Below are 144,179 nucleotides of genomic sequence, written 5' to 3'. Positions count from 1 at the left end.
CGGAGTTCAGATGAAGGAGTTATGAATTTCGAACGGAGTTTTCCTATCTCGGCCTACTAAAAATAGTATATTATTAATATATTAAAAATAAAGTCAAAATTAGCCTACAAAGTCTAAATGAAAGTTGTAGATCTTGTTTTTACCTACGCGTAGATATAAAGAACGTCGAAAACGGAGTTCGTATGCGAAAGTTATGAATTTCTGAAGTGCGGGGCGCGAAACCCCAAAACTGTCAGAGACCACGACGTGGCAACAGTGGCCACGACGTGGCATGGCTTCTGACGCCTTCTGGAGCCTGACAGAGCAAGTGGACGATGACGCATGCAATGACGACCATGCCCACGACGTGGAAGAAATGCCCACGACGTGGAAAATGAGAAAACAGCCCTATAAATACATTTGAAGGGGCAGCCGTTTGTGGTTGCCAAATCTCTTCTCTCTCACCCATATTACCTCGATTTGCGTGCAAAGAAGTACCCCCGAAGCCCCGATATCATCCCGAGACCCGAAGCGAGTCCCGAAGCCCGAAGATCCCGAGAAGAAAAGAGTTTCCGAGCCGAAGCTCTGCCCGCGAGAAGTCCGGTGTGTGAAGAGATCACAGTATCATCGAAGGATACTACTTCTACAAGCCGTAGTTCTGCCCGATCATCTTCTGATCAAGTGAGTGTGTAGTCACTTTCTTCTAACACATAAATATTAAGTATTTGCTATGAAATACGTGCTATGTGTATAATATATTGTTGTTTATTTGAAATGATTGTGGAATGGATGAATTATATAAGTTTTAATGAGTTAAACTATATATGTATTTTGTATCTAAAAAATATGTTGGGTAGAACATGGGTAGATGAGGTTGTTGGTAGGTGATAAAAGATGGGTTGGACCATGAGATAAAAGGATAAAGAGATAAACTTGTTTTAGATCTGGATGTATGGATCGGATCAGGAGGTTAGGTTTAGATCCGAGAGTATGGATCAGATCAAGAGGTTAGTTTTAGATCCGAGAGTATGGATCAGATCAAGAGGTTAGTTTTAGATCCGGGAATATGGAATAGGTAATGAGGCAAATTTAAGATCCGGGAGTACGGATTATGTATTTTTGAACTACGTGTTCATTCGATAAGGTATCATGTGTATAGTCCTTTTCATAAACACGATCTTAGTACAAGTATTGGTTGAATGTATTATATCTATGTTATGAGTGAGTGTATAGTTACTTTCTTCTAACATATAAGTATTAAGTATTTGCTACGAAATACGTGTTATGTGTTTATATATTGTTGTTTATTTGAGATAAGCGTGGAATGGATGTTTTATATAGGGTTTAAATGAGTTAAACTATATATGTATGTTATATCTACAAATATGTTGGGTAGAACATGGGTAGACAAATTAGTTGGTGTGTGATGACGGATGAGTTTGAGAATGAGACGAAAGATGAACCTTGGTAGCTATGGATTTAGTACCGTATAGACAAACGTTGGTAGCTATGGACTTAGTACCTACACTGGTAGCTATGGATTTAGTACCGTATAGACAAACGTTGGTAGCTATGGACTTAGTACCTAGACTGGTAGCTATGGATTTAGTACCGTATAGACAAACGTTGGTAGCTATGGACTTAGTACCTACACTGGTAGCTATGGATTTAGTACCGTATAGACAAATGTTGGTAGCTATGGACTTAGTACCTACGCTGGTAGCTATGGATTTAGTACTGATAGATAGACGATGATAGCTATGGATTTAGTACTGTTAGATAGACGATGGTAGCTATGGACTTAGTACCTACACTGGTAGCTATGGATTTAGTACCCGATGAATGAGCCATAGCAGCTATGGAATTAGTGCTTTACGAAAGAACCTTGGCAGCTATTGTCTTAGTGCCAAATAAAGAATCCTGGTAACTATTGTCTTAGTGCCTAATAAAGAATCTTGGCAGCTATTGTCTTAGTGCCTAATACGGAGTGAACGAATAGATGACTCTTAGGGTAGACCCTTAAGAGTAAGGAAGATAATGGGGATGGCTAATTGGAATGATCGTTTGATGATTGAATATATATATATATATATATATATACATATATATATATATATATATATATATATATATATATATATATATATAAGATATAATATTGTGGGTTGAAAACCCTATATGCTCACTAGGCTCCCAAGCCTGACCCACTCAGTTTTCTTTGTATTATAGGTTGTGGCACAAGAGCATAAGTTGGCTGACGTAACGAGAGATAAGGATTATAGGCCCGTAGTTATAATTAACTGTGTAAGGTCTATATTGTTCTGTTTATGCTTTTGGTCTGTATTGAACATGACATCCCGAGATTTTGTTATATAATGAAAATACATTTCTTTAAAGAAATGATTTGATAAATTCTTATCATGTTTTGTTTTGGGAACAAATTCCGCAACTGTTTTCTGTAAAAGATTACTCTGATTTTAAAAACAAAGCATAAACAAATCGGTCTTTTCTGGCCGTGAAATTGGGGATGTCACAGTTGGTATCAGAGCATTAGTTTAAGCGAACTAGGAATTTGTAGGAAATTTATAGACTTAAACTTAGAATGATAAGTATTGATCGTGAGGAGTGTGTCTAAAATATGTTAGGTAGTACACCTAAATGGACACAAGCACTAGTTTTTTTTAGGAATGATGCCTAAAATGCTTTTATGTGCTAATTGTTTTGTGTGATAGCTAAATTGATACTATTATTTTTTCGGATCTATGGTCTGTTGCCGACCGGATCTGGAAACCTTATGTGTGTAGGATTCTAAGCGTATGACTACGATATTAGAACTAGCATGTAAACATTTCGGGGTGATAAGGAGATTTATACGTTTATCGTAATTAAAGCTTTCTTATCTTAAAAATTCTCGCTTGGTACACCGAATGTCTGCTTGGGTTTACAAAGGGTTATGGTGAAGACTCGTAGAGAAATTGAGTAAACGGAGGAAATGAAAAAGGCTTATGATAGTGGATGACACCTATCAGAAGATATCGTAAGAGTGATATCTTGCCTTTAGAGTATGTCTTATGAAATAACAGTACGTTTAGAGGAGTACGGTACGTCTGAAGTACACCTTCGATTGGCAGGATGATGGAGAGATTGGTGTAATTCTTGAGGTTGTCTCATCACCCGGTATTTCCATCACCAATCGAGTTGAAGTAGAATTGATGATTGAAGATACGCAATGAAGAAGTCCTAGTAGAGTCTAGGGAAATTGTTTATGATTATTTGGACACATTCATATGTGTTAAATTGTTTTGTGATTTTAGGACTTGGGGACTGCGAGACAATACTTGGGACGAGTATGAGTAGGTGTGAAAGGTAGTAGATGCATATACTACCGGAAGCACAGGACTCGCACTTGGATCAGGGAAAGTCACAAGGTTACCAAGAAGTTGGTGATTGATTTCGTTTTATTCGAGTATGTCATTACCCTTGTTTCGGTAACGATTAATGAGATGGTTGTTATTCCGACCCTAGTGGTCATATAAATTTGTGTTCGACTGCGATGAGTATGTTACACGGTCTAGAGGACCAAGTTAGATGTAACATCTGACTTAAGTCAGAACGTTGAAATTAATGCGATCGATAGTATCGCGCTCGTTGTTAAAAGAAGTTTGCAGGTAGAAATGCTACAGGCTGAAATGTGATTATATCACATTAGAATATGAAGGAAGGTATATTCCATTCTGGAATTTAACTTTAAAAAGACCGAGTCTAAGCGTCGCATCGTGCGGTGAGAGGTCAATAGAGCACGACCCATCGGTCTGTTGCAATAGATAAAGGAAAGTATTTATCCTAAGAAGAAGGAGGATTCCACAATAAGGACTTATTTGGTAACTCGAAGGTTATGATTGAAAGTACATCATAGTACGAAAAGCAGATGCAAGATTGAGCATCGTCTGCAGTCAAGAAGCGCTAGAGTTAAATACTCTTTCGAGGAAACATAGAAGTTACGATCTGTGCTTAGGATGAAGAGATAACGTATGGAATCATTATTTAAGCCCTGTTTTGTTGATGATTCCGGGACGTAATCATCCTAAGGGGGAGATAATTGTAACGCCCGTAGATCCGGGATAGTCAATTTAGAGACGATAAGCATCAAAAATGATTTTTTTATGGAAGATTATTTAGAAGGATTAATCTTAACTAAGTTGTAGTATATGTTACAAGGATTCCGTACATATAAAGAACGCCGAAATCCGAGTTATAACGAAGAAGTTATGACCTGTCGAAGTTTCGCGACAGAACCGACACGACACAACGCGACGTAAATAGTGAATTTACGTTAGAGCTATATTTGGCCTTAGCAATCTAAATGAAAGTCGTAGAATACGTTAAACCGAGAGCGTGCATAAAAAGAACGTCTAAATCTGACTTCGTATGAGGAAGTTATGATTTTTCGAAGTTTCAGCATTAACAGTATGCAGCCCGAAACTCGAGATTCAGGTCGAGTGATATTTAGCCAAAACTTTCTAAATGAGAATTGAAGATCTCATCAATAGTAGTCCAACGATAAAAAGACAGAAGAAAACGAAGTTCAGATGAAGGAGTTATGAATTTCGAACGGAGTTTTCCTATCCCGGCCTACTAAAAATAGTATATTATTAATATATTAAAAATAAAGTCAAAATTAGCCTACAAAGTCTAAATGAAAGTTTTAGATCTTGTTTTTACCTACGCGTCGATATAAATAACGTCGAAAACGGAGTTCGTATACGAAAGTTATGAATTTCTGAAGTTCGGGGCGCGAAACCCCAAAACTGTCAGAGACCACGACGTGGCAACAGTGGCCACGACGTGGCATGGCTTCTGACGCCTTCTGGAGCCTGACAGAGCAAGTGGACGATGACGCATGCAATGACGACCAAGCCCACGACGTGGAAGAAATGCCCACGACGTGGAAAATGAGAAAACAGCCCTATAAATAGATTTGAAGGGGCAGTCGTTTGTGGTTGCCAAATCTCTTCTCTCTCACCCATATTACCTCGATTTACGTGCAAAGAAGTACCCCCGAAGCCCCGATATCATCCCGAGACCCGAAGCGAGTCCCGAAGCCCGAAGATCCCGAGAAGAAAAGAGTTTCCGAGCCAAAGGCCACGCCCTTCTGGGTCGAAGTTGTAAGGGGCTTCGCGAATCGTGAGAAGTTCTGAAAGAACCTACTTTAGTAGTCTGCGAGACCTAGAAATTTACGAATTTCTGTAGGTGTCTTCGGATCTGACCATTCTCAACGGCCTGGATTTTGGAAGTGTCTACTTGAATTCCCTCTTCACTAACAATGTGACACAGGAATTTGACCCTTCGAATCCAAACTCGCATTTAAGGGAATTTCGCGTAGAGCTTCTGTGATCGAAATGTTTCCAAGACCTGTTGAAGATGTTGACTATGCTCCTCCTTACTACGAGAGTAGATAAGTATGTCATCGATGAAGACGATGACGAACTGATCCAAGTAAGGACGACACACCTTATCCATTAAATCTATGAATACTGCGGGTGCGTTTGTTAATCCGAACGGCATCACTACGAATTCGTAGTGCCCATAACAAGTTAGGGAGGCTGTCTTCGGAACATCCTCCCTTTATATCGTAGTTGGTGATACCCGGATCTTGGATCGACTTTTTGAAAAGAAGTTCGCCCTTTGCAGTAAAACAACTAAATCGTCTATGTTAGGCAAAGGGTAACGATTTTTGATGGTTAGCTTGTTGAGCTCCCTGTAGTCGATGCACATGCGAAACGATCCGTCTTTCTTCTTGACGAACAAAACCGGAGCTCCCCATGGTGAGAAACTTGGTCTTATAAAGCCCTTGCTGAGCAGTTCGTTAAATTGACCGGACAGTTCTTGCATCTCTGCAGGTGCTAGACGATAGGGCGATTTGGCTACTGGGGTAGCCCCTGGAACTAAGTCGATCCTGAATTCGACTTGACGTTGCGGAGGTAATCCTGGGAGTTCTCTGTTCTATCTGAATCTCTTGTCTCGATCGGTGGGAAAGGCATCTGTTTGTCTCCTAAGTTCATTCACATGGCAGTGCGATCACTCATATTCTGGAGCAGTCTTCGTCCTGAAGTTCTTTTCTGGAAGTCATATTTGCTTCCTCAACCACGGCTTCGCGTACACTAGTCGTATATAATTAAGATTGAAAAGGCCGTCGAATAACTGATTCTTCTCTAAGCTCACATCCAAACAAGGAAAAAGAAATTAAAGCGGAATCATCAATTCTAAGCCTGTAGAACCTTGATTTTATATACCACCCTTGCGTATACATTCCTTAGCGATAGATTAACCGTATGGGTCTTCGGATTTAACTTGACTTACTGCACGAGTGGTATTCCGGGGAGGTTTCGTCGGGAAGGATACGAAACATAAGATACCCTTCGCATGAGTATCTCGGAGTTCTGGAATGACGGTTTCGCTAGAAAGGAGACTATGGGGAAAAGGATTTTCGCACGAGACTGGCATTGTGAGGATCGAATTGACTCATGATACATGACAATGTCGGACTACTCGAAATAAAAGGCGTTAGATTAGATTATAAAGGTGTTACCAAAAACATAATGGTGCAACTGGACAGAGTTTCAGTACTTTAGCTTATCTTACAAGACTGTTGCTACGAACAAGGTATACTACAAAAGCAAGTACACGCAGCACGAGAGTCCCTTAACTGTCGGGATCTCGCAAAAGATACTGTTGGATAAGGTGTCTAAGTCCATAACTTATTTGGTATATACTTGACCCGACCCGGCATGGTCCATTTGGGTTGCACTTCACCCGAACTAGTTATGGATAATTTTATGAGAGTTGTATACTTACGATTTATTAATATATTATAAGTTATAATATATTAATATAAAGTCATGTTACTTAATTAGTATTAATCTTGAATTAATTATGAATTGATTTAGTGATTAAAAGGAAGACTAATTAAATCATGGGCTATTATATTTATATGGTGTGGGCTAACACTCCTTTGGAATGGGCTAAGCTTATATGGAAGTCCATGGATGATCCATGGAGCTTTTACCCATGGATCCTTGGAAGAGGAAAAGACATGGGTTATTAGGGTTTCACCCTAACCATGTACACTATATAAACAAGCTTATGTTGCATGAAAAAGACACTAATGTGTGTGTAAGTGTGGTGGCCAAAATCAAGAGTTAGTATACTCTCTCATACATTTTCCAAGTTTGTGGTGATTTGTGATTTCCATTTGAGGCATTCACATTATTGGTGCTTGGCTCTCAAACTCCAAGGAATCAACAATCAACAAAAGGTATGTAATTCATCTAGTTCTTTTATGGTTAAAAGTACCCCATGCCATGCTAGATAGGTTATAAACCTTGGAAAATAATATTTTGCATGTATCTTAGACAAACATAGATCCAAGGTTTAATAGGGTTGCATGTACACTTAGGAAGTGTTAGAATGCTCAAAACCCAACAATGGTATCAGAGCCTAGGCTTGTTTGTTTGATACTTGATGCAAAATAGTGATAAAAAGTCGATTTTTTGCTGTCTGACTGATGAACTTGCCGATTCCATGGGGGGACTCGTCGAGTTCATGTGTCAACTCATCCTACTCGCCGAGTAGGTTCGCGCACTCGGCGAGTAGGAGCCTCAGAATGCAGATTTTCGACTTTTGCTGCTGGAAATGGACTAGAAACATTACCCTAAACTGTTTTGGTGTTTTAAAACTTGTTTTAGTTGGTGTAATGGTTGTTCTAATCCATTTGCAATAGCTTATATCAAAATTTCATGCTTTGTATGTGTTCATATAATTCTTGAAACTTTGATGATCATGTTCATGTTCTTATGAATTTAGAAGATGATAGGAATTATTTGCTGAATTGTTTAGGATTAATTCTTGATCATTTATGTGTTTTAATGGAGTCCATAATTTGTCCTCAAGTTATGGATATCCAAAGGTCACTTCTTTTAAACACACACTTAAAACACATAAGTTACATGGAAATGAAGAGTCTTCATTTTTATGAACCTTTAATTCATAAGTTATGAAATGAAAAGTTTTGAATAGTTTCAAAACTTGTCCTCAAGTTTTGGAATTTATAAAGTTACACACACTTTAATATACTTTAATTCCAAACCCTTAGAGTTTTAAAAGTTAAAATTCAACCCTTATACTATTTATAACATTAATGGTTAATTATTATATATATTTATAAGATCAAAGTCGTCTTACCGCTAGTACGCCTCATTCACGAAGCCAGTCTATAAGGTGGGTATAAGGTTGTTGCCTATAAAATGGCAACTTAATGGGTGTCCACTCTCACCCACCGCTTGCTTGACTGGTGGAGCGTCGTTAGCCGAACGGGTAGGACAAGGACTTATAAATTCTCATTAAAAGTATGATGAATATTATAAAGTAACTAAACCTTTTATAAATTCCCAATCTTAGTTACTTTAGGAAAATGTGAATATGGTGCTAACCCATGAAATTCAAACTTTGTACCTTACCAAGTCGTTGGTGGAGCGTGTGTGGTTAACCGGCACACTAACTTGGACTAGTAAGGGTCACGAAGGGTGACTTAATGTTTATCATAGATCGGTGGAGCGTGTGTGGTTAACCGGCATATTGATTAGGTGATAATATTAAGGGTACCAAGTGAATTTGCATGGTTATTCACACCTTGTTTTGTGATCCTCGGCATCCCAGTCACAAAACTTGAAGGGCACAATCGAGATTGAAACATGCCATTGAAAAGTTCAATGAATCTTAAAGGAATCTAGGAATTTCAAAACCAATTAAACCTAATAATTCATTTCGTTTTCATGGTGGAAATTGGTGAATCGTCATTCACCTACCTTCAAATATATTATAGCTTAGATTACGGCATCCGTCTTCTAAGTTATAATATATTGTGTTGGATCCTAGCCTTAATATTACATTTGGGTGTATTATTAAGGATTCGATATATCTAATCTAAACTTGTTTTCTTCTTTTCAGATGTCTTCCAACAACAAAGCTTCGGGCTCTAACCCTACTGGCTCCTTTTCCCTCATGAACCTTTGTGGGAGGGTCATCTTTGATGGTTCCAACTTCATGGATTGGATCCGGAACATCAGGATGGTTACTCGTTACGAGGACAAGGAATATGTCCTCGATAAGGAGCTAAAGGAGCTTGATGAGTCCACTGCTACTCCTGAGGAGGTCGCTGAGTATCAGGCACATGAAAGAGATGCCACCAAGGTGGCATGCATCATGATGGCCACCATGACAGCTGAACTCCAAAAGTCCTATGAGGACTATTACCCTTTTGAGATGCATCAGGATTTGATGGAAAGGTACCATCAGAGTGCTCGTCAAGAGCGGTATGAAATAATCTCCTCCATGATCACTACCCGTATGAAGGATAGCGAACCAATCACGAGCCACATGCAGAAAATGCAAAGGTATGTGGACCGTCTAATGAAACTGAATGTGAACTTCCCTGAGGAGTTGGCAATTGATATCATTTTGCACTCCTTGCCCTCGTGTTATGATCAATTTCGTATGACATACCACATGAACAAGGAGGAAGTTACACTCAGTAAGCTTCAAGGACTTCTGAAGACTGCCGAAAGTGGTCTTAAGAGTAAGTCGGTTGCTATCGGGCAAGGCAAAGGGAAAAAGAGGAAGCACCCTTCGAAGGGTACCAAGGGAAAGTCCCTTGAAGGCTCCTCATCTGGAACCAAAGGTGGTTCTATCACTCCTTCTGCCATCCCTAAGGATGCTGAATGCTTCTACTGTCAAAATAAGGGGCACTGGAAGCGAAACTGCCCAAAGTACTTGCAGGATGTCAAGGATGGGAAAGTGAAACCATCCCATGCAGGTATTTACACTATATTGTCTAATAACTCACCATATTCTAATTCTTGGGTTCTTGATACAGGTTGTGGTATTCACATCTGTTGTGACTTGCAGGGCCTAAGAAGAAGTGAGGATGTGGAGCACGGAAAGATAAACTTAATCATGGGGAACAAGAAGGTTGCACCTGTTACCAAGATTGGAGTTTATACTTTGTTGCTAGATAGTGGGTTAAAGTTAGATTTGAATAAATGTGTGTACTCGTCTGAAATGGCGAGGAATATTATTTCCTTTCATGCTTTGTACAAACAAGGTTTTACCTTTTCTTTTGATAATGAAGTTGGTAGTATTAATGCTTTCTTTAATAATATTCTTTATTTTAAAGCATTACCTTGTGATGGTGTGTATGAAGCTGTATCGGTTGTAGATAATTTAGGGAATAATGTATTGTGTATTGATTCTTCTACTAGCTTGGATAAAGCATCTTTGTGGCATTGTCGTCTTGGACATGTAAGCAAGAAACGCATAGGCCAGCTCCAAAAGGATGGAGTCTTGGAGTCGTTCGACCTCAAGTCGGATGATAGTTGTGAGTCTTGTCTACTTGGAAAAATGACAAAATCACCCTTCACTGGTACTTGTGCAAGGGGTGAGGGTTTGTTGGACCTTATACATACTGATGTATGTGGACCATTCAAAACCGCCACAAGGGATGCTAATCGCTATTATGTGACTTTTATTGATGATTTTAGTAGATATGGTTATGTTTACTTAATCAAACATAAGTCAGAAACTTTTGAAAGGTTTAAAGAGTTTAAACAGGAAGTAGAAAAACAATTGGGCAGGAACATTAAGATGCTTCGATCCGATCGAGGTGGTGAGTATCTTAGTACTGAGTTCCTCGACTATCTTAAGGAGTGTGGGATTGTCTCACAATTGACACCTCCTAGGACACCACAGCTGAATGGTGTAGCTGAGAGGCGCAATCGAACTTTGTTGGACATGGTTCGCTCTAGGATGAGTCGAGCTTCGCTACCAATCTCTTTTTGGGGGTATGCCTTAGAGACTGCCGCCCACATCCTTAATCTAGTCCCTACAAAGAAGGTTGCCAAAACACCTCATGAAATGTGGACTGGGAAAGTTCCCAATTTGGACCACATCAAGATTTGGGGTTGCGAGGCTTTCGTGAGGCGCGAGACTCATGACAAGCTCGAACCTCGAAGTGAAAGGTGTATTTTCATCGGCTACCCACAAAAATACTTTGGTTACCTCTTCTACAGACCCAGTGAGAATGTGGTCTTTGTGGCTAGGAGAGGGGTCTTTCGAGAAAGAGAATTTATAAGTCAAGGAGACAGTGGGAGGCAAATTGACCTTGAAGAAATTCAAGACTCGATTGGTGAAGGAACCTCAGACACTAGCAATCAACTTGAGGAGGAAATTCCTGTTGATCCAGCTGACGAGTCTATACTTCCGAGGCGTTCCACAAGGGTTAGGAACACACCTGAGTTTTATTATGGATTTCATATTACTACGGAAGGTGATACATTTATCAGTGACAGTACACTGGTAAATCTGGATGAACCTAACAGTGTTAAGGAAGCCATGGCAGGCCCAGAGTCTGCTAAATGGAAGGAGGCTATGGACAGCGAGATACAGTCCATGTATGACAATCAAGTTTGGAACTTGGTTGACAATGTACCAGGCTGTAAGACAGTCGGGTGCAAATGGATCTTCAAGAAGAAGACCGACATGGATGGGAAGGTGCACACTTATAAGGCTCGACTGGTTGCGAAGGGGTTTACTCAGACTCAGGGTATTGATTATGATGAAACCTTTTCACCAGTAGCAAAGATTAAGTCTATTAGGGTTATGCTAGCCATTGCTGCATTTCATGATTATGAAATATGGCAAATGGATGTCAAAACCGCTTTACTTAACGGAAAGTTGGCTGAGGATGTTTACATGAATCAGCCAGAAGGTTTTGTCAGTGCAGAGTACCCCAATAGAGTGTGCAAGCTTGAGAAATCCATTTATGGATTGAAACAAGCATCTCGAAGTTGGAATCTTTGTTTCGATGAGAAGGTCAAAGAGTTTGGTTTCTCAAGAAGTGAAGATGAGTCCTGCGTGTATGTCAGAGCTAGTGGGAGTATAGTTAGTTTTTTGGTACTGTATGTGGATGACATACTACTCATAGGAAATGACATCCTAACCTTGCAGGAGGTTAAGTCCTGGCTTGGGAAGTGCTTTGCTATGAAGGACCTTGGAGAAGCTACCTATATCCTAGGGATAAGGATATTAAGAGAAAGGAGTAAAAGACTAATTGGACTTAGTCAGAGTATCTACTTGGATAAGGTGTTGAAAAGGTTCAACATGCAGAATTCCAAGAAAGGAGAATTACCGATCCAAAGCAATGCCAAACTGAGCAAGGCTCAGAGCCCTAGTACAGAAGATGAGATAGTTGAGATGAGTCGATTACCTTATGCTTCCGCTGTTGGTTCGATCATGTATGCTATGACTTGTACTCGTCCTGATGTGGCCTTCGCTTTGAGCATGGTCAGCAGATATCAGGGGAACCCTGGCAAGGCTCATTGGACTGCGGTAAAGAATATTCTCAAGTACCTGCGGAGGACTAAGGATTGGATCCTTACCCTTGGTGGGAGTGATGACTTGAGAGTAGTAGGGTATAGTGATGCTAGCTTTCAGACTGATAGGGATAACTTCCGCTCTCAGTCGGGCTGGGTCTTTACCTTAAATGGAGGGGCAATCACTTGGAAGAGTTCCAAACAGGAGACTGTAGCTGATTCGACTTGTGAATCAGAGTACATAGCAGCGAGTGAAGCGGCAAAGGAGGCGATATGGCTGAGGAACTTCATCGGAGACCTTGGAGTTGTACCAGCTATTAAGGAGCCTATGGAGATTTTCTGTGACAGCAATAGTGCGGTTGCCTTAGCCAAGGAACCAAGAGATCATGGCAGATCCCGACACATTGACAGAAAATATCACATCATAAGACACAAGATAGAAGAGGGACTCCTCGTGGCAAAGAGGGTATCGTCAGATGAGAACCCTGCGGATCCCCTTACGAAGGGACTGACGAGGGTGAAGCATTTGCAGCATGCGAGGCGCATCGGGCTGAGGGACGATATTAGTTTTATAGATTAGATAGCCTTTTTCTGAAACTTGTAAAATGTAATCGACGTTTGATGATGAATAAAATTTGTGATTTATTTATGAGTAAAGTGTTGCTATCATTGTCAATTATTTACTATTGTTTCAGTTTTGCATGTTTTGACTTCCAGAATAATTAATTTATTCAAACTCTCCACAGTCGGTGATATGTCGGAAGTAGGTATGAATCAAGACTGTCATGAATTGGGATTGTAGATGACTAAAGGTGTTTAGCCATAGCAATGGTTGCTACAACATTCATGAGTACTCATAAGTTATGAGTATTGGAATAAACCCATGCTCACTTGTATCACTTCATGGAATTTATCTCGAGTGATCGTGAGACGGTAATATCATATAAGTCTTCAAACCTAGAGATATGAGTTGTTACCTATGAGTTGGTTGTGCATTGATTGCACGTAAACGCATCAGTAACTTGATGTTATAAAACGTGCCTTTGTGTGAAATTCAATAAGTAGTAGAACAAGCATATGAGTCGAAGTTTATCTGTTCCTTCTAGAAATAGAAGCGATATCTGGGCCCCTCGATGATTTTGTGTTGACCCATGTACCGGGCCCGGTCAGAACTAAATTGATGTGTTCAGTTAAGTTCTTTGTCAAACAAATCGGAAATCGAGAAACAACTGCTAGACAATAAGTAAGACATTGTTCCATGTATTTGTCCGCCTGATATCATGAGAGCAGTGGATTATATGATCACTTATCTAAAATGGCGCTTCATAGTTCACAAGAGTTTTCGAGAGCTACGATTGCCGGTTGGTTCCTGAAGTAATATAGGCAAATACAGTTATTAGACTTATCCAAGTGGGAGTCTGTTGGATAAGGTGTCTAAGTCCATAACTTATTTGGTATATACTTGACCCGACCCGGCATGGTCCATTTGGGTTGCACTTCACCCGAACTAGTTATGGATAATTTTATGAGAGTTGTATACTTACGATTTATTAATATATTATAAGTTATAATATATTAATATAAAGTCATGTTACTTAATTAGTTTTAATCTTGAATTAATTATGAATTGATTTAGTGATTAAAAGGAAGACTAATTAAATCATGGGCTATTATATTTATATGGTGTGGGCTAACACTCATTTGGAATGGGCTAAGCTTATATGGAAGTCCATGGATGATCCATGGAGCTTTTACCCATGGATCCTTGGAAGAGGAAAAGACATGGGTTATTAGGGTTTCACCCTAACCATGTACACTATATAAACAAGCTTATGTTGCATGAAAAAGACACTAATGTGTGTGTAAGTGTGGTGGCCAAAATCAAGAGTTAGTATACTCTCTCATACATTTTCCAAGTTTGTGGTGATTTGTGATTTCCATTTGAGGCATTCACATTATTGGTGCTTGGCTCTCAAAATCCAAGGAATCAACAATCAACAAAAGGTATGTAATTCATCTAGTTCTTTTATGGTTAAAAGTACCCCATGCCATGCTAGATAGGTTATAAACCTTGGAAAATAATATTTTGCATGTATCTTAGACAAACATAGATCCAAGGTTTAATAGGGTTGCATGTACACTTAGGAAGTGTTAGAATGCTCAAAACCCAACAGATACGACTCAGGTTGCACTAGTTTTTAACAGCTTATAAGTCTAATATTACGAAAACGCCCTAGAATTTTAACATGGGTCCGTAGTAGTCTCTCCATCAGCAGTGATCCTTAGAATCTTCCCGTCTGCGCCAGAGTTCTTTGTTATTGGACAATCCTTCTTGAGATGTCCTATCTCACCGCATAAATAACAAATCGGGCTTGCCCCAACATCGGTGGTGGAAGTGAAGTGTCGAGTCGGAGTTATGTAGACACGAGTGCTTGCGTTGCTCTTCCCCTTTGGACAATCCCTTTTATAGTGTCCGGTCTCACCACAAGCATAGCAAGTCGGGCTGACCCCGATGTTAGTGATTTGGAAGACGGTTTGTGCCGGCGCCCTACAGACACCAATAGTATGCCCCATTTGATTGCAATTTATGCATTGCGGTTCACGGCATACTCCTGTATGATGAAAAGTACACTTTATACACTTCGGGAGTTTTCCTTCATATGGTCTGAACGGTGTTGGAGTGGTAGGGGTCGCCACTTGTTGTTGTTGCTTGGCAATCTTTTGAGATTGTTTGCGCTCCTTGTAGGCTTGACGCCTTCATTTCTTACCCTCTGCTTTGTGGCTTTGGGTGTTCGTAACAGTTATCATTTGTTGATTTCCCGGGTGGTTACAACAATTTGAACTGTCACCACCTTTCACAGCCTTGCTTTCGTTATTAGCGTTAAGGTGTGCAAGGACAGCTGTCACGGAAGCTGTTACCGCTGCTTGGAAGGTGACAACGTCTATATGAAGGATCGGGGTTTTGTCGCTCGGCTGATTTCCTCTAGGTGACGACATGATTCTGCTATTTGACAAGAAAAGGAGTTTGTGAGTGATTATGGTCGGCCCTAGATGTATTCTACTCATTCATGTAATTGTAAAGTTTTTGTTTTGTTAAACTGTTCTCGATGGTTTGACCTACATCCCTATGATGCAGTACTGGAAAAGAGTTGAAGTAAGTTTGTAGAATGTTTACTAGACAATTGCTATTTTGAACTAGACTATCATTGGTTGGTGGATAACCGGATCCAACCTTTGACAAGAATTGGAAGAAATCCTTGAGCTAATTCACCATAGCTCAATAATTTGACGAAGTGAGTGTTTAGATAGGATTCTAACGATAGCAAAACGAAAGTATTTGGACAAGGATTGGCTGAAATTAATCGACTGTCAATAACATTGATATTCAAGATGTAATACGTTTGGGAAAAATGACCTTGGAGTAGGTCTTACATCATATCCGAAGTAGAAAAGTTTTGACGGCATACTGGCCTAACTAGAAAGTACTTACAGTACAGGGTTAGTTACATAGAAAAGTGCTACTTAGAGCATAGATAGGAAGACTATTCTTTCAACCAAGGAAAGAAAGGTAGAATATTTCCTACTGGTGACGGTCATCCTTTGGGTGAACCCTCAGTTCAGCCAGCTGACGCTCCATATCCAGTAGGTGCCTTTCGTACACCCTTTGGCGTACTCGAAGCTCTATGACTTCAGCTCGAGTTTCAGCTAGCTCTTGCAGTAGGGCCTCATGGTCTCCCCTAGATCTCTCACGAGCATCTTCCAGACGAATGGTGCGGATGGTATGCATTCTCGCATTGGCGTCAACTTCCGTGATTCGATGGAGTGTTGTCCTGCCCTGAATGTTGTTTCGGGCAACTCTGCGGACCAGTATTAGTAAGACTCTGTCTGCTGAGCCTCCTTCGCCCAGATCATAAAAGCTTTGGTCTCCATTGAATGGCATGGACTGATCCTGCTCTTAGCTCCATGTTTCCAAGCTTTCCACCCACGGATGCGTCTGTAACGCCCGTAGATCCGGGCTAGTCAATTTAGAGATAATAGGGGTCGAAAACGACTTTTTGACAAAAGATTATTTAGAATAAATAATCTTAACCAAGTTTTAGAATACGTCTCAAGGGTTCCGTACATATAAAGAACGTTGAAATCCGAGTTATAACGAAGAAGTTATGGTCCGTCGAAGTTTTATGGCAAAACCGGCACGACACAGGGAGACGTAAATAGTGAATTTATGATGGATGAATTTTTACCCTTAGAAATCTAAACAAAAGTTGTAGTATACGTTAAACCGAGAACATACAAAAAAAGAACGCCCAAATCTGACTTCGTATGAGGAAGTTATGAATTTTCTAAGATTTGGCTTAGCAGTGCACAGCCCGAAACTTGAATTTTAGATCGAGTGGTTTTTGTCCTACGCGACCTAAATGAGAATTGAAGATCTCATTAATAGGAACTCAACGGTAAAAAGACAGACGAAAACAGAGTCTGTATGTAGAAGTTATGAATTTTACGCGGACATTTAACAGTATAATCTCCTAATTACTGTTAAATTTAAGATCGGTCGAGAATTAGCCGACGGAGTCAAAATGAAAGTTGTAGATCTTATGTTTACCTACGCGTGAATATAAAGAACGTCAAAAACGGAGCTCGTATGTGAAAGTTACGGATTTTAGAAGTCGGAAGTGTGTTGTGCAAAAATGGGTGATGTGGCACAATCTTAGCCATTGCTTTCTCCCCAAGACTTGCCACTAGATGGTGACATGTGGCACCAAGTTCAGCCATTTTTCACCCTATAAATAGAACCTCTCCCACCCTCATTTTCTTCACACCTTTCCCATTCTTTCTTCTCTGTACTCTCTCTCTAGAACCTCTCTCTAGCCCCGAAACCCCCCCCCCCCGAAAAGCCTAGGGAACCTCCCTAGCGCGAGGCGGAAGCCCCGGAGTGCTCGAAGGCTCCGAGAAGAAGAGCTTTTCGGCTCGGGAACGTTGTTCCAAGCAAAGCCCGGTTTTCTATAAAACCTGTTGTAAGTGAGCTACGTCTACGCTATTTTTAATATAGCTTTTATTTAATTATAGTAACGTTATTAGGAACTTATAATAAGTACTTGGGCTATTATTATGGGTTATATAAGTATTGTTTAACGTTTATATAATAGTAATAATAGCTATACTATTAATTAGTCTCGGCGAATAATAGACTAAACTCTAGTGGTAATAATACTAGGTTTCGTCGAAGGAAAATTTTTTTTTAAGAAGCGAAGCGCTGTCTGAGTTCAGAATCACCACCTTTTCAAGTGAGTGCATAGTTACTTTCATCTTACACATAGATATGAAGTATTTTATATAAACTACGTGCTATGTGTGCATATTATCTGAGTACTTGCTGTCTATGCTGGATGAACGATTTTATACATGTTTTAAATGATTTAAATTGTATGTATATATATATATATATATATATATATATATATATATATATCTACGATAATATGTTGGGTAAAACATGGGTAGATGTAATAGATGGAATATGAGTTGGATGATGAGTTGAGAGGTGTTATAGACGACGAGGTGAGTGTGTGAGGTGGACGATATGAGAAGCCTTTCCCAAATGAAGCCCCCGTCATCTAGCAGAGTTTGGATGACAACCACGGATTATTTTAGACAGTCTAGTGGAACACTAGTAGGCTCGCAACCTGTAGGTATTATTAACGTTGTGTTCACCCGGTGTACTCTAAACCCTGGCGATCATGCAGACTTGGTGCCTAAACCTTGGCGATCATGCAGACTTGGTGCCAAAACCTTGGCGACTATGCGGACTTAGTGCCTGTTGTATAAACCCTGGCGACTATGCAGACTTGGTTCCAAAACCTTCGCGACTATGCGGACTTAGTGCCTGTTGTATAAACCCTGGCGACTATGCAGACTTAGTGCCAAAACCCTGGCGACTATGCGGACTTAGTGCCTGTTGTATAAACCATGGCGACTATGCAGACTTAGTGCCTAAACCCTGGTGACTATGCGGACTTAGTGCCTATTGTATAAATCCTGGCGACTATGCGGACTTAGTGCCTATTGTATAAATCCTGGCGACTATGCAGACTTAGTGCCTAAACCCCGGTGACGATGGACTTCGTGCCGATTCCTTAGGATGATCCTTAGGAATGAATGAACGAGGAATAGTTGATTCTTAGGGTAGATCCTTAAGAGTAAAGAAGATAATGGGTATGGGTAATTGGGTTGATTGTTTGATGTTTAAACATAATAATTATATTATTGTGGGTTGAAAACCCTATGTACTCACCAGGTTTCCCAACCTCACCCACTCCAGCTTATTTGTATCACAGGTGTCGATATGAAATTACATTACACTGAGAGATTAAAGAGGTGTAGATCACTAGTGATAATGAATGTAAGTTCCGTTTATGCTTATGTTTCTGTATTGACGATGACATCCCAAATGTTTTAAAATGAATAAAAATACATTTCTTCGGAAATGCTTTGATAACGTATTTATCATGTTTTTCTGGGAACAAATTCCGCAAGATTTTTATTAAAAAAAGTACTCTGATTTTTATAAAGCATAAACGAAATCGGTCTTTTCTGGCCGTGAAAATGGGGATGTCACAGTTGGTATCAGAGCAGTAGTTTAAGCGAACTAGGAATAAGGATTTATTTCTAGACTTAAACTTAGAATGCTAAGCAATGATCGTGAGGAGTGTGTCTAATATATTTTAGGAAGTACACCTGAATAGACACTGGTACTAGGTCATTTAGGGAAGATGTCTAAATTGCTTTTATGTGCTAAATGATTTGTGATGCTTTATTATGCTATCGTTTTATCGGATCTATGGTCTGTTGCCGACCGGATCTGGAAACTTTATGTGTTCAGATTTCTAAACGTTTAATTACGATATTAGAACTGGCATGTAATTTTTCGAAGTAATAAGGAGGAATACGCGTCTAAACCTTCCTCTATCTATATTCTCGTCTCGATACACCAAACGAATGCTTTGGTGTGTAGAACATCATGGTGAAGACTCGTAGTGAATTGAGTAAATGGAGGAAATGAGAAGGCTTACGATATTGAATGGTACCTATCGGAAGATATCGTAAGAGTGATATCTTGCCTTTAGAACGCGTCTAAGAAATAATACGTCTAGTACGGGAGAAGTACACTTTCTATTAGCAGAAAGAAAGATTTTTGGTATAATCCATGAAGTTATCCCATCGTCTGACATTTCCATCACCAACCGAGTTGAAGCAGAATTGATGATTGAAGATACGCATGGAAGGATTCCTAGTAGAGTCTAGGGGAAATTTTATGATTGTTTGGACACATTTTTATGTGTTAAAATTGTTTTTGTGATAGTAACTTGGAAAGCTGTGAGACAATACTTGGGACGAATATGAGTAGGTGTGAATGGTAGTAGAGGCCTATACTACCGGAAGCACATGACTCACACTTGGATCAGGGAAAGTCACAAGGTTACCAAGGAGCTAGTAATCGATATCATTTTATTCAAGTATGTCGTTACCATTGTTTCGATAATGACTAAGAAGATGATTGTTATTCCGACCCTAGTGGTCATATCAAATTGAGTCCAACTACGCTGAGTATGTTATGTGGTTCAGAGAATCAAGTTCGATGTAGCATCTGACTTAAAACGGAAGATTGAAATAAAAAGCGATCAGTAGAGGTATCGCGAAAAGTTGCTTGTAGCTAGAAATGCTACCTTTAAGATGAGATTAGAACATGAAGGAAAGTATAGTCTGTTCTGAAAGACTCTAAGAGACCTGAGTCTAAGCATTGCAGCATACGATGATAGGTCATTGGAATATGACACATCGTTCCATTTTAGTAATAAAATAACTTATCTTAGGTTTGTTAAGAAGAAGAAGCAGTCTCCAGTAAGGATCGAGATTGTGACTTGAAGGTCATAATTTGGAGTCTAACGTGAGATAGGGAGCAAGTGTAAGATCGAGCCCGCCTGCAATCAGGAAGTCTTAGAGTTAGATATTCGTTCGAAGAAACATCAAAGTTACGGTTATTACTTAGGATGAAGAGATAACGTATGGAGTCATCATGTCAGCCCTGTTTCGTTGATGATTCCAGGACGTAATCATCCTAAGGGGGAGATAATTGTAACGTCCGTAGATCCGGGCTAGTCAATTTAGAGATAATAGGGGTCGAAAACGACTTTTTGACAAAAGATTATTTAGAATAAATAATCTTAACCAAGTTTTAGAATACGTCTCAAGGGTTCCGTACATATAAAGAACGTTGAAATCCGAGTTATAACGAAGAAGTTATGGTCCGTCGAAGTTTTATGGCAAAACCGGCACGACACCGGGAGACGTAAATAGTGAATTTATGATGGATGACTTTTTAGCCTTAGAAATCTAAACAAAAGTTGTAGTATACGTTAAACCGAGAACATACAAAAAAAGAACGCCCAAATCAGACTTCGTATGAGGAAGTTATGAATTTTCTAAGATTTGGCTTAGCATTGCACAGCCCGAAACTCGAATTTTAGATTGAGCGGTTTTTGGCCTACGCGACCTAAATGAGAATTGAAGATCTCATTAATAGGAACTCAACGGTAAAAAGACAGACGAAAACAGAGTCCGTATGTAGAAGTTATGAATTTTACGCGGACATTTAACAATATAAGCTCCTCGTACTATTAAATTTAAGATCGGTCGAGAATTAGCCGACGGAGTCAAAATGAAAGTTTTAGATCTTATTTTTACCTACGTGTGGATATAAAGAATGTCAAATACGGAGGTCGTATGAAAAAGTTATGGATTTTAGAAGTCGGAAGTGTGCTGTGCGAAAATGGGTGATGTGGCACAATCTTGGCCATTGCTTTCTCCCCAAGTCTTGCCACTAGATGGTGACATGTGGCACCAAGTTCAGCCATTTTTCACCCTATAAATAGAACCTCTCCCACCCTCATTTTCTTCACATCCCATTCTTTCTTCTCTGTACTCTCTCTCTAGAACCTCTCTCTAGCCCCGAAACCCCCCCCCCCCCCGAAAAGCCTAGGGAACCTCCCTAGCGCGAGGCGGAAGCCTCGGAGTGCTCGAAGGCTCCGAGAAGAAGAGCTTTTCGGCTCGGGAACGCTGCTCCAAGCAAAGCCCGGTTTTCTATAAAACCCGTTGTAAGTGAGCTACGTCTACGCTATTTTTAATATAGCTTTTATTTAATTATAGTAACGTTATTAGGAACTTATAATAAGTACTTGGGCTATTATTATAGGTTATATAAGTATTGTTTAACGCTTATATAATAGTAATAATAGCTAGACTATTAATTAGTCTCGGCGAATAATAGACTAAACTCTAGTGGTAATAATACTAGGTTTCGTCGTAGGAAATTTTTTTTTTTTAAGAAGCGAAGCGCTGTCTGAGTTCAGAATCACCACATTTTCAAGTGAGTGCATAGTTACTTTCATCTTACACATAGATATGAAGTATTTTATATAAACTACGTGCTATGTGTGCATATTATCTGAGTACTTGCTGTCTATGCTGGATGAACGATTTTATACATGTTTTAAATGATTTAAACTGTATATATATATATATATATATATATATATATATATATATATATATATATATATATCTACGATAATATGTTGGGTAAAACATGGGTAGATGTAATAGATGGAATAGGAGTTGGATGATGAGTTGAGAGGTGTTAAAGACCACGAGGTGAGTGTGAGAGGTGGACGATGTGAGAAGCCTATCCCAAATGATGGCCCCGTCATCTAGCAGAGTATGGATGACAACCACGGACTATTCAGACAGTCTAGTGGAACACTAGCAGGCTCACAACCTGTAGGTGTTCTGAACGATGTGTTCACCCGGTGTACTCTAAACCCTGGCGAACATGCAGACTTGGTGCCTAAACCTTGGCGATCATGCAGACTTGGTGCCAAAACCTTGGCGACTATGCGGACTTAGTGCCTGTTGTATAAACCCTGGCGACTATGCAGACTTGGTGCCAAAACCTTGGCGACTATGCGGACTTAATGCCTGTTGTATAAACCCTGGCGACTATGCAGACTTAGTGCCAAAACCCTGGCGACTATGCGGACTTAGTGCCTGTTGTATAAACCATGGCGACTATGCAGACTTAGTGCCTAAACCCTGGTGACTATGCGGACTTAGTGCCTATTGTATAAATCCTGGCGACTATGCAGACTTAGTGCCTAAACCCCGGTGACGATGGACTTCGTGCCGATTCCTTAGGATGATCCTTAGGAATGAATGAACGAGGAATAGTTGATTCTTAGGGTAGATCCTTAAGAGTAAAGAAGATAATGGGTATGGGTAATTGGGTTTATTGTTTGATGTTTAAACATAATAATTATATTATTGTGGGTTGAAAACCCTATGTACTTACCAGGTTTCCCAACCTGACCCACTCCAGCTTATTTCTATCACAGGTGTCGATATGAAGTTACATTACACTGAGAGATTAAAGAGGTGTAGATCACTAGTGATAATGAATGTAAGTTCTGTTTATGCTTATGTTTCTGTATTGACGATGACATCCCAAATGTTTTAAAAATGAATAAAAATACATTTCTTCGGAAATGCTTTGATAACGTATTTATCATGTTTTTCTGGGAACAAATTCCGCAAGATTTTTATTAAAAGAAGTACTCTGATTTTTATAAAGCATAAACGAAATCAGTCTTTTCTGGCCGTGAAAATGGGGATGTCACAGCGTCGGGCCTTGAAAATCCGGACGAGGGTTAGGATTTGGGACAGGAGCCACCGGGGGTAGGTTCTCAACTTCAGGCTCGGAGTCAGAACCATCTGCAAAGCCTTCAACCTGTTGATCATCCACAGGGATTTAGTGATCATTTTCTGGCTCTACTTCAAACCCTCCTCCATTACCTTGGTTAGGGAAGTACAAGTCGCCGTGGGGATGGAATCCAGCCATGTTATCTATGCGAGAAAAGGGATATAAGAAATAAGCACATAAGTAATTTATAGTAACACAAAATACTCCTATAGTACTTTAGGTTTATGTTTTGTTCTAAGGTTTTCGTTGTGGCATTGTTGGTAAGTTTTTAGACTTGTTGCAACCTCACAACCACACTTAGGCACATGCTAGTCACTCCTCGGATAATATAGTTGATTAGGCTATATCTTCCCAGATTTGACTATATGTCTCTAAGTCTACTTGTGCTGCCCAACAATCGTAATACTTTTGTTCTGTTCTAGTGACACTGATTTTAGTATGAATGCAGGTATGTATACTTGGTTAAATATTTTATTATTTAAAAGTATAAACTCTTTGTCAGAGTATTTTTAAATCCCGCTGTGTTTATAGTTCGTATATCTTTTATGGGTTGATACACTCGATTCACTATAAACATTGCTCTGATACCAATCTGTCACACCCCAAAACCGGAACGGCAGAATCGTTCGGGGGTGGAGGACGTCATGTATAGTATCACAACAATGAATAGTAGTAAACAAGCAACAACATCATCCATTGCTTTAATAATATAATTTAATATAAGTGTGTTCTGTGAAGTGTAATAGACACTAAAAATGTAAATCAAAATAAAAGGTGAGTCTTGAACGAGCTCCATCTTCTCAAAATCTGGCACCGGTACCTGTCTACTGGTGACCTGAGAATACAAGTTATTTTGAAAGAGTTTATCAGCTTTAAAGTTGGTTAGATCATAAGTATTTTAGCGTCATTATTTGTAAGAAAGTGTTTGTAAGTATGTGTTTTGTAAGTTTGTAAATGTTTGTAAATGCTTGTAAAATGTTTGTAAATGTTTGTAAGTGTGTGATTTGTAAGTTTGTAAATGTTTGTAAATGTTTGTAAAATGTTTGTAAATGTTTGTAAGTGTTTGAATCTCCTAGAAAACCCTATGTTTTCTACTAAATGTAGCCTTCTACCAAGGCATCAAATGTTTGTAAAATGTTTCTTGTAAGAGTATGTATTTTCCCAAATCTGACTATCATTAACCAAAAATATAGTTTTACATTACTGCTCATTGTGTGAAGATCACAAAGTGAATGCAATGGGGAAATAAAATAGTACTGTAGTGTTGTATTAAGTAACTACTGTTGTATTAACTACCTTAAACCAATTGTTATTTAGAGTACCATATGATATGCCTGCACCATACTACCGACTAAAAACACGATGATGAAAGACGTCGGAAGGAATGACGTTTGGCACCCGTAGACTTGCAAGTCCCACTGTAGCTAGCAGCAAGGTGTAGGATAGTCAATCCAGTATAGATCTATACACAAACTCAACGCTCTCCACTTAAGGAGATTCTGGATACAAAACGAGCCATGACAGGTGATGCCATGCCCCGTTACGTGGCTCACATAACTGTAGTAGTGTTCTTGTATATGTATTGTGTGTATGTAACGCCCGTAGATCCGGGCTAGTCGATTTAGAGATAATAGGGGTCGAAAACGACTTTTCGGAAAAAGATTATTTATAATAAATAATCTTAACCAAGTTGTAGAATATGTCTCAAGGTTTCCGTACATATAAAGAACGTCGAAATCCGAGTTATAACGAAGAAGTTATGACCCGTCGAAGTTTTACGGCAAAACCGGCACGGCACCGGGAAGCGTAAATAGTGAATTTACGATATAGTGAGTTTTAGCCTTAGCGATCTAAACAAAAGTCGTAGAATACGTTAAACCGAGAGCGTCCATAAAACGAACACCCAAATCTGACTTCGTATGAGGAAGTTATGATTTTTCGAAGTTTCGGCTTAGCACTGTACAGCCCGAAGTTCGAATATTAGATCAAGCGGTTTTTAGCCGACACAACCTAAACGAGAATCGAAGATCTCATTAATAGTAGCATAACGATAAAAAGACAGACGAAAACGGACGTCGGATGAAGAGGTTATAAATTTTTAACGGACCAATCCTGTCCCGGCCTGTTAAAAATATAACTTTTAAAATAAAGTCAAAATTAGCCGACGGAGTCTAAACGAAAGTTGTAGAGTACGTTCCCGCCTACGCGTGGATATAAAGAACGTCGAAAACGGAGCTCGTATGCGAAAGTTATGATTTTTAGAAGTCGGGAAAGAAAATTGCGAAATCTGCAAGGAGGTGGTGACGTGGCCAAATCTCAGCCGTTACATATACATAATATATAACTAGGATTCAACCGACCTTCGGACAAACAACCGATACCCTAAGTCCACAACCAAACAAGGAACAGGAGGTAAGGTGAGCTATCAGTCCTAAGTCCTTTCAATCCTACTTATATAACTATATCTATATAGATACACATTTAACAAAATATAAGTTTAAAAGAGTTTAATAAAAGTATTTAATCATGTAAAAGAGTTTGAAAAACAGTTTGAAGTAGTTTGTTTGATAACACAGTTTGAAAAGTAAGAAATCCACTTGTTTGGTAGTTATTAATCACATGTGATTGATATAATAACTATAATAGTTCAACTTGTATCCCCCCCCCATAAAAGCATTTAAAATCATTTAAAAGGTTGATTAAGGGGTATGAACTCACCTGTAGTGAGTGGTTTGGATGAATGGATGGTATAGGATGCTAAGTGTCAAGTGAAGACTTGAGCACACACAAGGATCCTAATTAACATATAATAACACATATATGTATCCAGTTAGTTAATTAACAACTAATTAATCAAGTAAAGACACCCTAATACATGGATAACACTTTGATTCAAGTGCTAGGAGTACCAAAGGGTTGCATCTAATGGGAGTAGGGCCTCTCAAAGGAGTTTATGGCCCATATGGTAACAACTCATGAGTTTACGGCCCATGGTCATTTCCCCCATGAGTTTACGGCCGTAAACTCATGGTAATATATACCATTTTGTGTTTAAGGGTCCTACAAGTCATGGTGTAGCATCTTATGGTTAAGTCCAAGCCTTAGGAAGTCCTTGTGGCACAATAGCACCAACTTATAGAGTTTACGACCCAAGGTGTCATCTTGGCCGTAAACTCCTATGTGTTCTTGATCTTTTTGATGTTTAAGGTCCTAAACACTTCAAGGAAGTGATCTAGACTAGTATCCAAGGCTAAGGAAGGGACTAGGGCTCACTTTTGCCCCATCTATTAGGGTTTACGGCTCAAGACCATGTCTTGGCCGTAAACACCTTTTGATCTTGTGTTTCTTTGTGTTTTCTAGTTGAATAAGAAGTTAAACAAGCCTTATAACACACTAGGGTAAGAATACTTACAATAAAGGAGCTTGAAAGGGAGTTCACGGCCCAAGAACACTAGTGTGTGTTCTTGGTGAAATGAAGAATGCTTGAAGATCTAACCAAATGGAATGATTTCATGGATGAAATCATGTAAGATCACTAGATTAAGGAAGAGATCAACTAAAAAGGAAGAAAACACTTACTTTCTTGAAGATCTTGAAGAAACTTTGGATGATACTTGAGAGAGAATTGGTTTCTAGACTTGAAAATGGGAAAAGTGATAAAAATGACTAAGTGTCACTTATATAGTCCTTAGGGTTTACGGCCCTAACACTATTTGGGCCGTAAACTCCAAACTCTTGGAGTTTTGGAACTCAAATGTTGTACACTTTACCCTAAAGTATCCTCTCTCCAGTTATCTCTTGAGGTACTAGGCTTTAGAACACTCAAACTGACTCCAAAAAGCTTAAAAATTAGCAGAAACAATTCTGACTTCTATTGAAGTGAATGGTTGTACAAGATAGAAATTAAGGGTTGTCACATTTATTTAATCCTTACGTTGGAATATGAATAAATGGATGAAAATGGATTGACATTAACACGATCGATGGTGCTCAAGTTAAAAATGCGATCTTCTAGGGTACATATTCTTATATGTTAATTACCTAAATTTCCACTGATTTATCAATAAGGGGGAGGTTGGGAGATAGCACAATGGCGATGTAGTGCCCTATCTGTAGGTGCTTCACTCGATAACTTAAGGCGTCTTGCCCATGTAATATTTGAGATTTGGTATGTTTCCCTTTTTAGCCCTTAATGCAAAATTTATATCATTTTGGTCCTTAGCTAGTACGTGTAGCGTACTTTACGAGTATGCTTAGCATACTAGCACATTTCAGGAACGCGGGTTCACCTATGTATGTTGGGCGTACGTGGGAGTATGCATGGCGTACGCTAAGCAGGGGCAAACCCTAATCTTTAGGTTTTGTGCCCTCTTTAAGCAACTTATGTTGCCTTGGTTGTGTCTTTTGGCCAGCCTCCACTCCCCTATACACTAATATTGAATCCCTAGCCTCCCATAGGGTGTTCTTGAGCTTTGGAAGTAATTTTGGTGTTTTTTTGTGTGCATTGAAGAAGGTGGTGCTTGGTGTCCAAGCTTTGGTTGGACTTAAGGTTGTAGATCCATAATCTTCATTAAGTTTGCTAGCTCCAGAATGTATAAAGTACTTATCTTGGAACCTCTTCGTGTTAGATTGATATTGGGCTTGTTTTGAGCTTATTATGGTCTTATGGGTTCTCTTTGGGAGTTTGAGTCCCTTCATGAGCTAGAATGATAGATCTTAGCGCCTATGATGCTCCTTGTGTAACAATGTGCCATCTTGATGAATCATATTAGTCCATGGATGAGTTAGAGCCCTTATTATGGGTCTTAATGGAAAAAATTGGGTTTTAGGGTCCCATTAAGACATGCAAGATGATAAAGTTGCCACCATTATGCATTAATACCTTGAAATGAAGTAAATCTGATTTGACGTTAAGAGCTTAAGTGGTTAAGAAAAAGTAGGCCAAAAGGGACTCTGGCAGGTACGCGGGGCGTAATCCCTACTACACTGCGTGTACTGGGTCAGCCACTTGCTTTTGAGTCAACGCTCGTACGTCGCGCGTATGAGGAGTACTCCAAGCGTACTCGGTGCTATGGGTTTTCGTCGTTGGCCTTTTGGACTCGGTATTATTTTGGGGTTTTAGGGTATGGGCCTTGTTGGGCCAGTGGACTTCTGACTTTGGGCCATGGATAGACTATGGGATTTCTTGGGATTAGGTACATGATAGTTTTTGGTCCCAATTAGGAAGTTGGGCCATATTAGGCCTTGGATGCTATTTAGGAAATTGGGCTTTTTGAGTGATTAGGTTGGGCCTTGATTTTTACACCAAGTGGGAAAAAGGGTAAAATGGTCTTTTACACTGGATGATGGTCAAGTAATCTAGACTCTTGATTTTGGATTAAGACTCAATTATTAATTAGGTATTATTGATGATGTTAGCGCGAGGATTTTCCAGATCAGCAGATCGACACTTTATCTGAGAGACTCAGCAGCCTGAGGTGAGTTTCCTCACTGTGTTGGCGGGCCGAAGGCACCAATGTCGGCCCATGGTTTATTATGATTAGGATGCTAGTTATCTGAGTGACTCTGCATGTATGATATCTGATATGTATACCGGCGGAGCCCGATGTCAGGCGGGGCCTGATGATTATATTATATGCTATTTATCTTTGTGATTTTTATGCATGTTTTTATATGTTATATGTATACTAGGCGGGGCCTAATGACTGACAGATCTGTTCCGAGCGGGGCCCGATGTCGGGCGGGGCCCATTATATGTTTGATATGTATGATATGTGGTATTTTGGGGAACTCACTAAGCTTTGTGCTTACGGTTTCCAGTTTATGTTTCAGGTACTTCTGGTTCAAATGGGGAAGAGTTCGGGATGATTGCAGTGCACACACCACATTGTTCCCCATTTTATATTACTTTGATGTAGTTTAATGTTTATTGATACTTTGATTCACCATGGTTCTATGATGTTGTTTTGGATGATGGTTAATTTAAAAATCAAAATTTTTAGTCTTAATTTTTGGGACATTACAGCCCATGCGTTATCCTATTTATTTGGCATTTAAATTTAAAATTAAGTGGTAAAGGCACATAATCCGATATCTGATAAACTAGGCCACTTCTCGTAATTGTAAACTGTAGGTCGGTAGGTGCACGTTATAATATCTTATATACTAGGTTAATATGTATAAAAGGGCTAATGCCAAGAAAACTCTTTTATTTTCACATTGTATTTTGAAGAAAAAAAATACAAATTATACCACTGTAGTACCCATTTCTTGAGTATGGTGAGGGTATATTTGACAATATTGTAAGGGGGAGACTTTTCTTTATGATCAGTCCCTAGTGTAACCATGATGCTCTTGAGAAAAAACTCCACAACTTTCTTGAAACTTTGTGAACAAATCTACATGTCTTATCATGAATAACAATCTTTGTTTTTTTTTCACATAAAACACTTTTAAAAATATATAGATTACAAAATTTGTAGTCTTAATTTTTGGGACGTTACAGCCCATTCCTTATCTTGTTTATTTGGCATTTAAATTTAAATTTAAATGGTAAAGGCACAATCCGATATTTGATAAACTAGGCAACTTCTCGTAATTGTAAAATGTAGATCGGTAGGTGCACGTTACAATATATTATATACAAGGCGTGACCTCGCGCGTTGCGCAATAATGCACTTAAGTGGTTAAAATAATTATGGGAAAAAATAGAAATATGTTGAAATTTACATTTTTGGTTATGTTTTGGGCATTAACCGAATTATCAAATAACATAAAAATCCATCAACTTATATTTTGATACTATCTAATATAGTTCATACCTTATAAACTTTACTTTTACTTTTATAATATCTAATATATATTATAAGCTTTTGTATAGCATTAATATAATTTAATTTTCTTATGTTCGATAATATCTTTTGGATAAAATAAGAAATAAGTTATTTTGAATGAGCTATTAATAAACAATATTGAACTAATAAACTTTGTATTACACTATTTATATTACACCAAAACATCCAAGGTTTCATATATGAACTTTCAAATAATAAACATTGAAATTAAGAATGAAGTCATAAAAAATATATCATTATACATAAATGTCATCAAGAGTTTTAAAATAAGTCGATTAGTAAATATGATATTTAATTTTAATTGCATATTTTGCAAGGTGTACATTTGACTTTATGTTGGTGCGCTGAGAATCCCCTTCCTTAATTTGTACCTAAAAAATTAAGGTGAATAGGAATATAAAATAGATATTACTAAACATTAATATAAATAATTAAAAAGGGTATGTGGATCTCTTACCACCGGTTAAAGACAACATACCTCTCTAGTGGTATCGATTCCTATGTGAAATTGAAGTAGTCATTCTATGTACACCTTGTTTTCTAATTACATAAACAAATATGAGTAACCAAACATAAAAATGTTATCTTTATGTAGGAAAAATATTTTAGTTAACTAACAAATTAAATAATATAAGTTTAAGAGTTAGGAGTTTCAAAACATTAATATTTTTATTAATCAATCAATTAAGTAACACATGTTGAAATTTTTACAATCATTATTAAAAAGCATTTGAAATATTAGATTTTAAATGAATTTTGGTTGAAGTGTTTTGACCTCTATTATAATATATATATATATATATATATATATATATATATATATATATATATATATATATATATATATATATATATATAGAGAGAGAGAGATGGAAAGTATAACATATGTATGAGTTTTAATTAATTATCTTTTTGAAACGGTACAATTCTAAAAAAAACATATTTAAAATATTTAATTAAATATTTTCGACATCACCCTATATAACATATGATCAATATATTAACGATTAAATCACAATATACAACGACTGTATTACAATAATCAAAAAACAAAAAAATATAAAAATGAATTAGTATAACAAACTTAGAAATTAAAAACTATAATATAATAACATATCTCCAAAAGTGGTCTTAAGATCTCAACCCAACACAAAATCCTTTAAGTTTGTTTTCTTTCTGAAATTTGTATATGATTTGTATGCATGTCTTCCCAAAAGATTGACATTTTATAGTAAACTTTTCACTAAATGCTAATTAAACATAATATAAGTTATAAAACTTTTGAGTGTTAAATCATAATTAAGAAAACTTTTGAGTTTCATTAGTTAAAAAATTGGGTTTCAAATGAATATGGTTTGAGGAAGTTATAAAAAGGGGTTTCAAATGCATGAGATTCAAGAAAAAATACTAGATTTATAAGTATGTATGATTTGTCATTTCTGTAATTTAGTCATTAGATTTCATTTTTGTCAATAAAATTCATTTTGGGATTGTTTAAAATTATTTTGGACACGTATACATGATATGGATCTGTTAATTGTCAGGTCTATCTACGAATGTTTTAAGTAAGGGTATAGGTTCTTTATGTACATTTTTTTTGTTAAAAAATATCTTATGTAATTTTTATAAAAAAAATATTTCTAAGGTAGGTCCCGGCATTTCTATAATATTCTCCAATATCTTTTATACAACAAAATTGTTATATTTATCCCCACATTCCCAAGGGTAGATGAATGTACGAGGAAGTTACCAATTTAAATGTAATGGAAAAATATTTTAGTTTAAAAAAATAGGGATAATGATGAAAAAACATTATATCTTGTCAATTTTTTTCCTGCTTTAACCACCAAACTTTATTTGTGATAAAAAAATCACTCATTTTTGGATAAAAGTTTTATCACAACCACTAAGACTTACAATTGTCCAAAAAAAAACCTCCAAATTTTATTTTGTGCTAAAAAAACAACCCATAAATTTATGGTTAAAACGAAATTTTGGAAAAATATATCATTTTTTCCATAATTAAAATCGGTTCTAATAGGTAAGAATGTCTATGCTAAAACATTTTATCAAAAATTGGTGGTTTTTTCATAACTTATTAAAAATTGATGGTTAAACCGAACTTTTAGAAAAATATAGTATTTTTTTATCATTATCCCTAAAAATAAAATCAAATATTAATATATATATATATATATATATATATATATATATATATATATATATATATATATATATATATATATATATTAATATTTGATTTTATTTTTAGGGATAATGATAAAAAAATACTATATATATTGTAACCCTAGTGTTCCAAGTATTTTCAATTGATGTTTATTTCCTTAAAAGTTTGTGAATTTGGTCCCTATGTTGGGCGTACGAGACAGGTACGTCGGGCGTAGACGTTTAAATGTTGATCTTGATTCCCTTGTGTACGTTGGGTGTCCGCATAGGTACGTTAGGCGTACTGCTTCATATATAGGGAAAACCCTAATTTTTAGGGTTTGGACCATAGTTAAAGAACATTAAACCTTTCCTTACTTCTAGCCTCCATCACTCTAAACCCTAAAATCAAAACCCTAGCCTTTGGGAGTGAGATTTGAGGCTTTTGAATGATTTTTGAGTACTCTTGATTACGAAGGAAGATCATCCAAGAAGAGGTTTGTTCTCAAGCCTTTGGATCCAGCAATTTCTCTTCCTTGTGCATCTTCTTGAGGTATAAAGCTCCAACCTTGATGCATATTCCTTTAGATCTTGTTTAAGCTTAGATTTGCACTCTTTTTCTCCCAAAACCTTGATTTTTTTTAGTATGGAATACTCCAGAGCTTTTTAGTTGTCCTTTCAGACGTTTTAGGATGTATAGTGTCATAAAAATACAAGCTTGGTCATTCGTTTTCACCCATGCAAGAGTTATTGAAGTCTTGATGATGATTTATGTTTGGGTTTTGATTTTAAGCTTCCTTTTTGCCATGCAAAGGAATAAAGGTTACAATTTTATGATTTTACATGTTTATTGGAGTTAGATCTAAAGGTTGGACGTTAAGTATTAATGCATTAAGACCTCATTGATAGTTTTGATTTCATGGAATTACGTTGGGCGTAATTATCTGTACGCTGGGTGTAGACATTTTCGACCACGTAAATCTTCCAAGGCTCAATGGCACAGGGCATAATACGGAGTACGTCAGGCATACTTCCAAATAACCCATTGGTCCAGTTTTAGGCCTTTGGCCCTTAGGGGTTTTTGGACTTATTTAGTTGGGCTAGGAATGGGTAGGGCAAAATGGTCTTTTGCCTTTAATAATATAAAGGATGATTTGGACCGTTGATATTGGGTTAAAACCCCAATTTTAATTAGGTCTGTCTTTGGGTTTTGATTAGTGTGTGGAGCTATGTTAGCAGCAGCATGTGTGTGAGATTCAGTTACATGCAGCTAAAGGTGAGTCTTTTTACCACACTAGTTAGTGGAAGGCACCAAGGCCTGACCATTGATCTCTATGTGTAGGATGTGTGCGACTTTGTGATTATTGGTTATGTGATTGTATGATATATGTATGGAGCCAATTTGGGCTCCGAGTCATATAGACTCCCGGTTGATACGAACTTGGCGGTTGATACGGACCCAACACAACATTTGTTGTTGCATAGGGTTGATATGGACCCGGGGGTTGTTACGGACCTGACACAGCCACGTGTTGTTATATTTATTTGTTTTGCGTATGTGATATTTTTTGGAAGCTCACTAAGTGTTATGATTACATATATGTTTTTGGTTTCAGGTACTTTCTGTATAAAAGGGAAGATCCTGAATTGATGGCACAACATGATCCTCCCCATGATTTCTGCATTTTATGATCTCTGTTACTCTGATATTTGTGATAAGTTGTATTTAAGATACTTTGGAGACATGTGTTGTTTTGATTCGGGCATACTTTTGGGTGTGTCAGAACTCAAACTGAGGAAATGATAACCTTTTCTAAAGAAAAAAAATTGAATTTATAAAAGAAAATGTTTTTACTAAGTAAAAAGGGGTGCAATACGTGAAACCATCCAAGCTCAAGTAAGTGGTTCCCAAATTACTCATACTTATGTATTATGATTACAATGCTTGATGTGTGAATTTAATGCTAGATTAGGCTAAGGATACCTTCGGGGATCGTATGATAGGATTTTCCTTATTTGTGTGATGCCTCGTAGCCTAGGGGATTGGAATGCTATATATTGCTTGCAATTGATATCGGCTTAGTTAATTTCTAAATGTATTCTTTAAAAGATGTATACGATTAGGATCATATAGTCCTAGAATGATTGATTTAGCCTTATTTCTTGTTCCTTGTTTGGTTGTGGACTTAGGGTAGCATCATTATTTGACAGTCTATGTAATCCTATTTTGTGTATAACTTACATGCATAAGGCAACCGGTAGTGTTGATTTAGATTCTTTGTATGGTAGAGGTGTTCAGATTAAGCATTCCTAGGAGAGCCTAGGTAACACCATAGTAGATTTGGTAAGTTTTTTAGCATAGGTTGGCTATGTGATTTTAGTGTGGTGACTTAGAGGAGTAAAGACGACTCTTGCAGAGGGTACAGGTAGGTGTGGAAGGTAGTATTGGGCCCATACTACTGGAAGCACATGATCTTTACCCGAGACAAGGATGGATCTGTAAACTCTAAGGAGACCTGTATAGTGAGATTTTCCTCAAGTTCTATGTTGATTGTTTATATGTTTATATTTCAGTTTGAGTATGGTGGTGATCACTCAAGGAAGAGGTTTTTTCTCTGGTTCTGGTTCTGGTTTTGGCTCGGTTATAGAACTGATTTATGAGAGGCTACGCGAGTTCATTGCGGCCGAGTTCACTCGCGGTATCGTGGATGATACTCCTGTGATGTTTGGTACCATAAATGAGGGATTATGGAGCTTATGGATGAGCGACTCAAAGACTTTTGAGTCGAGATTGATGCGGGTCAGTTATGAGCACGAACTCCCACATTTAGGGAGTTCAAGGCATGTCAAGCTCCTGAGTTCTTTAGGGCTAACGACCCCAACGCTAGCTGACGCTGGATCGCTAACATAAAGAATGCTGAGCGGACGAGTTTTTTCCCGGAGGGGGAAAAAGTAGATTTTGCATCCTCCCTGGTAAGGATTGAGCACGACATTGGTGGGATGAGGTCGTCTGAGTTGTAGGGACTGTGGCGATGGCAGCCATGACTTGGGAGGAGTTTGTTATGAGATTCCAGAAGGATTTTTCACTGGCGATCGAGGTGCAACAGCTGGGTAGGGAGTTTCAGGACCTTCGCCAGACTACTAAGATTGTAGCGGAGATCACCACTAAGTGAGGGGAGAGGGCTATGTTGGTTTTGTGGTACGTTGCGGATAATGAGATGAAGAAAACGAGATATCATGACATGTTGAGGGATGACATCAGGAAGTTTTTGAGCTATTCGGGGTACAAGACGCTAAATGATATGATTAAGAGGGCCCGCAAGCGGGACATTGAGCTGGAGCTTCAGACAAAGCGCAAGCCGGAGCAGGTGCAGATTCTCGTGGGTCAGGCTAAGAGACCCAAGACTTCTGATTCATAATCTAGGGGTCAGCAGGGTCGGAGCCGCTACGGCAAGTGCGGAAAGAAGGACAATAGGGCATGTCGATCAACAGGTTCGGGTTGTTAGAGATGTGGGCAGACTGGTCACATGAGTAGGGATTTCCCCTGGAGTGAATTGATTTATTTTCACTGCAACCAGACAGGCCATAAAAAGGCCGATTGTGTGAGGTTGTCAGGAGGGGTGGTGACGGCGCCTGCACCAGCTACCTTGAGGATTACCGATGTCTTCCAGGGCAAGGCGGAGGCACCTGTAGTGAAGAGCATGGCATTTCACTAGACTACTGATGAGGCCCAAGCTGCACCGGATGTGATTACCAGTATTTAATTCTATTATGTCTTTATTACTTTCCTTATTTATGCTTATATCGTATCTGATCATGTATAGGGATTTTCTTAGTCAATGGTTTGACTGCTCATGTTCTGTTTGATTCGGGTGCTACCTGGTCCTTTGTATCTCTTGCGCTCAACAAGAAGTTTAGTGATGCTCCTGGGATTCTGGATTATCTGTTGGAGGTCGAGATTGTTAATGATCGATTAGTGTGTGCTTCGAGGGATCAATGTGGGTGTGTCTTGGACTTGTTCAGCGAGAGATAATCTATTGATTTGGTGCCGATTCCTTTGCGGTGATCAAAGGTAATCATCGGGATGGACTGGTTGGGTCCCAATGGGCCCATGATTGACTGTGAGTGCCTGTAATGCTCTGTTCCTAATTGTTTCTCATTTGGAGGCGGGTGATGTAATTTGGATGATCCGGGTGTTCGATTTGTGTTTTTGAGCGAAGGGGTATTTCGGTAAAGTGTTATTTCTGGTTTTATGGAATTAGATCCTTTTCGGGAATTTTTATGGCAGGTATTTGTTGATAAAAGCGTAGAGCTTCTCGCTACCTTTTCGTGGATATAAGGATCGTCATAATCGGATTTATAACGAATAAGTTATGGCCTTCGGAGTATTTTAGGGTTTTAAGAGGGAAACCTAGTACGCGAGGCGTGCATAGGGAGTACGCGGGGCGTACTGATGCGAAGTGTAGTACGCGAGTTGTACTTTGGTGTACGCTTAGAGTACTGCGAAGGATGGATCGGGAGTGCGAGGCCTCGTACGTTGGGTGTACGAGGATTACGCAGGGCGTACGAGGAATATTGGAAACCCTAATTCTAAGTGTGTACCCTATTTAAGCATCTTGAGTCTTTAGGGATGGCCTCTTTACCATCCCCCAAGCCTCCTAAAACACTAAATCGACCCTTTGCCTCTATTAATGTGCGTTAGAGCTCTTGAGGAGAATGTGGTGTTGTTTTGCTCATTTTTAAAGAGATTAAATAAGGAGGAAGGCTCATAGCTTGGTGGGAAACTTAGAGATCCAAAATCATTCATCACTTTGCAAGCTCCTGGAGGTATCAAGTTCAAATCTTGACTTATTAATGCTTAGATCGCTTTTCGTCTTGATTTTCATGCTTTTGAGTCCCCTTTTGGGTTGATTGATGAGTTAAGTTGTTTGAAAGATTTATTCTTTTTTATCTGAGTTGTTATGAGGTTCTTATGCATAAAGGTGCAAGCTTTACGAGGTTTAAGGTCACATGCATGTGTTAAGTCAGCCATTAAGTCATTTTGAGCTTTAAGAGCTTCATTTATTCATGCATGAACATAAAGTTAGCAACTTTACGTGATTATCCAGCTCAAGGAAGTCAGATCTATGTTTTGGAACAATTACTTAAGGGATTAAGGGATGAATGTGAAAGGTGGCTGTTCAGGAGGAGTAAGTCGGGCGAACAAGCTTGTACTCACTTAAATAACAAGATAATTATAGTCTAATTCATTTCACATGAATTTTGTAAAACATATATTAAGCAACTTCATGTTGTAGTATTTAACAGAAAAAAAAAAGGACCATTAGTTTATTTATTGCATTAACAGTAAAAAGAAAATAAAATCATGGATCATGTAGAATTTTAGTTTAAAGCACCGTCATAACTAAAACATTAGCATGAAACCCCATCCAAGGCAACCTGCAGCTTCCATTATTCTGCTCTATATGAGTATATGTCTTTGGTTAAACATACATGATCTTTCATGAGCATCTTAATTACACGTACAACCATAATTAAACATGCATTTGGATTTAATTAATTAAACAGAAATATTCTGGGATGGGATCAGCTGGCCTTGCCTCATCGCCAATGTCTTGTAGATCTCCATTATCATCTTCTCATCGTATTCTTTCATTGCCATCGTCCCAAACCCTTCTCCACCCATTGTTCTCCCCCTCACCACAGATGAACTCGCGAGTTTCATCATAATCATCATATAAGCATCACGGATTCCTATAAACAATTTCCTGGGCTTCAGCTTCAAAGTAAGCCTCGGATTTATCCTAAACCTCCAGAACCGCCTTTTCCTCCTCCTCAACCTCCTCGACTTCGATCCAGACTTCTCCTCCTCCTCTTCCTCTCGTCCTGCACTGTCGTGACTAGTACTGGTGCCGAGGCGTTGGTACCCTCTTGCTCGCCAGCAGCCTTTTACACTTTTGTATACTGTAGTGGTTAAGCCTTCCATATTTTGAAGATCGATCTGTATTTGTGTGGATACATTAAGAAAATTATGGCTAGCTAGGTTGGGGCGTTGGAGTTATAAGATTAGCTTGCTGCTAGGGAAGTAAGGAGATGTAGTAATTAATGTGGCAGATTGGTTCTGAATCCTTACCTACATTTCTCGCGGATTTCATTATTTGTAGAGAAAGGAGTGCACGGATCATTCACACCATTGAAGTCTGTGATGTAAAAAAAAAAAGATAACGGAATTATACAATTCAATATTTTAATAAATGTTCTCAATCCCACTCAAAGATCAAGCATTTTGTAGGTTACATTTGCTTAAAGATATTTTCATAGATACCTAATCATTCCATGAAGTCTGTGATGTAAAAAGAATATGCAATTATCATTTTGCTGCACAATCCTAATGATTTTTTAATAGATACTTAATTCGATGGAGTTTATAGATCTAACTGTACTCATGAATTTACTCTTCACCTTTTATATATATATATATATATATATATATATATATATATATATATATATATATATATATATATATATATATATATATATATATATATATATACTTAGGTTATTCTATTAAAAGTAAAAATAATTATTGTGTTATTGTATGCATAAATATGAGCCAATCAATTTTACTTATTTTAAGTAAGTGATTGTTACATATTATTGAATTAAATATAAATCAAAAATACCATCTATTCTAACTAGAAGGGTATTTTAGTCAATTAATATAAATTTAATAACGGAAAATTGCATATTTTAAGGGAAAATAGATTCTATTAATTTTAAAAATCTGATTGTATGGATGATAATTCTCGTAATTCGTAACATTCTGACGGAATATGTTTATCAATATATTGAAAAATAACAAATATGATTGAACCATACAAGAATACACATTCTGACATAATATATATTTTGATTTGATGAACTTCTTGAAGAATAACAAAATTTTGGATACAAATTTAAAAAAAATTTCATTACATTCTTAGAAAAGAAAAAAATTTATATACTATTCTATGAGAATGTTACATTTATTAATAACAAAGAAATACAATATATAAATCATTCTACCAGATTATACTATTACATATATTTTTTTCATTATTTTGTACATTATTCTGCTGGAATAAACCATTCTTTTTTGAAGATTGATGATCATTGTTCATCTTCATCCCATACAATGTTCATCTTCAAGATTTTATTCTGACAGAATCAGAATTCAAGATTTCATTCCAGTAGAATGTTGTAAGTTTCATATGTATCTTGTTTTGCTTTGATATCTCTCGTTTCGTTCCCAGCCAAGAAAACAAGAACATTCTTGTTCTTGATTTCATGTGTACCTGCAAATAAGAAATACAACAACTCATTGATATTGCTTAATCTTCTTTCCATGGCAGTTTCAAGCAATAATCCTAGGGTTAAATGATCGACCTAACATGTAACGTCCCAAATTTCGAGTCCAAAAATTTCATTTTAATTAACTGATTATAAAAACATTCACAAGAAAACTACGTAACAATATATCATTTTGTGAATCAATGTATCATGTCTGAAAACCCAAAACATATAATAGCAACATGTCAGAGTACAATCCCAGAATATCTCAAGTGCGGAAAATCAATGCGTGTGTGTATGATGTGCTGCTACCGCGCCAGCTCCTTCCCCTTCGCTGAAGAGGTACCTGAAACCAAAACTATAAATTGTAAGCAAGAAGCTTAGTGAGTTCCCCCATCGTACCACATACCATATGATCACATAACATACATACTGCCGGGCAATTCTGGGGTGCCCGTCCTACCCGGTACGGCCATTCTGGGGTGCCGACCTACCCATGTCAAGCCATTCTGGGGTGCTGACCTACCCGTCGGTCCTAACAACCGACCCTCGGGGACTATTCCACCCCCTCTACTGCTACTATCACATATAACGTATCATGCCAACAGATAAACATATCGTCACATACGGTCAGACGTTTCTGGGGTGTCTGACCTACCCTTCGGTCCTAGCAACCAAACTCTACTACTATCACATATAATATATCATGCTAGCATATAACATATCAGGTAGTAGCAAACCTAGATGATATCACAAAGACAATCATCTAACATACAACTCCTACTGGTGGGCCGGCATTGTGGCCGTAGACCCACCGCTACAGGAAGGTAACTCACCTCAAACGAGTAGCTGCTGATAATCTGTGCGGGAAGTCTCTGTCTGCTCCTGCTCCGGAAATCCTCCGGCTATAACCCCACAAAACACTCAGTCAGAATCTGATATCTACTCTTAGTGTAAAATGACTATTTTACCCCTAACCAAGACCAAGTCAAAGTCAAAGTCAAAGTCAACTTTCAGTTGACCTGACTCACCGAGTTGGTCCGCCAACTCGTCGAGTCCCTATCCTTTTAACTGTCCTCATCCACGACTCTACTCGTCGAGTTTAGGAATGACTCGACGAGTTCCCCTTTTATGCGAACATCGAATGAACCTTCATCCGACTCGCCGAGTTGTATGAACAACTCGCCGAGTTCATCCTCATCTTATGAACCAGTCCTGTCTTCGACTCGCTGAGTTGTATGAACAACTCGTCGAGTTCATCTTCAAGAGTTGGGAGATTGCCTTGGACTCGCCGAGTCTGTTCTAGCACTCGTCGAGTCCTATGAACTCCAGGTCTCCCAACACGTCTAAACAGCTATGGGACTCCCTCTTCTAACAACTGACCATCACAGAAGGGTTTAAGATGGCTGAAAGCGCACCGACTCGCCGAGTCCCAAGAACGACTCGCCGAGTCCAACCTTGACCATTTCTATACAGTTGATCTAAAAGGGATTTAACACACCAAAACCATAGATCTGGCCTCCTAATGTCCATTTTATACGTAAAGTTCCAAACTTGATGCACATGCATGGGGTTTTTAGCTCAAAAGTCCATAGAAGGTGCTCTACAATGTGCATGGGGCTCTCATGGCCATAAATTTGGCACCTTTATGCCATGAAACCCCTCCTATGACTCAGCTCTGGAAGTAGAACCCCATGAATCACCTTACAAATCCGAAAATGGCTTAAGAAGCCCTAAATGCACCATGACAATAGGCCCTAAAGATGAACAACCAAAAAGGAAGACCAAAACAGGGGGCATTTACCTTGCTTGAGCTGAAGATGAAGTAAGATCTCTGGATCTACAAGTCCCAACTCGAAATCCCAAGCTTCCTCTTTCCTTCCAAGCTTCACAAACTAACCAAGAACACCAAAATGGCCTTAACACACACACAAACGGCTAGGGTTTCGATATCCAGCTCTAAGAGAGTGTTAGGGACAAGGGAGGCTGAGTTAAGGTATTTATATAGGGTGCAAACCCTCAAATTTAGGGTTTTACTCGCACAGCGCCTGCTCGTCGAGTCCGTCTTCCGACTCGTAGAGTAGGTCACTTAAGATGTCTGCGGATCTCGACTCTACTCGACGAGTGGGTCCTCCGACTCGTCGAGTCCCAGGGAAAACATAAAAATGCTTGAATTAAATGCGTACCAGTAATTGGGTGCTACAAATCTCCCCCACTTATTTTAGACTTCGTCCTCGAAGTCTGCTGCTCGCTCCTGGAAAAGTTCTGGGTAATGCTCCATCATCTCATCCACCGGCTGCCAAGTCCATTCCTTGCCCTTCCGGTGCTGCCATTGCACCTTCACCAGCTCGACCCTCTTGTTCCTCAAATCCTTCGACTTCAGGTCGAGGATTGCTACAGGTCACTCGATGTAATTCAGGCTGTCATCAACCTGAATATCCTCTAAGGGTACCACTGCTGAGTCGTCTACCAGACACTTCCGCAGCTGGGAGACGTGGAAAGTGTTGTGGATCTGGCTGAGTTCGGCTGGTAGATCCAACCTGTACGCCACCTTGCCCACCCGGGCTAAAACCCTGAACGGTCCAATGTACCTGGGGCCTAACTTGCCCCGCTTCCTGAATCGGATGACGCCTTTCCATGGCGACACCTTTAGAAGAACCATATCCCCGACCTGGAACTCCAGGTCTGATCGGCGCCTGTCGGCATAACTTTTCTGCCGACTCTGAGCAGTCTGAAGCCTGCTCCGGACCTGCTGAATTCTCTCCGTCTTCTTGAGCACCACTTCGGTGCTCCCCATGACTCTCTGGCCAACCTCACCCCAGCATATCGGGGTCCTGCACTTCCTCCCGTACAACATCTCGAAGGGAGGACGATCGATACTCGCGTGATAGCTGTTGTTATACGAGAACTCAGCCAATGGGAGGTAAGTATCCCAGCTACCACCGAAGTCTAGCACACATGCCCGCAGCATATCCTCCAAAGTCTGGATGGTCCGCTCGCTCTGACCATCCGTCTGCGGGTGAAATGCAGTGCTAAAGTGCAGACGAGTACCCAACTCATCGTGGAATTTCTTCCAGAACCTGGAAGTAAACCGCACATCTCTGTCTGAAATCACGGAGACTGGCACTCCGTGTCGTGCCACCATATAGAATCCACTCCCTGGATTGGTATAAAATGGGCACTCTTGGTCGAGGTACTCTCCTGGATTGGTATAAAATGGGCACTCTTGGTCAACCGATCCACGACGACCCATATAGAATCCACTCCCCGAGCGGTCCTGGGAAGTTTGGTGATGAAATCCATAGTGATGTCTTCCCACTTCCACAGGGGAATATCCAACGGCTGCATCTTGTCGTGTGGCCTCTGGTGCTCGGCCTTGACCTTTCTGCAGGTCAAGCACCGCTCCACATACCATGCTACATCCCGCTTCATGCAGGGCCACCAATAGTCCAGACGAAGATCCCTATACATCTTCGTCGCCCCGGGATGAATGGAGAATCGAGATTTGTGCGCCTCCTCCATCAGAACCCGGCGCACACCCCCGTGGTACGGTACCCACACCCTGCGGTGGAGAGTCAACAGCCCTCGGCTATCATAATCGAAGGAGGAAACCTGGCCTACGATCCGCTTACTCTTCCGATGTTCCTCCTTCATGGCCTCCTGCTGAGCCTCTCGAATCTGCTCCAACAATGGAGTCACCACGGTCATCCTCATGCAGATGTCCCTGATCGGCGCTGCCTTGCGGCTAAGCGCGTCTGCCACTACATTGGCCTTCCCCGGGTGGTAAAGGATCTCGCAATCATAATCCTTCACCACGTCCAGCCACCGACGCTGCCTCATGTTTAGATTCGGCTGATCCATGAGGTACCTCAAACTCTTGTGGTCCGTGTAAATGGTACAGCGGACCCCAAAGAGGTAATGACGCCAAATCTTGAGGGCGAACACAACAGCCCCCAGCTCCAAATCATGCGTCGGGTAGTTCGCCTCGTGAGACTTCAGTTGTCTCGAAGCGTCGGCGATGACATGCCCTCTCTGCATCAATACCGCGCCCAAAGCTGAAATAGACGAGTCGCAGTACACAACAAAATCCTCTACGCCCTCTGGCAGGGCTAAGATCGGCGCTCGCACAATCTCTGTCTCAGTGTCTCAAACGCGGCCTGCTGCTCAGGCCCCCAGCAAAAGACTACGGCCTTCTTCGTTAGCCGCGTCAAGGGTACGGCTATCTTGGAGAAATCCTGGATAAATCTCCGATAGTAGCCGGCTAATCCCAGGAAACTCTGAATCTCGGATGGAGACTTCGGAACCTCCCATCTCATCACGGCCTCCACCTTGGCCGGGTCGACCAGGATGCCGTTCTGGTTGACAAGGTGCCCAAGAAACTGCACCTCACGCAACCAGAACTCACACTTGGAGGACTTGGCGTACAAGTTCTCCCTCCTCAGAGTATCCAAAACCTCTCGCAGATGCTCCGCATGTTTCTCCTGCGTCTTGGAGTAAACCAAGATATCGTCAATAAATACTATCACTGACCGATCCAGCATCGGTCTACATACGCGGTTCATGAGATCCATGAACGCGGCAGGAGCATTGGTGAGCCCGAAGGGCATCACCACGAACTCATAATGGCCATAGCGAGTCCGAAACGCAGTCTTCTGTACATCCTCCTCTCTGACCCTCATCTGATGGTAACCCGAGCGCAAATCAATATTGGAAAACCAAGATGCTCCCTGGAGCTGATCAAAGAGGTCGTCAATCCTAGGGAGTGGGTAACGGTTCTTCACCGTTACCTTGTACAGCTCCCGGTAGTCTATGCACATGCGATGTGACCCGTCCTTCTTCTTGACAAACAGAATCGGGGCTCCCCAAGGCGAACTACTCGGCCTGATAAATCCTTTTTCTAGCAATTCCTGCAGCTGCGTAGACAACTCCTGCATCTCGGGAGGAGCCAACCGATACGATACCTTGGCTATCGGAGCCGCACCAGGAACTAGATCGATCCTGAACTCCACCTGTCGCTCCGGAGGTATCCTAGGAAGCTCCTCAGGGAACACATCTGCGTAGTCTCGCACCACCGGAACGTCACTAATCGTCGCCTTACCCGCCTCCCGGGTATCCATGACATAGGCGACATATCCTGCGCAACCCTGCTGAAGGTAACGCCTAGCCCTCGCCGCCGAACATAAAGCTGGTCCTTGCTGCGGCCGCTCGCCCTGAATCACCAGCTCTCCCCCACTTGGGGTCCTGATCCGCACCAACTGCTGCGCGCAGTCGATCACCGCCCCATTGGGGCTTAGCCAATCCATGCCGATAATAACCTTGTTCCCCCGCAAAGGTATGGGAACCAAATCTACCATGTAGCGCTCCTCGAATAATCTCAGCACACAATCTCGGAATACCGCTGATGCTCGCACCGATTGATCATCGACAATCTCTACCTCTAAAGGGCAATCCAACATGCCCGAAGACTCGGGAAACCTCTTGCTGAGCGCAAGAGAAACAAAAGAACGAGAGGCACCTGAATCAAACAGCACCTGCACTGGAATACCGTTCACATGGAACGACCCTAAACATGTATATACAGAGCATATATCAATATCATAAACATCATATAAATAGATCAGAGGGGAAGAATCATACCCGTCACCACATCGGGTGCGGCGCGTGCCTCCTCGATAGTCAACTGAAAGGCCCGGCTCCTCACCACTGGAGCCTCTGCCTTGCCCTGCCGGCCATCAGTAATCCGCAGGGTCGCTAGAGTTGGCGCCTTCACTGGCGTTGCTGCTGCTGCTGTCAACTGGGGGCAATTGGCCTTCTTATGGCCCCTCTGGTTGCAGTGAAAACACAGCATCTCGTATGTCTGAAAAGTGGGTGCAGGGGCGGTACAATCCCTGCTGAAGTGCCTCGTCTTGCCGCACTTATAGCAGCCCGACGATCCCAACCTACATGCTCCCTCGTGCGGCCTGCCGCATTTCCTACAGCGGCCCTGTCCTGACTGTCCTTTAGGCCTACCATCTGATCCCTTGGGCTTCTTCCCCGAAGCCCCAGTCACCTGCCCCTCCTCTACCTTCCTCTTCCGGATGTGCTTCAGATCAATCTCCCTTTCCCTTGCCCTGGCAATCATGGAATCCAGGGTAGGGCAAGCTGAAAAACTAACATGCTCCCGAATGTCGGCTCGCAGCATGTCATGGTAGCGGGTCCTCCTCATGTCCTCATCTCCCGCATACTGGGGCACCAGCAACGCCCTCTCCCGGAACTTGGCGGTGATCTCTGCCACTGTCTCCGTCGTCTGCCTCATGTCTAAGAACTCCCTCGCCAACTGCTGGAGCTCCACTGCAGGTGCCAACTCCGCTTTGAACCGAGTCACAAAGTCCGGCCACGTCATAGCCTCAACAGCCGAGGCTCCCAGAGAGTCACCAATCGACTCCCACCAATCTCTGGCCCTGTCTCTCAAGCACCCTGCTACATATCTCACCTTCGACCCCTCAGGGCAGAAGCTGGTCAACTGTGCAGACTCAATGTCTGCAATCCATCGCCTAGCAGCAATGGGGTCCTTCGCCCCATGGAAATCGGGCGCGCCACTGCCCCTGAAGTCCTTAAAGGACAGTGTGTGTGATCCTGACTGGTTGGTCGCTATGTCACTCCTGAACGCCCTAAGGCGATCCTCCATCAGCTCGACAATCCCTTCCTTGATCGACCCAAAGATGACCGGGGTCGCATCAAGGATGCCTCTAGTGATCCCGGACGCGATGAACTCGCGTAGCCTCTCATCCACTGGTTTGGAGCCTGAACCCGAACCCGATCCCTCTCCTGAGCTGCCAACTGCTGGTCTCAGACATAGCACCACCATTCTGCAATCCATAATGACAACCATTAGTGATACTGATACATCTAGAGGGATAACATCCATCACGAGTTCCTTGGTCTTGCCTCAGCCTTCCTCGATTCAAGTACGGATCCTCTGCTTTCAGTAGTACGGGCCCATACTACTTTCCACATCTATCCGTACTTTCCTCAAGAACCGCCTCTACTCCACCAAGTCACTACTACTGCTACTGATCTCTACTACTCTCATCCTAGGCTTACCCTAGGGAAAATTTCTGACTCCACCCAAACCAGTCCTCAGTTGCTGAAGGCCTCCTTGTAATGCCAATTAGCCATTACCTGAATACCATCACATGTAACGAGGCTCAGATAATCCTTCAAGTAAAAGACTCGTCCCTACAACGGTTAGACTCAAACGAGAGCTGCGCAATAGTGCCAAATCCATCACTCTGAGATTATTCAACCCTAATCACATGTGACGCGACGTACTTACCTAATGGCTAACTCCCATCATTCAAAGTCCCACAAAGCACAAAACAAGCAGCATTCGGACATAGGAAACTACTCAAACAAGCCTGTCCTCCTAACGAGAAACTGTACTAGCATACAATACTAAGCTCATACTATCAGGCATAACCTAAACAGGCTATCCTACTGCTGCCTACTCAATACTAGCATGCAATTCTCATAAAGCTGAAACACATATAACAGGCACATAAGGCATCATTCCTAGATCCTTAGTCCTATTCTAGCATGCTGTTCTACTGAAGTTGATAAACATAACATAAACTTGTATGGGTACTTTGGGGAATACTTACTTGAGCTCGGCCGGTCGCGCACATCACACACTTCTCTTTTTCTCAAAAATTCTTTTGAAAACATTTTTCTTTTGAAAACCTTTTTACCTTTTCCTTAGTTTGAGTCCAGTTATACCCGAAAGTATGCTTGGATCCCTCAAACCAAGGCTCTGATACCAACTTGTAACGTCCCAAATTTCGAGTCCAAAAATTTCATTTTAATTAACTGATTATAAAAACATTCACAAAAAAACTACGTAACAATATATCATTTTGTGAATCAATGTATCATGTCTGAAAACCCAAAACATATAATAGCAACATGTCAGAGTACAATCCCAGAATATCTCAAGTGCGGAAAATCAATACGTGTGTGTATGATGTGCTGCTACCGCGCCAGCTCCTTCCCCTTCGCTGAAGAGGTACCTAAAACCAAAACTATAAATGTAACGCCCGTAGATCCGGGCTAGTCAATTTAGAGATAATAGGGGTCGAAAACGACTTTTCGACAAAAGATTATTTAGAATAAATAATCTTAGCCAAGTTGTAGAATATGTCTCAATGTTTCTGTACATATAAAGAACGTCGAAATCCGAGTTATAACGAAGAAGTTATGACCCGTCGAAGTTTTACGGCAGAACCGGCACGGCACCGGGAGACGTAAATAGTGAATTTACGATAGAGCGACTTTTAGCCTTAGCGATCTAAACGAAAGTCGTAGAATACGTTAAACCGAGAGCTTCCATAAAAAGAACGCCCAAATCTGACTTCGTATGAGGAAGTTATGATTTTTCGAAGTTTCGGCTTGGCAGTGTACAGCCCGAAGTTCGAATGTTAGATCGAGCGGTTTTTAGCCGACACAACCTAAACGAGAATCGAAGATCTCGTTAATAGTAGCATAACGATGAAAAGAAAGACGAAAACGGACGTCGAATGAAGAAGTTATGGATATTTAACGGACCAATCCTGTCCCGGTTTGTTAATAACATAACTTTTAAAATAAAGTCAAAATTAGCCGACGGAGTCTAAACGAAAGTTGTAGAGTACGTTCCCACCTTCGCGTGGATATAAAGAACGTCGAAAAGGAGCTCGTATGCGAAAGATACGAATTTTTAAAGTTGGAAGGTGAATTTGCGAGACCTGTTGCAAATCCGATGACGTGGCGCGATCTAGTCCGTCCATCACTGATCTAGCCTCGCATCCGATGATCGCCACGTCGCCCTCGCATACGCCCGACGTCCGAAGTCGGTACGCCCCGCGTACCCTCGCGCTTATCCATCCGACGTACGAAGACAGCTGGATCCGAGCTGGTTGCCTTATCCGAGGCGTACGCCCAGCGTACCCTCGGTACGCCCAGCGTATTCCGAGGTCCTCCGGCCTATAAATAGGGTGCGAGCCTTTCCGAGTTTTCCACACCAAATCTCACTCTCTCTCTAAAATCTTTCTATCTCTAGGGTTTCTAACCCTCCCCTAAGTCTAGGTGAACCCCTCGCACCCGAAGTAAGCCCCGAGGCTCCCGGAGTCCCGAGAAAAAGGGTCTTTCGGTTCGTAAACGCTGCTCCGAGCAAAGCCCGGTTTTCTTTAAAATCCGCTGTAAGTGAGCTACGCCTACGTAATTTTTAATATAACTTTTAAATAATTATAGTAATATTATTAGGTCCTTAAAATAATTATTTGGCCTATTATTATGAGTTATATTGGGTGTTATTTAACGCTTATATAATAATAATAATAGCTAGGCTATTAATTAGTCGCGGTTAACGTTAAAACTAAATCCTAGTGGTATTTATACTAGGTTTTGGTCGAGGAAAAATTGTTTTGAGATAACGAAGTGTTGTTCAAGTACCGAGTCACCACCTAATCAGGTGAGTGCATAGTTACTTTCATCTTACACATAGATATGAAGTATTTTATATAAATTACGTGCTATGTGTGCATATTATCTGTATACTTGTTATCTATGCTGGATGAACGATTTTATACATGTTTTAAATGATTTAAACTGTATATATATATATATATATATATATATATATATATATATATATATATGTATATATGTATATATATATATATATATATATATATATATGTATCTACGAGAATATGTTGGGTAAAACATGGGTAGATGTAATAGATGGAATATGAGTTGGATGATGAGTTGAGAGGTGTTATAGACCACGAGGTGAGTGTGAGAGGTGGACGATGTGAGAAGCCTTTCCCAAATGATGGCCCCGTCATCTAGCAGAGTATGGATGACAACCACAGATTATTCTAGACAGTCCAGTGGAACACTGGCAGGCTCGCAACCTGTAGGTGTTGTGAACGATGTGTTCACCGATGTACTCTAAAAACCCATTGACATGTATTGCGAGTGGACTCTCAAAAACGATACTGTCAATAAACGAGATAACCCTAGCAGCTGTGCTCGAAGGACAATACTGGTAGCTGCGCCTCACCTAGAATGTCACAGTTCTGGCAGCTGCGCCTAAGTGATAGAACTAGCAGCTGTGCTTGACAGCTGTGTCATTGACAACGATGGACTTCGTGCCGATTCCTTAGGATAATCCTTAGGAATAAATGAACGAGGAATAGTTGATTCTTAGGGTAGAATAAAGAAGATAATGGGGATGGGTAATTGGGTTGATTGTTTAACTATTTAAACATAATAATTATATTATTGTGGGTTGAAAACCCTATGTACTCACCAGGTTTCCCAACCTGACCCATTCAGTTTATTTGTATCATAGGTGTCGATATAAAGTTACATTACACTGAGAGATTTAAAAGAGATGTAGATCACTTGTGTAAATGAATGTAAGTTCTGTTTATGCTTATGTTTCTGTATTAACGATGACATCTCAAATGTTTTAAAATGAATAAAAATACATTTCTTCGGAAATGCTTTGATAACGTATTTATCATGTTTTTCTGGGAACAAATTCCGCAAGATTTTTATTAAAAGAAGTATTCTGATTTTTATAAAGCATAAACAAAATCGGTCTTTTCTGGCCGTGAAAATGGGGATGTCACAGTTGGTATCAGAGCATTAGTTTAAGCGAACTAGGAATATGGATTTATTTCTAGACTTAAACTTAGAATGCTAAGCAATGATTGTGAGGAGTGTGTCTAATAAACTTTAGGTAATACACCTGAATAGACACAAGTACTAGCTTATTTAGGGAAAATACCTAACATGATTTTATGTGCTAAATGATTTATGATATGCATTATATGATCGGATCTATGGTATGTTGCCGACCGGATCTAGAAACTTTATGTGTTCAGATTTCTAAACGTTTAAATACGGTATTAGAACTGGCATGTAACTTTTCGGGGTAATAAGGAGGATTGCGCGTCTAAACCTTCTTTATCTATATTCTTGTCTCGATGCACTAAACACATGCTTCCGTGAACAAAGCATCATGGTGAAGGCTCGTAGAGAATTGAGTAAATGGAGGAAATTAAATGGCATATGATAGTGAATGACACCTATCAGGAGGTATCATAAGAGTGGTATCTTGCCTTTAGGATATGTATGGTAAAATAACAGTGTGTTTAGAAGAGTACGGTACGTCCGAAGTACACCTTCGATTGGCGGGATGATGGAACGATTGGCATAATTCCTGAAGTTGTCCCATCGTATGGCATTTCCACCACCAACCAAGTTGAAGCAGAATTGATGATTGAAGATACGCGTGGAAGAAGTCCTAATAGAGTATATGATTGTTTGGACACATTTGTATGTGTTAAAATTGTTTTTTTTTTTTGATGATGACTTGGAAAACTGCGAGACAATACTTGGGACGAGTATGAGTAGGTGTGAAAGGTAGTAGATGCATATACTACCGGAAGCACAAGACTCACGCTTGGATCAGGGAAAGTCACAAGGTTACCAAGAAGCTAGTAACTGGTTCTGTTTTATTCAAGCATGTCGTTACTATCGATTCGGTAATGACTAAGAAGATGATTGTTATTCCGACCCTAGTGGTCATATCAAATCGAGTCCGACTAAGATGAGTATGTTACGAGGTTCAGAGAACCAAGTTTGATGTAGCATCCGACTTAAGCCAGAATATTGAAGATAGTCAAAGTGATTGTGATCGTTGTTAAAGTAAGAAACTTGTAGTTAGAAGTACTACGACGTGACTAAATCACATAAGAACATGAAGGAAGGTATAGTCTGTTCTGGAATTTGACTCTAAGAGACCTGAGTCTAAACGTTGCATCATACGATGAGAGGTCATTAGAACATGACCTATCGGTCTATTATGATAATCGAAGGAAGAAACTTATCTCAAGTTTGTTAAATAAGGAGTCTCTAATAAAGATCGAGATCGTGACATGAAGATCATGATTGGAAGTCTAACATGATATAGAGAGCGGATGCAAGATCGAGCACCTCCTGTAGTCAAGGAGTCTAAGAGTTAGATACTCGTTCGAAGAAACATCAAAGTTATGACTTAGGATGAAGAGATAACGTATGGATTCATCATGTGAACCCTGTTTCATTGATGATTCCGGGACGTAATCATCCTAAGGGGGAGATAATTGTAACGCACGTAGATCCGGGCTAGTCAATTTAGAGATAATAGGGGTCGAAAACGACTTTTCGACAAAAGATTATTTAGAATAAATAATCTTAGCCAAGTTGTAGAATATGTCTCAAGGTTTCTGTACATATAAAGAACGCCAAAATCCGAGTTATAACGAAGAAGTTATAACCCGTCGAAGTTTTACGGCAGAACCGGCACGGCACCGGAAGACGTAAATAGTGAATTTACGATAAAGCGACTTTTAGCCTTAGCGATCTAAACAAAAGTCGTAGAATACGTTAAACCGAGAGCTTCCATAAAAAGAACGCCCAAATCTGACTTCGTATGATTAAGTTATGATTTTTCGAAGTTCCGGCTTAGCAGTGTATAGCCCGAAGTTCGAATGTTAGATCGAGCGGTTTTTAGCCGACACAACCTAAACGAGAATCGAAGATCTCGTTAATAGTAGCATAACGATGAAAAGACAGACGAAAACGGACGTCGGATGAAGAAGTTATGGATATTGAACGGACCAATCCTGTCCCGGCCTGTTAATAACATAACTTTTAGAATAAAGTCAAAATTAGCCGACGGAGTCTAAACGAAGTTGTAGAGTACGTTCCCACCTTCGCGTGGATATAAAGAACGTCGAAAACGGAGCTCGTATGCGAAAGATACGAATTTTTAAAGTTGGAAGGTGAATTTGCGAGACCTGTTGCAAATCCGATGACGTGGCGCGATCTAGTCCGTCTATCGCTGATCTAGCCTCGCATCCGATGATCGCCACGTCGCCCTCGCATACGCCCGGCGTCCGAAGTCGGTACGCCCCGCGTACCCTCGCGCTTATCCATCCGACGTACGAAGACAGCTGGATCCGAGCTGGTTGCCTTATCCGAGGCGTACGCCTAGCGTACCCTCGGTACGCCCAGCGTAATCCGAGGTCCTCCGGCCTATAAATAGGGTGCGAGCCTTTCCGAGTTTTCCACACCAAATCTCACTCTCTCTCTAAAATCTTTCTCTCTCTAGGGTTTCTAACCCTCCCCTAAGTCTAGGTGAACCCCTAGCACCCGAAGTAAGCCCCGAGGCTCCCGGAGTCCCGAGAAAAAGGGTCTTTCGGTTCGGAAACGCTGCTCCGAGCAAAGCCCCGGTTTTCTTTAAAATCCGCTGTAAGTGAGCTACGCCTACGCAATTGTTAATATAACTTTTAAATAATTATAGTAATATTATTAGGTCCTTAAAATAATTATTTGGCCTATTATTATGAGTTATATTGGGTGTTATTTAACGCTTATATAATAATAATAATAATAGCTACGCTATTAATTAGTTGCGGTTAACGTTAAAACTAAACCCTAGTGGTATTTATTTATACTAGGTTTTGGTCGAGGAAAAATTGTTTTGAGATAACGAAGTGATGTTCAAGTACCGAGTCACCACCTAATCAGGTGAGTGCATAGTTACTTTCATCTTACACATAGATATGAAGTATTTTATATAAATTACGTGCTATGTGTGCATATTATCTATATACTTGCTATCTATGCTGGATGAACGATTTTATACATGTTTTAAATGATTTAAACTGTATATATATATATATATATATATACGAGAATATGTTGGGTAAAACATGGGTAGATGTAATAGATGGAATATGAGTTGGATGATGAGTTGAGAGGTGTTATAGACCACGAGGTGAGTGTGAGAGGTGGACGATGTGAGAAGCCTTTCCCAAATGATGGCCCCGTCATCTAGCAAAGTATGGATGACAACCACGGATTATTCTAGACAGTCCAGTTGAACACTGGCAGGCTCGCAACCTGTAGGTGTTGTGAACGATGTGTTCACCGGTGTACTCTAAAAACCCATTGACATGTATTGCGAGTGGACTCTCGAAAACGATATTGTCAATAAACGAGATAACCCTAGCAGCTGTGCTCGAAGGACAATACTGGTAGTTGCGCCTCACCTAGAATGTCACAATTCTGGCAGCTGTGCCTAAGTGATAGAACTAGCAGCTGTGCTTGACAGCTGTGTCATTGACAACGATGGACTTCGTGCCGATTCCTTAGGATAATCCTTAGGAATAAATGAACGAGGAATAGTTGATTCTTAGGGTAGAATAAAGAAGATAATGGGGATGGGTAATTTGGTTGATTGTTTAACTATTTAAACATAATAATTATATTATTGTGGGTTGAAAACCCTATGTACTCACCAGGTTTCCCAACCTGACCCACTCAGTTTATTTGTATCACAGGTGTTGATATAAAGTTACATTACACTGAGAGATTTAAAAGAGATGTAGATCACTAGTGTAAATGAATGTAAGTTCTGTTTATGCTTATGTTTCTGTATTAACGATGACATCCCAAATGTTTTAAAATGAATAAAAATACATTTCTTCGGAAATGCTTTGATAACGTATTTATCATGTTTTTCTGGGAACAAATTCCGCAAGATTTTTATTAAAAGAAGTACTCTGATTTTTATAAAGCATAAACAAAATCGGTCTTTTCTGGCCGTGAAAATGGGGATGTCACATTTAACTTTAAGCATGAAGCTTAGTAAGTTCCCCCATCGTACCACATACCATATGATCACATAGCATACATACTGTCGGGCAATTCTGGGGTGCCCGTCCTACCCGGTACGGCCATTCTGGGGTGCCGACCTACCCGTACGGCCATTCTGGGGTACCGACCTACCCATGTCAAGCCATTCTATGGTGCTGACCTACCCGTCGGTCCTAACAACCGACCCTCGGGGACTATTCCACCCCCTCTACTGCTACTATCACATATAACGTATCATGCCAACAGATAAACATATCGTCACATACGGTCAGACGTTTCTGGGGTGTCTGGCCTACCCTTCGGTCCTAGCAACCAAACTCTACTACTATCACATATAATATATCATGCTAGCATATAACATATCAGGTAGTAGCAAACCTAGATGATATCACAAAGACAATCATCTAACATACAACTCCTACTGGTGGGCCGGCATTGTGGCCGTAGACCCACCGCTACAGGAAGGTAACTCACCTCAAACGAGTAGCTGCTGATAATCTGTGCGGGAAGTCTCTGTCTGCTGCTGCTCCGGAAATCCTCCGGCTATAACCCCACAAAACACTCAGTCAGAATCTGATATCTACTATTAGGGTAAAATGACTATTTTACCCCTAACCAAGACCAAGTCAAAGTCAAAGTCAAAGTCAACTTTCAGTTGACCTGACTCGCCGAGTTGGTCCGCCAACTCGTCGAGTCCCTATCCTTTTAACTGTCCTCATCCACGACTCTACTCGTCGAGTTTAGGAATGACTCGACGAGTTCCCCTTTTATGCGAACATCGAATGAACCTTCATCCGACTCGCCGAGTTGTATGAACAACTCGTCGAGTTCATCCTCATCTTATGAACCAGTCCTGTCTTCGACTCGCCGAGTTGTATGAACAACTCGTCGAGTTCATCTTCAAGAGTTGGGAGATTGCCTTGGACTCGCCGAGTCTGTTCTAGCACTCGTCGAGTCCTATGAACTCCAGGTCTCCCAACACGTCTAAACAGCTATGGGACTCCCTCTTCTAACAACTGACCATCGCAGAAGGGTTTAAGATGGTTGAAAGCGCACCGACTCGCCGAATCCCAAGAACGACTCGCCGAGTCCAACCTTGACCATTTCTATACAGTTGATCTAAAAGGGATTTAACACACCAAAACCATAGATCTGGCCTCCTAATGTCCATTTGATACGTAAAGTTCCAAACTTGATGCACATGCATGGGGTTTTTAGCTCAAAAGTCCATAGAAGGTGCTCTACAATGTGCATGGGGCTCTCATGGCCATAAATTTGGCACCTTTATGCAATGAAACCCCTCCTATGACTCAGCTCTGGAAGTAGAACCCCATGAATCACCTTACAAATCCGAAAATGGCTTAAGAAGCCCTAAATGCACCATGACAATAGGCCCTAAAGATGAACAACCAAAAAGGAAGACCAAAACAGGGGGCATTTACCTTGCTTGAGCTGAAGATGAAGTAAGATCTCTGGATCTACAAGTCCCAACTCGAAATCTCAAGCTTCCTCTTTCCTTCCAAGCTTAACAAACCAACCAAGAACACCAAAATGGCCTTAACACACACACACAAACGGCTAGGGTTTCGATATCCAGCTCTAAGAGAGTGTTAGGGACAAGGGAGGCTGAGTTAAGGTGTTTATATAGGGTGCAAACCCTCAGATTTAGGGTTTTACTCGCACAGCGCCTACTCGCCGAGTCCATCTTCCGACTCGTAGAGTAGGTCACTTAAGATGTCTGCGGATCTCGACTCTACTCGACAAGTGGGTCCTCCGACTCGTCGAGTCCCAGGGAAAAACATAAAAATGCTTGAATTAAATGCGTACCAGGAATTCGGTGCTACATAACAGTATATCCCCACTATAAAATTTAAGATATATATATTATTTGAATAAAATAATAATAAAGAATGGATTAGATTTATTTATATTAATGAAGGAAAACACCAAACCTGTTAATTGGATGAGATCTGAGTATGAAATTGGTCCACCTTTAGAGTAAGAATCGATCTCTTTTTTTGCTTCTTCCACCATTGATAAAGCAGCAGAAAGTCCTTTGTTTTCTGGTCTCTCAATCTCAGAGCTTCACACACACACACACTCACACACACACACACACAAAAGAGTATAAATTCAGAGGACTTTTTGCTAATGTTAATAAGGGTGAAATCAGCTCTGGATTTGCCTGAAATTCAAACAACAATTCAGATTTCTCCAAAAGGGCAATGTGCTTCATTCTTTTTTACTAATTTACCCAATGTGCTTACTTATCTTTATCTAAATATCCTACAACAGAAATATATACTTCATGGTTTACGTTAATGGCTTTATAGAGGGTCAGCTTTATACTTGCTGCCAAATGGACAGGTTTTGTTCCATTTCTGTTAATTCCAAACCTGCTAATTCCACCCATGTCGCTTCTTGTTTCGGTGACCAAGCCTCAACTCAAACACCTGTAGATTCCCTTTCATTTCCAGTCAAAAACAAGCTATTTTATTCCATTTCTGTTGAAATCAAAGCCAATGATCCAAAATAGAAAGAAGATAGAGACAAGGAATTACCGAAGCAAATAACCCCTACTGTTGCCTTCGTCTTTCATTCCTGATCAACCAAAGAAGTCGACCCAAATCAGAGATGAAGGTCTGCCGGGGATCGACTGCCCTTTTTTCTCGCAGACCGAGCAAATAACCCCTAAGGTCGACGACAGCTCTCGTTGCCTCTTCCCTGTTCTTCGGACCATTCGAACAATGGAGGTGCTCACCTCCTTACGACTTCAGCCACCGAGAATCGACAGCAGTTTGCTGCTTCGTTCTTCTTCATCCTTCGGTCTAGCCAAACCCCCTAGGTCCTCACGTTTTCCTTTCCTTCGTTCTAGTCGACCCGGAGAATCCTCCCTCTTCGCAAATCGAAAGACGAAGCGCACCTGCAAAAGGGGGGAAGATTGATCAGATCAGTAGGCCCTTTATAAAAAGGGGAATTAGGTTAAATTCAACGTAACTAGCAAAATTATAGGGAGTATTTGTGGAAGTTATTTCTCAAATTACCTAGTTACCCTAATTGATTTATTTAATTATTGTTTTTTCTATTATTTTTTGATTGGTCCACAATCATGCATATAATAATACAATACTTAGTTAAAACACATGAACTTCTCTCTCTCTCTCTCTCTCTCTCTCTCTCTCTCTCTCTCTCTCTCTCTATATATATATATATATATATATATATATATATATATATATATATATATATATATATATATATATTACTTTTGGTTTTATGGATATAATTTGGCTGTCTGAATATAATTAAGTTATTGGTTTAGCATATTAAAGTATGTATTTATAAATGTTTGTAGATTTTTATAAAACATAATTACTTTAAATGTAATATAATCTTGTATCACACATAAGTAAATAAACATTACAACAAATACATATATACTTCCTCTCAAATTCTTTTAATTAAAGACATAACTTACATATCCTATTTGTGTAATTATGCACCATATCCTATTTGTGTAATTATGCACCGGTCTAATACATTACGAATCTTCGGCTGGCCAAATTATTTCTAATAATCAAGATTTTATATTTTAGAAATCTTGCAATATCACATTAATTAATAATTCAATATCATTATCTATATATTTTAAACTTATGAAGATATCTATAAAAGATATTAAGGTGAAAATGTTTTTCAGTTCGGTCCAGGTTAAATCCTGTATTCCGTGTACGGTCCGGTCCAAACCCGAAACCTAATTATTGGTAAAAACAAAACCCGAAAACGGACCCACTAATATGAATATGCGGTCCGGTCTCGGTTTTTTTCCGGTCCAACGGGTCGTATGCTCATCGCTAATCTTAACATATTATACTTGAAAACATAATTACTATTGTGGTGATTTTATGGAAAGGATGAACGAACGAAGGAGGAAATGAACCCTTGATTTTGGGGGAAATAGCGAAGGGTAAGGGCACATATATTCCCATAAATCTTTTAACCGGCTAACCTACAATACGCGGTGAAATGGTTTTTTTTTTTTTCACTAAAAAAAGAATAATGGTGTTTTTTGTATGTTTTTAAAACATTATTACTTTTTTAAGTCATTTTCCCTTAAAGTTAAACAAAATTCAGAAGATACAAACAATAATATAGGAAGCTGCTGGTAAAAATAATTTTCTATCTTTAATCATGCAATCAAGATGTATACAAAAATGTTGTCATTGGTCGACAGAAAAATAGGTTTAGATGCCTATATTTCTGATTGGTCGCAGTACCACAGTGGCTACACATTGCTCTTCCTATCAAATGATTTGCAAATCTCTTTTATGATCGTTTAAGGAAAAGGGCGTATCTTATCATGTTTTTATATATAATACAAAATTATTTAAGTAGTAGTTGAAGGTTGGGGGCGAAGTTTCCTAATTAACCACTTCCTTCTTAGTCTAAGATCCAAGGTTAAAAATGTTTTGGCTTTTTTATCATCTTCGAGAAAATCACAAGCATCCAAGATGAGGTCGTCATCCATGTCAGGTAAGCCCTGAATAGCTTCAATCACATGTTCTACAGCAACAGAGGAGTTATGGGAAGACTCCTGCTGATCATCTGCTGCTGAAACGGTAGTAAGAGTCTCTTTACATACAAATACAATACACAAATCCTTGTAATAAGGCACTGGTCGTGTCATGTATTGTCGTGCATCTGGATTTGTCTGCATAATGCATAATGCATATGCATTGTTAAAAAAAAAAAAAAAAAAAAAAAAAAAAATATCTTTTTGAGATGGATAAGTTGAATAAGATGGATGATGCATGCAGACCTGGATGTAATCCTGCCAGGTGTGATCATCAGCAATTACCATTTGGCGTAAATCATCCCAGAAAAAGCCTTGTGATCCCAGAAGCTTGTTTATGGTGTTATAGTGTCTTTTAAAGGTCTTGTATCGGTTCTTGAGAGTATGAAGATCATACTTGAAACCAAACCTGTGATTAAAGGAGTTGATCATCTCCATCCATGCTTGCTTGCGGAACAAGCCATCTATCTGGTTTCCTTTCTGAAGCTGGCCCACCATCAGCTCAATCAAGTATCCATCCATCCCTGGCTCCCAATATGTCCGACTCCCTCTCCCTCCAGCCTCAACCTCTTCATCCATCATAATTTCATCAACAACAATAATACCACAAGAATTATCAACAATACTGGATACTTTTTTTTTATATATCTCACATAAATCATAGTAATACGGAATGCTTTTTATTCTGTATGACCGAGCACCTGGGTGTACCTGCAGCATGCATATAATATTATAATATATGCTTCAATTGATACCAAAACATTTAAAAATATAAAAAAAAAATACCTTGATATAATCATCCCAGACTTCATTATGAGCTGTCACCATTTGTCGAGTATGGTCCCAGCTAAACCCATCTAGGGCAAGGAGCTTGTTTATTACCTTGTACACATTTCTTAATGTTTTGTGTCGGTTTTTCAAAACATCTTTTTCATATTCAACCTTGAATTTTGTATTAAACAAGAGCGTCATGTGGTTCCATGCTCGTTTACTAAATAAATGATCATCAATCCTGTTCCCTTTTCCAGCTTCTTCTAGCATCAGGTCAATGAAATATCTGTCCATTTCAGGTGTCCATATAGTGCGCAATCCATCACTATTTCTTTGCTGCCTCTGCCTCATGCCCTTTTCCATACACTGTAACACCTCCTACCACATTTCTGATTTACTTTCACCTTTTTACTGTTTATAGCAACCTACATTTTACCATTGCTATAAACAATAAATTTTGTAAAAAAAAAAAAAAAGTACATTGTTAAAAATGGTGAGAAGATTAAAGTAAGTTGCCATTACACGCATTTAACACTTATCTAGTAGATAGATAAGCTTCCCTTTGTTGAAACTACGGCTTGTGCTTGTAAAGCTATTTGAGTGACCATGGAATTGAAGAGTTTATCAAGCTGAAACATACTACCAAATTGAAACTAAGGGAGGATGTTGGGGTAATTTTTATTTTACAGTTTTTAATGTTTGCTTAATTAGGGTTTATTTGGTGGGTCAATAATAGTGGGTGGGTTGTAAAATTATGTTAATAGTGAGTTAGTTAACGTCGTCATCCTAGTTTCTTTCATGTCTATTAATGGCTTAGTGTACAAATTTTTCATTACTTCCACATCCTATGTTTTTCTGTAACATGTTAGACTAAAGAAATACCGTTTAATGATTTACTAAATTTAACGCAAACAAACAGTTGCAGGAAGCAAAGATAGTGAAATAAGCAAATCTACATCAAACATGACATGGGGATCAAACACACACAGATAGAAAAACGCATAGTGAAAATACATTAGATTCGATCAAGAATGGTGATGAAATAAAAACATATACAAATATAACAGCAAATGTTGGATGGATGAAGTACCAGGCATGTGTAACGGAATTCCCAACGAACCTCCGTCGCCGATGGCGCGATTTAGAAAAAAGCAGATACCGGGAACAGAGGAGACGCTATCCTTGGTCATCACAAGACCTTATCCCTGGACGATCCAGGCCTACATGGCCCTAAAGCCCATCTCAGCTATCAAGGCCTTAATAAAAATATGAATAAATTACTGAAATAGTCCTGTGGTTTGGTTAAAATTACATATTCCGTCCGTAAACTTTTTTTTGAATTCGGAATGTCTTTATATTTTGATCTTATTGTGTTGTTAGTCCCTATCAAACATGAATTGACTATAATACCCTTATAAATTTCTTTTTCAATTATTTTATTGTTTTTATTATTATTTATAAATTAAAAAGAAAAAAGAAAAAAAAATGTGGCCCACCTCTACCTCACCAGCCTCATCCCTTCAACTAGAAATTAGAAAATGGGACGTACCCCATCTCAGTTTCTGGTGACTCCAAATCCTCACCTCCGGTGACCACCTTTATTCTGCATCATCGCTTTGTCGTCGCCCCCTGCTATCTACTTCTTCTTCCTTTCTCGCACTCTCTTTGATTCCTTCATCTTGAAACAATATCAATTTCTCACATGGTGGGTCACCGGAAGGATACCAATCTGCTTTAATCGACTGTATTTTACATCTTCAACCCTCATCATGTTGAAGATTCAAACACCATTTTGAGACTAAACGATCACAGTTCCTTTTTGGAAGACCTAATTAACTATAGTTTGCATCTTCAACCCACGTCTTGAATAAACCAAAAAAAAAATGAAGACCTAATGCGTCCTCCACGAGACCTACGACGTTGCAACCAATGTTCCATCTCTACTCGATATGTCTCACTCTATATCTCTTGATCATGTTCAGTTTTGTACCTGAAGAACATGGGTCGAAATAAGAAAAAGAAATTGGGTATTTGTTTTTCTGATTTATATTTTCGGATCCAAAAATTGATTTCAATTTCTCCACGGTCTGCAATCTACCATCTGAAAACGATGTTAATATATATATATATATATATATATATATATATATATATATATATATATATATATATATATATATATATATATATATATATATATATATATATGGCGTTGGATCTGTACTCTGATGCTTATGTATAAGAAGGAACACGATGAGTGACATCGTCGATCTGCACTCTGTTCGATCTTTAAATCAATGAAATCACTACCACCACTACAATACTTTCTGAAATCATCTTTATTTCCTGTCGTTGCTCTCTGTTATCTATCTTTCCAATCGTCTCTTTTCTATGTTAGCGGTGGTCGACGGTAGTGACGTTGGTTTGATGACAATGTCGGTGATTCGATTTTAGAGGTGGTGGTGGGGGTCAGGTTTAGTGGATTTAATTTCAGGTACGTTAGAGGATTTTTATGCATTTGATTTGTCTGGATGGTTGAATCAGGTTTTGATTAGGTTGATTTTTCTGGATTGCATTACGTTTGATTTTTCTAGATTTTTTGTGCTCACCGAAGTTGGTAAAGGAGATTGTGGTGCACGAGATTTGATTAAAGTCACGGTGGTGAGCAACTCCAGAGAACATGAAGGGACAAAGTAGAAAGGAGTGGGTGCTCCATTGATTTCCGACTGCAGTGGTCAGTGGTCTGTGAAGTGGTGGTTACCGGCAAAGGAGGCCTGTTCTAGGGAAGTATCTGAGGCAAAGGAAGAAGATGTGCGGGGGTAGGAGTTAGGAAAGGTGGTGGGATCCAATGATTTATTATTATAAATAAGTATTTACTAGTTATTTAAAATGTAGGAAAAAATATAACAAGGGTAAAATTGTCTTTTCATGTCAGTCAAGGACCATAACCGAAACAAAAACAAACTAGAGGGATGGTCCGAGTGGAAAAAAACGTTAGGGGTCAAACACGCAATTTTAACCAAATCACAGAGACGATTTTAATAATTTACTCTATAAATAATAATGAACAGTTATATTAATTAAACTTACCTATATAAATTGGTCTTATTAACAAAAATAATTAATTTTTAAGTTTTTGAAAACTAACCATTTTTTTGTAACACCCCATCCTGAAGAAGTTATGTTTGTTCTAGAGTTGATGTGAGTTTGGTGAACTTTGATGTAAAGTTGTTTCAGAATCTAACAGCGTATATTTTAGACTCACGTAATCAACGCCAAACTGACAACTTACATCCCATACATATATTATGTATTGTCTTTGTACATTTTGGAATGTCGTTATACATTCTAGATATGTATTCCATAATCTTTACACTACATATCCTACATTTTCATATTTTCTTTTACTCATAGCTAAGATTTCTTAATTGTGTTTTATAAAAATTAAAAATGAGTCCCTCATATCATGATCACAAATAAAACTCTGTCAGCCTTCATGTTTAATTGCATAACCTTCAAAGAACCAACTCCACAAGTTTGACTAACATCAGGACAAATGTTTTGAACCGTTTTCATTTTGTGGCTCTTATATATGTGGTAAACAACTTTTTGCCACATATTAATTGTTTGTTTTTAGTTATTAATTTTTTTACAATTGATGTTGAAAAAAATATATAGGTTCATACATTCCTACTTTGCACATTATCAATGATCTTTTGTAACACCCTGTTTCAAGTTGTTCCATATTTCGGGGTCGTGACCCGAAGATCAATTATCATAAGGATCCAGGCCTTGGGAAAGGAGAGGTTTAGACCCATTTGGATGTGGGTAATGTACATTATGTGATACAATAGTTTGGTTTGTGCTTTGCAGCCCAATGATATAATGGGAAAAGTGGTGTTTCAGACTTTTTTTATGAATTAAGGATTTTATTTTGATGTGTTTTAAGTTAAAAGTAATTAGATAGGCTTGTAGAGCTCCTCAATATCTTTTTATGGATATAAAGATCGTCGAAATCGGAGTTGAAACGAAGAAGTTATGACTGTTTGAAGTTATGACCGTTTTGGGTTAAGCCACGTACGTTGGGCGTACTAGGGTATCCCTGAGTATGTTGGGCGTACGCGATCAGTGCTCAAACCCTATTTTCGTGGTTTGAGCCCTATTTAAGCTCCTTAACTTCCCCAAACCCATTCCATTCTCAATCTCCACCTCTCCAACGCCCTCCCTTGAAACCTTAACCCTAGTTTGAGCCTTTTGAGCAAAAAGAAGGTGTTTTTAAGTACTTTGGAGTGTTCTTGGTGCATCTTGGAGAAGAAGGAGCTCATTGGCGAAGTGTTGGTTGCATTGGAGCTTGTAGATACAGACTTTGTTCACCTTGATCTTTCTTATAGAGGTATAAAGTTTGAATCTTGATGATGCATTTGTTAGATCTAGCTAGTCTTGGGTGTTATGAGTTTTTGGTCACTTTAGTGCATAAAGTTTAGATCTTGAAAGTTTGTGATTAAGTTGAAAAAGGAGCTCTTTTGGGCCCTTTGAGACTAAAAGACTATATCTTGGTTGTTTAGACCATTCTAGTGGATGAAGTTGAAAATTTTATCCATTATGAAGCTATTAGGAACCATAGAAATGTAATCTTGGTACTTAGTTTTTTTCCATGCATGTTCTATGTGACATCCCCTAATTTCTCGGCCAGAAAAGACCGATTTAATTTATGCTTTTTAAAATAAAATCAGAGAAATCTTTTTAAAAGATGTTGCGGAATAGGTCCCCAAAATAAAACATGATAAAAGTTTATCAAAACCCTTCTTTAAGAAGGTATATATTTTCCATATATATATCAAAACCTCAGGATGTCATGTTCCGATACAGATCAAAAGCATAAACAAGACATTATAAGCCTTTTAACAGTTATTTACAACTACTGGCCTATAATCCAAAAATCTCGCATCGTCCACCGACTATGCTCGGGGTCCACTACCTGTAACATAAAAAGCTTAGTGGGTCAGGCTTGGGAGCCTGGTGAGCATATAGGGTTTTCAACCCACAATAATAATAACTTATTAAGTTCACCAATTAACAATAACCCTGATTACCCATTCGCGTTGTCCTCACTTTACGTCCCTAAACACCTAACACAAGGGACTTAGCCTAAGGAATATCATCGGGTTGGACACTACTGCTAAGGGGACTCCTCAGCCATACATGTCCTAAAGGCAACCATGAGGGGGATTGGAGTACACCAATGAACATTTAGTTCATCAACACCTACAAGTTGCGAACCTACTAGTGTGCCATTGGACTGTCTAGAAAGTCTGTGGTCGTCATCTATACTCCGTTAGACAACTTCACCAATAACACCAACAACAACACCGACACCGAGGCCTCTCATCATTTTAACACCCATCGACTATTTTGTCTACCCATGTTCTATCCAACATATTTGTAGATAAAATACATATACAGTTTAAAACTTGTATAAAACATCAATTCAACAGTCACCTCAAATAAACAATTAACATATTTACACATAACACGTATTTTAAGGTAAATACTTCATATCTATGTGTAAATTGAAAGTAACTACACACTCACATGTTTTGATGAAAATCGGGCAGCAATTCGTTTCCTAAAACGATCGTTCTTAATAAAACCGGGAGTTTTATTGAGAAACCGGGCTCTGCAAAGGTCGAGCTTCGAAACCGAAAATATAAATTTTTCGGGCTTCACGGGCACTTCGTGGCGTATTCCGGGGCTTATAATCGATACCGGGGCTTTGGGGAAAGTTAGAATGAAAGAAATATGAAATTTATGGTGAAAGGTGGCAAATTTCCAAAGTTACCCGGGAAGGCTCGCAGCCTTCTATTTATAGGGAAGAGCTTCTGATCGGACGGCTGAGAAGCCTCCAGGTGGCGAAGATCCGAAGCTCGCAGGGGGATAGCTCGCACGTGACTGCGCATGCGAGGGGGCTGTTGGCCTCTTGTGATTGGACCGAAGTCCGGATCCGAGGAGGGGGTGTCCGTGGCAGCTTGCGAGGGCTCGGTCACGTGAAAGAGGGTACGTGTCGCACCGCTACTGGACCACTTCGGATCAGCTCAGGAGCTCGGATGAGTCATCAGTTTTTCGGACACGTGGCACCTTCTAAGCGAGGGTGAGGTGGCCGAAGTCCACCTTGCGAATTTTCTCGGTTTTAGCAATTTTTCTCGTTTTTCGCGCCAAAACTTCTAAAATCCATAACTTTCGCATACGAGCTCCGTTTTCTACGTTCTTTATATGCACGCGTAGGTAAAATTACGCTCTACAACTTTTGTTTAGACTTCATCTGCTAATTTTGACTTTAATTTTTATATTATTATTTTTAACAGACCGGGACAGGAAATCCGTTAAAAATTCATAACTTCTTCATCCGACGTCCCTTTTCGTCATACTTTTTACCGTTGTGCTACTATTTACGAGACCTTCGATTCTCGTTTAGGTCGTGTCGGCTAAAAATCACTCGATCTAAAATTCGAGTTTTTAGCTGTCTACTGCTAAGCTGAAACTTCGAAAAATCATAACTTCCTCATACGAAGTCAGATTTGGGTGTTCTTTTTATACCTACTCTCGGTTTAACGAACACTACGAGTTTCATTTAGATCACTAAGGCTAAAAAGTAGTTTATCGAAAACTCACTTTTTACGACATTCAGCACCGAGCCGGTTTTGTCGTGAAACTTCGACAGGTCATAACTTCTTCGTTATAACTCGGATTTCGGCATTCTTTATATATTCGTAATCCTTGTCACGACCACTACAACTTTCTTAATAGATATCGGCTTTATCTAAAATTTATTTTCGACGCTCATTTTTTATTCTTAATTAATTAACTCCTAGTAATTAAGCATAAAACACATAAAACACATAGAATTCACATAATTCCTTTTTCATTGCTTCAAAATGAGTTACAAGGGTTAACCTAGACTATCACATCAAGATTAATGCCTAGGCTAGAAACACGAGTGTTACAATTCTCTCCCCCTTAGGATGATTTCGTCCCCGGAATCACATATCACCAAACAACTGCGGGTAGCGACTCATCATGTCACTCTCCGTTTCCCAGGTGAGATTTGGTCCATTCGTATGTTTCCAGCGCACAAGCACTAAATCAATCATCTTGCGTCGCAACTTCATAGTCTTACGGTCAACTATTGCCTCAGGTTCCTTAGTCAACCTTTTGTTTTCATCCAACCTTAATTCAAAAATGGGAATTATGTCGGGCACATCTCTCGTGAACTTCCTCAAATAACACACATGAAATGTGTTATGAATACCCTCCAGTTCTTCCGGTAATTCTAGCTTGTAAGCTTGATTCCCGATCTTCTGAAGAACTTTAAATGGTCCAATAAACCTTGGACTCAACTTTCCCCTTTTTCCAAATCTTATAAGTCCCTTCCACGATGAGACTTTAAGTAAAACCGAATCTCCAACTTCGAAGGATATCGGTTGTCTTTTCTTGTCAGCATAGCTCTTTTGTCGATCTTGAGCAGCTAACATCCTCTCCCTTATCACTTTCAACTTTTCAGCAGTTTGATGGACTATCTCAGGTCCCATAAACTGCTTTTCCCCAGCTTCCAGCCAACATGATGGCGTTCGACACTTTTCTCCATACAAAGCGTGATAAGGTGCCATCTTGATGCTTGAGTGGAAACTATTATTATAGGAAAATTCTACTAAAGGTAAGTGTTCATCCCAGTTACCTGGGAATTCTAGGGTACATGCTCTCAGCATATCCTCCAATGTTTGAATCGTTCGTTCGCTCTGACCATCAGTTTGCGGATGGTAAGATGTACTCAAACACAACTTGGTACCCAATTCCTCTTGTAGACTCCTCCAAAACCTTGAGGTAAAACGGCTGTCACGATCGGATACAATCGTTAACGGAACACCGTGTAGCCTCACAATTTCCTTCACATAAGAATTCGCAAGTTTATCCATAGACCATTTCTCGTTAGCGGCTATGAAATGCGCACTCTTAGTGAAGCGATCAACGACCACCCAAATCATGTCGTGACCGTTCCTTGTTCTGGGTAGTTTAGTCACAAAATCCATAATAATGTCCTCCCATTTACCCATGGGTACAGGTAAAGGTTCTAAACTCCCATATGGTTTCTGATGTTGTGCCTTAACCCTAGCACAAGTTACACACTCAGCCACATACTTAGCAACGTCGAGCTTCATCGTCGGCCACCAGTAATAGGGTTTTAGGTCCCTATACATTTTCGTACTGCCGGGATGAATCGAGTACATGGTCTTGTGAGCTTCTTCCATCAGAAGATCCCTTACTCCTCCCGTCTTAGGTACCCAAATCCTATCTTTGAATACCTTCAATCCTTGACCGTTTGTATCAAACACCAACGTTTTTCCCAAACGTTCCTCCTTCCGGTCATTTTTCTCTAAAGCTTCCTCTTGAGCTTTCTTTATACTTTCCACAATTGTTGAGACAACTTCAATTTTCAACGCTCTTGGCCTTCTCTTTTCAAGATTTACCTTCCGACTGAGAGCATCAGCAACAACATTTGCTTTACTAGGGTGGTAAAGTATCTCACAGTCGTAGTCCTTGAGTAACTCCAGCCAGTGCCGTTGCCTCATGTTCAATTCTTTCTGATTAAAGAGATATTGAAGACTCTTATGATCAGTGAAAAGTTTACACTTAGTACCGTAAAGATAGTGCCTCCATATCTTTAAGGCGAATACTACCGCTGCCAACTCTAGATCATGAGTTGGGTAGTTCTTTTCATGCTCTTTCAACTGCCTCGATGCATACGCGATCACTTTATCCCTTTGGGTCAGAACACATCCTAACCCAACTCCAGAGGCATCGTTATAAACTGCGAAGTCATCAACTCCTTCAGGTAACGAAAGAATCGGTGCTTCACACAATCTCTTCTTTAACTTTTCAAAGGGCTCCTTATGCTTTTCATTCCAAGCATAAGTAGCTCCTTTGTGGGTCAAAGCTGTTAATGGAGTAGCGATCGAAGAAAAGCCTTGGATAAATCGGCGATAATATCCGGCTAATCCTAAAAAGCTTCGAATCTCCGTGGGACTTTTTGGTTGTTCCCACTTCATCACAACTTCAATATTTGCTGGGTCAACCATTATCCCTTCTTGGTTAATCACATGACCCAAAAATTGGACTTCTTGAATCCAAAATTCACATTTGGAGAACTTTGCATACAGCTTCTCCTTTTTCAGAACTTCTAGCACTTCACGCAGATGCTTCTCATGCTCCTGCTTGCTTTTCGAATAGATCAAGATATCATCTATGAATACTATCACGGATTTATCAAGGTATGGTTTACAAACCATGTTCATCAAATCCATGAAAGCTGCTGGGGCATTGGTTAATCCGAACGACATAACCAAAAATTCATAGTGTCCATATCTTATTCTGAACGCGGTCTTCTCGATATCCTGCTCCCTCACCTTTAGTTGATGGTATCCGGACCTAAGATCGATCTTCGAGAAATAGCTCGAACCTTGCAACTGGTCGAACAGGTCATCGATCCTCGGCAACGGATACTTGTTCTTTATCGTCGCTTTATTCAGCTCTCTGTAATCGATGCACATTCTCATGCTCCCGTCTTTCTTCTTTACAAATAACATCGGGGCTCCCCAGGGTGATGAACTAGGTCGAATGAAACCTTTGTCCAATAACTCCTGAATTTGTGTCATAAGTTCTTTCATTTCGGTTGGCGCTAATCGATACGGTGCTTTTGCTATCGGCGTCGTTCCTGGTAACAAGTCGATACGAAACTCCACTTGTCGATCAGGGGGCAATACGGGAAGATCTTCGGGAAAGACTTCCGGATAATCACACACCACCAGGATATTCTGCACCTCCTTCTTCTCCTTCTTAGCATCGATCACGAACGCTAGATATGATGTACATCCCTTGGCCAAACACTTTCTGGCTTTCATTAGGGAAATGATTCCAGAATTTACTCTGCGTTTGTCTTCATACACCATAAACGACTCTTTCCCTGGCGGGTTTACCTTTACTATCTTCTTCCTACACATTATTTCGGCATCATTGGCGCTAAGCCAATCCATTCCTAAAACTACGTCGAATCCATTTAACTCGATAGGCAATAATTCCTCGTGGAACTTATTCCCATCCAAGTCAATGATGATGTTTTTCATACGATGGCTAACAGGTACAAACTTGCCACTAGCAATCTTGACTAATAAGGCATTAACTAGTCTATCTACAGGCAAAGCTAGTTTTCTACCAAATTCATGCGATATAAAGGAGTAATTGGCTCCAGAATCAAACAAAATTTGGGCAGGTAATTCGTTTACGAGAAAGGTACCTGAAGCGACATCGACTTCTTCTTTCGCAGCTTCGAGTGTCATCTGAAAGGCTCTCGCCTTCGGCTTTAGTGGCAGATTGGGTTTTGCTGCGTCCTTCTTCTTCGGGCAATCCCTCAAAATATGCCCTTCTTCATGGCACCCATGACAGACGCTATTAGTGAAGGTGCAATTATTGGCATAATGCCCTGGCTTTCCACATTTGTAACAAGTGAGTTCCACGCTGCACTTCCCAGCATGTTTCTTCTTGCACCTGTCACACCACTTGGCTTCGGCTCCTCCTCCGAATTTTCTCGAACCAGACTTCGAGAATTTGTTCTTTTTGTTGGAACCTGACGTTCCTTCAAACTTTCTCTTTTCGCCAACTTCAACCTTGCTGGCGGCTCTCCCTTTGATCATAACTTCAACAGACTTGGCAGCCCAGATAGCTGCCTCCAAATTAAGTGCATGACGTACTGGCACCGCATACTCCCATGGAAGTCCCTTTGCGTACCTGTCAATTTTCGCCAGCTCATCTGGGACAATACGCAAAGCAAACTCCATTTTGTCTGTGAAGTCATTCGTATACTCGTCAACGGTCATAATCTCCTTCTTCAACGTTAGAAATTGGTTTTCTAACTCGAGCACGTTTTGGGCCGAGCAGAACTTGCGCTTAAAGTGCACCAAGAACTCTGCCCAAGTCATTTGCAATAGCTCATTAGGGCTTAGGGTTTTCCCTAAAGTGTTCCACCAACGAGCAGCACTACCCCTGAACTGACGCACTGCAAAGGTGGTTTGTAACTTGCCTTGGCAATCACAAGTCATGAAAGCCAACTCCATTTCCGAGATCCAGTCCATTACTCCGACAGGATCTTCTTTTCCAGTGAAGGTCGATGGCTTGCAAGTCATAAAGTCCTTATACTTGCACCTATTTCTCTCCACTCTGCCCTCGTGGTTATTCCTCCCAACCACAAGCGGTTCACTATGACCAACCGATCTGCTGTTGTTTCCCTTCTTCAGATCGATCGTCATTTAGTTCACGTTGTTCAACAGGAACTGAAGATTCATCCTTGTTGTTCAGCAACATTTGCCTCAACTCCTCCCTCTGTTCAGCTATCATGGTCTGAATCACAGCTCGCACTCCAGCCATGGTGATGGGTTCGGGTGCAGCTCCTACTATCGGCACCTGTCCCACCACTTGGGGTTGAGGTTGTTGGTTTCTGTTTGTGTTTCCCGCTCCACTTCGAGTTCTTGCCATTACAATCTATATACCGAATAAGGCGAATTTAGGTCTTTATCCTTGTTAGACATGTCAATTCCCTTATCACTCCGAAACGTTTACATGTTAGTTCTAATCTCGTAATCATACGCTTAGAATCCTACACACATAAGGTTTCTAGATCCGGTCGGCAACAGACCATAGATCCGAACAAATAATGGCATATATGGCAACATATAGCATTTACCACATAAAGGCATTTTAGGCACCTTTCCTAAAATAAACTAGTGCTCGTGTCTAAAATATGGTAGACACTCACCTTACAATCATCACTTAGCATTCTAAGTTTAAGTCTAGAAATCCTATAATTTCTTAGTTCGCTTAAACTAATGCTCTGATACCAACTATGACATCCCCTAATTTCTCGGCCAGAAAAGACCGATTTAATTTATGCTTATTAAAATAAAGTCAGAGAAATCTTTTTAAAAGATGTTGCGGAATAGGTCCCCAAAATAAAACATGATAAAAGTTTATCAAAACCCTTCTTTTAGAAGGTATATATTTTCCATATATATATCAAAACCTCGGGATGTCATGTTCCGATACAGATCAAAAGCATAAACAAGACACTATAAGCCTTTTAACAGTTATTTACAACTGCTGGCCTATAATCCAAAAATCTCTCATCGTCCACCGACTATGCTCGGGGTCCACTACATGTAACATAAAAAGCTGAGTGGGTCAGGCTTGGGAGCCTGGTGAGCATATAGGGTTTTCAACCCACAATAATAATAACTTATTAAGTTCACCAATTAACAATAACCCTGATTACCCATTCGCGTTGTCCTCACTTTACGTCCCTAAACACCTAACACAAGGGACTTAGCCTAAGGAATATCATCGGGTTGGACACTACTGCTAAGGGGACTCCTCAGCCATACATGTCCTAAAGGCAACCATGAGGGGGATTGGAGTACACCAATGAACATTTAGTTCATCAACACCTACAAGTTGCTAACCTACTAGTGTGCCATTGGACTGTCTAGAAAGTCCGTGGTCGTCATCTATACTCCGTTAGACAACTTCACCAATAACACCAACAACAACACCGACACCGAGGCCTCTCATCATTTTAACACCCATCGACTATTTTTTCTACCCATGTTCTATCCAACATATTTGTAGATAAAATACATATACAGTTTAAAACTTGTATAAAACATCAATTCAACAGTCACCTCAAATAAACAATTAACATATTTACACATAACACGTATTTTAAGGTAAATACTTAATATCTATGTGTAAATTGAAAGTAACTACACACTCACATGTTTTGATGAAAATCGGGCAGCAGTTCGTTTCCTAAAACGATCGTTCTTAATAAAACCGGGAGTTTTATTGAGAAACCGGGCTCTGCAAAGATCGGGCTTCGAAACCGAAAAGATAAATTTTTCGGGCTTCACGGGCACTTCGTGGCGTATTCTGGGGCTTATAATCGATACCGGGGCTTTGGGGGAAGTTAGAATGAAAGAATATGAAATTTAGGGTGAAAGGTGGCAAATTTCCAAAGTTACCCGGGAAGGCTCGCAGCCTTCTATTTATAGGGGCGAGCTTCCTGATCCAACGGCTGAGAAGCCTCCAGGTGTGCTGATCCGAGGACTCGCAGGGGATGGATCGCACATGGCTCGCACATGGCTCGCACCTGCGAAGGCTTGCTGGCAGCTCCTTACTGGACCGAGGTCTAGGGTCCGAAGTAGGGCATCCGTGGCATGTATGCGAGGGTTCGGTCTCGTGCAAGAGGGTATGTGTCGCACCGCTACTGGACCACTTCGGATCAGCTCAGGAGCTCGGATGAGTCATCATTTTTTCGGACACGTGGCACCTTCTAAGCGAGGGTGAGGTGGCCGAAGTCCACCTTGCGAATTTTCTCGGTTTTAGCAATTTTTCTCGTTTTTCGCGCCAAAACTTCTAAAATCCATAACTTTCGCATACGAGCTTCGTTTTTGACGTTCTTTATATGCACGCGTAGGTAAAATTACGCTCTACAACTTGCGTTTAGACTTCGTCGGCTAATTTTGACTTTAATTTTTATATTATTATTTTTAACAGACCGGGACAGAAAATCCGTTAAAAATTCATAACTTCTTCATCCGACGTCCATTTTCGTCAGACTTTTTACCGTTGTGCTGCTATTTATGAGACCTTCGATTCTCGTTTAGGTCGTGTCGGCTAAAAATCACTCGATCTAAAATTCGAGTTTTTAGCTGTCTACTGCTAAGCTGAAACTTCGAAAAATCATAACTTCCTCATACGAAGTCAGATTTGGGTGTTCTTTTTATACCTACTCTCGGTTTAACGAACACTACGAGTTTCATTTAGATCACTAAGGCTAAAAAGTAGTTTATCGAAAACTCACTTTTTACGACATTCAGCACCGAGCCGGTTTTGTCGTGAAACTTCGACAGGTCATAACTTCTTCGTTATAACTCGGATTTCGGCATTCTTTATATATTCGTAATCCTTGTCACAACCACTACAACTTTCTTAATAGATATCGTCTTTATCTAAAATTTATTTTCGACGCTCATTTTTTATTCTTAATTAATTAACTCCTAGTAATTAAGCATAAAACACATAAAACACATAGAATTCACATAATTCCTTTTTCATTGCTTCAAAATGAGTTACAAGGGTTAACCTAGACTATCACATCAAGATTAATGCCTAGGCTAGAAACACGAGTGTTACATTCTAGGATGTCTTAATGAGTTAAGAAGTTAGGGTTTTGGTATTGAGCACTTCCTAGCCATGCAAAGTCATAAAGTTGGAAACTTTATGACTTAAGATGTTATTTCTGGACTAGATCTACCTTTGTTCGAAAAGACTTAATGGAATAAGCTCTTCAAAAGAATAAGTGAAGTTAGTTGGGCGTACATTGGCGTACGCCGTACGTACGTAATGAGAGGCCCGATTGTGGAACTTGAGTACGCCAAGCTTACAAGTTGAGTACGTTGGGTGTACTTAGTTGAGTCAACTCGGATGACTTTTTACTTTTTGACTTTCGATTTGACCAGGATTTTGACTAAGTTGACCTAAGGGTATTTTGAGTATGTTGAGCTGTTGTTTGAGTTTTGGTCATTATTTATTGTAAAGGTGATCGGTAGAGTTAGTATTTGGAGCAGCGTGTGGTAGCAGTTATTTCGTATGACTGTGAGGTGAGTCTCCTAACTGTACCCGTGGGTCAGTGGCACCAATGCATGTGGTAGTAGTTATTTCATATGATGGGCTAGGCCTATTTGAATGTTGGTTTGGTCCCATAGATCAGGAAGGGCTAGGTCCAATGTATGTTATGTAGGATGCTAGCTGTCTCTGTGACTCTTGCATTTGTATGCTGGGTTGGGCCCATTATATGAGGGTTAGGCCCATTATGGATGGATGGGCCTAATGGTATGTATGGTATGTGGTATTTTGGAGATCTCACTAAGCTTTGTGCTTACAGTTTTATGGTTATGGTTTCAGGTACTTTCGGTTCGAAATGTAAGGGGTCGGCTTGATCACAACGCATCCACCCATGTTTTCCGTAACTAGATGATTTTGGGATTGTACTATGATAACTGTTTTTATTCTAAAATACTTTTGAATTATTGGAAAAAAGGATAATTAGTGTTTTTGGTTGAATTAAAAATGAATTTTTTTCCTTTTAATTTTTGGGATGCTACATCTTTATAGCTAGTTTCCCTTTAAAGGGGGACTACCTATGCAGCTATGCTTAATATTTATAACGGTTATTATAGACGGAAACTGACAGACCATGTATATAGTGTTTATGTATGCGTGAAAAATAATGTCGAATCTTGTATCTGATTCCTTATGAGATTGGATGGATGTATCAAGGATGTTAGGGAAGTAGAATTGGTCGATAATGGTTGTTACTTTGCGGTCTAGAATTGGTCGAAGTGGAGTAATAAGAAAATTTGTTATAGCGCACAAGCAAATCATATAGAATGTATGATTTTGAAGAAAAATATGTTAGACTATAATATGTTATTGGATCTCAGATTATCAAGGCTAAACGTGTGTAACTTCAAAATATTAGTCATGTGAAATGAGGAAACGTCTGTTTCTCCCTAACATTTGTTTCAATGTGATGAACATGGATATTCCAGATTCCATCAACCTGTTATCAATGAATGAATAGAATTTACCGATAACAACGCTCATTGGGGTTATTTTTGAGACGATTCAACAAATTTATATTTAATGTAGTGACTTTGGAGGTGAAAGGGTATATAGATGAGGAAATATTTTTAGCTAATAAATGACAAAACTCCTAATATGTATTTTCATGGGATCTATGGTGAACTCACCACTTATGCATAGATGGTGCTTCAAAAGATGATGCATAAGTCTGTCAGGTAGAAGGCAAGAAAAATGTCATTCTACAACTTTGAAGTAAGAGATTTTATGAACAATGATTTTGTAAACTTGAACTCCAAACTTGTACATGTGCTAAATTTGTAGTTATGGTATACCTTGTGGTCATGTTATAGTAGTTGTGTGATCACTAGAGTGTCAGATTGTTACCATTTGGTTCATATTTTATTAGAGGTATGGAGTGTATCAAGTTGCATACAAAATGATTGTGCATCCTCTACTGACTCCACATGAATGGTAAATATCAAACCAAATGATGGTCGTGTTACCCCCTTTGTAATCAAATATATATATATATATATATATATATATATATATATATATATATTGATTTGGATTTATGAAGAGCAATTGGTATCATTGATTCTCGTTACATACTATAAATAACAAAAAAAACTACAAATTAGAAATATGAGACATGTTTAAGAACATTCCAAGTGGCTTCATGTATGAAGTCAGTCATGTTACTTTGCATTTTGAAATCCTCCTTAGCTACCCCGACAATATCATCTCGTCAACATTTGACTGTGCATTTCCAGTGTTGTGATAAATGTGTTTGAAAATATTCACTTTTCCTTTTAAATCCACAAACTTTATCTTGAGTTCTAGGTCTATGTTATAGGCTTTACGACCCATTTCATAGTAAAATTTATGTGTCATGTGGATCCAAAACGACCACATTAGCAAATGCACTGGACCGATGATAATATCATCCATAACCATAATCTAAGAACTTACCAAAGCAACATCTTTCTCCTTAGTTCATGGAATCGGTATATTTGCAGCCATTTAAAGTGAAAAAGAAAAAAATGAGTTTTATGTTAGATTATAGACAATTTAAGTTGAATACTTGACAAACAAGTGTTAAAATAATAGAGTCTTAATATGCATTTATATGAGAAAAAAAGGAGAAAATCATTTGCCACGTACCGCCTACCTCATTCAATTTATCATTTACCACCTTCAAATAGGGACGGGCATGGGACATAACTGATATCGACTCGAGAATCTGAATACTGAAATTTGTGAAAAAACAATATTGAGTATCAAATCGAACTAACATTATCGGCACCGGTACCAAGAATAGTACTGATACCGACGATACTGAATCCTAAGTTTCATGATTTTAGAGTACCGAGTACCATCCTAAATGTTTAAATTCGTACCACTGTACGAGATCAAAATTTGATACTAACTGCACATCCCTAACTTCAACTTACCATCTACCACGTTTAATTTGCCACCTACCACCTTCAATTTATAATTCACCAATTTACTTCACCAATATATAAAGTGATAATCCAATTAAATTCTTATTTACCTAAACGCTATTCAATTACACGTTACTTAATAATCAATAATCATAACATATTTATGAAGTAACTCAAAAGTTTATAATAAATTTGTAATAATTAACAAATTAAAAATTTTCAAAGTTAATATACTAAAAGATAAATGATATATCTTCAACCATATTAGTTTTGATGGTCTCAATTATAATATATTATTTCAAACTTGTAATAAAAATCCTCTCTAATAAATCAAAATCTTTTTGCCACATGGCCTATTCTTCTTCATTTGGACACATGACATTTTGTAGAATTTTTGAATTTTCTATTTTTCACTTGTCATTTTTATTGTATTTTTCATTTTATTAAATTAAAATTCCACATTTAATATGTAAGGTAATATATAAGTAAGATATTTATTAGAAAGAGTTTATATATGTAATGTATTCAATGTATTAAAGTCTCGTTAATTTTAATAATTCAAAAAATTTTCATATTTCTTATAAATTCAAATTTCTCAAATTGTTAAAATTTCATATTTAATTTTTTTTAAATAAACTCATGCAATACATGGGTTTCACACCTAATAACATAATCTAACATATATTTTGATAAATAAGTTGAAGATATAGCATTTAAAATTTAGTTTGTTGGTTAGCAAAATAAGTTTTATCTCAGAAAACTTTTCAAATTTACCAGCAATATAAACATATTAGGATTTATTTAATAAAAATATTGTACTTACGAGACAATAATAAAATTAACTAATTATAGTTTTCGGTAGAACATTAAAGGGTGTTGTTATTCACACCTAAAACCACTGTTAAAAAAAATCAAAACCACTTTGTTTTCATAATTCTAACCAAACCGTTAACCCATATATTTGTTTTCATAATTCTAAAAACCAAAATCGTACAAGTTTTGAATTGGTTAAATAATAAACTAAATTGTAAAGGATCAGTTTTGTAATTATAAGATTAATTTTTTATTTACAAAAAAAAATAACTAAAATATGAAACAAGAAATTTTGAATTGGTTAAATGAAAAAGTAAATCGTAAATGATCAGTTTTGTAATTATAGTAAATTAAAGGGAGAAGATTTGAAAATGTAAAAAAAAAAATCAATCTAAATCAAAATGAAAAGGTGATGTGATCGTTAAATGGTCAGTTGTTTTCAAGGGTTTTTCGGGTGCGAATAGAATCCCCCAACATTAAAGAGTTATAAGAGTTTTAACTTTCATTAGATACTTAATTGATTAATATTTTTGTAAAGCCTATTAACTACCAATTGCTTGATAATAACAATCATACCATAAGTAGGAAGTAAATGAAAATGTTAATATTAATTTGTAATGATTAATAAAACTTAAAAAGTTAGATGAATGAAAATGTTGATATTAATTTGTAATGATTAATAAAACTTAAAAAGTTAGATGAACGTGGTAAATAATAAATAATTCATCTATAGTTTTATGTCGAAATTTAAAGAGTTAATTATGAGAGTTTCAACTTTTATTAGTTACTTAATTGATTTATATACATATTAATTTTGAGTTGTCTTATGTACAGTAAGTTAATCTCATTGGTGGATTTTTTTTGTTTTTTTTTTTTAAATTTTTTATCTTTGCTTGCTTGCTCGCACATTACGTGTTGTGTCCTCACTCCTCAACAACCCACCCCCATAGACACTTTTCTTGATGTTCCCACCGTTGTTTTTTACGTATTTTTTACCTGTTATCTGTGTTGTTTTGTTTTACTGTTTTCCTCCACCGCTCTTCCTTCATCGGTTTGCTTAAAATATCTTCCCCACCGACCAGGGTTACTGTAATCCTCCATCGACCCACCGCCTCAAATACCTCGATAATCAATATTCTCGCAAAGCCCTTTTCATCTTTTTTAGAGCTTGATCGATCGACATGGTCTCGAACGGAAAAAGAAAATGCGAATGTACCCACCGGAAAAGGTAGCGGTCGTAGGAACGTACTGCTGAAGATACAAACGCGGAAGAGACAGACCGCGATTTGTCATGATGACACTGCGCCGACGGTGAAGGCACAACCCATCGATGAGTTACATTCTTTTCAGCGGAAGAAGCTGGCACCGACAAAGCCGGTCGACTCTGTACATCGTGCTTTTGCTAGGGTTTTCATTTGCCCTCTTCGAATTATGTTTCAAGGTATTTGTTTTGATGACCCAAATAAGCCAATTTGAGACCAAACAATTTCAACCTTATGTCCTCCGTCATGTTCTAACCACTTTTCTCATGATCCTTATTTTTTTTTTTTTTTTGTATTTCGAGTTTGATTCAACTTAAGATTAGATTCAACAAATACATTGGATGTCACATCATATATACTCCCTCATTGCCTCAATAAATGTTATATGAGAAGAAAGGGGCACTGCTAGCGCTGATGCTCAACAAACTTTTTCAGAATTTTCAATTTCTTCTGGTAAGTAAGTTCTTCCAATTTCAATTCTTCCCTATTTATACTGAATAAATTTGCAGACACGGGTGTTTTTGTATCTTTTAAGTATGTATTTCAAATTCCTTCTGACCTTATGTTATTTGGTACATCAAACTTCTATTTTCGATTTTGGTTTGTTCTGATTACTCTGTTATTTGACACTAAAACCACTAAGTTTTATTTTGATAAAATTTCTATTGTGACCACACCACTTTAACTGCCAATCAAAGTAGTTGGCATAGAAAAAATCGTTAAACTTGGGTGGCTTTAAATGACTAGAAACTGAAATATGGTGGCTTTAATGTATTTTATGACTAAAAGGTATGATATAATAATATTAATTCAGGTTTAGGGGATTGCTGGATGTGGATTTCTTTTATATTGGTGTTTGGATTTTTTGGTTTATGTGGAACTTAGGTATCCTGGAAAAAGTTGTTGCTTTCTTGAACTCTGCTTTGATAAGTTTGATTCCAGGTTGTTTTATACATCAAACATGTAAACAAACTAATGGTATAATTGGTGATAAATGCAGAAGAGGGTGTTTGCAGGTAAACCTCATTACTTATGCCCTAATGCTTTCAATTTTTGTTGTAAAAGAAATAAAATGAATCCATTTTTGTTCGAAATTTCTGCAGGGGCTGGTAAGAGATGGGAAATCTTATTGAAGACAAAAAAAAAAGTAAATTCCCAACTTTTTCATGTATCCCTCACTCCAAATTGACAAGCGATTTGATTTTTGGTCACAATTTCGGGACCTAAATTTTTGTTACTAGTATCCTCTCACCCCTCTAGGGTTTTCATCAACGGATTCTTCTACCAAGTTTTACATCAGGTATGATTCCTGAATGGATTGAACTGTGGCTGAATGTTCAATTTTTCATGTTTGATTATCTGAGCCCTAATTTTTTTTTTTGGAATGTACAGGTGATGTGCGCCGCTGATCGTCAGAAAAATGACTTCAACATACATTTGGGTTAGTTGATGGAATTCGATTCCATTTCTTTACGCTTTGCATATGAAGGAATGGAGCTTGATGAAAATTCATTACCCACGGTATTTTCGTCTTTTTCACACATGACATCTTTTGTTTTCTATAGAATGAAAGCAGAAGCAGTTGAGTTAAAGGTAAAGATAGAAATCGTTAATCGAGAAAGAAAATATCACCAGGTAACTTTATTTTTACTAAATATAGCAACAATTAATCTCATTTTTAGCAAACATATTTTATTAATTTCGCATATACTTTTTATATATTTTTTTAAACAGCAAAATATTGTATTTGAGCTTAATGCTTTGTCGGCACAATGAAAGGACAAATATGAGAGTGACCAATGTTTTGATATGTTGTTGGTGCTGGTATCCTGAACTATAGATGTAATGATGTATGCCCTTATTACTTTCATCGTCTTCTTGTAGCAGCGGGAGTTCTTCAGACTTAAAGGTTAGTCAGGCTCAACTTATTCATATCAGGTTCTACATTTCATTATGTCCGGTTTACGCATCAAATCGTTGTGATGGTATTTCTTTTTCAATCTTCTCTTAGTTTTTGATAAGCCCATCGTCGATTAAAACATTGACTCTACTATAATGTGGAGAAAGTTGATAGAATTTTAAACATTCAAAATTAAATTATCTACTTCAAATCTGGTGCAAATAGTCTATTACATGTAACCTTGACTTACCTTAGAGGATAAAATAAGACTTTTGCATAATTTCGTTTTTCATACACAATTTAGATAATTAAATTTAGCGTTCTTCCATATCTTACTACATTTTGTTTTTCTTGGATCACTTTATTCAGATTTAGAATGGAACGTAAGGAACAAACAGTGGTGAAAAGATGAGACGGGTATGCATAATACGATAAGGAAACAAATGTTTAAAATATTGGTGAATTTAGAAATTGGTTGCTACTTAGTGACACATAAACATAAGTAATATGTTTGTTCAATTTTTTTTAATGAGTATGATTTATTTAAGTCATTAAATGTGGATGACAGTCTTGAATTAAAGTTTATAATATGTTCTGCATGAAAAAAATGAGCTCATGCTTAAATAGTAGTATTTTACCTTAGAAAAATATTTAAAATTGATCATTACCATGTTTCAGGTTTCTACAAGTATTGCATTTGGTGGATCCTTTTGCAATCTCCTGCATTTGATGGGTCCTTTAGCAATCTCCATCATCCTTAAGGGAGATGTTTTCTGTATACTTACTTCTAGGCCTGATCACAGCAAATCACAACAAAAGGTTGCTTTTTTAAGTTTTAACTTTTGTTTTTTAGATGGATTCATGCTAATTTTTTATGTTTTCACATGATTGGCTATAAAGAAGGAAGTGCTTTCTATTGTTGATCTAAATGGAAGTAAGAGGGGAAAGACAATTGAGGCTACAAAAACTGCAGTTGTTGCAAGATTCTCAAAAATGGATCAAAAGGACTCATTTAGTATATTGGAATTTAATGATCAAACTTATTTATATTCATCAACTTTGGAGTTTGAGAGGAGTGGCATGAATTTTATTCCGGCTGGTGGTAAACACCCTCAGACACAAACCAATCGTTTTGCAGGCAGCTACAACCTTTTGTATATTTTCTTTTGTTTCTTGCATACGCTATGTACAAACTATTAACATAATGCAAGAAAGTAGCAATTTCCTATATTCAGTTTAATATGCAACTAATACAACTACATTTCAAACCAACAAAATTTTTGTAAAAAAATGTCATCCGACCCATGCAAAGCATGGGCCCTTCGCTAGTTAACATTATTTTTGTAAACATATTCAACTATCCATTACTTAATAATCCATAATCATAATCATAAGTTTGAAGTAACTGGAAATATTAATGTTAATTTGTAATAATTAATAAAAAAATTTAAAAACAAATTAATATGGTAAAAAATAAATGATTTATCTTGAACCATATTATTTTGGGTAGTTAAATTAATAAATTCACTATATAGCTGAAAGTCGAAATGTTTAATCAATTAAATACACTGCTTAAATGAAAAACCTTAGATTTACTATATTAAAAAGTAATTATTTATCACATAATAAATTCTAAAGATGTTTATCTACCGTACAATTTCGGAGCTGCCAACTTAAGTGGTTTAGGGGGTGTTTGGATAAATAGTTTTTAGCTTATTGCTTATTGTGGTGGGAATAAGCACTTGTTTAAAATATGTTTGGATTAGCTTATTGCGGTGGGAATAAGCAATAAGCAATAAGCAATAAGCAATAAACATGTTAAGTGTTTGGCAAACAAAACAACTTATATGAGTAAAATGATCAATAAGCAATAAGCAATAAGCATCCCCCTCCCCCCCCCCCCCCCCCCTTGCTTATTAAAATCAGCTTATTTGGCTTATTCCTACCGCAATAAGCTGATTTTTAAAGACTCCTATCCAAACACTTAAATTTGCTTATTGCGGTGGGATTAAGCAATAAGCAATAAGCAGCCTATTTTTCCCTATCCAAACACCCCCTTAGTTGCGGCTCCAAACGAGATGGTGGTTTTCATCGACTTCATCTTCGGTTGACCGTCCTTCTCTTCTAATAGTTATTTTGCACCGAATTCTCCTCTAATGCATGTTTTCCACCGCAACAATACACGTGCTCTCCGATTAAAATATCATCAACCGCTTCTATTGCTTTCATCTGCCTTTCTTTTGTCATCTCTCCATAATCTCCGACTTTTTCTTTGCAGAATCAACCCCTCAAATCCCTCTTTTTCATCTAATGCTCAGATGGAAATAAGAAGAAATCGTGTGTGCAATTTGTTCACCGGTTTGTCTTCATCTTCATCGTATGGACCTCGCTGCTCGAATTCAAAATGGTTCGAGCAGCTGAGGATGAACAAAATATCAATCCTAGAGTAGGTGATGAAAGCTCCACAAACAATGACAGCAAATGCTCAGGTAATTGACACTTTTTTCCTGAGGTTTATTCGTATTTCATGTTTCAATGATTTCGTTGTGCCCTAAACCTGCAATTTTGTTGAATTGATTGATTAAATTTGGTGAAAATTGAGTTTCGGTTTCAGATTTGGATACAGTGAAGGAAAAGTTCGCAAAATTGTTTTTATAATTTTCTGAATTATAATTCGATTTTCTACATGTGAATTACAAATAAATAGGTAGTCACTTTAATAGAGATTTACTAACATTATTCAAGCAAATACATATTAAGATCATAAACACATAAACTCCACGCCTAATTAACTTAAGAACTATAAAGATGACCAAGATCCCCCATAAAATACGAAATATCATTTGAAACTTGGAATTTTTGTGAAAACAGTTCAACCCGTTGAAACCTAAACAATTTTCTATATGTACAAAAACTCTGGGGTTTTGTTTTTCTAAATGAATAATTTCTCTGTTATAGTGCCTTTTGAGGAGGATGAGAAGGATCCCAGTATATGGTTTCTTGATCACAACCATCATGAGGCCATGTTCTCCATGTTCAAGAGAATCGATGGTAGTTCTCAACTCTAATACATACATAATTACATTTTATTATATATATTTTGAAAAAAAAAGTTTTTTATTCTAAAATAGATGTTAATATTAGAGTTTGTATGCAACTAAGGAACATGTTGTAGGGTGGTATAGCACGGGTCCAAAGGTACGAGAGAATGATCTAGATATTCAAGGTTTATTTACTGGGTAAGCATTATAATCTTAAAGCTAAAATTAATATTTTCTTTCATTTTAGGAGCAAGACCCAATCGATTGTAGCCTCCCTCAACTCAACTGCTTCGCAGTCTTTTGAAGCTTCTTCCTTACAACAATCACCAGATTCTATCGAGTTACCATTTCAAGTATATACTCTATGGAATTATGAATCATCTGTGTTGGCAATGATGTCAACTCTAAATAGAATTATTGCTGATTTTTGAAATTTAGGCTTTCCATTTCATTTAGAAACATATGTGTATTGTAAGATATATGTTTCAAATATACGACCATGCAGTGAATTGTTTGTTTGTTGGATTTAAGGTTAATGAAAGGAAACCAATCTAACTTACATCCAAAGAATTTTCATTGCAGCTAACTATTTCCAAATTCCAATTCAATTTACTTGCATACATTCATCTATCTTTTGTATTTTTTGCTACGTTTATCCGGAATTTTTTTCTTGATGTTAAGCTTTATATAATATACTCATACAATAATTGATGGCTTTTACATGCAATAACGTGGATAAATCCTTAACACTTAAGGGTACATGCAACCTAAAGATCTATGTCATAACACTACTAAAGTAACATTCTATTGAACAACAAAAAACATATGAACCCTATGCTAGTTTCGAAAATCACAAACAAGTTAGGGTTTACATACCTTTTAGTTATTTCATTCCAACCCGATGGTTGATTGAGCCCATAGTATGTTGTTATTGTATACGTGTTATTTGTTGTGTTGGTACTTTGGGGGAAACTCACTAAGATTTGGGCTTACAATTTTGGGTTATGTTTCAGGTACCTCAGATGATCGTGGGAAGGCAAAGGCTTGATCGTACACCTCCTCATGTTGTGTTTGTGATTTTGGGAAAGCTTTGATGTTAAACTTGTTTTGAAAACTACAATGTAAAGAATTATGATTTTTGGTTGGTTGAAAAAGTTTAAATTTTTATGAATTTTTACGGATGTTACATTTGAGTTGGAAGCCTTCCAGAGATTCGACCTTCTGGTCTATTTCCGAGAGAGGGTAATGGTCTTTTGGTCATGCATTATTCAGGCCGGAATAATCGATGCACATTCGCCACGAGCCGCCATGTTTCTTTACCATTATTGGGTTTACTATCCATGTAGGGAACATTGCTTCCCGAAGGATGCCTGCATCCACAAGCTTCGAGACCTCGTCATTGATTTCATTGTTTCTATCACTTTCCTGCCCCCTCCTTTTTTTTCTTTATCGGAGCGCTACCCGGTATGATGTTTAGACTGTGTTCGATGATCTTTCGGTCCAATCCAGTTATATTTGCAGGCTGCCACGCGAATACCCCGACGAAGCGTGTTAGTAGTGCAACTAGTTGAACTTTGGTTTCTGCCAATAGGTCAGCTCTGATGTTTATTGCTTGTTCGGGGTGTTCGCCATGTATTACGTGCTTTTCTAGTGGGTGGTCTGCTTTAGATTTCTTGGGGGCGCTGACCAGGTCGGATGTCGCCATGATTTGGTGACACGTCCGCCTGTGCGGAGTGTCGGCGACAATGGTTGCTGATCTGAACCATGTGCTAAATTTTACTGTGCCGTGAATTGTTGACGACACAGGCTTGCAGCTCGAATAGTGTCAAACGTCCTAACCGTATGTTTTGTTCTATTGGGTGGCATAACACGGAGAATTCGATTGTTTGTGTCCTGCTCTCTCTCCCGATGTGGTTGACTAAAGTTGGTGGGAGGTGTATTGTTCCGAGGGGCCATACGTTGTGTCCCGTGAAACCGACCAGAGGTCCACCTGTTAGGGGCTTCAATTCTTCCTTCCAGGACTCTGGTAATTGCTGGAAGCAATGTTTGTACATGGAGAAGTTGATGTTGTTGATTTGTTAGGTTAACGCTTTGACGTTGTGGTTTGCCTCATGTCGCTTGCGTTTCTTGTATGGTCTGTTGATCGTAAGCACTCCGTCATGTCGTTGTTGTTTTTCTGATGTCGGCATTTTTTTTTTACTAGAAAGGTAAGCGGTGAGCACCCTACACTCGTCATAATCTCCTTGACGGCGTTGGTCAGCCCAATGCTTGGCGTCAGGCGGCCAAGTCTGCTGACTGACAACGTTTCTCTGGCGGGGCCGGTGTTGTCGTTTTGTGACGGTGTAAGACTTGTTTTTATCGAGTTGTGTCGTACTAGGTGCACGTCCGGATGGCGCCAACTGTTGTGATATGTCTCTGGCTTAACTCCGTCTCTCTAAAGGATGGGATGAGGGGCCTGAAAATCACAACAAAGGAAACAAGATCGTCAGTCTTTGTTTGGGAGACAGTCCCAGATCGAAGCTTTGACGATCAAGTCAGTTCGTCTCTTAGAGAGAAGGTGAAAAAGTGTTAGGCAAGGGTTAGAAGGTTTATTCCTCGGTCCCCTCTCTTGGATGAGAAGGGACCTTTTATAACCGTGGTCGGGGGACAGATCCCTGACAGTATCTTTTACCTTTTCAGCAATGGCAGGGATAGACGACATTTGATTGGTAGATCGTGCTCCACGAGTAGTCGTTTGCCATTGGTGCAAGGCTGCCAGGAGCAACATTATGAGCGCTACACCTATCGCTTTGAGAGGCGGCTGGTAGTTTTTGTCTTGACACGAGCTTTGGTGCTTGGGTGCCAAGGAATGAATGTGGGATTACGAGAGCGAGGGCGAGAGCAAGGACCCTGCTTTAAGCATACGCCAATCTTTGCCCAAACCGTCTATCAGACTGACGGTTCCGTTATTTTTGACGTATTCCCGGTGGGATACGTTAACAGGAACTATCTCAGAACTAGCCTTTCTCTTTACCATACAATCAAACGGTTTGACCTTGGCCGATCCTTTTCCATTGGGAAAAGAAACCTTTTCTAGACCACCATTGTTACCATTGTCAATGTCCATGAAAACTTTGGAATTAGACCCTTTAAGCACTTCTGGCTCAGATTTGCTCTTAAGCATTTCTGCTTCAACAATAATCAACATTTGGGTCAGATCAATAAGGGTCACGTCGATGTTCCTCATACGAAAGTTCTCAATGAACTGACCATATTACTTAGGAAGCGAAAGAAGAACCAAATTAATGGCTTGCTCCCTCGGGAAAACGACACCCATTCTATCCAATTTGTCAATGTAAGATTTCATTTCCAGAACATGCGCACACATAGAATTTCCATCTTGATGTCTACATGCCAATAGGGCTTGAGTAGTTTCGTATCGTTCAACTAGTGACGTGGGGAGAGTTAGTGGAGGAGGAGGAGGAAGAGTTGGAGAAGCATGACGTCTAGTTCCACCATTTCTCGAAGAAGAGAAAACATTTTCACCTTGATTAGAAAGTGGAAGATCATCTTCAAAAGAAAGAGGAAAACCATTTCCAACAGAATAAGGAAGACCATTATTGTATTGACTTGACATCTATAATGGGAGAAAAGAGAATTCAAGTTAGTTTATTTTAACCCTTAATTATTAACCCATAAATTTTAAATTAAGGCTACGATCCATATTTTCGATTCGAACTTTGAAGAGGGATGCTGTAATCAAATTCGAATCTATTTTAAGTAGGTAAGGCTTTTACCAATTTCAATATTATGAAACTCCTACATCTTTTGAGATTCATTGAATCTAATCAATGGCATGTTTAATCTCATATTATGCTCTCACTTTTGTGACTGGGATGTCGAGGATCACAAACGAGATGTAAATAACCGTGCAAACCCGCTTGACAACCTCGATGTCATTTATCATCTCTCATTAATGTGTCGGTTAACCACACACACTCCATCAACAACGATAATTTTTCGAGATGTTCATCATAACTCTTTATAGTCCCTATTAGTGTGTCGGTTAACCACACACGCTCCACTAACGACATATAAAGTATGATGTGTGTTTTCATGGATGTAGCACCTGGTTCTTGGTATGTATTTTTATTTAAGTATTTTACATTTTTGGCCTTGGACTCGGCGAGTTGAAGGACCAACTCGCCGAGTAGAAGCGAGATGAGGCGCAGGATTTAAGTGATGGACTCGTCGAGTCGGGTCCCGGACTCGACGAGTAGGCTCTGACTGGACAAAACCCTAATCTGAGGGTTTGTACCCTATTTAAACAACCTTATACAGCCTTCATCGCCCCTTTATGCTCCCAGAAACCCTCCATAGCAAACCCTAAGTGTTTTGGTGCAAGATCTAAGGCTTTTGAGTGATTTTTGTGGGTTTTGACCTCAAGGAAGAAGGAAGAGCATAGAAGGATCAAGAGGAGACTGAAGGATTCGAGCTTGGTTCATCATTTGCAGTCTTTGAAAGGTATAAAGTCTGTACCTTGCTTGTTTGTTTGTTAGATCCCTTTTTGGGGAAGATTTAGGGCTTTTTAAGCCATATGAGGTAGCCAACCATGATTGCAAACATGGTTGGGGGTCAAGGCTTCGGATCTAGCACTTGGGAAGAGTCACAAGGTAGATTTGGGTTGCTTTTGCACCCAAGAAAGGTCCCATGCATCATAAGAGCCTATTTTATGTCCTTTTGAGCTCAAAGTCCCATGCATGTACGTAAAGTTTGTAACTTTACGTGCTAGAACGATTGAAGGAGCTTAGATCTATCTTTTGGTCAAGTGTTGTACATCAGAAATCGAGGATTTTGGTGGTGGATGTTATCGACTCGGCGAGTCCGTTCTTGGGACTCGACGAGTCCAAGGCTTTGATTCCCATATCTGTTGAGGGTCAAAAGGACTCAGTGGGTGTTAGAAGGGTTGTAGTAGGACAGAAAGAGTGACCCAACGCATTGGACTTAATTTTAGACCTGAAGTTCATGGGACTCGACGAGTGCTAAAACAGACTCGGCGAGTCCAAGGCAATCTTCTTATGATTGAAGATGAACTCGACGAGTAGTTCATACAACTCGGCGATTCAAGGTCTGGACTTGTTCATCAGTTAAAGGTGAACTCGACGAGTGTTCATCCGACTCGGTGAGTCGGATGAAGGTTCATTGATGTTCGTAAGGAAGGGGAACTCGTCGATTCATTGCCACACTCGACGAGTCGAGTCGTGGATAAGGTCAAGTAAAGGGAAGGGACTCGACGAGTTGATGGACCAACTCGGCGAGTCGGGTCAACTGGAAGTTGACTTTGACTTGGACTTGGTTAGGGGTAAAATGGTCATTTTACCCTAAGAGTAGATATCAGTTTCTAACTGAGTGTTTTGTGGGGATTGTAGCCGGAGGATTTCCAGAGCAGCAGCGGACGGAGGTTTCCCGCACAGCTTATCAGCAGTTTCTCGTACGAGGTGAGTTACCTTCCAGTAGGGGTGGGTCTAAGGCCACAATGCCGGCCCACCAAAGAGGAGTATTTAGAAGATGATTGTCTTTGTGATAATTATCTTGGTATGGTTACATGCTTTGGTCATAAGTTTTATTTGTATGATATGTTACGTGTATGATAGGGATTGGTTTCTCTGATAGCGGTCCTTAGGACCGAAGGGTAGGTCAGTACCCGGATATGCCTGACTGTATGATTATATCATGTTGTTGTATGCTAGTGGTAGGGGATGGAATAGTCCCCAGTTACCGGTTGAAAGATACCGATGACAGTTACCGGTTGAAAGATACCGATGAAGATTACCGGTTGAAAGATACCGAGGATATTGTATGGTATGTGATGATTACCGGTTGAAAGATACCGATGATGACTACCGGTTGAAAGATACCGATGATGATAACCGGTCGAAAGATACCGACGATGATTACCGGTCGAAAGATACCGACGATGATTACCGGTTGAAAGATACCGAGGATATTGTATGGTATGTGGTATGATGGGGGAACTCACTAAGCTTTGTGCTTACGGTTTCAGTTTTGGTTTCAGGTACCTCTTCGTCTAAGGGGAAGGAGCCGGCGGCGTAGCATCGCATCACACATGATTTCCGCATGGAGTTTTCTGGGATTGTACTCTGATATCTTATTATTTTATGACTTGGGTTTTCAGGCATGATACATTGTTTTATGAGATGATGTGTTTTCACAGTATTTTCTTATGAATGTTTTTACGAGATAGTTTATTAAAAAGAAATTTTTGGACTTGAAAATTGGGATGTTACAAGTTGGTATCAGAGCCCTGGTTTGAGGGATTCGGACACACCCTCGGGGGTGTCTGGACTCAAATCGAGGGATTAAAAGCTTTTTACAAGAAAATGGTTTTCTAAAAGATAAGTTAAAGGAGTTTTGAGAAAGAACGAAGTGTGTGATGTGTGCGACCGGCCGAGCTCAAGTAAGTATTCCCCAAAGTACTCATACAAGTTTATGTTATGTTTATCAGCTTCCGTAGAACAGCATGCTAGAATAGGACTAAGGATCTAGGAATGATGCCTTATGTGTCTGGTTTATGTGTTTCAGCTTATGAGAATTGCATGCTAGTATTGAGTAGACAGCAGTAGGATAGCCTGTTTAGGTTATACCTGATAGTATGAGATTAGCATTGTATGCTAGTGCAGTTTCCTGTTATGAGGATAGGATTGCTTGAGATTGTTCCCTTGTCTGAATGCTGCACGCTTTGTGCTATGTGGGACTCCGAGTGATGGGAGTTAGCCATTAGGTGGATACGTCACGTCACATGTGACCAGGGTTGAATAATCTCAGAGTGCCGGACTTGGTCCTATTGCGCAGCTCTTGTCTGAGTCTAACCGTTGTAGGGACGAGTCTTTTACTCGAAGGATTATCTGAGCCTCGTCACATGTGATGGTATTCAGGTGATGACTAATTGGCATTACGAGGAGGCCTTCAGTAGCTGAGGACTGGTTTGGGTAGAGTCAGAGATTTCCCTAGGGCAAGCCTAGGATGAGAGTAGCAGAGATCAGTAGTAGTAGTAGAAGGGACTTGGTGGAGTCGGGGAGGTCCTTGAGGAAAGTACGGATAGATGTGGAAGGTAGTATGGGCCCGTACTACTGAAAGCAGAGGATCCGTACTCGAATCGAGGAAGGCTGAGGCAAGACCAGGGAACTTGTGATGGGGGTGATCCCTCTAGATATATCAGTATCACTGACGGTTGTTATTACGTATTGCAGAATGGTGGTACTACGTTCGAGGCCAGCAGTTGGCAGTTCAGGGGAGGGATTGGGTTCGAACTCAGGTTCCGAACCAGTGGATGAGAGGCTACGCGAGTTTATCGCGTCCGAGATCACTAGAGGCATCCTTGATGCGACCCCGATCATCTTTGGGTCGATCAAGGAAGGAATTGTCGAGTTGATGGAGGATCGCCTCCGGGCATTCAGGAGCGACATGGCGACCAGCCAGTCGGGATCACGCACACTGTCCTTTAAGGACTTCAGGGGCAGTGGTGCGCCAGATTTCCATGGGGCGAAGGACCCCATTGTGGCCAGACGGTGGATTGCAGACATTGAGTCTGCACAGTTGACCAGCTTCTGCCCCGAGGGGTCGAAGGTGAGATATGCAACAGGGTGCTTGAGAGACAGGGCCAGGGATTGGTGGGAGTCGGTTGGTGACTCTCTGGGAGCCTCGGCAGTCGAGGCTATGACATGGCCGGACTTTGTGACCCGGTTCAGGAGTGAGTTCACGCCAGCTGCGGAGCTTCAGCAGCTGGCCAGGGAGTTTTTGTATATGAGACAGACTACGGAGACTGTGGCGGAGATCACCGCCAAGTTCCGGGAGAGGGCGTTACTGGTGCCCCAGTATGCGGGAGATGAGGATATGAGGAGGACCCGCTCCCATGACATGCTACGAGCTGACATTCGGGAGCATGTTAGTTTTTCAGCTTGCCCTACCCTGGATTCCATGATTGCCAGGGCAAGGGAGAGAGAGATTGATCTGGAGCATATCCGGAAGAGGAAGGTAGAGGAGGGACAGACGACTGGGGCTTCGGGGAAGAAGCCCAAGGGATCAGATGGTAGGCCGAAAGGCCAGTCAGGACAGGGCCGCTGCAGGAAATGCGGCAGGCCGCACGAGGGGGCGTGTAGGTTGGGATCGTCGGGCTGCTACAAGTGCGGCAAGACGGGGCACTTTGGCTGGGATTGTACCGCCCCTGCAGCCACTATTCCGATATCTGAGTTGCTGTGTTTCCACTACAACCAGAGGGGCCACAAGAAAGCCAATTGCCCCCAGTTGACAGCAGCAGCGCCAGTGAAGGCGCCAGCTCCGACGACCCTGCGGATTACTGATGGCCGGCAGGGCAAGGCAGAGGCTCCAGTGGTGAGGAGCCGGGCTTTTCAGTTGACAGCCGAGGAGGCACGCGCTGCACCCGATGTGGTGACAGGTATGACTTCTTGTTTATGCTTTTATGATATGCTGCTGTGATTTTGATATGTTATGTATGTGCTCTGTTTAGGATCGTTCCATGTGAACGGTATCCCAGTTCAGGTATTGTTTGATTCGGGTGCTACTCGATCATTTATCTCTCTTGCGCTTAGCAAGAAGTTTCCGGAGTCGCCGGGCACGTTGGATTGCCCTCTAGAGGTCGAGATTGCGGACGACCGGTCAGTGCGAGCATCAGAGGTCTACCGAGATTGCGTCATGCGACTGTTTGAGGAGCGTTATCTGGTAGATCTGGTTCCCATACCTTTGCGGGGGAACAAGGTTATTATCGGTATGGATTGGCTAAGCCCCAATGGGGCAGTGATTGACTGTGCGCAGCAGTTGGTGCGGATCAGGACCCCAAGTGGGGGAGAGCTGGTGATTCATGGCGAGAGGCCACAGCAAGGACCAGCTTTATGTTCAGCAGCGAGAGCTAGGCGTTACCTTCAGCAGGGTTGCGCAGGATTTGTTGCCTATATGATGGATACCCGGGAGATGGGTAAGGCAACGGTGAGCGATGTACCCGTGGTACGAGAGTTTGCGGACGTATTCCCCGAGGAGTTGCCTGGGATACCTCCGGAGAGGCAGGTAGAGTTCAAGATTGAACTAATCCCTGGTGCGGCTCTGATAGCCAAGGCACCGTATCGGTTGGCTCCTCCTGAGATGCAGGAGTTGTCTACACAGTTGCAGGAGCTGTTAGACAAGGGTTTCATTAGACCGAGCAGTTCACCCTGGGGAGCCCCGATCCTATTTGTGAAGAAGAAGGACGGGTCGCATCGGATGTGTATAGATTATAGGGAGCTGAATAAGGTGACGGTGAAGAACCGTTACCCACTCCCGAGGATTGATGACCTCTTTGACCAGCTACAGGGAGCATCTTGGTTCTCCAAGATTGATTTGTGATCAGGGTATCATCAGATGAGGGTCAGAGAGGAGGATGTACATAAGACTGCGTTTCGGTCGCGCTATGGCCACTATGAGTTTGTGGTGATGCCTTTCGGGCTTACCAATGCTCCTGCCGCGTTCATGGACCTCATGAACCGCGTGTGCAGACCGATGTTAGACCGGTTTGTGATAGTGTTTATTGATGATATCTTGGTTTACTCCAAGACGCGGGAGCAGCATGAGGAACATCTGCGAGAGGTTCTGGAGACTTTGAGAAGGGAGAGCTTGTACGCCAAGTTCTCCAAGTGTGAGTTCTGGTTGCGCGAGGTGCAGTTTCTTGGGCACCTTGTCAACCAGAATGGTATTCTGGTCGACCCGGCCAAGGTGGAGGCCGTGATGAGATGGGAGGTTCCGAAGTCTCCATCTAAGATTCGGAGTTTCCTGGGATTAGCCGGCTACTATCGGAGATTCATCCAGGATTTCTCCAAGATAGTCGTACCCTTGACACGGCTGACGAAGAAGGCCGTAGTCTTTCGCTGGGGGCCTGAGCAGCAGGCCGCATTCGAGACACTGAGACAGAGATTGTGCGAGGCGCCAATTTTAGCCCTGCCAGAGGGCATGGAGGATTTTGTTGTATACTGTGATGCGTCCATCTCAGGTTTGGGCGCAGTATTGATGCAGAGAGGGCATGTCATTTCTTACGCTTCGAGGCAGCTGAAGCCTCACGAGGCGAACTACCCGACGCATGATTTGGAGCTGGGGGGCTGTGGTGTTCGCCCTCAAGATTTGGCGTCATTACCTCTATGGTGTTCGTTGTACCATCTACACGGACCATAAGAGCCTGAGGTATCTCATGGACCAGCCAAATCTGAACATGAGGCAACGTCGGTGGTTGGACGTGGTGAAGGATTACGATTGCGAGATCCTTTACCACCCGGGGAAGGTCAATGTGGTGGCCGACGCGCTTAGCCGCAAGGCAGCGCCGATCAGGGATATCTGTCTGAGGATGACAGTGGTGACTCCGCTGTTGGAGCAGATTCGGGAGGCCCAGCAGGAGGCCATGAAGGAGGAACATCGGAAGAGCGAGCGGATTGTGGGGCAGGTTTCCTCCTTTGACTATGATAGCCGAGGGTTATTGACTCTTCACCGTAGGGTGTGGGTCCCTTATCATGGAGGCGTGCGCCAGATCCTGATGGAAGAGGCACACAAATCCAGATTTTCTATCCATCCCGGAGCAACGAAGATGTATAGAGATCTTCGTCCTGACTATTGGTGGCCCTGCATGAAGCGGGATGTAGCATGGTACGTGGAGCGGTGCTTGACCTGTAGGAAGGTCAAGGCCGAGCACCAGAGGCCACACGACAAGATGCAGCCGTTGGATATTCCGTTGTGGAAATGGGAGGACATTACGATGGATTTTATCACAAAGCTTCCCAGGACCGCGCGGGGAGTGGATTCGATTTGGGTCATCGTCGATCGATTGACCAAGAGCGCCCATTTTATCCCGATTCAGGAAAGTATTTCGGCCGAAAGGTTGGCCGATATCTATATCAGGGAGGTAGTGGCGCGGCACGGGGTGCCAGTTTCGGTGATTTCAGACAGTGATGTGCGGTTCACTTCCAGGTTTTGGAAGAAGTTTCATGACGAGCTGGGTACTCGTCTGCATTTTAGCACCGCCTTTCACCCACAGACGGATGGTCAGAGCGAGCGGACCGTCCAGACATTAGAGGATATGCTGCGGGCATGTGTTTTAGACTTCGGAGGTAGCTGGGATACCTACCTTCCGTTGGCGGAGTTCTCGTATAATAATAGCTATCATGCGAGTATTGACCGTCCTCCCTTCGAGATGTTATACGGGAGGAAGTGCAGAACCCCGATATGTTGGGGTGAGGTTGGCCAGAGGGTCATGGGGAGCACCGAAGTGGTGCTCAAGATGACAGAGAGGATTCAGCAAGTTCGGAGCAGGCTTCAGACCGCTCAGAGTCGGCAGAAAAGTTATGCCGACAAGCGACGATCGGACCTGGAGTTTCAGGTCGGGGATATGGTTCTCCTGAAGGTGTCGCCATGGAAGGGCGTCATCCGATTCAGGAAGCGGGGCAAGTTGGGTCCCAGGTATATTGGACCCTTCAGGGTTATAGCCCGAGTGGGCAAAGTGGCTTATAGGTTGGATCTGCCAGCCGAACTCAGTCAGATCCACAGCACTTTCCACGTCTCTCAGCTGCGGAAGTGCCTGGTGGACGACTCAGCAGTAGTACCCTTAGAGGATATTCAGGTCGATGACAGCCTGAATTACATTGAGCGACCTGTAGCAATCCTTGACCGGAAGTCGAAGGATCTGCGGAACAAGAGGGTTGAGCTGGTAAAGGTGCAATGGCAGCACCGGAAGGGCTCGGAATGGACTTGGGAGCCGATGGATGAGATGATGGAGCATTACCCAGAGCTGTTCCAGGATCGAGCAGCAGACTTCGAGGACGAAGTCTAAAATAAGTGGGGGAGATTTGTAGCACCTGGTTCTTGGTATGTATTTTTATTTAAGTATTTTACATTTTTGGCCTTGGACTCGGCGAGTTGAAGGACCAACTCGCCGAGTAGAAGCGGGATGAGGCGCGGGATTTAAGTGATGGACTCGTCGAGTCGGGTCCCGGACTCGACGAGTAGGCTCTGACTGGACAAAACCCTAATCTGAGGGTTTGTACCCTATTTAAACAACCTTATACAGCCTACATCGCCCCTTTATGCTCCCAGAAACCCTCCATAGCAAACCCTAAGTGTTTTGGTGCAAGATCTAAGGCTTTTGAGTGATTTTTGTGGGTTTTGACCTCAAGGAAGAAGGAAGATCATAGGAGGATCAAGAGGAGACTGAAGGATTCGAGCTTGGTTCATCATTTGCAGTCTTTGAAAGGTATAAAGTCTGTACCTTGCTTGTTTGTTTGTTAGATCCCTTTTTGGGGAAGATTTAGGGCTTTTTAAGCCATATGAGGTAGCCAACCATGATTGCAAACATGGTTGGGGGTCAAGGCTTCAGATCTAGCACTTGGGAAGAGTCACAAGGCAGATTTGGGTTGCTTTTGCACCCAAGAAAGGTCTCATGCATCATAAGAGCCTATTTTATGTCCTTTTGAGCTCAAAGTCCCATGCATGTACGTAAAGTTTGTAACTTTACGTGCTAGAACGATTGAAGGAGCTTAGATCTATCTTTTGGTCAAGTGTTGTACATCAGAAATCGAGGATTTTGGTAGTGGATGTTATCGACTCGGCGAGTCCGTTCTTGGGACTCGACGAGTCCAAGGCTTTGAGTCCCATATCTGTTGAGGGTCAAAAGGACTCAGTGGGTGTTAGAAGGGTTGTAGGAGGACAGAAAGAGTGACCCAATGCATTGGACTTAATTTTAGACCTGGAGTTCATGGGACTCGACGAGTGCTAAAACAGACTCGGCGAGTCCAAGGCAATCTTCTTATGATTGAAGATGAAGTCGACGAGTAGTTCATACAACTCGGCGAGTCAAGGTCTGGACTTGTTCATCAGTTGAAGGTGAACTTGACGAGTGTTCATCCGACTCGGCGAGTCGGATGAAGGTTCATTGATGTTCGTAAGGAAGGGGAACTCGTCGAGTCATTGCCACACTCGACGAGTCGAGTCGTGGATAAGGTCAAGTAAAGGGAAGGGACTCGACGAGTTGACGGACCAACTCGGCGAGTCGGGTCAACTGGAAGTTGACTTTGACTTGGAATTGGTTAGGGGTAAAATGGTCATTTTACCCTAAGAGTAGATATCAGTTTCTAACTGAGTGTTTTGTGGGGATTGTAGCCGGAGGATTTCCGGAGCAGCAGCGGACGGAGGTTTCCCGCATAGCTTATCAGCAGTTTCTCGTACGAGGTGAGTTACCTTCCAGTAGGGGTGGGTCTAAGGCCACAATGTCGGCCCACCAAAGAGGAGTATTTAGAAGATGATTGTCTTTGTGATAATTATCTTGGTATGGTTACATGCTTTGGTCATGAGTTTTATTTGTATGATATGTTACGTGTATGATAGGGATTGGTTTCTCTGATAGTGGTCCTTAGGACCGAAGGGTAGGTCAGTACCCGGATATGCCTGACTGTATGGTTATATCATGTTGTATGCTAGTGGTAGGGGGTGGAATAGTCCCCAGTTACCAGTTGAAAGATACCGATGACAGTTACCGGTTGATAGATACCGATGAAGATTACCGGTTGAAAGATACCGAGGATATTGTATGGTATGTGATGATTACCGGTTGAAAGATACCGATGATGACTACTGGTTGAAAGATATCGATGATGATTACCGGTCGAAAGATACCGATGATGATTACCGGTTGAAAGATACCGACGATGATTACCGGTTGAAAGATACCGAGGATATTGTATGGTATGTGGTATGATAGGGGAACTCACTAAGCTTTGTGCTTACGGTTTCAGTTTTGGTTTCAGGTACCTCTTCGTCTAAGGGGAAGGAGCCGGCGGCGTAGCATCGCATCACACATAATTTCCGCATGGAGTTTTCTGGGATTGTACTCTGATATGTTATTATTTTATGACTTGGGTTTCCAGACATGATACATTGTTTTATGAGATGATGTGTTTTCACAGTATTTTCTTATGAATGTTTTTACGAGATAGTTTATTAAAAAGAAATTTTTGGACTTGAAAATTGGGATGTTACAATGGATTAGCATACTTTTCACATTTTTCCTAAAGTAACTAATAGTGTCTCACACCCCCGAACCAGACGGCGGAATCGTCCGGGGGCTCGTGTGACTATCAATGGAAATATCATCACAATGAATATACATGAAACATAACACAATCATCACCAAACATTACATATTACAACTGCTATTGTTCACATCAAGTACATTGTCTTAGATTACATATTCCCAAAATATTAATTGTACGATGATTGACATTACATAAAATAAATTCCTACACTTGAAAGTTTCCCCTGCTTAACGGTTACCTGAGAATACAAGTTATTTTGAAAACGGTCAACATATATAATGTTGGTGAGTTCATAAGCATGTTTGAATGAAAGTCTTTGTATTATTTGTAAAACCCAGAAAATCCGATATTTTCTGTAAAAAGTCTGAAAAATGATGTGAAAAATCGAGTATAGATGCATGTGTGAATTTCATAGTAAAAGCATGTATAAGTATGCAGTCCAAATTTCTTTGTATTCTTTCTGTTGTAAGTAGAAGGTAATTGAATAATAACATTGCCACAGGATATCCGATATTTTCTGATTATAAATGTGTTGTGGTCTTAAACCCTAAGACCATGTATTGATGTATGTATGATTTGTATTGACATGATTAATGTTCTGATCTCCGTAATGTTATGATGATAATGATCTCTATGTGAGTCGTTATAACCATGCTTGATAAGGACTAATTCGCCTGTCTTGGCATTTTTCCAAACGCCGGTTTGATAAAGAAAATGTTGTCACCCTAGACTGGCCTAGTCTAACTGTAGCGAACAGCTCAGGTGTGGGAGAGTCACCTCCGTATAGATCTATACACAAACTCTCGCTCTCCCTCCAGGAGACTCTGGTTATAACTACAGGCTACGATCATACACTCAGTGGTGTCAACCGACATGTCTCACTAGATCCCAATTGTTAATGTATAATCATTCGAATTTCACGATATAAGATGTATATGAATTTAGATTCGTACAGTTGTTGTATTTTGTTTGTTCATTATAACATGGTTCTTTCTATTTGAATTGTTTAACGAAGATGATGTAAATAGTCCAATATTTTGTTATAAGGATATTGTTAGACCATTATGTCAAACTTTACAATTTGGACTTATTTTTGTAAAACTTACACTTTAGGTCCCTTAAAACCTAAATATATTTTTAATGACTTATTTCCTATAAAATGACATTTTTGGCCCATTTTGGTTGAAAATAACATTTTAGCCCATTAATTTATAAAACTTTGTATTTCCGGCCCAATTTTGTAATAATTTGCAATTTCGGCCCAAAAATACATTCATGGACATTTTCAGCCCATTTATATAAGATTTTACAATTTCAGCCCATATTTGATAAAAATGGCATTTTCAGCCCTTATTTTATAAAAATGACATTTTCAGCCCTTATTTGCTATAAATGACATTTTCGGCCCAAATTTTATAAAACTAACATTTTTGGCCCAATTTTGAAATAAGTGTCATTTTCAGCCCCTAAATTTGTAAGTTTTCATTTTTTACTCAAGTTTTGATCAAATAACATTTTAGTCCATAAAAATTTATATTTTTCCAATTTGGGCCCAAAAAGCCGTAAGTCCCAAATTAAGGCCCATAATGCAAAATTTCCCACTTTTGGTCCTTTGGAAGGTATGATTGTTATAAAAACTCATTTTTATACAAATGTGACCCTTTTGATCCTTACAAAACCGTAAGTGTCACAATTATCCCAATCTTTTGTTTACTTGTCAAAAATGATCCTTTTACAAGATTTTTGTTTTGTTTTTCATATCTTAGGCATGTATAACACTTTTATCTTTGTAGTATGATGATTAGAGTGTTTTAGTTTATGAATCTCACTCATTTTTGTTAGAGTTTTCGAGATTCATCAAGTTTTATCACATAATCACAACATAAGCCAAGAAAATCACACATAACATGCATAAATACATAGATCTACACATAAACACTTGTATTCTCCCCCCCCCCCCAAGAAAAACATGTAAAAACCGAAAACAAGGGGGTATGAACTCACAATGGGTTGATGATCTCGGTTGTGAACAAGAAAATGGAAAGATCTCGGCCTTTAGCAAGCTTTCTTGAGTGGATTTCGAACTTAAGAAGTTCTAGGAAGCAAAATCACGAAAACATGTGTTGATAAAGAGTGATTTAGCTAAAAAAATGAAGTAAACCAACTTAAGTTTACAAGATCTTACCAAGGATTGATGATTTTGGTGGAGAATCCTCTTGAAAGCACTCTAGATCTTCGAAAATTTAGAGGAGGAAGGAGGTTTTCTAGAGAGAGTTTCTTAAGAGATTTTTGAAAGAAATGAGGTGGTGAGGAGAGTGGTTTGGCCGAGAGGAAGAAAAGAGAGAAAGAGAGGAAAGAGGTTAGATGTGATGGAAGCCTTGATGCATGAGATTGGTGTTTACTTGGAGGATATTTAGCATGGAATACCACCATGCAATATTGAGGTGGCACCATAAGATCTTTTCTCTCTCTTTTTTTACACATGGGGCGAGAATGGGCCAAATGGAGTGAAGAAAAAATGATTTTGGGTTCAAATCCTTGTCTTTGATCGAATTTCATAAACCCAATAATATTTTTCGGCCCATTGGGCCCTTAGGATGGTTCACGACCCATTGAAAGTCCATTAGGTGGTTTAAGGTCCATTAGGGTAAATGGAATCATTTATGGCCCAACAAGGCCCATTAGAGGTAAACTAATCTATTTTAGGCCCAAATGGCCCAAAATGTTAGGTTTTTATGAATGTGGGTCCATTTAGAGCCCAATTAGGGTTTCTAGGCCCAAAATAGTCGAATTGAATGCTTATTGGTCCATTAGGCCCAATAGGAAAATCCTAGTCCATAATGAACTTGAACCGGGATTTTTAGGGTTTTCAACTCCCAATTGACTTTCTGAAATGTTTTGCATAGAGTTTTGAACTTCAATTGTGAATCTTGACTAAGTTTGTTGTCATAGAATTAACATAGTGCATGATATAAAGTTAGAGTTACAAATATTATCATAGATGACGTTTACATGATCACAAAATTTCCTGGCTAAAATGTCAGTTGACATCATCCCCCCGTTAGAGGGAATTTCGTCCCGAAATTCTATTGAAAACTAGGATTATGAAGGAGAGAATAAGTGAGGGTACTTCTGCTTCATTAGGTCTCCGCGTTCCCACGTGAATTCTAGTCCACGCTTAGCATTCCACCGAACCTTCACAATCGGAATGCGACTATGCTTTGTACGCTTCACTTCCCTGTCCATAACTTCGACCGGTTCTTCGATGAACAAGAGATTCTTGTTGATCTCGATCTCTTCTAGAGGAATGCCAAGAGTTTCATCTGATAGACACTTTTTCATATTCGAGACGTGGAACACGGGGTGTACGTTGCTGAGCTCGGCAGGTAGCTGCAGCTTGTAAGCCACTGGACCAATTCGGGCAAGAATCTCGAACGGTCCAATGTATCGCGGGTTCAGTTTTCCCTGTTTCCCAAAGCGGATCATCCCTTTCTAGGGAGAGACCTTCAATAACACCTGATCCCCGACTTGAAATTCTAGTGGCATTCGCCGCTTGTCAGCATAGCTCTTCTGTCGGTCTCACGATGCTTGAAGTCGAGCTTTGATTTGGATTATCTTTTCGGTCGTTTCACGAATGATTTCTGGTCCTGTGAGAGTACTGGCTGGTGATTGCCCTTTTGCTAGCTGGGTGTCGCCCACCTCAGCCCATCATAGGGGCGATCTGCATTTACGACCATAAAGAGCCTCGAAAGGAGCAACCTTGATGCTCGTGTGATAACTGTTGTTGTATGAGAGTTCAATCAAAGGCAAGTGAGTATCCCATGACTTGCTGAAATCAATCACACATGCTCTAAGCATGTCTTCAAGTATCTGGATGGTGCACTCACTCTGACTATCCGTCTAAGGGTGGTAGGCAGTGCTCATATCTAGCTGTATTCCCATTGCCTTTTGCAGCGACTGCCAAAATCATGAAGTAAATCTACTATCTCGATCCGAGATGATAGATACTGGCACCCCATGAAGTCTCACGATTTATTTGATGTAGATTATGGTCAACCTTTCCATCTTGTAGGATTCCTTTATTGGCAGGAAATGAGCGGATTTAGTTAACCTATCGACAATTACCCATATGACATCTAATCCATCAGTTGTCTTGGGTAGTTTGGTCACGAAGTCCATAGTAATCCGTTCCCATTTCCACTCGGGTATCACGGGCCGTTGCAATAGTCCCGAGGGCTTTTGGCATTCCACTTTTACCTTAGCGCAGGTGAGGCACTTGCTCACATAAGTGGAAATTTCTGCTTTCATGTTTGGCCACCAATAATGTTGCTTGATATCTAGGTACATCTTATCTGAACCAGGATGTATGGAGTATCGCGTCTTGTGGGCTTCATGCATGACTACTTCTCTGAATCCCCCAATCTTAGGAACCCAGATTCTATTCATGAAGTAGTGAGTTTCATCCTCTTTAACTTCAAATCCGTTATCCATTCCACGCAGTGATTCACTAGTGACATTCTCCGGTTTTAATGCGTCCAATTGGGCTTCCTTGATCTGTGAGGTTAGGTGAGATTTGATGGTGATTGATAGAGTTTTCACGCGACGACTTGAATATTCCTTCCGGCTTAGGGCATCGGCTACCACGTTAGCCTTGCCTGGGTGGTACTTGATCTCACACTCGTAATCATTTAGCAGCTCAACCCATCTCCGCTGCCTCATGTTTAGTTCCTTTTGATTTAAAATATGCTGGAGGCTTTTATGATCGGTGAAAATGGTGCACTTGGTACCATAAAGGTAGTGCCTCCAAATCTTCAGGGCGAAGACTATAGCTCCCAGCTCGAGATCATGGGTGGTGTAATTTACTTCATGTGTTTTTAGTTGTCTGGACGCATATGCAATCACCTTTCTACATTGCATAAGAACACAACCCAAACCTTGATTCGAAGCATCACAGTAGACTACAAAGTCTTCAGTTCCCTCCGGTAGGGATAGCACTAGTGCACTACAGAGGGCTTGCTTCAAGGTTTGGAAGGCAATCTCTTGCTTCTCAGTCCAGTTGAAAGGTACACCTTTTTGTGTCAGTGTGGTGAGAGGTTTGGCTATCTTGGAGAAGTTTTGGATGAACCTTCAGTAGTAGCCTGCAAGAACCAAGAATTGGCGAATTTTTGTTGGTGTTGTCGGAATTGCCCAGCCTTCAATGGCTTTGACCTTGGAAGGATCTACATGAATTCCTTCTTTGCTGACAACATGTCCCAAGAAGTTCACACTACGGAGCCAAAACTCACACTTGGAGAGTTTCGCATACAACTTCTCAGCTCACCGGGTGTCTAAGATCTGTCAGAGATGTCGGCTATGCTCTTCTTCGCCTCGAGAGTATATGAGAATATCGTCGATGAAAACAATCACAAATTTATCCAGGAATGGGCGGCAGACTCGATTCATGATGTCCATAAATGCAGCGGGGGCATTCGTCAGACCGAAGGGCATCACGACAAATTCGTAATGACTGTATCGTGTTCGAAAAGCAATTTTGGGAATATCCTCTTCCCGAACTTGGAGTTGATGATAACCGGATCTCAGATCTATTTTTGAGAAATAACTAGCTCCTTGAAGCCGGTCAAACAGATCGTCGATTCGCGAAAGTGGGTACCGATTTTTGATGGTAAGCTTATTTAGTTCCCTGTAACCGATGCACATTCTAAAGGATCCATCCTTTTTCTTGACAAATAAGAACGGAGCTCCCCAGGGTGAGAAGCTTGGTCGGATGAACCCTTTTCCCAGCAGCTCGCTTAGTTGACTCGATAACTCCTGCATTTCGGCGGGAGCTAACCTGTAGGGTGATTTGGCAATTGGTGTGGCTCCTGGTATCAGGTCGATGCAGAATTCGACCTGCCTTTCTGGGGGTATTCCCAGAAGATCTTCTGGAAATACATCCGGGAAGTCACATGCCACTGGAATGTCTTGAATGTTCACTTCCTATTTGGTCGTATCCACCACATGAGCAAGGAATGCGTAGTTCTTCTTGTGTAGACACTTTTCTGCCTTGATACATGAGATAAGGTGAAGGTTGACACCAGGTTTATCGCCATAGATTATTAGGGTTTTGTGATCGGGGAGATGAAGGCGAACGCCCTTCTCGCAACACATTATATCAGCATGGTGGGGCTTAACCAATCCATGCCGATTATCACATCAAAACTCCTAATATTTACTGGCATCAAGTCTATTTGAAATGAGTGATTGTTTAGCGTTAATGTGCACCCTACATAGATATCTTTGGTTGTTTCAGTTTTCTCATTAGCCATTTCAACCGTGAAGGCTTCATTGAGCTTCTGGGGTTGTTGATTTAGTAAGTGCTTGAATTTATTACTAACGAAACTTCGCTCCGCCCCACTATCAAATAAGATGCATACGTACGAGTCGTTAAGTAGGAACGTACCAGTAACAACCGATGGGTCCTGCACTGCTTCACCTTGACCCATTGTCAACACTCTTCCTGCTGCTCCTGCCCCTTGATTGTTTGCTTTGGGGCAGTTGCGCCGGAAATGGCCGGTTTCTCCACACCCATAGCAGGTGTAATTGGCCGCAGCATTGTTGTTGTTGTTGTTGTTGTTGTTGCGGTTGTTGATGTTGTTGTTGTTGTTGTTTGACTGTTGGTTTTGTTGCGGATATGTACTGCAATACCTTGTAGTGTGACCCTTTCGGTTGCAGCTTGTGCAGTGCATCTCTCTACATTCTCCTTGATGGTGAAAATTGCATTTGCTGCACCTAGGTAGGGTCCCTGAGTATTGCTTGGGATTATTTGGTGTGGATGAGGCTGGAGCATGTGGTGTGGTGGTAGCTTGAGTTGCAGCATGGACAGTCACAGTTTGTTGTTTCTTTGATGATTTAGAGTTTTGTTTTCCCTTTCGCTTGTTGTTTTTCCCTTTCTTGCTCTCACCTTCTTTCTTAACCTCCGCTTCTCCTGTTTTGGCACCCTTTTTGTGTTGGGTTTTGAGCATTCTAACACTCCTATGGTGTACATGCAACCCTATAAACCTTGGATCTATGTTTTCTCTATTATACATGCAAATATTAACTATTCCAAGGTTTCATCCTAACTAGCATATTATGAAGCACCTATACTACAAAGTTCTAGTTAGATGACATACCTTTTGATGTAGCTTGATGTCTTCAAGCTTTAAGAGCTTAGCCCCAATAGTGTGGAAGCCTCAAATGGAATCACAAATCACCAAAACACCTTGGAAGAACTTGAGAGAATATGTATGCACACTAAAATCGGCCCACTCTTATTTTCACACACTTGTACCAATTTTGTGAGCCGTGGTTTGTTCCTTGATTTGTGCTTCCGGTTCCCTGTCCGTTTCCTTCTCTGTTGTTTCCGTTGCGAATCTGCGCAAATGCTGCAGTGACCGCAGCGGACACTGCTGCTTGGAATGCAACTGAGTTTATTTCAGGCGGGGTCGGTGTTGCGTTGTTTCCACGGTTGGGTCTTTGAGGCAACTTTCTGTCAAAGAACGGAAATATGTTGAGTACATATCGTATTCCGAGTTTAGAATTCCACAGACTCGGCGAATCGAGTGTGCATCTAAGTGATTTCATGTATTAACATAAAACAAGGAAATAAAACACATAACAGATAAAAACATCACGATAAAAACATAGAGCATTTCCATTAATAATAATTGTTTTTAATACATGAAAATTTTCCACAGGGAATACAGTACATGGGGAAAACATATGATCCGACATCATGACGACCCTATGAGTAGTGTAATCACTTAAACATATGGTCGATAGTACATAGAGTAAAACATAAAGAAGGAAATCATAACGAGAGAATGTGAACATGTGCTAACTACGATGGGATGGGTCTGCCAACAATATCATATGTTGAAATGTCGTGCGACTAGATTATCCATCTCGGTCATCTCTCTGACCACTTCGTCTCTCTCGTGCTCGGCCTGAACGGCTCGGGCCTCTGTCGCTAAAAGTTGTTGCCGAAGAATGGCAACCTCCTCCTCTAGGGAGTGAGTCCTATTTACGGGATCCCGTGGTGCTATGGAGTGATCCTACACTGTCTCGGAAGTAGGAGGTTCACTAGGTTCTTCATTCATATTTCCATTCTCCTCTGTGATCTCATCGTATTCCCCAAACTCATAATCCGTCTCCACGTATTCTTCGAGCCCGACACCGAGGGCCGCCTCCACCACGGGGTCTTCCTCAACTACTCTGTGGGCCACTAGGTTCTGGTAGAAAAGAATGCCCTGTTGTGCTTCGTCCATGGCGATTGTGTGAGAAACTGGGAGTGAGAAGTGTGTAAAGGGGGTGTGTATAAAATTTCAAAATACTCCTATAGTATTTTAATTATTTATGTTTGAATTCCTGAGAAATTTTGGATATGAGATAAGTTTCTAGGTCAATTTCCCGCCATGATTACCCCCAAACAATGTTGGTCATATTTTGAATAAATATAGTTGATCAGGCTATACTTACCCCCAATATAACTACATAACTGCTCGGGTTTAATCACAGTGTTCCATTTCCTCTAGAGACTTTTAATGTTATAGTTTTAATGTATGCACTTTATTGAGAGTGTTTTAGTCTCATTGTATTTATAGTTGCATATCAAGTATGGTTAAATATGCTAGTTCACTATAAACAATGCTCTGATACCAATCTGTCACACCCCCGAACCAGACGGCGGAATCGTCCGGGGGCTCGTGTGACTATCAATTGAAATATCATCACAATGAATATACATGAAACATAACACAATCATCACCAAACATTACATATTACAACTGGTATTGTTCACATCAAGTACATTGTCTTAGATTACATATTCCCAAAATATTAATTGTACGATGATTGACATTACATAAAATAATTTCCTACACTTGAAAGTTTCCCCTGCATAACGGTTACCTGAGAATACAAGTTATTTTGAAAACATTCAACATATATAATGTTGGTGAGTTCATAAGCATGTTTGAATGAAAGTCTTTGTATTATTTGTAAAACCCAGAAAATCCGATATTTTCTGTAAAAAGTCTGAAAAATGATGTGAAAAATTGAGTATAGATGCATGTGTGAATTTCATAGTAAAAACATGTATAAGTATGCAGTCCAAATTTCTTTGTATTCTTTCTGTTGTAAGTAGAAGGTAATTGAATAATAATATTTCCCCAGAAAATCCGATATTTTATGATTATAAATGTGTTGTGGTCTTAAACTCTAAGACCATGTATTGATGTATGTATGATTTGTATTGACATGATTAATGTTCTGATCTTCGTAATGTTATGATGATAATGATCTCTATGCGAGTCGTTATAACCATGCTTGATAAGGACTAATTCGCCTGTCTTGGCATTTTTCCAAACGCCGGTTTGATAAAGAAAAGGTTGTCACCCTAGACTGGCCTAGTCTAACTGTAGCGAACAACTAAGGTGTGGGGGAGTCACCCCCGTATAGATCTATACACAAACTCTCGATCTCCCTCCAGGAGACTCTGGTTATAACTACAGGCTACGATCATACACTCAGTGGTGTCAACCGACATTACTCACTAGATCCCAATTGTTAATGTATAATCATTCGAATTTCACGATATAAGATGTATATGAATTTAGATTCTTACACATACCAATTAAGAATTTATATGAATAGACAAAGCCCAATCAACATGGAAGAGGGACAACTGTGGTCAATTAGGCATGAAAGTTATTTCCAGGCTTGATAAGTATGTGAAAGGACACTTTAAGGCCCATTAAGCATATAATGAACAGTCCAGGCCCAATCAACATGTAAATGGGCCACCAAGGCCCAATAAACATGTAAAAGATGATTCCGGCCCATTAAGCATGTAATTGGGTCACTAAGGCCCAATGGACATGTAAAGAATGAATTGGGCCCAATAAACATGCAATTTGGACCATGAAGGCCCAATAAGCATGTATAGTGGTTATTAGGCCCAATAGTCGTACAGTTGTTGTATTATGTTCGTTCATTATAACATGGTTCTTTCTATTTGAATTGTTTAACGAAGATGATGTAAATAGTCCAATATTTTGTTATAAGGATACTTTTAGTCCATTACGTCAAACTTTATAATTTGGACTTATTTTTGTAAAACTTACACTCTAGGTCCCTTAAAACCTAAATATATTTTTAATGACTTATTTCCTATAAAATGACATTTTGGCCCATTTTGGTTAAAAATAACATTTTAGCCCATTAATTTATAAAACTTTGTATTTTCGGCCCAATTTTGTAATAATTTGCAATTTCGGCCCAAAAATACATTCATGGACATTTTCAGCCCATTTATATAAGATTTTACAATTTCAGCCCTTATTTGATAAAAATGGCATTTTCATCCCTTATTTTATAAAAATGACATTTTCAGCCCTTATTTGCTATAAATGACATTTTCGGCCCAAATTTTATAAAATTAACATTTTTGGCCCAATTTTGAAATAAGTGTCATTTTTAGCCCCTAAATTTGTAAGTTTTCATTTTATACTCAAGTTTTGATCAAATAACATTTTAGTCCATAAAAATTTATATTTTTGCAATTTGGGCCAAAAAAACCGTAAGGCCCGAATTAAGGCCCATAATGCAAAATTTTCCACTTTTGGTCCTTTGGAAGGTATGATTGTTATAGGGATTGGATATGGATGGGGAACCTATAGATCGTAGTAGCTCTCTAACTAACATACGATACAATTGAACTTCACGAAACGGCCAAAGGAGCTTCGCTCGGTTGGTCTTCCTACGCTGACGAATGCCTCTTTTCTCTTCTCTGAAGTCTACAACAAACAAGTGGGAGAGGCGGGATTCGAACCTACGTAGAAAAACTTCAACAGATTTACAGTCTATCGCTTTTGACCACTCGGCCACTCTCCCCTTCCCGGGCCGAGGCCCCCCTTCGTAGCTTCAGGCGAAACTGCGAGTTCATGAGCAAGTGAATGAACGAGCCATGTTCCTAAAAGGAGTGACCATATTTCTTTTCTTCCCTTTCCCTATCCCTTAAAAGCCCGGTTGGGCGCTAGCGCTTGACTAATAGAAAGTCAGGCTCTTCTGCTGAGCGAAGCTGCGAGCCTACCCTTCTCGAGCCTACAACAATAGCATATGCTTACCAAGCCTCAAAATAGGGCTACAGCAAGCAAAGCAAGCTTTCCCCCTTCGTTTGTTGTGGGTCGCGCCTCACCGCAGGCACTGAATGAAAGAAATGAGTGGAGATCTTCCTTCCCCCTTCCTAATTACCAAGAACTTTGTTGCCACTAGTGGCGAAGAATAATTTCACCATAAAAAAACTCATTTTTATACAAATGTGACCCTTTTGATCCTTACAAAACCGTAAGTGTAACAATTATCCCAATCTTTTGTTTACTTGTCAAAAATGATCCTTTTACAAGATTTTTGTTTTGTTTTTCATATCTTAGGCATGTATAACACTTTTATCTTTGTAGTATGATGATTAGAGTGTTTTAGTTTATGAATCTCACCCATTTTTGTTAGAGTTTTCGAGATTCATCAAGTTTTATCACATAATCACAACATAAGCCAAGAAAATCACACATAACATGCATAAATACATAGATCTACACATAAACACTTGTATTCTCCCCCCCCCCCCAAAAAAAAAACATGTAAAAACCGAAAACAAGGGGGTATGAACTCACAATGGGTTGATGATCTCGGTTGTGAACAAGAAAATGGAAAGATCTCGGCCTTTAGCAAGCTTTCTTGAGTGGATTTTGAACTTAAGAAGTTCTAGGAAGCAAAATCACGAAAACATGTGTTGATAAAGAGTTATTTAGCTAAAAAATAAAGTAAACCAACTTAAGTTTACAAGATCTTACCAAGGATTGATGATTTTGGTGGAGAATCCTCTTGAAAGCACTCTAGATCTTCGAAAATTTTGAGGAGGAAGGAGGTTTTCTAGAGAGAGTTTCTTAAGAGATTTTTGAAAGAAATGAGGTGGTGAGGAGAGTGGTTTGGCCGAGAGGAAGAAAAGAGAGAAAGAGAGGTTAGATGTGATGGAAGCCTTGATGCATGATATTAGTGTTTACTTGGAGGATATTTAGCATGGAAAACCACCATGCAATATTGAGGTGGCACCATAAGATCTTTTCTCTCTCTTTTTTTTACACATGGGCCGAGAATGAGCCAAATGGAGTGAAGAAAAAATGATTTTGGGTTCAAATCCTTGTCTTTGATCGAATTTCATAGACCCAATAATATTTTTCGGCCCATTGGTCCCTTAGGATGGTTTAAGGTCCATTAAGGTAAATGGAATCATTTATGGCCCAACAAGGCCCATTAGAGGTAAACTAATCCATTTTAGGCCGAAATGGCCCAAAATGTTAGGTTTTTATGAATGTGGGTCCATTTAAAACCCAATTAGGGTTTCTAGGCCCAAAATAGTCGAATTGATTGCTTATTGGTTCATTAGGCCCAATAGGAAAATCCTAGTCCATAATGAACTTGAACCGGGATTTTTAGGGTTTTCAATTCCCAATTGACTTTCTGAAATGTTTTGCATAGAGTTTTGAACTTCAATTGTGAATCTTGACTAAGTTTGTTGTCATAGAATGAACATAGTGCATGATATAAAGTTAGAGTTACAAATATTATCATAGATGACGTTTACATGATCACAGAATTTCCTGGCTAAAATGCCAGTTGTGACATAGTGGGATTTAAAAATAGTTTAGTTACTTTATATCATTATACTTATTAATGAATTTATGTCCTATCAAATTCGTTCGGCTAACGACCCTCCACCACATAGGAGAGCGGTGGGTGAGAGTGGACACCCATTCAACGACCATTTTATAGGCCGCTTCCTTATACCATTTTTATAGAATGGTTTCGTGAATGAGGCGTACTAGTGATTTGACTGACTATTCTTATACGTATAATATATATTAAACCTTTAATTATATGCATAGTATAAGGTGTATTTTAAAACATTTTAAAAATACAAGGTTTAATCTTTTAATAAATTAAACTTTTAATTTAATTAAATTTAAATCATTTTATGGATTTATTAATTATATTTTAATTAATTATTTAATTAAATTAATAATAAGATCCATATAGATAATATTAATTATTCTTATAATTAATCATTATCTTGTCTAAGATTATCTCGTAACATTTAGGATTTTATTTAATTATCTAATATAAGCAAAATTAGCATTTGGTAGATTTTATAAGAGATAATTACCAAATAATAACCATATAAATCAAATTAGGCAGAAAAATCCGAAATTCTGGAAATATTTTACTCATGTCGTGAGCATTAAGTCTCATGTCGTGAGACCAGTCCGACATAAAACAAAATTTTGAATTTAACCGTGCTCATGTTGTGAGCATTAAATTTCACCTTGTGAGATCAGTTTGACAGAAAAAAAAATTGTTTTTGTTCAAGTTCAAGTAATGTACATTCAGTTGTTAGACAACCATACACTCTGATACCATTGATGACTTTTACATTCAATAACGCAGATAAATCCTTAACACTTAAGGGTACATGCAACCTAAAGATCTATGTCGTAACACTATTGAAGTAATATTATATTGAACAACAAAAAACCTATGAACCCTATGCCAATTTTGAAAATCACAAACAAGTTACGGTTTACATACATTTTAGTTATTTTAGTAAATAACTAATCAAAAAACCTTCTTGAAAAACTCTTGGAAGCAAGCACCACAAGTGTCGTGCCTCTAATGGTTCACATCCAAACCCTAGCAACCAAGGAACTTGAAGAGAGAGAGGGGAGAAGAGTAGTAGAAGAAGAAATTTTTGATTTCCCTTCTTGGAATCATAGCTTGGACGAAAATCAAACCTAAGAAAAGTTTATATAGGTGATAGAAAGGTAGTGGATAAGGCAGGTTCCTAAGATAAACCTTTATCCCTTTTCTTCCTCCCTAAGGTATCCAAGGCACCCTTAATGCCTAAGGAAACCTAGAAGACATTCTAGAACTCGTCCCCCACCTAAGGAGGTTCTAGAAATTGTTGAATGTTCAACTTTTGAACACTGTCACCTTTAGTCCTTCTATTTTTAATTAATCTAATTAACCCCAAAATTAATCTAATTAATTTATGGTTAGTTCTTAATTAAATAACAATATTTCTAATTAATATATTATTCTCATAATATATCAACAAATCATTTATTTTAATTTCTAATTAATTTATTGTCACAACTGGCATTTTAGCCAGTAAATTCTGTGATCATGTAAAGGTCATCTATGATAATATTTGTAAGTCTAACTTGTTATCATACACTATGTTCATTATATGACAACAAACTTAGTCATGATCCACAATAGTAGTTCAAAACTCTATGCAAAACATTTCAGAAAGCCAATTGGGAGTTGAAAACCCTAAAAATCCCGGTTCAAGTTCTTTATGGAGTAGGATTTTCTTATTGGGCCTAATGGACCAATAAGCATTCAATTCGACTATATTGGGCTTAGAAACCCTATCTAGATTCTAAATGGACCCAATTCATAAATTTATAACATTTTGGACCATATGGGCCTAGAATGATTCATTCTAACCCTAATGGGCCTTAATGGGCCATAAACTCCCTTTCTTTCATTCAAATGGACCGTGAACAATCTAATGAGCCCAATGGGCCGAAAAATAATATTGGTCCTATAAAAATTCGAACAAAGCCAAGAAATTAAGCCCAACACCATTTTTTTCTTCATCCCATTAGGCCTATTCTCGGCCCATAGATAAAATAATAATAATAATAATAAAAGCCATAAAAGGGGATGAATTAGAATGGTGAAAACACATAATTATCTAGCAAACATCTAGATAATCACATGTATTAATGAGATTATTACCCTACATGCAAAAATTTCCCTCCATCTCTCTTCATCACTCTCGGCCGAGCCCCTCCCCTCACTTCACTCATTTTCAGGTTACAACTTCTTCCAAAACCTCTCAAGAACTTCTTCATTATTCTCTAAATTTTCGATACTATAGGGTGTTTCAAGAGGAATTCTTCATCAAGAACTCATTTATTTTGGTAAGATCTTACAAACCCAAGTGTATTACTTCATCTTTAAACACCTTTACTCCCCTTACACTCTTGTTTTCGTAAATAATGTTCTTAGAACATCTGAGAACTCAAGATCTACTCAAAGAAAGCTTGCTAGAGCCGAAACCTCTCTCTTTTCTTCACCAAACCGAGAACAAACAAGCAAGGTGAGTTCATACCCCCTTGTTTTCGGTTTTTACATGTTTTTGGGGGAGAATACAAGTGTTTATGTGTAGATCTATGTATTTATGCAAGTTATGTGTGATTTTCTTGGTTTATGTTGTGATTATGTGATAAATCTTGAAGAATCTGGAATACTCTAACAAAAATGGGTGAGATTCTTAAACTAAAACACTCTAAACATCATACTACAAGGATAAAAGTGTTATACATGCCTAAGATGTGAAAAACAAAACAAAGATCTTGTATAAGGATCATTTTTGACAAGTAAACAAAAGATTTGGGAAAATTTTGCCACTTACGGTTTTGTAAGGATCAAAAGGGTCACATTTGTATAAAAATGAGTTTTTATAACAACTACACCTTCCAAAGGACCAAAAGTGTAATATTTTTCATTATGGGCCTTAATTTGGGCCTTACGGCTTCTTGGGCCCAAATTGCAAAAATATAAATTTTTATGGAACAAAAATGTTATTTGATCAAAACTTGAGTCAAAAATAAAAACTTACAAATTTAGGGGCTGAAAATGACACTTATTTCAAAATTGAGCCAATAATGTAAATTTTACAAAATTTGGGCCGATAATTCCATTTTATTCAAATAAGGGCTGAAAATGTAATTTTCTGCAACAATGGGCTGAAAATGTCAATATATTTATTTTGGGCCAAACCCGTCAATTACTAAACATTTGGGGCGAAAATATAATTTTTTATAAATTTATGGACTAAAATGTTATTTTTAATTAAAATAGACCAAAATGACATTTTATGTAAAAATAAGCCTTTAAATGTTCAAATTAGTTCTTAAGGGACCGAAAGTGTAATTTTTAATAAATACGGGTTCAAATTATAGAATTTGACGTATCAAACTAAAAATATCATTATAACAAAACACTGGACTTTTTATAACATTATGGATAAATGTTTCGACTAAATGAACTATACTATAGCAAACAAACAAAATACAACAACGGTACGATTATTGGGCCAGGTACTTGCTATACATGCTTATTGGGCCTTCGTGAGCCATATGCATGTTTATTGGGCCCAGTATAATCATTTCATGTCGATTGGGCCTTCGCGATCCAATTACATGCTTAATGGGCCTAAATTAGCCTTTACATGTTATTAGGTCTTAGTGGCCCATTTACATGCTAATTTAGCCTGAAATAATTCATCGTATGCTTAATGGGCTTTAATGTGTCCATTGCATACTTAACAAGCCTGGAAATAACTTACATGTCTAATGGGACATAGTTGTCTTTTCTTCATGTTTGTTGGGCCTTATCCTTTCACGTTCATGTATCATCTGGTGTTCGAAATTTTAAATACATACAACGTTATACATATTCATGTGGCAATAAATGGGATCTAGTGAGACTTGTCGGTTGATACCATTGAGTGTATGGCCGTATCCTGTAGTTATAATCAGAGTCTCCTTGAGGGAGAGCGAGAGTTTGTGTATAGATCTATACGGGGGTGACTCCCCCACACCTGAGATGTTCGCTACAGTTAGACAAGGCCAGTCTAGGGTGACAAAACCTTGATCAAAATCCGGCGTTTGGAAAAATGCCAAGACAGGCAATTCAGTCACTATCATGCATGGTTATAACGACTCATATAGAGATCCATTACCATCACAACAGTACGAAAATCAAAACTCGCAAATCATATTAATACCAACTAGTCATACAATAATGCAAGGACTGCAACATTTTTATAAATCAGAAAATATCGGATTTTCTGGAGAAACGCTATTATTCAATTACCTTCTACTTACAACAGAAATAATACAAAGAAATTTGGACTGCATACTTCTACGTGTTTTTACTATAAAATTTATACATACAACTATTCTCGATTTTCACATCATTTTCAAACTTTTTACAGAAAATATCGGATTTTCTGGGTTTTACAAACAATACAAAATCTTTCATTTCAACCATGCTTATGAACTCACCAACATTATATATGTTGACCGTTTTCAAAATAACTTTTATTCTCAGATAACCGTTAAGTAAAAGAACCTTTAAGTGTGTGGATTTATTTATGTAATGTCATTCATCGTACAATTAATATTTTGGAATTATGTAACCTAAGACAATCTACTTGATGTGAACAATAACAGTTGTAATATGTAATGTTTGGTGATGATTGTGTTATGTTTCATGTATATTCATTGTGATGACAATTCAATTGATAGTCACACGAGCCCCCGGACGATTCCGCCATCTGGTTCGGGGGTGTGACAGATTGGTATCAGAGCATTGTTTATAGTGAACTGGCATATCTAACCATACTTGATATGCAACTATAAATACAATGGGACTGAAACACTCTGAATAAAGTGCATACATTAAAAACTATAACATTAAAAGTCTCTAGAGGAAATGGAACACTGTGATTAAACCCGGGCAGTTATGTAGTTATATTGGGGGTAAATATAGCCTGATCAACTAAATTTATTCAAAATATGACCAACATGTGTTTGGGGGTAATTATGGCGGTAAATTGACCTAGAAACTTACCTCATATCCAAAACTTCTCAGGAATTCAAACATAAATAACTAAAATACTATAGGAGTATTTTGAAATTTTATACATGCCCCCTTTACACACTTCTCACTTCCTGTTTCTCACACAGTCGCCATGGACGAAGCACAACAGGGCATTGTTTCTACGAGAACCTAGTGGCCCACAGAGTAGTTGAGGAAGACCCCGTGGTGGAGGCGGCCCCCGGTGTCGGGCCCGAAGAATACATGGAGACGGATTATGAGTTTGGGGAATATGATGAGATCACAGGGGAGGATGGAGATATGAATGAAGAACCTAGCGAACCTCCTACTTCCGAGACAGTACATGATCACTCCATAGCACCACAGGATCCCGTAGTTAGGACTCCCTCCCTAGAGGAGGAGGTTGCCACTCTTCGGCAACAACTTTTAGTGACGGAGGCCCGAGCGGTTCAGGCCGAGCATGAGAGAGACGAAGTGGTCAGAGAGATGACCGAGATGGCTAATCTAGTCGCACGACATTTCGGCATATGATATTGCTGGCAGACCCGTCCCATCGTAGTTAGCACCTGTTCATGTGCTCCCGTTACGATTTCTTTCTCTATGTTTTACTCTATGTACTAACGACCATATGTTTAAGTGATTACACTACTCATAGGGTCGTCATGCTGTCGGATCATATGTTTTTCCCATGTACTGTATGCCTTTTCGGCAAATTTTCATGTATTAAAAACAATTAGTATTAATGGAAATGCTTTATGTTTTTATCGTGATGTTGTTATCTGCTATGTGTTTTATTTCCTTGTTTTATGTTAATTCATGGAATCACTTAAATGCACACTCGATACGCCGAGTCTATGGATATCTAAACTCGGAATACGATATGTACTCAACATCTTTCCGTTCGTTGACAGAAAGATGCCTCAAAGACCCAACCGTGGAAACAACGCAACACCGACCCCGCCTGAAATAAACTCAGTTGCATTCCAAGCAGCAGTGTCCGCTGCGGTCACTGCAGCACTTGCGCATATTCGCAACAGAAACAACGAAGAAGGCAACAGACAGGGAACCGGAAGCACAAATCAAGGAACAAACCACGGAACCACACAAACCTGCACCTACAAGGACTTCACCAATGCCAAACCTCGAACCTTCAATGGAACAAGAGGCGTAATAGCCCTGAAGCGATGGATTGAGAAGGTGGAATAAGTTTTTGAAATTTGCAGGTGTCCGAATGGGTGCAAGGTCAAGTTTGTGGCCTGCACATTCATTGATCAAGCTCTCTCCTGGTGGAATGGCCACGTAGAGGTCATGTCACTCCCGGTGGAGAACGCGGTGCCATGGGAAAAGCTTAAGGAAATGATGTTGGCTGAATATTGTCTAAGAGGCAAAATTCAGAAGATGGAACAAGAACTGTGGAACCTCACAGTTCAAAATTCTGACATCGACGCATACATATCCAGGTTTAGCGAGCTATCTCTCTTGTGTCCCGGAATGATCACCTCAGAAGGGAAAAAGATTGAGAGGTTTATCTGGGGATTGGCCGCGCCAGTCCAAGGAAAGATGTATGATTTTGATAAAGTTTTATCAAAGCATCTCGTATCAGAAATCTGAACTTTGGTAAGAAAGTCAATAAAGTATTGATTTCTAGAAGTCCACCTGATTTCTGAGTACATGTCAAAGCTAGTGGGAGCATAAGTGTTATGCTAATAATCATCACGTTAGTGGGAGCATGATAATTATTGTTAGTGTTGCAAGTTAGCAATGTTAATTATAGAAAACAAAAGTTTCAATTCGTGAGGCTGCAGGGATTGAAAAAGTTGTTTTGCTATAATTAAGGGAGAGGATATACTTCATTTCAGTTCTAAAGGCTTAGATTGAGACCTTAATCATCTTTAGTCAAGAATATATATATGAATTTCATGTTGGATTGGTTCAACTTAAGGAAATTCTATATATTGCGTTCTCAAAATTCGATTATGATTACGGCATCCCTCTTCATAGTCAAATTTTGAAAACATGGCAAATAAAAATATTGTAGCAAAAGACTGGTCTAGAATCATGTCTTTATGACTAAAATGATTAAGCAATTGTCGAGGACAATCTGAGGTTTACCAAAGATTGGTTGCTCAGGGACAGTTGGAAGTATAGTGCTAATTTTGGAAGGACCATATTGACATATTCTGAAAAGAGGCATCTCTTATTCAGAAGTGATAGTCAAAATGAGAATATGGAGTTGTCTCCATAGGTGGAAGTTATCTGTGTAAGATTAGAAAACTTAATGCAAGAAGCATGTCCAAAGCAATGTACTTTGAATATGAGACTTAGTTTCCATGGAGTTGATCTCCATTGGAATACCTTATAATGATTGTTGACAAGTCTTTGTGACTTTGTACATATTCATTACAGGAGGGTCAGTGCATATAAGTTTAAAATCTAAACATATTTCGATAAATGATAGGAATTTGAAATTCTCACATTTTTCGATAAGGATTTGGGAGTGTGAAATTAGAATCATTGAAATTATGTTCAATTGGTTTATTTCACAATGTAAGGATCATAGACAAACATATAGTGCATACTTAGTGTATGGCAAAGCTATTGTTTAAGAAAAACATAGTGTACATGCTTGGAGCATGGGACAACTAGTGTTTTTAATTCAAGTATAAAGTTGATAAAACCGAAACAATGAATAATGAGTAATCAGTATGGTGATAAATAAAAGTGTTTATTTATATTCATAGGGTTTGATACCATATTTGATTCATTTATTCTTGTGTTTCACTTTGCATGTTTTGACTTCCAGAATAACTAAGTCGCTCTTCCTGAATGATTAAGTTATTCAAACCATCCACAGTCGGTCATATGTTGGAAGTAGATATGAATCAAGACTGTCATGGGTTGGTTTGTAGAGGTCCAAGTTGGTGGACAAAGTGGTGCTACAACACTCATGAGTGCTCATAAGTTCTGAGTATTGGATTCAACCCGCGTTCATTTGAATCACTTCATGGATTTTATCACGAGTGATCATGAGACGATAATATCTTATATTCTTCAAACCTAGAGATATGAGTTGTTACTATGAGTTGGTTATACATTGATTGCACGAAAACGCATTTGGTAACTCGATGTTATAAAACGTGCCTTTGTGTATGATTCAACAAGTAGTAGAACAAGCCATATGAGTCGAAGTTTATCCATTCCTTTTACCTTCGGGATAAAAGCGATATTTGTGGGCCCCTCGATGATTTAGCGATGACACATGTGAGTGCTTGGCCAAGCCAGGACTGATTTGATTTGTTCAATCAGTCAGTCATCATAAATCGAAAATCGGGAAACAACAAATGGACAGAGAGAATGATTATAATCCATGTCTCAGTCCATATGATATCTAGAGTGGAGGAATATATGATCCCTTATCTAATGGACAAGTCATTGACAAGGTCAGAGTTCGACAACGGCTTTAAGAGCTACGATTGCCAGTTAGGTTTTGAAGTCATACTCAATAATAGTTTTAGACTTATCCAAGTGGGAGACTGTTGGATTAATGTCTAAGTCCATAACTATATTTGGTATGTACTTGACCCGACCCGGCATGGTCCATTTGGGTTGCACTTCACCGGCACAATTTATATGGATAGTCTTTTGAGAATAGTATATTTATGATTTATATTAATATATTATAAGTTCTAATATATTAATATGGAATCATATTATTTAATTAGTATTGATCAAGAATTAATTTAGAATTAATTAAGTGATCAAAAAGAACTAATTAAATATGGACTCTTATATATATGGGATGGGCCAAGTTCATTTAGGTTGGGCTAAGCTTTCATGGATGGTCTATGGAGCTTTTAACCCATTGATCCTATGTAAATGAAAGGTCATGGGTATTAGGGTTTACATGGATGTAACCCTAATCCTCCATAATATATAAAGGGGTCCTTGGCTCACAAAATTGGTACAAGTGTGTGAAAATAAGAGTGGGCCGATTTTAGTATGCATACATATTCTCTCAAGTTCTTCCAAGGTGTTTTGGTTATTTGTGATTCCATTTGAGGCTTCCACACTATTGGGGCTAAGCTCTTAAAGCTTGAAGACATCAAGCTACATCAAAAGGTATGTCATCTAACTAGAACTTTGTAGTATAGGTGCTTCATAATATGCTAGTTAGGATGAAACCTTGGAATAGTTAATATTTGCATGTATAATAGAGAAAACATAGATCCAAGGTTTATAGGGTTGCATGTACACCATAGGAATGTTAGAATGCTCAAAACCCAACAGTGGTATCAGAGCCAGGTTTGTTTTCTGTTATATTGATGCAAATGTTTTATTTTCAAAGTTGGAAAAAAAAGAAAAAAAAACATGACGTTTGTCAAATTTTAAGATAATTACTTGTTTTTGTGAAAAACTAATTATTTCTAAAATTTGAATCATTTGCTATATGAGTTGAATTAGGTCAAATTTAGTAAAAGATAAAATGATATGATTATTTTATTAGTTTTAAAAGTTTGATCTAAAGAGTTTTTTGAAACCTCCATAAGTTATGGATATGAAAAGGTTTTTAAAAAAAATTGATTCAAAGTTTTTTATGGAGTTACAAAACTTGGTCTTAATGTTTTAAAGAATTTCATAACTTGTTCTTAAGTTATGGAACATGAAAAGTTTAATCATAAAACAAGTATTTAACTCCATAAGTTATGGAATCCAAAAGTTTTCAAGAGTTACAAAACTTGTCATCAAGTTTTGGAATTTGGAAAAAGTTTTTTGATGATAAAACAAAAAAGAATTGAATTCTAAAACTCTTGGGTTCATAACTTAAACAATTAATTAAATGGTTTTAATTTTGAATTTAATAATTGGAATTATGATGTTTTTATTGAATAATTCAATTAACTCTTATGGACTTTATTAATAGATAATTAAAGTGTTTAATTAAAAGAAAATTAATAATTCCATAATGACATGGTTTAAATTTAATTAAATTAAGAGTATAGTTTAACTAATAGATTAAACCACCAAGTATTTTAAATGTCTAAAATACACCCTTATACTATTATAATATTAAAAGTTTAATATATTATATGTATAAGAGCAAGTCGTCTTACCATTAGTAGGCCTCATTCACGAAGTCGGTCTATAAGGGGGGTATAAGGTTACTGCCTATAAAATGGCAGTTTAATGGGTGTCCGCTCTCACCCACCGCTTCCTTGACTGGTGGAGGGTCGTTAGCCGAACAGGTAGGACAAGGACTATAATTCTCCCTTCATTAAAAGTATTAATGATAAATACTAAGTAACTAAACTTTTTATAAATTCCCAATCTTAGTTACTTAGGAAAATGTGAATAAGGTGCTAATCCATGAAATTACACTTTGCACTTTGTTTAAGCTGTTAGTGGAGCGTGTGTGGTTAACCGGCACACTAACCTGGACTTAACAAGGTAGGCAAAGGGTAACTTAATGTTTATCATAGTATCGTTGGAGCGTGTGTGGTTAACCGGCACATCGATTGAGGGGTAAATATTAAGGGTACCAAGTATATTTGCATGGTTACTTCACACCTTGTTTTGTGATCCTCGGCATCCCAGTCACAAAACCTGAAGGGCACACTCGAGATTGAAACATGCCATTGAAAAGTTCAATGAATCTCAAAAGAATCTAGGAGTTTCAAAACCAATTAAAACCTAATAATACATTTCGTTTATCTTGGTGGAAATTGGTGAATCGTCATTCACCTACCTTCAAATATTTTATAGCTTGGATTACGGCATCCCTCTTTCAAGTTATAAAATAGTTTGTTGGGTCCTAGCCTTAATATATCATATTGGGTGTTATATTAAGGACTTAAATCAACTTTACGTGAATTTCTCCCATTGTTGATGTCTGGTTTAGACAACAATGATCTTCCCAAACCAAGCTTTCCTAATGAATATGACTTCCCGAGTTTGGCTCATGGAAGTCATACTTCTCTTCCTCCACCTCCTCCAATTATTCTCCCTAACCCAGAAGTTCAAGGTCACTCAAGCCCTAATGGCAAGCAAGGTCTATGTGTGATCACATCTTAGAGATGAAGTCACATATTGACAAGCCGAGAGAGTTGGGTGTCAAAGTCTTGAGAAAGTTGGATGTTCAATCACTTTCTAAGTCACATAGTGAGTTCCTTTGGGACTACTATGAAACAGACTATGACATGAACCTTAATGATCATATCTATTTGCTTGGTGTTGCTGAATCAGCAATGATTTGGAACGATAGTAAAGCAAATTTGATTAGAAGATCAACTTCCCAAAAACTTTATGGACAGTGACAATGGTGACATTGGAAATCCAGAAAAAGCATTCTCTTCCCAATGGAAAGGGATTGACCATAGTCAACCCGGTTGACCAAATGGTAAAGAGAAAGGCTAAGTCTGAGATAGTCCCATTACCAAAGGGTCCATATGTTTATTTTGCCAAAGGAAGGGGCGTTGATTGCAAAGCTGCCAAATTTACCTAAGGATGTTAAAGTCAATAAGTTTGACTCTACATCAGGTAGAGCCCATTATCTAACTCTGTTAAATTCTATTCTGAGATCCTCATTACATGATGTGACTGGGTCACATGTTGATGTTTTTAAGAATAAAAGAATAGAGAGAAATCTTAAAGGAAGTATATGCTGATTCTGATCGCGAAGGTGGATTTCGATCGCATCAGAATTTTGAGCAGTTGCTTAAGAAGTTATGATATATTGCTAAGGAATAGATGACAACAATTTTCCATGTGGATTGTAAGGATAAGTTTTTCCGCAAAGTTTTAAAATAAAAGAAAATTGTTTAATTTTATTTATTTGAAGTATCCTTACAATGGCATTTGTGGAAAATTGTTGCTTATATGATTCCACTGACAGCAATATTGGAAAATGGATTTGATTCTTTCATTTGTGGTAGTGTCTAAATTTACCAAATCAGGAAAGTTCCTCATCACCCAAGTTTCAATTGGACCGAAACTTGGAATCATGCAAGTTGAATAGTATGATGAATGAGAACTTTCAAGCATTGGAAAATCAAGACTAATTACTTGTTCACATGGATGTGTGAGTCAAGTGAAGGACTAAAGGGATCGAGTACACATTCTTGTGCACTGGTTATGTCCACCACAAAGCTCGTTAAGACTATTTGATTTACTAAAGTTTAGTAAATATGGTTATACTTACAAGTTTAAGTATAATTCTGAAACATTGGAAAAGTCTCAATGTATGGCAGAACGAATGGGAAGAATCAAATTAGGTAGAAAGATAAAAGTTTCTCAAATCTGAAAAGATGGGAGAGTACTTTAGTATCATGTTTGTGATCATCTTAATGATTTAGAAATCATATCACAATTAGTCCTCTAAAGGTCATCTTAGTGCATTCTTATGACTAAGAAGAGGAGTCATGAATTGTTGAAATGGTTAGATCGGGAAGATGAGTCATACTTCGTTCCAAAACAATTCTTAGAGTCATACTCCAAGATTGTAACTTGAGTGACATATCTTAAAGAAAGGTTTAAAACACTTGTCAAATGTAAGAGTAAAAGTGTCCTACTCTTGTACATTTGAAATTGGTAAGTTGTGATGTTTTGGATAAAACAAAGACCAACTAAGGCCAATTGTGTGAAGTGTTTGTCTTGATAAAGAATCCGCACTATCTCTTGAATATTTGGCAAGATAGTCTTATATGTCAAGAGGATAGTGGGAGTCTTAAAGATCCTAAAAAGAATTTCAAGAACTAATCAAGAATAAAACCTGAGGTTCTTCACTAGCACACGACTTGATGTTTATAACCTATCGTGTTGACATATTCTGTGCCCATTCCAGTTAAAGTTGGCTTTGCATAGGAGTTCTGAAAGTTCTCAATTAGTTGCATAACAACTTGGAAGCAATGGCAGGCCCTGTACTGCCAGGTGGCAAGAAGTTAAGATTGCATAAGTTCAGTCCATATGAGTTTGGATTTGTCATTATCCTTGTCTTATGACTATGGTTTTGACGATTCACATGGATAAAAACACATACACCATAAAATCTAAGGGTCATAAGGTTTCTCTCTGATTCATGAAAATGATGGTGAGGAAACACTTCCACCAAGTAGATTTGAAGCAGATGGCAAAAGGTCTAAACAATTGAGACTATGATTACGGCATCCCTTTTCATAGTTCTGAAATTGTTTAGACACACATGCATGCTATCTAAGGAAAGGTGTATGATTTTGATAAAGTTTTATCAAGGCATCTCGTATCAGAAATCTGAACTTTGGTGAGAAAGTCAATAAAGTATTGATTTCTAGAAGTCCAGCTGATTTCTGAGTACATGTCAAAGCTAGTGGGAGCATAAGTGTTATGCTAATAATCATCATGTTAGTGGGAGCATGATAATTATTGTTAATGTTGCAAGTTAGCAATGTTAATTATAGAAAACAAAAGTTTCAATTCGTGAGGCTGCAGGGATTGAAAAAGTTGTTTTGCTATAATTACGGGAGAGGATATACTTCATTTCAGTTCTAAAGGCTTAGATTGAGACCTTAATCATCTTTAGTCAAGAATATATATATGAATTTCATGTTGGATTGGTTCAACTTAAGGAAATTCTATATATTGCGTTCTCAAAATTCGATTATGATTACGGCATCCCTCTTCATAGTCAAATTTTGAAAACATGGCAAATAAAAATATTGTAGCAAAAGACTGGTCTAGAATCATGTCTTTGTGACTAAAATGATTAAGCAATTGTCGAGGACAATCTGAGGTTTACCAAAGATTGGTTGCTCAGGGACAGTTGGAAGTATAGTGCTAATTTTGGAAGGACCATATTGACATATTCTGAAAAGAGGCATCTCTTATTCAGAAGTGATAGTCAAAATGAGAATATGGAGTTGTCTCCATAGGTGGAAGTTATCTGTGTAAGATTAGAAAACTTAATGCAAGAAGCATGTCCAAAGCAATGTACTTTGAATATGAGACTTAGTTTCCATGGAGTTGATCTCCATTGGAATACCTTATAATGACTGTTGACAAGTCTTTGTGACTTTGTACATATTCATTACAGGAGGGTCAGTGCATATAAGTTTAAAATCTAAACAGATTTCGATAAATGATAGGAATTTGAAATTCTCACATTTTTCGATAAGGATTTGGGAGTGTGAAATTAGAATCATTGAAATTATGTTCAATTGGTTTATTTCACAATGTAAGGATCATAGACAAACATATAGTGCATACTTGGTGTATGGCAAAGCTATTGTTTAAGAAAAACATAGTGTACATGCTTGGAGCATGGGACAACTAGTGTTTTTAATTCAAGTATAAAGTTGATAAAACCGAAACAATTAATAATGAGTAATCAGTATGGTGATAAATAAAAGTGTTTATTTATATTCATAGGGTTTGATACCATATTTGATTCATTTATTCTTGTGTTTCACTTTGCATGTTTTGACTTCCAGAATAACTAAGTCGCTCTTCCTGAATGATTAAGTTATTCAAACCATCCACAGTCGGTCATATGTTGAAAGTAGATATGAATCAAGACTGTCATGGGTTGGTTTGTAGAGGTCCAAGTTGGTGGACAAAGTGGTGCTACAACACTCATGAGTGCTCATAAGTTCTGAGTATTGGATTCAACCCGCGCTCATTTGAATCACTTCATGGATTTTATCACGAGTGATCATGAGACGATAATATCTTATATTCTTCAAACCTAGAGATATGAGTTGTTACTATGAGTTGGTTATACATTGATTGCACGAAAACGCATTTGGTAACTCGATGTTATAAAACGTGCCTTTGTGTATGATTCAACAAGTAGTAGAACAAGCCATATGAGTCGAAGTTTATCCATTCCTTTTACCTTCGGGATAAAAGCGATATCTGTGGGCCCCTCGATGATTTAGCGATGACACATGTGAGTGCTTGGCCAAGCCAGGACTGATTTGATTTGTTCAATCAGTCAGTCATCATAAATCGAAAATCGGGAAACAACAAATGGACAGAGAGAATGATTATAATCCATGTCTCAGTCCATATGATATCTAGAATGGAGGAATATATGATCCCTTATCTAATGGACAAGTCATTGACAAGGTCAGAGTTCGACAACGGCTTTAAGAGCTACGATTGCCAGTTAGGTTTTGAAGTCATACTCAATAATAGTTTTAGACTTATCCAAGTGGGAGACTGTTGGATTAATGTCTAAGTCCATAACTATATTTGGTATGTACTTGACCCGACCCGGCATGGTCCATTTGGGTTGCACTTCACCGGCACAATTTATATGGATAGTCTTTTGAGAATAGTATATTTATGATTTATATTAATATATTATAAGTTCTAATATATTAATATGGAATCATATTATTTAATTAGTATTGATCAAGAATTAATTAAGTGATCAAAAAGAACTAATTAAATATGGACTCTTATATATATGGAATGGGCCAAGTTCCTTTAGGTTGGGCTAAGCTTTCATGGATGGTCCATGGAGCTTTTAACCCATGGATCCTATGTAAATGAAAGGTCATGGGTATTAGGGTTTACATGGATGTAACCCTAATCCTCCATAATATATAAAGGGGTCCTTGGCTCACAAAATTGGTACAAGTGTGTGAAAATAAGAGTGGGCCGATTTTAGTGTGCATACATATTCTCTCAAGTTCTTCCAAGGTGTTTTGGTGATTTGTGATTCCATTTGAGGCTTCCACACTATTGGGGCTAAGCTCTTAAAGCTTGAAGACATCAAGCTACATCAAAAGGTATGTCATCTAACAAGAACTTTGTAGTATAGGTGCTTCATAATATGCTAGTTAGGATGAAACCTTGGAATAGTTAATATTTGCATGTATAATAGAGAAAACATAGATCCAAGGTTTATAGGGTTGCATGTACACCATAGGAGTGTTAGAATGCTCAAAACCCAACACAAAAAGGGTGCCAAAACAGGAGAAGCGGAGGTTAAGAAAGAAGGTGAGAGCAAGAAAGGGAAAAACAACAAGCGAAAGGGAAAACAAAACTATAAATCATCAAAGAAACAACAAACTGTGACTGTCCATGCTGCAACTCAAGCTACCACCACACCACATGCTCCAGCCTCATCCACACCAAATAATCCCAAGCAATACACAGGGACCCTACCTAAGTGCAACAAATGCAATTTTCACCATCAGGGAGAATGCAGGGAGATGTACTGCACAAGCTGCAACCGAAAGGGTCACACTGCCAGATTCTGCAGGACATATCCGCAACAAAACCAACAATCAAACAACAACAATAACAACAACAACCGCAACAACAACAACAACCGCAAAAACAACAAAAACAACAACAACAACAACAACAACAATGTTGGGGCCAGTTACACCTGTTATGGGTGTGGAGAAACTGGCCATTTCCGGCGCAACTGCCCCAAAGCAAACAATAAAGGGGCAGGAGTAGCAGGGAGAGTGCTGACAATGGGTCAAGGTGAAGCAGTACAAGACCCAGCAGTTGTTACTGGTATGTTCCTATTTAATAACTCATACGCATGCATCTTATTTGATAGTGGGGCGGAGCGAAGTTTCGTTAGTAATAAATTCAAACACTTACTAAATCAACAACCCCAGAAGCTCAGCGAAGCCTTCACGGTGGAAATGGCTAATGGGAAAACTGAAACAACCAAATATATCTATGTAGGGTGCACATTAACACTAAACAATCACTCATTTCAAATAGACTTGATGCCAGTAAATATTAGGAGTTTTGATGTGATAATCGACATGGATTGGTTAAGCCCCCACCATGCTGATATAATGTGTTGCGAGAAGGTCGTTCGCCTTCATCTCCCTGATCACAAAACCCTAATAATCTATGGCGATAAACCTGGTGCCAACCTTCGCCTTATCTCGTGTATCAAGGCACAAAAGTGTCTACACAAGAAGAATTATGCATTCATTGCTCATGTGGTGGATTAGACCAAAGAGGAAGTGAACATTCAATACATTCCAGTGGCATGTGATTTCCCGGATGTATTTCCAGAAGACCTTCGTGGAGTACCCCCAGAAAGACAAGTCAAATTCCGAATCGACCTTGTTCCTGGAGCCACTCCGATCGCCAAATCACCCTATAGGTTGGCTCCCGCTAAAATGCAAGAATTATCAAGCCAACTGAGTGAACTCCTGGATAAAGGATTCATAAGACCAAGTTTCTCTCCATGGGGAGCCCCGGTTCTTTTCGTTAAAAAGAAAGACAGATCCTTCAGGATGTGCATTGACTATAGGGAACTGAATAAGCTCACCATCAAAAACCGATATCCACTTCCACGAATTGATGATCTATTTGACCAGCTTCAAGGGGCTAGTTACTTTTCGAAGATAGATCTGAGATCTGGTTATCATCAACTCAATGTCTAAGATGAGGACATTCCTAAGACTACTTTCCGAACTCGCTACGGTCATTACGAATTCTTCGTGATGCCCTTCGGTCTAACAAATGCCCCCGCTGTATTTATGGACTTCATGAATCGAGTCTGCTGCCCATTCCTTGACAATTTCGTAATCGTTTTCATCGATGATATTCTTATTTATTCTCGAAGCGAAGAAGAGCATGGTCAACATCTCCGTCAAATCTTGGAAACCCTAAGAGCTGAAAGACTTTATGCGAAGCTTTCCAAATGCGAATTCTGGATTCGCAGTGTAAACTTTTTGGGACATGTAGTCAGCAAGGAAGGGATTCACGTAGATCCTTCCAAAATAAAGGCCATTGAAGGCTGGGCTATCCCGAGAACCCCAACAGAAATCCGTTAATTCTTGGGTCTCGCAGGCTACCACCGAAGGTTTATCTAGAATTTTTCTAAGATCGCCAAACCCCTTACAGCCTTGACGCAAAAGGGTGTGTCTTTCAACTGGGCAGAAACACAAGAAGCCACCTTCCAAACCCTTAAGCGAGCCCTTTGTAGCACGCCAGTACTATCCTTACCAGAGGGAACCAAATATTTCGTGGTCTACTGCGATGCTTCGAACCAAGGGTTAGGCTGTGTCCTCATGCAGCGCGGGAAGGTGATAGCTTATGCATCCAGGAAACTAAAGACGCACGAAGCAAATTACACCACTCATGATCTCGAGCTGGGAGCGGTGGTCTTCGCCCTAAAGATTTGGAGGCACTACCTCTATGGTACAAAGTGCACCATTTTCACCGACCACAAAAGACTCCAGCACATTCTGAATCAGAAAGAGTTAAACATGAGCCAACGAAGATGGGTTGAGCTGCTAAATGATTACGAGTGCGATATCAAGTACCACCCGGGGAAGGCTAACGTGGTATCCGATGCCTTGAGCAGAAAGGAATATTCAGGTCGTCGGGTGAAAACCTTAACCATAACAATCCAATCGCACCTAACCTCGTAAATCAAGGAAGCCAAGCAGATGCGTTGAAGTCAGAAAACATCGCAAATAAAATGCTGCGTGGGATGGATAAAAGTCTGGAAGCCAAGGAGGACGAAGCATACTACTTCATGAATAGAATCTGGGTCCCTAGACTTGGGGGATTCAGAGAAGTGGTTATGAATGAGGCCCATAAGACGCGATACTCTATTCATCCTGGGTCGGATAAGATGTATCTGAATATTAAACAACATTATTGTTAGCCAAATATGAAGGCAGAGATAGCCACTTACGTAGGCAAGTGTCTTACTTGCGCCAAAGTGAAAGTGGAATACCAAAAGCCCTCGGGATTATTGCAACAACCAGCGATACCCGAGTGGAAATGGGAAATGATAACTATGGACTTCGTGACCAAATTACCAAAGACAGCAGACGGATTGGATGCTATCTGGGTAATCGTCGATAGGTTAAAAAAATCCGCTCATTTCCTGCCAATAAAAGAATCCTACAATATGGAAAAGCTTACCCGAATCTACATCAAGGAGATCGTGAGACTCCATGGAGTGCCAATGTCTATTATCTCGGATCGAGATAGTAGGTTCACTTCAAGATTTTGGCAATCTCTTCAGAAGGAAATGGGAACACAACTAGATATGAGCACTGCTTACCACCATCAGACGTATGGCCAAAGCGAGCAAACCATCCAAACACTCAAAGATATTCTTCGAGCATGTGTGATAGACTTCGGCAAGTCATGGGATGCCCACTTACCGCTAATCGAGTTATCATACAAAAACAGTTATCACACAAGCATGAAGGTTGCTCCTTTCGAGGCGTTGTATGGTCGCAAATGCAGATCACCTCTATGCTGGGCTGAGGTGGGTGACACCCAGCTAGCAAAAGGGCAATCACCGAACAGTACTTTAACAAGGCCAGAGATTATTCGTGAGACGACAGATAAGATAATCCAAATCAAAGCTCGACTTCAAGCATCGCGAGACCGACAGAAGAGCTATGCCGACAAGCGGCGAAAGTCATTAGAATTTCAAGTCGGGGATTGAGTGTTATTGAAGGTCTCTCCCTGGAAAGGAATGATCCGCTTTGGGAAACGGGGAAAAACTGAACTCGCGATACATCGGACCATTCGAGATTCTTTCGCGGATTGGTCCAGTGGCTTACAAGCTGCAGCTACCTGCCGAACTCAGCAACGTACACCCCGTGTTCCACGTCTCGAATCTGAAAAAGTGCCTATCAGATGAAACTCTTGTCATTCCTTTGGAAGATATCGAGATAAACGAGAATCTCTTGTTCGTCGAAGAACTAGTTGAGATATTGGACAGAGAAGTGAAGCGTACGAAGCAGAGCCGCATTCCGATTGTGAAGGTTCGGTGGAACGCTAAGCGTGGACCGGAATTCATATGGGAACGCGAAGATCAAATGAAGCAGAAGTACCCTCACTTATTCTCTCCTTCATAATCCTTGTTTCAAAAGAATTTCGGGACGAAATTCCCTCTAACGGGGGGATGATGTCACAACTGGCATTTTAGCCAGGAAATTCTGTGACCATGTAAAGGTCATCTATGATAATATTTGTAACTCTAACTTGTTATCATACACTATGTTCATTATATGACAACAAACTTAGTCAGGATCCACAATTGTAGTTCAAAACTCTATGCAAAACATTTCAGAAAGTCAATTGGGAGTTGAAAACCCTAAAAATCCCGGTTCAAGTTCTTTATGGACTAGGATTTTCTTATTGAGCCTAATGGACCAATAAGCATTCAATTCGACTATATTGGGCTTAGAAACCCTATCTGGATTCTAAATGGACCCAATTCATAAATTTATAACATTTTGGACCATATGGGCCTAGAATGATTCATTCTAACCCTAATGGGCCTTAATGGGCCATAAACTCCCTTTCTTTCATTCAAATGGGTCGTGAACCATCTAATGAGCCCAATGGGCCGAAAAATAATATTGGGCCTATAAAAATTCGAACAAAGCCAAGAAATTAAGCCCAACACCTTTTTTTCTTCATCCCATTAGGCCCATTCTCGGCCCATAGATAAAATAATAATAATAATAAAAGCCATAAAAGGGGATGAATTAGAATGGTGACAACACATAATTATGTAGCAAACATCTAGATAATCACATGTATCAATGAGATTATTACCCTCCATGCAAAACTTTCCCTCCCTCTCTCTTCATCACTCTCGGCCGAGCCCCTCCCCTCACTTCACTCATTTTCAAGTTACAACTTCTTCCAAAACCTCTCAAGAACTTCTTCATTATTCTCTAAATTTTCGAGACTATAGGGTGTTTCAAGAGGAATTCTTCATCAAGAACTCATTTATTTTGGTAAGATCTTACAAACCCAAGTGTATTACTTCATCTTTAAACACCTTTACTCCCCTTACACTCTTGTTTTCATAAATAATGTTCTTAGAACATCTTAGAACTCAAGATCTACTCAAAGAAATCTTGCTAGAGCCAAAACCTCTCTCTTTTCTTCACCAAACCAAGAACAAACAAGCAAGGTGAGTTCATACCCCATTGTTTTCGGTTTTTACATGTTTTTGGGGGAGAATACAAGTGTTTATGTGTAGATCTATGCATTTATGCATGTTATGTGTGATTTTCTTGGTTTATGTTGTGATTATGTGATAAATCTTGTTGAATCTCGAATACTCTAACAAAAATAGGTGAGATTCATAAACTAAAACACTCTAAACATCATACTACAAGGATAAAAGTGTTATACATGCCTAAGATGTGAAAAACAAAACAAAGATCTTGTATAAGGATCATTTTTGACAAGTAAACAAAAGATTTGGGAAAATTTTGCCACTTACGGTTTTGTAAGGATCAAAAGGGTCACATTTGTATAAAAATGAGTTTTTATAACAACTACACCTTCCAAAGGACCAAAAGTGCAATATTTTGCATTATGGGCCTTAATTTGGACCTTACGGCTTCTTGGGCCCAAATTGCAAAAATATAAATTTTTATGGACCAAAAATGTTATTTGATCAAAACTTGAGTCAAAAATGAAAACTTACAAATTTAGGGGCTGAAAATGACACTTATTTCAAAATTGGGCCAATAATGTATATTTTATAAAATTTGGGCCGATAATGCCATTTTATTCAAATAAGAGCTGAAAATGTAATTTTCTGCAAAAACGGGCTGAAAATGTCAATATATGTATTTTTGGGCCAAACCCGTCAATTACTAAACATTTGGGGCGAAAATATAATTTTTTATAAATTTATGGACTAAAATGTTATTTTTAATTAAAATAGACCAAAATGACATTTTATGTAAAAATAAGCCTTTAAATGTTCAAATTAGTTCTTAAGGGACCTAAAGTGTAATTTTTAATAAATACGGGTTCAAATTATAGAATTTTGACGTATCAAACTAAAAATATCATTATAACAAAACACTGGACTTTTTATAACATTATGGATAAATGTTTCGACTAAATGAACTATACTATAGCAAACAAACAAAATACAACAACGGTACGATTATTGGGCCTGGTACTCGCTATACATGCTTATTGGGCCTTCGTGATCCATATGCATGTTTATTGGGCCCAGTATAATCATTTCATGTCGATTGGGCCTTCGCGATCCAATTACATGCTTAATGGACCTAAATTAGCCTTTACATGTTATTAGGTCTTAGTGGCTCATTTACATGCTAATTTAGCCTGGAATAATTCATCGTATGCTTAATGGGCTTTAATGTGTCCATTGCATACTTAACAAGCCTGGAAATAACTTACATGTCTAATAGGACATAGTTATCTTTTCTTCATGTTTGTTGGGCCTTATCCTTTCACGTTCATGTATCATCTGGTGTTCGAAATTTTAAATACATACAACGTTATACATATTCATGTGGCAATAAATGGGATCTAGTGAGACTTGTCGGTTGACACCATTGAGTGTATGGCCGTATCCTGTAGTTAGACTAGGCCAGTCTAGGGTGACAAAACCTTGATCAAAATCCGGCGTTTGGAAAAATGTCAAGACAGGCAATTCAGTCACTATCATGCATGGTTATAACGACTCATATAGAGATCCATTACCATCACAACAGTACGGAAATCAAAACTCGTAAATCATATTGATACCAACTAGTCATACGATAATGCAAGGACTGCAACATTTTTATAAATCAGAAAATATCGGATTTTCTGGGGAAACGCTATTATTCAATTACCTTCTACTTACAACAGAAAAAATACAAAGAAATTTGGACTGCATACTTATACGTGTGTTTACTATAAAATTTATACATACAACTATTCTCGATTTTCACATCATTTTCAGACTTTTTACAGAAAATATCGGATTTTCTGGGTTTTACAAACAATACAAAATCTTTCATTTCAACCATGCTTATGAACTCACCAACATTATATATGTTGACCGTTTTCAAAATAACTTGTATTCTCAGGTAACCGTTAAGCAGAAGAACCTTCAAGTGTGTGGATTTATTTTGTGTAATGTCATTCATCGTACAATTAATATTTTGGAATTATGTAACCTAAGACAATGTACTTGATGTGAACAATATAAGTTGTAATATGTAATGTTTAGTGATGATTGTGTTATGTTTCATGTATATTCATTATGATGATAATTCAATTGATAGTCACACGAGCCCCAAGACGATTCCGCCGCCTGGTTCGGGGGCGTGACATTTATTAATCATAAATTAATAAATCTATTTCTCTCTCTCTCGCTCTCTCTCTCTCTCTCTCTCTCTCCCTCTAAAAGTTATCTTATTCAATTACTAGGTTTGAGGGCAACCCAAAAGGACTGTGCTACTATCAATTCAAGTTTATACCAATTATAGTTATGAGCTTAGACACCCAATCCAGCAACAATCACCATAGAGTTTGTGCCTTTTAGTATATGAGGTCTGATAGTCACTTGATATGATTTTATTTTGATACATATAAGCCAAAGGGTATTCAAAATCACGAGAAAACAAACGCTTACAGAACAATTTGGCATACATAAGTGTAATTCAATTAGGAGATTATTTTTCAAAGTTCATCCCATGTCTCATAAGATGAATGGAAGAGATCATGTGGTTTCAAAGAAAGATGGCACAACTAAGAGCAAGCTTTTCGAAACATACAAAAAAGCACACTACAATTGAAGCCCTTTATGACATCTGTTTCAGGACCCTAAAGCCCAATACTCCAATTTCTTAGTACTTTTTGTCTTTAAATAATCTCACATTTAAAGATCAATTACTTTCATTTACTTATTTATTACATCGTCATACTTTTATTTCTTTATACTAAGTAGTTTCATTTTTTCTTATTATGACACTGTGCTTTGTACACCCTACCCAATTATTGCATTATATTTTCTTTATAACTAATAATGCATAAAAATCTTTCAAAAGATTAAACATCATTATATATATATATATATATATATATATATATATATATATATATATACTATCTTATAAAAGAAATCTCACTATTTCTATAAATAGATTGAATATAATAATATTATTTTTTTAAGACGTCCAAATCATTAAGCTAACAATACAAATAACCACCAATAAAATAATATTATAATTTTCAATTGTTTAAACGGTGATACAATACGTACAAAACATTAAACATTAAATACAATTATTTAATGCATAGGTACCCTTATGTATCACGTGTTTTACCGAGTCCCCTCTTGAAATCGTTAAAATTGTTTATCAAGTCTACGTTCAATCCTAAGATCTCGGTAAATATCTGTCCCTCCCCATGATCCCTCCTCTTAGTTAGCGACTCTCTCTCTCTCTTCCCAAACAGGCATATCACCATTGCCCAATACCAACTCATCTTCCTTCCCACTCCAAGCGTCGATCTCATTCTTCTTCTTCCTCTCAGAGTCAAAAAACCCTAAGCATCACTGTAGTTTCTCTTCACTGGGAGTCAATACCACATATCGTCGACCATCTCTCTGTAAGATTAATAACCAACAACAATGGTACTCCCTCTCTGTCTCTTGCTAAAAAAATCCCTAAACGCCCCTATCTTTCTTTCTCTTTCGGTCCATATAAACCCTCCAACTACCTGCTTCCTTCTTTGTACGTCACTTCTGCTCACCACATGTGGGAATGTCTTGATTTTGCGCACCTCCTCGACCTCTGGCCCCTAACGTGCTGGACAACCTCATAAGCAAATGTGAAACCCTTTTTTGGGGGTTTTACTGAATATTTTCTAGAATTTTGGTGTTTTTGATTTTTTTCCTTTTGCATAAATCTGCATTTTTAATATATTACTTTATTGCATTTTTGTGTTTTTGTTTTGTACATACATAAATTCCTCTGTGTGTGTATAGAACTGTGTTTGCATGTATTAAGTTCTTTGTATGGATGTATCGTATGTTTTGTTTTTCTTTTTTTGAAACTAATAGCTTTCATTTTTTCCTTGTTAGGTTGGAGATGGCTTTGTTCGAGTAAAGTCGTGAGTTTTTTTTTTTTTTTTTTTTTTTTCTAATATGGAAGTGAAGTTCATCTATATTATTAATCCTTTCATCTTCATGTATAAAGATTGTTCAAATGCATCTTTAGATTTGGCTGATTGTTGGGGTCAAGAGTTTGAGACTAAGCTCTGCCCATTGAAACATGTATGTATATTTATTAGTTGTTAAATACAATAACAATTGTGTGATTCTCCTTTCCTTTGATTCACTCTCTTAGTCTGTTTTTGGTATGTTATTCACACAAATAGATTAAGGTTAAGAGATCATTTTTATTTTTTACTTCTAGAGTGGTATCCTTGGTTTTTGGTTAAATGAATAAAGCGTGATATGCAAAATAGAAACACATGCATGTAGCAACCGAAAGGAAAAGTGTTGGCTGCTCTTGAGCTCAATCATGGAAAAAATACAAATTGAAAAAACCATTATTTCTATTTTGGATTTCCATATAAATTAACTAATAAAATATTATTGTATATTTTCTTTATCATCTTAGTAAGTATTAAGTGCATATCATTCATATATAATAACCCACCAGCATACTTTTGACATGTTTATTTATGTTCAACTTATGGTGTATGTGATTAATTGTTTTCTTGAACTGGAAATGGCGTCTAGAGTGGGTTCCAAACATAAAATTGATGTAAAAATATCAGTAATAGGATACACCAATGAATCTTCTTCATGCTACTAACTACGTTTTGTTTTGTTGTGCAGGTTCACACTCGCCATATTTTGGGGTTTGGGGGTATTTTTGTTAGTAGAACAAATAAGGTATCTTTGTTTGCTCTTAGCTATGTTTTGCTTTACTGTGCAGGTCAACTAGGTTTCATTTATGGTTTTTTGGGTCTTTTTGTTCTTGAAACAGATATCGACACAAACTTCTTTGGGTTTTTTTTTGGTTTAACACTTAAAAATGTCAAATTAATGAAAGTGATTTCTTTATCATTTTTTGGCTTTGAAATGTTGTTGGGGATTTTTAGTGTTTTTTTGTATTGACCCTAACCAGGCATGTTTCTTCCTATTTCTTAATCTATATTTGGCATTTAAAAAACATTTCTTGTGTAAAAATTTGGCCTATTTATATGGTATTTGTTATATTTTAGCAAAATCTAAGGAATTGGAATGTAGATTCCATTACGTGGGTTGCTTGGTTTATTGACTGTCAAATGGACGAAATTGGATCTGTGTTTTTGAATCTGATTGTTTTTAGTTTAAGCAAAAAATGATGATTCTATGGCTGCCTCATAGTCATATTTTATTTCTCTCTCATCCTAAATCATCACTAGATTTCATTGCAAGATCTTTGACTTTAATGTAATATCTTTCATGCTATATAGACCCCATTTGATTTGTTGAGACGTTTGATCTATTTTAAACCGATTACACCTATCTTTGATGATTCTGCTTAAAAATTTCTAATTGTTTATTGCTTAATTTGTTTTGTTATGATTTTCACTAGAGGGTAAATTATGCAAAAATGATAAATTGATAATAATTAAAATTGGAGCAGTTTCGGTATTGTTATGTGGATTATATATGGATTTCTTGGTCAAACCTTTGTTTTTTTGGTTCAATGTTACACCATTGGGTTTTGCTGGTGCTTCACTTTGACGTTAGTTGGCGGAAACTGTAGAGATCAATATTGGTTCTAACTTTAAAATACATTAATTTTTCATTTTGATTTTTGTCCTATTTATACCTCAAAAATCAAATTATATTTTTAACAAATTTTATAGTAAAACATGTTTTTGACAATTTTAACAAATGCACCTTTGTTCTATTAATTAAAGACCATGAAATTGACATATATAATTATATATTTCAAATAACAAGTGAAACATGAGATTAACAAAGATAGTTGAGCATTAATAGAGTATTGTTAAATCATGTTATTACTCTTTGCTTTTATTTTTAAAAAGTTCTAAAATTGTTTTTAAACAGTCGGCCAATAAAAAGTTACTTAAATTATGTTTATAACTATTTGTATTTTATAATTATAAAACAAAAACAATAATAAATAATTACTAAAAAAGGTACTTATGTGATCTAGGAAATACATTCTAACTTTTTTTGTAAACCAAACAAAAATATCATAGTTTTTTATTTAACCCAAAATAACCATGTTGGCTATAAATAATTAAAATTTAATCGTAAATAACCTTTGTCAACATATTTTTTTGGTGTATTATATATTTTCAAAATGAAATTATTCACCTTAAAACAGCTATTTACCGAAAAAACTATGATGTTACGGTTATTTGGAGTAATGATTATGGATGATTAATTGTAATTTGCAAGAAAGTAACATAGAAATGTATTTATTAGCATCTGAGGATTGTAAGAACTAAAGAATTATCAATATATTGTAGCTTGATTAATACTTGATGGTTTTATGGTCTCATATGGTAGCCGCAAGGAAACTATTCACCAGAATGAATTAATCACCGCCTGGAAACTATTCTCTACCGCTGCTTTGTGCGGGTTTACAACTAGTATATATATATATATATATATATATATATATATATATATATATATATATATATATATATATATATATATATATAACTGATCAATTAAGAATACAAAAAATGTGAAATAAAAATCCAAACCATCAACTAATTAGATAAGTTTGAGTTTGAGTTTGAGTTTGAGTTACAAAATAAGCACAAAAAATAATAATATAAAATATTCTCATTGTAAAATGTGTTTCATACGCCTATGTTTTCATCGTCGATAATGATTGTATGGTTGTTTTTTATCTATATGACATAACGAAAACTATTAAGTTATTCTAGTAATATTTACAAACGTATAAATTTAAAATTATAACATGGTAACGTGGTTTGATACGTAGCAAAAAGAAACTCAAACTAACAAAAAAATATTTAAATTATTTTATTCTTTCTTTTTGTATGTTTTCTCCTCACTTTGTAATATGTATTTGTGTATAACCTCTTTTATAGTGAAATACAAAACTGTGCAACTACCAATCATTTGTTTAGAACGGCTAACACACACGCTTTAAATCATACTTTTAAACTATTCGTTTTGTCCACCACAGGGTTTGAACAGTCGACCCTTTAGGGGAAGAATATATTTTGAAACACCTTGATATTGATAGACCAAAGGTTTTTTTGGTCTAACTACCAATCATTTTATACTTATAAATTATATTATATTAGTTTAAATACTTAGTAATTATAAAACATAAATTAAAAAGAAATTATTGAATGGTTGTTATTAATTAATTAGTTGAAAGATGAATAATTTTAATATTAAAATAGATTAAAGTTATAATTAATTAATAGGCACTTGAATATTTAGGAGTTTAAAATGAATATAATTTAAAATATACTAAACGTATAAAAAGTTAGCTACTCAATTCATGTCTTCATTTTATCGTAGAATTTTAGAGAGAAAAGAAAATGTGGATCACGTCGGATCGGGGTTGCAAGTTGGAGCTCACAAAGCCCGGGCACGGATGTCATCTCATCTCTTCCCCAAACCGCATATAGCTTTTCTCTCTCGATTTCATCGATCTAAACACCTCCATTGATTTTGTTTTTCTTGGCTAAACCCTCCCTCATCCATCTCTTTCTGCATCAAGCGATCTCTATTCTACTGGCCTTCGTTTTTCTTGGCCATGCGACTTTGCTTTTCTAGGACCAGGATCTCCCTCTCCAGAGAGGACTCCTTCCATCCTATTAATCAATATTTTCAAAGTATTTCCCTCGATTTCACCAATGACCGCTGATAATCAGCCCCCTACTTCCTCCTCTATGCTATGCAATGCCGCCGCCGGCGCTGTTGCGGGTACGTTTTCGGTGGTTTCTCTCTCCTATATATCCTTAATTATACGAAATTTTTTTTTTTTTTTAATTACTTTGCGTTTATTCTCTGGTCTTACAATATGAAAATATGCAGGAGTCCTTGCAGCCACATTTGTATGCCCTTTAGATGTAATCAAGACCAGGTTTCAGGTTCATGGTCTAACGCAGCTTAACGGTGGAACCATTAGAGGTATGCAAATCATTTCTGCATAAATTAATCCGCCTTTTGATCGTCTAGTGATGGATACTATTATGTGTACTCGTCGTTCGTTTGGATCATGCTTGATTGTGGTGTGCAATATTTATATCTATTTATTAATATTATTGTGTAAACTTGTGGAAGCTGTTGAATGTTACAACGTCTATATAGCTTGTGGCTCCAATCATATATATATGAATATATCTATCTATAAAGTTTTTGCCTTTTGACTTTGACTTTTTTGTTATCAACCACAAACAGGCAGTCTGATAGTCGGGAGCCTACAGCAGATTGTCAGGAAAGACGGCTTCCGTGGCATGTACCGTGGCCTTTCTCCAACTATTATTGCCTTGCTTCCAAACTGGGCGGTGTGTGAGATACTGAGATTTTTTTTTTATTTAAAAAAAAAAAAAAAGTTTAAATGCTGCATTCTGCAAGGCTTTATATTTTCTATCAGGCAGAAGCCTGTTCATTAAACTTCCTTTTCAGTTATTTATATAACAGAATACAGTCCATTAAATCATTTAATTATACAACATTTCTCTCTCATTTGCTAGGCTGAACATTATTACTTAAGAAGGAAACACAAACACCCCACATATAATTTAATATCCACATGAGCTGATGCACAGCCTCATGTAAGGAAACAGTTATGATATTTGCTTATCATGTCTTCTTCTCTCATAAGTCATAAGTGGATCCAATTCCAAACCAGAAGGAACAGTACTAAAGTCATCCATTATATATATATATATATATATATATATATATATATATATATATATATATAGTTATATTATGTATGAGAGGGAAGAGTTAAGTTTGATTCTAACAATATCCATATGTTTAAATGGCGGTGGGGTAGTAAGTACATTACATATGCTTGAGTTTTCATGTTAGTTGGATTATTTAAATTAAAAGCTAATAACTTTTAACTTGTGCAGGTGTATTTTACTGTTTATGACTGGCTGAAAGGTTCACTTAGCTCTGGTTAGATTGTGAAATATATATATATATATATATATATATATATATATATATATATATATATATATATATATATATATTCCTTTGGATTCTGAAGCTTTTCTGTTTATTGATACAATTGGTGTATGTATGTATGTATTGTTGATATAATAGATGGAAGTCATCAGCTATCTTTTGGTGCCAATATGATAGCTGCTTCAGGGGCTGGAGTCGCAACAACAATTGTAACAAATCCTTTGTGGGTTGTGAAGACAAGGCTACAAGTATGATGATGATTTAATCCCTTTAGTTATTAATTAATTAAAGCGATGCCAATTAGTATATTTAGTAATTTCTGTGTTTTGTCAGACACAAGGAATGAGAAGAGTTGTAATGCCATATCGTGGTACACTGTCAGCTTTGATGAGAATTGGTCGGGAAGAGGGTATCCGTGGCTTATACAGGTCAGGTCAATTCCATCATGCACCACATTATATAATATATACTGAATTTTATTTTTGCATCTTTGGTGGATGGACCACAGTGGTCTTGTACCTGCAATGGCTGGTATCAGTCATGTTGCCATTCAGTTTCCAGCATATGAGAAGATTAAAGGCTATCTGGCTAGAAGAGGTCTGAAATAAAAACAATTCCCAAGGTTATTTATTATCTATGTATGTATATAATCTTAAGATTGGTATGATGATGGGCACAGATAATATAGAGGTGGATCAACTTGGTGCACGTGATGTTGCTGTTGCCTCTTCAGTTTCTAAAGTATTTGCATCTACTCTCACATATCCACATGAGGTAGGTAGGATGGGATATGATATTATGGTTTCTAAAGTATGAGGTTATCATTCGAGAAACATTGAACAGGTTGTTAGGGCGAGGCTTCAAGAACAGGGACACCACTCTGAAAAGAGGTACTCAGGAATGACGGATTGCATAAAGAAAGTGTTTGAGCGTGAGGGCATCCCTGGTTTTTACCGTGGGTGTGCTACAAATCTGCTGAGGACGACTCCGGCTGCTGTTATTACATTTACTACCTTTGAGATGATTCACCGACTTCTTCTTAATCCCTTCCCTCCTCCTCCTCCTCACACATTGTCAAAATGAAATATGCAACATACCTCCTACCTTCTCCTCTTACCTATTTTGATTTTTGGAAACTACAAAGAACGATCAATTGATTATTATTGATATAGCCACAGTTTTTATACAATACAGATTACAGAGGCTTTTCTTTGTTTATCGCCCACCCAGCCACCTCTACAATCTACATACAAACATACCATCATTTTACTCATAGTTTCTGAATTTGAAATGTATAAATTAGATTACTGTCTCGCGGATTATAGATTTTTAAAGAAACAAAATGTGTAATTACTTGTTTTTATGCTTATTACCAAATTCCATCTGTCATTATATATATATAGTTTATGTGCTCTTGGTGAGGAAGAAAATTTTAAAAACAGAAAAACGTTGTTTAACTTTTAAAATAACATTGTTCAGATACTTTTTACTAAAACATGAGTATTGGAATGATTTAGCTGTGTAGGTGATTGTTTGTATGCATGTTACAACACACAAAAATCTATTAAAGACGAATTCATAATAAATATACCGCTAAAAAGTTTCTTGTGGTTTGTCCAGCTATACCAATTGCTGACATCCAAACTAAATATACAGTAAGAATGCACAAGAAAAAAAGCACAAAAATGAGAATTGAAATCAACCTGCTACCAAAATTTTGGGGGACATGAAATAAAGGGAAACAAGGATATACACAGACTTGATGACATGAAGAATTGGTTGGAGATTGAGTAAATTTGAGTAGGAAAGATTTTGGGAGTTGGAAAATATGGATTTGAATTTAGGGGTTCATAGGGATGCAATACGAGAGGTTGAAGCAGGAAAACAAGCTGAAGAATTCCAAGGAAAGGTTTGGAGTTGAAAGCAAGGCATAGGGGATACGTTTTCAGAGAAACCCAACACATTGGAGCACAACCAAGAAGAAGATGACGTGGTGAGGACAAGAGAAACATTAGAGAGACAGATGGAAGTGAAAGGAGATTCACGAATACCAAAAAGGCGTCCTGGGGAAGTAATATTCAGGCCAGTCATGTTGTTGAAAGTGATGTGTTGGATTACAGGGAAAGCATCAGGATCATATTCATCATCAGCATGAATGTTGTCCTCACCCGTAACCTCGATTGCAAGCACAACATTATGAAAGCTGACATGGGATATGACAACATCTTTGATGTAGCCGCCTCTACCTTTTGATGTGAAAAACCCAATCCCAGTCAGGGAGTCATGCAATTCCACATTTTCCACGATTACATCGGATATGCCTCCAGACATCTCACTTCCAAAACCAAGCCCCGACCCTGAAAAAGACTCGAGACGCACACCCTTGATGTGTACATTTGTTGTTGCTCTGCCAAATGCAATCCCATATTCATCCCATCCACTCTTTAAACATATCGCATCATGCCCCATGCTGATGTTGCTATTCTCAATGCAAACGCCATCACAAGAATCTGGTCAAGTAAAAGTAATATCACATTCAAAATCACTATTTACTACTATCACATTCAAAATCGATCAACATTTATTTAGCATACCTGGAACCAAGCCACTGGTGTAAGGAGATTCAGGTGGAGAGATTGCCGTTATATTTTGAACCAGGACATTACTGAATTTTTAAAGAAACAGTAATCAGTAATCAACAGACAACAGCATTAGATATATACAAGTAAGTGTAAAATAACCTACCTGCAATATACAGGATGAAAGGTCCATGATGGGGGATTTAGAAAAGTTATGTTTGAAACAACAACATCCTTGCAGTTGATGAATTCCACAATATTTGGACGACTATAGTTGAGTGTATGAGAATCAAAACTCTCCCACCACACAGACCCTTGCCCATCGATCACTCCATTGTCACCTATAACATAACATACATGTATCACCTAACAATTATTCTATCTGTTATAATTTTATAAGGGCAGGGTAATACCTGTTATGACAACATCATTTAAATTATCTCCGTTGATCAAGCTACTGTATCTTTGACCTGGGAGATCAATCCCTCTACCATAAGAAGGTAAAGCTTCAATCACCTTCCAATGATCAACATCCTACAGCCACAACACATTCATTTTATATATAAAATATATAAATGGTTGTATAGAGTAGGAGGATAGGATGAGTCAATCAAGCTATAACTAATAACACCTGACCTGGGATCCAAGAATGATGGCTTCTTTCTCGAGAAAGAGTGTAAGATGACTGGTAAGGCTAAAACTTCCGGTGAGCCACTGGCCAGATGGTACATAGAGTTGAGCGCCACCCTTGTCAGCAAAAGACTTGAGATAAAAGATGGCATTCTGAAAGGCGACCGTATTTACAGTTTTGCCATCACCCACGGCACCAAACTCTAGAATGGAAACACTATGAGGCCGAGGTATCAGATGTCTCTCATAATTACACTTTCCTCCTTCATCTTTGTACAGACGAATACGAATAGGAATAGGAATAGGAATAGCAT

General features: G+C 38.8%; 5 protein-coding genes across 17 annotated transcripts in view; 2 read left to right on the top strand and 3 right to left on the bottom strand.

The window, feature by feature from the left end:
* Nucleotides 1-37,797: 37,797 nt before the first annotated feature.
* LOC145137005 (uncharacterized) lies at nt 37,798-38,223 on the bottom strand. Its single transcript, XM_079071140.1, has one exon. It carries the CDS (start codon nt 38,221-38,223, stop codon nt 37,798-37,800), a length of 426 nt encoding a protein of 141 aa, XP_078927266.1.
* A 20,239-nt stretch (nt 38,224-58,462) lies between these two features.
* Nucleotides 58,463-60,869, bottom strand: LOC145141232 (Myb/SANT-like DNA-binding domain protein). 2 transcript variants are annotated; one of them, XM_079074538.1, is made up of 4 exons: nt 60,734-60,869; nt 59,659-60,068; nt 59,119-59,583; nt 58,463-59,010 (listed from the first exon to the last, which is right to left on the bottom strand). In XM_079074538.1, exons 2-4 carry the CDS (start codon nt 60,004-60,006, stop codon nt 58,687-58,689), a joined length of 1,137 nt encoding a protein of 378 aa, XP_078930664.1. In that variant the 5' UTR covers nt 60,007-60,068; nt 60,734-60,869; the 3' UTR covers nt 58,463-58,686. The 2 variants fall into 2 exon arrangements, with proteins under 2 accessions (XP_078930664.1, XP_078930665.1); XM_079074539.1 differs by having other exon boundaries at nt 59,659-60,084; nt 60,734-60,863.
* Nucleotides 60,870-78,506: 17,637 nt separating this feature from the next.
* Nucleotides 78,507-82,035, top strand: LOC145141403 (uncharacterized). 10 transcript variants are annotated; one of them, XR_013722635.1, is made up of 9 exons: nt 78,621-79,360; nt 79,722-79,923; nt 80,011-80,207; nt 80,300-80,348; nt 80,473-80,542; nt 80,642-80,816; nt 81,177-81,224; nt 81,486-81,626; nt 81,708-82,035. XR_013722635.1 is itself a non-coding variant. In XM_079074696.1 (9 exons), the coding sequence occupies exons 7-9, from the start codon at nt 80,760-80,762 to the stop codon at nt 82,005-82,007; spliced, it is 498 nt and encodes a 165-aa protein (XP_078930822.1). In that variant the 5' UTR covers nt 78,633-79,086; nt 79,210-79,360; nt 79,722-79,923; nt 80,011-80,207; nt 80,300-80,348; nt 80,473-80,542; nt 80,642-80,759; the 3' UTR covers nt 82,008-82,035. The 10 variants fall into 10 exon arrangements, 9 of the variants coding, with proteins under 9 accessions (XP_078930827.1, XP_078930822.1, XP_078930826.1 ...); XM_079074696.1 differs by lacking the exon at nt 81,177-81,224 and having other exon boundaries at nt 78,633-79,086; nt 79,210-79,360; XM_079074700.1 differs by lacking the exon at nt 81,177-81,224 and having other exon boundaries at nt 78,633-79,360; nt 79,908-79,923; nt 80,011-80,054; nt 80,149-80,207.
* Nucleotides 82,036-139,026: 56,991 nt separating this feature from the next.
* On the top strand, nt 139,027-142,054 carry NDT1 (NAD+ transporter 1). The gene is made up of 9 exons (XM_079070474.1): nt 139,027-139,438; nt 139,550-139,645; nt 139,916-140,022; nt 140,599-140,644; nt 140,795-140,904; nt 140,990-141,084; nt 141,165-141,253; nt 141,336-141,430; nt 141,500-142,054. Exons 1-9 carry the CDS (start codon nt 139,369-139,371, stop codon nt 141,737-141,739), a joined length of 948 nt encoding a protein of 315 aa, XP_078926600.1. The 5' UTR covers nt 139,027-139,368; the 3' UTR covers nt 141,740-142,054.
* A 162-nt stretch (nt 142,055-142,216) lies between these two features.
* Nucleotides 142,217-144,179, bottom strand: part of LOC145136341 (putative polygalacturonase) — a 2,926-nt gene continuing 963 nt past the window's right edge. For all 3 annotated transcript variants that reach the window (XM_079070471.1, XM_079070473.1, XM_079070472.1), the window contains 5 exons: nt 143,872-144,179; nt 143,649-143,769; nt 143,402-143,576; nt 143,251-143,321; nt 142,217-143,166 (listed from right to left, as the gene is read on the bottom strand). The exon at nt 143,872-144,179 is cut by the window's right edge. In XM_079070471.1, the coding sequence (XP_078926597.1) occupies nt 142,505-143,166; nt 143,251-143,321; nt 143,402-143,576; nt 143,649-143,769; nt 143,872-144,179 (1,337 nt within the window). In that variant the 3' untranslated portion in view covers nt 142,217-142,504. The remainder of the gene's footprint in view (nt 143,167-143,250; nt 143,322-143,401; nt 143,577-143,648; nt 143,770-143,871) is intronic.

The sequence above is a fragment of the Lactuca virosa genome, chromosome 9 (genome assembly GCF_052849685.1).
Source record: "Lactuca virosa cultivar CGN04683 chromosome 9, Lactuca_virosa_CGN04683_v6, whole genome shotgun sequence".
Classification (NCBI taxonomy): domain Eukaryota; kingdom Viridiplantae; phylum Streptophyta; class Magnoliopsida; order Asterales; family Asteraceae; genus Lactuca; species Lactuca virosa.
The sequence above is the reverse complement of the archived record's forward strand: the minus strand, read 5'-3'. Positions and strand labels throughout refer to the sequence as shown.

What these genes read in the sequence shown, in the direction of transcription:
- LOC145137005 (XM_079071140.1), bottom strand. Translation starts at nt 38,223, where the DNA reads ATGGAAGGCTTAACCACTACAGTATACAAAAGTGTAAAAGGCTGCTGG.
- LOC145141232 (XM_079074538.1), bottom strand. Translation starts at nt 60,006, where the DNA reads ATGGAAAAGGGCATGAGGCAGAGGCAGCAAAGAAATAGTGATGGATTG. An exon ending in TCTGGGATGATTATATCAAG is followed by an intron (nt 59,584 to 59,658) that starts GTATTTTTTTTT and finishes TGCATGCTGCAG; the next exon opens with GTACACCCAGGTGCTCGGTC. An exon ending in CCTGGCAGGATTACATCCAG is followed by an intron (nt 59,011 to 59,118) that starts GTCTGCATGCAT and finishes TGCATTATGCAG; the next exon opens with ACAAATCCAGATGCACGACA.
- LOC145141403 (XM_079074696.1), top strand. Translation starts at nt 80,760, where the DNA reads ATGCCCTTATTACTTTCATCGTCTTCTTGTAGCAGCGGGAGTTCTTCA. An exon ending in GGAGTTCTTCAGACTTAAAG is followed by an intron (nt 80,817 to 81,485) that starts GTTAGTCAGGCT and finishes ACCATGTTTCAG; the next exon opens with GTTTCTACAAGTATTGCATT. An exon ending in ACAGCAAATCACAACAAAAG is followed by an intron (nt 81,627 to 81,707) that starts GTTGCTTTTTTA and finishes TTGGCTATAAAG; the next exon opens with AAGGAAGTGCTTTCTATTGT.
- NDT1 (XM_079070474.1), top strand. Translation starts at nt 139,369, where the DNA reads ATGACCGCTGATAATCAGCCCCCTACTTCCTCCTCTATGCTATGCAAT. An exon ending in TAACGGTGGAACCATTAGAG is followed by an intron (nt 139,646 to 139,915) that starts GTATGCAAATCA and finishes AACCACAAACAG; the next exon opens with GCAGTCTGATAGTCGGGAGC. An exon ending in CTCTCACATATCCACATGAG is followed by an intron (nt 141,431 to 141,499) that starts GTAGGTAGGATG and finishes AACATTGAACAG; the next exon opens with GTTGTTAGGGCGAGGCTTCA.